The 144,179-nt window shown below is 42.4% G+C and overlaps 2 protein-coding genes across 8 annotated transcripts; one reads left to right on the top strand and one right to left on the bottom strand.

Annotated features, from left to right (window-relative positions):
• Positions 1–12,789: 12,789 nt before the first annotated feature.
• On the bottom strand, positions 12,790–77,839 carry ACOX3 (acyl-CoA oxidase 3, pristanoyl). Of its 6 annotated transcripts, none has more exons than XM_073342626.1 (19): positions 77,503–77,835; positions 72,005–72,166; positions 70,273–70,457; positions 65,118–65,351; positions 63,828–63,902; positions 61,382–61,471; positions 59,001–59,144; positions 56,736–56,824; positions 40,914–41,010; positions 40,443–40,625; positions 38,095–38,217; positions 36,815–36,935; positions 34,777–34,899; positions 33,818–33,931; positions 27,945–28,060; positions 24,626–24,800; positions 23,761–23,828; positions 22,909–22,995; positions 12,790–17,776 (listed from the first exon to the last, which is right to left on the bottom strand). In XM_073342626.1, exons 3-19 carry the CDS (start codon positions 70,438–70,440, stop codon positions 17,657–17,659), a joined length of 2,127 nt encoding a protein of 708 aa, XP_073198727.1. In that variant the 5' UTR covers positions 70,441–70,457; positions 72,005–72,166; positions 77,503–77,835; the 3' UTR covers positions 12,790–17,656. The 6 variants fall into 6 exon arrangements, 5 of the variants coding, with proteins under 5 accessions (XP_073198727.1, XP_073198728.1, XP_073198726.1 ...); XM_073342627.1 differs by lacking the exon at positions 77,503–77,835 and adding an exon at positions 75,302–75,337; XM_073342625.1 differs by lacking the exon at positions 72,005–72,166 and having other exon boundaries at positions 77,503–77,839.
• An 895-nt stretch (positions 77,840–78,734) lies between these two features.
• On the top strand, positions 78,735–112,147 carry TRMT44 (tRNA methyltransferase 44 homolog). Of its 2 annotated transcripts, XR_012158737.1 has the most exons (12): positions 78,735–78,995; positions 83,926–84,043; positions 85,780–85,999; positions 89,045–89,113; positions 94,509–94,616; positions 96,345–96,416; positions 100,067–100,173; positions 100,826–101,009; positions 101,517–101,922; positions 102,956–103,072; positions 107,993–108,373; positions 109,926–110,898. XR_012158737.1 is itself a non-coding variant. In XM_073342629.1 (11 exons), the coding sequence occupies exons 1-11, from the start codon at positions 78,794–78,796 to the stop codon at positions 112,093–112,095; spliced, it is 1,836 nt and encodes a 611-aa protein (XP_073198730.1). In that variant the 5' UTR covers positions 78,735–78,793; the 3' UTR covers positions 112,096–112,147. The 2 variants fall into 2 exon arrangements, 1 of the variants encoding a protein (XP_073198730.1); XM_073342629.1 differs by lacking the exons at positions 107,993–108,373; positions 109,926–110,898 and adding an exon at positions 111,863–112,147.
• Positions 112,148–144,179: the final 32,032 nt, after the last annotated feature.

Raw genomic sequence — 144,179 nt, forward strand, 5'->3', positions numbered from 1 at the left:
AGAGAATGAGCTTTGCAAAACTCAAGAAAATATAGCATGAATTAATGCTAATTTGTCACAGATCTTACACAATAGATTTCTTTTTTCTTCACAGAATGATAATTGAAAACTTGCACAGCATCTTAAATAAACCAGTGACAGCTGGGAAAATCAGTAGATTGGCCTTTTGTGTCTGTTTATAGTAGATTTTGGCAGCAAGCTAGTTGATGCAGTCTCTGTAGGACACAGCTATTCTGTATTCCAGATGTGTTTGACCTTGAATACAAAACATATTGCCATAGAGACTGTCAGTTTATATACTCTTAGCACAAGTTATTAGCTACTTTAAAACCTATTTTAAAAAATCAAGTTTCTCCTAATGATTGTTTGTATTGTAGTTCAGTATGGAAACTTCACTCAGAGGCTTAGATTTCAATTATCAGGCTATAGTTCAGGTTGATGTGCCTGGATAGTTCCGAAGAAGAAGGGAGACTTAAAAGATTTTGCTCAGTACTTGCAAATGGACTTTAAATAGACCCCCTCCCTGTCACAATTACTCCCTATTCCAAATATAATTCTCATCTTTGCACATAAAGTTTTGCAGTTAAAGATGGAAGACTTTATTCACACGTGGAATAAATTTGTAAGTTTTTTTAATCCAAAAATCCATGTCTAAATCCAGAAATCAAAAACTTTAACTATTAAGCAAAGCTTTGCAAGCCCCTGAATATTTTCACTTACTTCTAAAAAGAAAAGGAGTACTTGTGGCACCTTAGAGACTAACCACAAGTACTCCTTTTCTTTTTGTGAATACAGACTAACACGGCTGTTACTCTGAAACCTGTCACTTACTTCTAAGTAACTGTTGTATTCACAGACATGTCTTGATTGACAGTATCAAGTTAAAGAACAATTCAACTGAAGAAAATTGAAAGACACCCTGTTCTGCTTAAGATTACAGTTCCCCTTATGGATTTAAAAAAAAAAAAAGGCTTGAAACATTTTGGAGTTAACTCATCCAATCAATTAATTCTAAGTAGTGATGATATGGTTTCTAATTTGTTGAGATGTCAACAGAAACACCAGATGGATCCTATATGAAATTCAAAATGTACCTTTCCCCATCTACCTTTACTTTAAATGATAATTTTGTTTCCTTAAGGGAAAAATTTTTGGTTTGTATTTATTTAAAAAAAAAAAAGTAGTGAGTTTTGGCATGTGATGGTAATGGTTAGATAACGCAGTAGACTGAATTCCTCCATTTAGCCAACGGCACCAATAATGCTGGGCTTCTTGTATTGCTACATCACTATGCCTCAGTGCTGATTCAAGAGAACAACCCCTCTGAGTAAGAGGGTAGTTCAGTTGCCATCCAGTCAATCCTTGACCTCTCTGCTGAGATTAGCACACTTGTTGTCAACTATCGGTCAACTTCACAAGGCCATCCCCTTAAACTCCTGGAGCAGGGGACATGTTAGGGGAAGAGAGGGGGTGTGACAGAGCTCTGCTCCACCATACCAATCATTTACTGTGTAGGGTCCATTCAAGGCCCCTATGTCAGTGGTGCAATTAAGAGCTGCTGCCAGGAAACTCTAAATTGGATCGGGCCAGCCTCTGAGTCAGGTAGCCTTTGTCTTGTAATAAGCAGATCTCAGACACAGGAAAGAAAATTTTCCATCATTCCCCTGTTTGTGCTATAACTGAACAGGGTGCTTTAACAATGGGGTGGCTACTCCTTTATCCAACTTTTGAGACAGTAATCTTATCTCTTAGAAAGTATGGAACAAATGGGGAGGTGAGGGGAATATATCTGCAATGGAATAATATATTGGGTCCAAATTATGAAAATACATAAATTGCCAAATGCTTTTGCACAATGTGGAAGGAAAAACATCTATGTCAGCTAAATTGCTGAGAAACCCTGCTGTGTTAGCAATCTGATGTAATTTCATAATAGTTTTCATTATGCTCAGACTAGCACAAATCTAAATCATGCAAATTGTTGTACATATGCTCTGTCTGCCTTCTTCAGCGGTCGTCTTGTCTTGAAAGACAAGCTGATACAGTACTTAGGGGGTGTTTTAGTAAGCTTTTGATAAAGTGACGTACAGATGTTTCAAACAAAGTCTCCTGCAAGTGCTACTATTTGCTGGGCCACTGGGAATGAACAGGTGCAATCAAACCACATTGCCAAATTCTGGCTTAAAAAGCCATAGCTCAAAGGGAAATCATAGAGTATAACTTCTGTGCCCCAATTCTGACTTTTCCAAAATCCATTAAGTTGATACTCAGAAATTAATGTGTATCAGTTTAGGAGTCAAAGGTGAAGAGTGCCAGAATTTGATCACCTTTGTTCTCTCCCTCACTAATACTATTAAAGATTACAAATGAAGAAGGCATTTCCAAAAGTGGTGAGTCACCACCATGGGACACCAGATGACTCGGCAAGAATGTTAGCCATCAATTATGTTATGAGTCTTATAAGTGGAACATGGAGAGGGCCTCAAAGAGGCACCAGCATGGCCCTATTGTCCTATCCTTTCTGTGGATATCTAAGTTGACTAGAATTTGTGCATGCAAAAACTCCTGAGTATTCATGGATGCCATGCATTGAGTTAATCCCTTCTGAAAGAAATATTGTTAGATTTTTTTGCAAAATAGATCATATAGTGCTATTTATAACTTCAGAACACTTACATTGCATTATGATGCCCATTTGTACAAAAGGACAATAAGGTCAAGTGACTTGGTCAGTGTCACAGACGGTATCCGTATCAGTCCCAGCAGTAGAACTCAGTCACTTGTTCCCATTCCTCTGCTCAGGCTACGAGGTCATGACTCTTAGATCTTTCAGGGAACCTGAAATTCTGCCTTTGTTTGTCAGGAGAGACGATTTTCCAGGAGCTGTTGCTCCCCAGGTCTCCGTAAATGCTGTCAAACCAGTAAAGTAAACTAATCACCAAATTCAGCTTCACTTCATTGACATATGTTGTATTTATATGGTAGACTGTGGTTTATGAAAAAGAAATGCATAGTGTGGAGTGCAGGAAAAGAGGGAACCCTCAGCAGCTGAGGATGGGACAACAAGACAGATGATTTCTCAGGCTATGTAGACATACTGCTGATTACGTTCTCTGATTTCCAGTAAAAGTGATATTGCTTGCTTTTGAGATTTAAACATCTGGAGGTCCTTAAAAGTACAATAGATTACAATACGTAGGACATTTGCTTAGGCTACAGGACAGCAATTGCTATAAGTGATCTTGCTCTAATGTATGCTGCAACTTCATTTAATAAATTAGACTGCCTAAAATTCTCTTATAAATTTAAAAAGTAAAATTCTGTCATTATTTCTCTGACAGCAATATTCTTCAGTAAACAAAATTACTAGCAAAACCCAATCAAATATTTTACATTCACAAGTATTCAAATAATGACCTACTCATCCTTTATTAAAGTTACAACTAGCTTAACATATGGTAAGTAATTTATCATTATCACATTGCAGTTCATAATGCTGTAAAGAGGAGAGTTGTCAATATTTTCAGTAAAAAATCTCTGATTCGGGGGTTATCATCTTGGTATAAAAATGTGCAACTTGACAGATAATATCCCAGCCCAACAGCAGACTTTATTTTAACAACACTAAAAATCTGTTAAGCTCATATCCATTGAGAATGATGTTACAAAGGTCATTCTCCTGGCCTGTTGCTTGGACCAGGTCACCAGGTCTTTGCATTCCTCTACTGGCTTCCCCTTCTCTGTTCCAACAAACATAAGTTGTTTGTCTTCACTTTCAAGACCCTTAATGGTCTATACCCACCCTATGTAGATTTTCTCATTCACCTCTAAAATGTTGACTCCCGTCTCCAATCAGCCAATGATGCCAGCTTCCATTGCCCACTTTTTAAACTTCCAAAAAAGCATCTTCTTGCTTTCTCTCACATTGCCCTTATTCTTGGGAGGAGCTCCCAGTAGACATCTGCACGACATTTCTTTTCCTGCAAAGGTGACTGCTCCCTAATCTCAGGAAGAACCCTAAGAATGCCAAGGTAGCCCCCAAAGAATAGAATGAAATTAAAAATTTGAGGACTATTTCTTAATGCATATGCAAATCATTCTCTGATTTCATATGAAATCCTCCCACATTGAGCAGTGAGCCTAGCAACAGAACTGAAACATGGATGGACAAGGCTATAGTAAAGGCCTAGATTCCAAAGTATACAGGGAAAAACACAGTAAAATGGGCATGTCTGATGTGGGGAAAGCTCTGTGGCCACTTTATGCTATGCCTACCTCTAGCCACTACAGGTATCCCATTACGGACACACAAATTACAATTTACTTTCAATGTTTTTTTTAAATTCTAGATATGCATATTTATATAATAACCTGCACCAATTTTGAAAGTATTGAATTGTAAATGTAACCCTTCTGTCTGCAGTTTCAAGCAATAATGGCCAGGTTCAGGTGAAAATTCAGGTGAATTCGTGGTACCATGAAGGGGAAAGTGTGAAAACTGCCTAATATGACTTAATAAATTAGTTTAATCTGGGACTACAAACACTAATATGGATTAATATAATTGTCGTTGTTGCATGATATCGCTACAGGACAGTGAGGGTACCTTAATATGTTTACTGTCTTTTGTGTTTAATGTTAATGGTTATAAGTACCTTCCTGGGGTGAAAATACTAGGTACTAAAGAACTTTTAATCTAGTGGAGATGGGCATAACACGTTAAAGCCAGATGAATTCAAATTAGAAATAAAGGTAAATGTTTTAACAGTGAGGGTGATTGATTAACCAGTGGAGCAGACCACCAAGCGTGGTGGTCTCCATCCCTTGATGTCTTCCGATCAAGACTGGAAGATATGCATTAGTTAAACAAGTTATTGGCCTCAGTATAAGGGCAACTGGATGAAATGCTCTGGCCTTTGTTATGCAGAAGGTCAGACTAGATGATGGTCCTGTTTGGCCTTAAATATGTATGAAACCTTCCACGCTGAATTTCCTGGGTTGATAATGCTTGTTTTGGTGATAATTACATAATTCCTGTAATGTTTTTTCCTCTTGAATCAGTGATAAGCACTCCCAACCGTAACTCCATCTAAGCTAGGGTTTTTTTTTTTTGTTTGGTCTAGGAATATATCTGGGTCCCTATAGTCTTGATCCAGTTAGATGTTAGGAGGTGTTTGAATCCATAACAAAGAGCAAGTTCATTTCACAAACAGTACATCAATTAAAAAACAGGAGTATAGAGCATGGCAAGAGGAGAGTCCCTCTCGTGAATTATTCTGGTGGAGTAGACACTTTGAGCCCTGCATGGATGCAAAATTTGTGTCCACATCCAATCTGCAATCTGCAAAAATGGTCTGTGGATATCTGCAGATAAAATGGATACCTGCAGATTTGCAGGGCTCTGCAGATGCTGTCCTTTCTCTGCTCGCATTTTCCCTTTCCTCCTGGAGAGAGACAGACAGGACAGTCCTGCTGCTGAGAGGCAGGTATGTTCCTTATGTGACTCTCCAAATAAAAAGCATGGCTAGACTCACTCTCCTGATCATACTAGGCCAGATAGGAGGGGTTGGTTCTCTCCACTGCAGTGGCTGCTGGAGCAGTTGTGGGAGAAAGGGTGAACTGCGTCAGCGCATTCACCCTCCTTTATCTCCTTTGACTCCATGTGATCCATGTAAATGAAGCTTCCTAAAGCAGTGCAGGAGAGCTGCTACTTCCTGCGATGCTCCCTTAAAGTTCAGCCTAGGATTTTTATATATATATTTTGGTTTGTTCTTCTCCACCATGGATACCACCATTGGCTGAGATGATTATGTACTGTGCGAAGTTGCACATAGTGAAATTGTGCTTCTCCCGTGGTGCATAGAGACACACAGAGCAAGTCAGAATCCTGCTTGGGCCATGCTTGGAGCAACACCCATTTACTGAAGCAGACACCCATCATAGAGAGAGTTCTAGGTGGAGCCAAAGACATGTATCTTTCATCAGCAATGTGCTATGCAAAACACATGTATCCTACCTACCTTATAGGAGTAGCTCACTTGCTGTGGCTAGCATGCAGAGTGGAGCCACCATTTTCTTACCCATGTACCCTCAACTCTTGCCTATATCCTCCCTTTCCCTGGTGCAGATTGTGATACCCTCACTCATGTGGTGGTGAAACACTGGAATGCGTTACCTAGGGAGGTGGTAGAATCTCCTTCCTTAGAGGTTTTTAAGGTCAGGCTTGACAAAGCCCTGGCTGGGATGATTTAACTGGGAATTGGTCCTGCTTTGAGCAGGGGGTTGGACTGGATGACCTTCTGGGGTCCCTTCCAACCCTGATATTCTATGATTCTATGATTCTATGTTGAACAACAAGTTACTCCGAACTGCATCAACAGACATATTCTGTGAAATCCTTACTCCGACTATCTGGCGCTCAGCGATTACAGTTGTTGTATTTAGGAACAGCTGTTTATGTGGCATGACTCCTTTAAGAAACCAGAGAGTAGAGCCCAGAAGGGGAAGGGGAGGAGCCCTGGGGGTCAGGGAGAAAAACCTATAGAGACGGTCAGACGCTTGGAATAAAAGTTTGTTCTTGTTTGCATGTAAACCTGAGCAGCATTCAAATTAATGACAGGTTTCAGAGTAACAGCCGTGTTAGTCTGTATTCGCAAAAAGAAAAGGAGTACTTGTGGCACCTTAGAGACTAACCAATTTATTTGAGCATGAGCTTTCGTGAGCTACAGCTCACTTCATCAGATGCATGCCGTGGAAACTGCAGCAGACTTTATATATACACAGAGAATATGAAAAAATACCTCCTCCCACCCCATTGTCCAGCTGGTAATAGCTTATCTAAAGTGATCATCAGGTGGGCCATTTCCAGCACAAATCCAGGTTTTCTCACCCTCCACCTCCCCACACAAATTCACTCTCCTGCTGGTGATAGCCCATCCAAAGTGACAATGACAACTCTTTACACAATGTGCATGATAATAAAGTTGGGCCATTTCCTGCACAAATCCAGGTTCTCTCAAATTAATGGAATATCAAAGTGAGATTTGTTCCCTAACTCTGTGTTGGAACAGAGCAACTTCTGTGTAACCTGGAGGATGTTCTCTTTCTGAGGGTTTTTGAAAGGTCAAAACAAACAAATTTTGAGTTCTCCCCCTTTGTGGGTCAAAAAGAAGTTTGTAAGTGGGAATATTCTCCAGCACACTGATATGTTTTTCCTGGCTGCTGCCTTGGAGTCACACTAGTGAAATCCAGCCAATGCTCTGTTCTTAACTTCTAAATGTTTGAACATTTACAGTTGATAAGACAATGAAAAAGCCAAGTGTTTGTGTGGGATTTTTTTTTAAAACTTCATCTGATTAAAAATACTCAGTGAAGTATATTTCAGGGAGAACAATTTTAAATGGCACCAGCTGTTCTGAAAAGAAGACTTCAGAAATCTTGAACCAGGATTGAACAAAACCATAGGTTGTTTTTAGTCTTTCCTTTGGAGGAGTCGGAATCACACAGGCATTGCACACCCATCTTCTCAAAGCAAGTCCTTTGCTTAAATTACTCCTAAATGATTGACAACAGAATGGTTTTGTTTTGACAGACAATTTTCCATTTTTGGAGCAACAGATTAAAGAAGAGCTTTTATGTGGGACTAATCCAGGAATGGCTGGACAACCAATTCCTCAAAAGAGTAAAGTAGACAGTCGCAAAATATTTGTGCAGTGACAGCCTGACATTGCAATTTAATGGTTTGCATTCTGGTGCTATGGTTGTCATGACTCAGTTGTAATTGACATGATCTAACGCACCATGGAACAAAATGTTAGGGAATCACATCCCAATTATTGTGTATCTTCAATTTTATGCATTTTTTTTCTCCCTGCTGTTGAGCGGGGAGTGTGGGTAGGAGCAGGTTTTTCTTTTCTTTACTTCCTGCCCACTTAGAAAGAAGGGGAAATATTCTGGAGGCTTTTGTCCATTTCTTCATCTTAGCAGCAGGCAGCATGGGGAATGGTCTTCTCATGGGTTCTCCACTCATTTTTGTTGTACCTGAGACCTGGCAGGGAACGAGGGCTGATCAAACAAGAAAACTCCATGGAAGTTATATGCAGGGCACCTAAAAAGCTGAATGTGACATAGGTTGTGTAACACTGGTTTATAGCTTCATAATAGTTACTAAGAAAACTGCCTTTGCTTGTGTATAGTGTTTTCCTGGGAGAGGTAATTCTTGATGCCATTGCAGATGTCTTGAAATATGCGAGATGTTGGTCATGATTTGTATCTCTGCATAAATTATTTTACCAGAAGTATGTGTGTTAAGGGATCTATCCGGCAGGACAGTTGGTCTCTTGCTTGTTTTGGGCCATAACTGCTGATAGTTTCCATGTGTCCCAAACCCAATATTAAATGTAAGAAGGCTACAGTCTTTTGGCTGGAATAGGATTAGAATTATGGATACAGAGAGAACCTTAATCCTGAATTTTGTGTTGATGGATTTGTTAAGTAGTGCTTTATTAATACAAATTGATACTATTAAGTCAGGGAGCACACTGAGATTAAGAGTCAGCGTCTTCTCGAAGCAAAAAGACATTTTTAAATACCACCAGCATATTCAGTGCTGTACAAGACCTAAAATAAGCCATTCCCTGTACTAAGGCACTTATCTAAAAGATCTACACAGAGAAAAGAAAGGAGTAACTTGGAGGATTTGATTGTTAACCGTTGACTTGGCAGTAATGCAGCAAAAGCGAGTCTTTACAAGAGATGTGGAGGAGAGGTTGGTGAAGCAGGATGAGGACTTTCGGTGCATAGGGGGAGCAAGGAGCAATGCATGAAGATGAGTGGGTGAAGGAGATGATCCTCTATTGCCAGTAAGCACTGTGATTATTTAACAAATGTGAAGATACAGGAAATAGCAAAGATTCAGATACTTTGGGGACAGACATATCCTTAGTACTATGAGAATTTTTATGGCCATAATTTTTGAAGGAATGTAACAATGTGCACCTTCACTGGAAGCTGGTCTAGCCAAACACTGACAAATGCAGCAAATAAAATCCAAATGGAAGCAGTTTGCTTGTGCCATACTTCAGTAGACAGACTCATGCTGTGTGAAGGCTGAAAAAACACAACCAGGCTGCAAATCTAACAGGAAAAAGTCACAATAGCCAACAGAAATCTTGTTCACAGAGAAAATTTCACCCCCTCTTCGTACTATGAAAGGAAAACTCCTATTGCATATTACAAATCTGTGTCTGTATAGCTTGAGGAAAAGAGACTCTGTCTGCTTCTTTTCACACTGAACTAGTTCTAAGCAGCCTGCTGTGATCACAGCTGACCTCACTCACTCTATCTCAGATTATGCTCAGTCACACACACATCTCATGCTCTGATGCTGAACTCCCTCTCGAGCTAAATAGGCTCCTTTAGCCAGTGAACCAAACCAAACAGATTTGGGGCCTCACTCTGATCTCCTACTAATGAGAATAAGGACAACTGAAATTTCAGTGGAGTCCATGACAGGCTGCTGGGTTTATATTTTGTTGTATCAAAAAGGATGCTCATCTTGATAAATGTACAATAAGTGTTTTAAATTTAAATATTAAATCACCCCCAAGGCCTGAAAGCACCCTGACCCAGACTGCATCCTCCTGCAGAAAACCCCATGGATGGGGCAAAAGAACAGCAAACTTTGCGAGTGTCACTTGGCAGAATTTATTATGAGCATACCTCAAGAGGGAGGAGTAGAGGTGACATCAGGCGAATCATTCCATTTATCCTTGGGGATGGAACCCACCCAGAATCCACAGAGATTGTAGCCCATTCTGTAGGGATGGTTGAATTTCCATTGGCTCGCTCATCCTTTCCCCTGGCAAATGGCAGTACAGCTGTTGTTGCCAAGTTTCCACTCTCTTGCAGCAAGGCTATTAACCTGCTTCAAACAGCACTAACTCCTGCTAGGAGAACCAAGTGTTGAATGGACACTAGTGTCTTAGACCCCAGAAGTTCCCATATTCTCAAACATGCTTCCTTCTGTGAGAGGGCATCACCAGAGAAGCTTCTGCATGGAGCAAAGGTGGGGTAGGGACAGGTATATTTGTGTTCTACGCAATAGTGTCTCACCCCTCCACTTGGGCAAAGGTATTGTGTGCATAGTAGGCAAACTAGTGAAGGAGATGCACCCGCTCCTTGGGCAAATGGAATTTTTCAGTGCTGGGAAAGGGATATAAAAGGGCTTCAATGCTTTAATGGATTGTGCAGTCAGACCTGCAGAAAAAGCTTGTCACAAAGGGAATAGTTTTAAAGTGCATTTGGTATTAATTATTATTAGATAGTTTTACAGACAAACACAAACCAGGAAAATAGGAATAGCTTGGAGATGTCATGGTTATGGGGTAGGTTGTGCTTTAGACCCCTTTATTCCCTCTTGAGTGAACCTAGCCCAAATATTTCTCTATCGTTGTAACATAACTGGCCCATTTAGTACCTGTAAACCCTCTTTCCCCATAGGCTTGTGACAGCTGCTAATTAAGTGACTCAAGCAGCTTCTCCAAAACAAAGCATGCTTTATTCATCAAAGGTACACAGCAAACACTAAGAAAGGAGACGATGAGAAAAGGCCTGGTTCTTACCCACTCTTAGGCTATGTTTACACTGGCAATTGAACAACAAAACTTTTGTCTTTCAGAGGTGTTTAACCTGCCCTTCCCCCCAACCAAAAGACAAAAGTTTTGCCATGACAAGCACCAGTGTGAACAGCATGTTGTTGGCAGGAGAGCGCTGATCATGGGGGTGGTGGTGGAAGTTTTTTGTCTGCAGGAGAGCCAACAAACAGCGGCTACATGGTGTGACTTTTAGCAACATGGCTGTGTTGCTTCAGCCGTGCCAGTAAAAGCTGTGTAGTGTAGACATAGCCTTACTGACACTTTATTCTTGCCTTGTTAGCGTTGGATAAGTTCCACTAAGCCAGGGCTTCCCTCCAGTCCCGCCATGCTGCTGGTTCTCAGCCAGCGGTATGCATACTCCTGGGGGTACACAGAGGTCTTGCAGGGGATACCTCAACTCATCTCGATATTTGCCTAGTTTTACAACAGGCTACATTAAAAAGCACTAGCGAAGTCAGTACAAACTAAAATTTCATAGACAGTGACTTGTTTATATTGCTTTATAAACTGTACACTGAAATGTAAGTACAATATTTATATTCCAATTGATTTATTTTATAATTATATGGTAAAATGAGAAAGGAAGCAATGTTTCAGTTATAGTGTGCTGTGACACTTCTGTATTTTTAGGTCTGATTTTGTAAGCAAGTAGTTTTTAAGTGAGGTGAAACTTGGGATACGTAAAACAAATCAGACTCCTGAAAGGGGTACAGTAGTGTGGAAAGGTTGAAAGCCACTGCTCTACAGCATCCTCTATGCCAGGCTCCTCTCCAGCTGCTGCTGCCCACTTTGCACCCTTCCCCCTAGGCAGGGATCTTTAAGGTTTTAATATCACCTTTGATCCTAAGTTCAAGCCTGGGAAGGATAAACCTTGCTAGCTTAGCTGCATAGTCAGGCGGGTGCATAGTCCCTCAGTTAATAGCTTCCCAACTGTTTCCTCAAAGACTATTAGTATCAGGGGTACCGGAATAGGGAGTATCAGAGGGCCATGGCCCCTTTGCTTTTTACTGGCCATAAAGGAAAATGATGTGGGGGGAGAGGGCAGAGAGGAGCAAGTGGAGGGGAAGAGGTGGTGCATGGGTGGGGCCTCAGGGGGAAGTGGCAGCATGAGGGGGTGGCATGGGGGGCGGAGCCACAGGGGGCGCTGGTGGCCCCCCCACTTTTAGGGAGTTTCTGCCATTCCTGCTTAGTATTCTCTGTGATATTCTTATCTTTGCCATTGTTCCATTTGCTTTTGGCTTCCCTCTGCCAACAGCCTCCTTTGAGTTAACTCTATGCAGTCAGGCAGAATAATATCATGAGTGCCTCAGGGCTTGTCTACACTGACACTTTACAGCGCTGCAACTGCTCAGGGGTGTGAAAAAACATCCCCCTGAGCGCAGGAAGTTTCAGCGCCGTAAAGTGTCAGTGTAGACAGTGCACCAGCGCTGGGAGCTGCGCCCCTCGTGGAGGTGGGATTTTTTTTTTTTTTTAGAGCACTGGGAGAGTTCTCCCCCAGCGCTCTGCCATGACTACACAAGCCACGTTGCCCGTGTAGACTAGCCCTCAGTTAACTTGGCTGATATCTATAAAAAGTACTACAGATATTTTTCTTGTTCTCCACTTAAAATTGCTTTGTTAGATGTGTTCAGAGTGAAAGTGGACAGATAGACTCCACTTCTACTGAGACTTGGGGGTGGACTTTCTTTTCATAAAATAAAACATGCAGACAAAGACGGTCTTACAATGAGACATGTAGCCTGAGAACATAACAGACACAATAGATTTTTGCAGACTTATCCACAGGTACCAAACCAAGGCAAACATGTATTATTTAATGACAGGTTTCAGAGTAACAGCCATGTTAGTCTGTATTCGCAAAAAGAAAAGGAATACTTGTGGCACCTTAGAGACTAACCAATTTATTTGAGCATGAGCTTTCATGAGTTACAGCTCACTTCATCGGATGCATGCCGTGGACACACATAGCTGGAGTAGTGTATTCACATAGCTGGAGTAGTGTAACTTAGGTCGACTTACCCTAGTAGTGAGGACATGCCCTTAATGGACACCACGGCATGCATCCGATGAAGTGAGCTGTAACTCACGAAAGCTCATGCTTAAATAAATTGGTTAGTCTCTAAGGTGCCACAAGTACTCCTTTTCTTTTTATGTATTATTTAATGCCTTGTAAAAGAAGCAGAATGCTTTTAGCAACATTAAATGCTGCAGTAGTAATTGAGTCTCTGCCATGTGATTTAGTACAGGATGCCAAATTTCATTACATCTCTCCTTGCTGCCATTAAACTCTGTAAATTAATCTCTCACTTGACAGTTAATTCCAGCTACTCCCAAATGCTCCCTCCAAAAGATCTCCAGAACCATTGAATCTATAAGGACATTACATTAATATGAACATACAGCAATATTACATCTAAAGAGATATCAGTCACTGCTCCACGTACTCCTAAGTTAATAGTTATTAAAACACCTACACAGAAACACTAGGACCCAGATCCACAAAGGTACTTAGCCACCTTGACAATCACTGGAATCTTTAACCTTCCCTGCTGGCATGATGGAGGGTTGGTGGGGCCAAATTTGAGTGAGTGGTGTTGCAACCTGGTGCTTGGGCTCCCTCCCTTTTGGAGTCCTTCCATTGCCCCCGTGTACAGGGTTAGGCAGCAGCTGAGTGGGGGTTTGTGGATTGCAGTAGCACCTAAATATAGGGTTTAGGCACCTTAGTATCTCTTGTCATGCAGTGGGTGTCGATTTAGCAGGTCTAGTGAAGACTTGCTAAATTGATGGCAGAGCGCTCTCCAGTCGACCTGAGTAGTCCACCTCTCCGAGAAGAGTAAGGGAAGTCGACCGGAGAGCATCTCCTCTTGACGCAGCGCAGTGAAGACACCCGGGTAAGTAGACCTAAGCTATGTTGACTCCAGCTATGTTATTCACATAGCTGGAGTAGTGTAACTTAGGTCGACTTACCCTAGTAGTGAGGACACGCCCTTAATGGTATTGAAGCACCTAATTTGCACTGAAATTAATGGGAGTTAGGTTCCTAAATACCATTGAGGATCTGGGTCTTAGTCTTACAAGTACCCACCAGCCTTTTTAACAAAATCTTATATACCAAACTCAGCAAACCACAGCGAGAAAGCAGATCCTTTCCATCCCTTACTGTATCCAGGAACTTACTACCTTCAACGGTCTCCAAAAATCCCTATCAAATTAATGGCTTTTGCAACATACTGAAAGTCATCAAATCTGGGCTATTTCAGTGCATGTTCCATAATCCCAGGGCCCTTACAGAGAGCCTCCTCTTAAGGAGGTTTCAGCTCAAATGCTCTAATTACCCCTGCTGTGGCAGTATATCATGGGGGCGGGAAGGTGATCACTCAAATAGGTAGATTCCAAACTTCATAGGTCACATGCCCTTATGAAGGTGTTGATTATTCCCACAGCCTATGCATGTGTACCTCTCTGATCACCTATCCCCAAGCACCGGTCGTCTAAACCTGCTCTGCATGAATATTTGAACAAACCAAGGTTCCAGTACATGCTGTATATACTCCGAACAGTGATTAGGTGGGTTTTTAAAGCTTTTTACCCATCCTTATCCCCTTCTCATGAAATCTCCAAATGAGATTCATTTCTCCGGCTCTTTGTATGCTATACCTTTTTCTTCCCATGCACATTATTCTTTCAGTTTGCACATAATCCTTCCACCCATGTTTGAAATTTATTATTATTTTGGTCTTACCAACATGGTTTTGCGAAGAGGGTTTGCTAGTTGACTGTTGCAGCAGAGCCAGGTGGTGGTGGCCAAAATTACTGTCTGTCTCTTACAAAGACAGAACTATTATTTAGTTTGTCTTTTTTAATTCTTTTGGCCAGAGTGGTGAATTTTAAAAGACTAACTGTAATATGGCTAATGGAAAATTTCCCCTAAGTCATATGTGCACTGATGTGATATAGCAAATATCAAGTTCCCTGTATAAGTGTTTACAGGGTGTACTTCAGTGGTGCCCATCTTTAGTGTTTTTTAAAAAAAAGTATTTCATGTTAAGAAGTCTGAATTTCAGTATATTTCATTTGGGGAGAGCTGATATTTAAAAGAAAAATCAGATCTCTCAAATGACCCACAGTTATCAAGTTATGTACATACTGTAGTTAATTTCTGTGGTTACACGAGTTACCGTATTTTCCCCCACTTCTTCCCTCCTGTTAGTTGTGGTTTCACATTTAATTAAAAAATCTTCAGAGCAAGGACTATGTCTTCCTGTGACTTTGTCCAGAACTTAGCATGATAGGGTCTCAGTTCTGATTGGGGTGCTACCACAATACTAATAAATATATTAATAGGACCATGTGTTGGGGTATTTGTGCTGTGTGCTAACTGGCCATACCTTTGACATGCCCATTATCTCCCTCTCTTCTCTTGTAGAGATCAATCACACAGGTCACAATAATGGGGAGAACTGAGATGCACAATTCCCTTGGTGGTCACTCAAATATTTGATCATCAATGTAGCAGGAACACACAGCATTAATGTAGGCTTTTGACTCTAATCATGACTGGGCCTCTGCTGTATATTTAAAGTTAATGTAACATTTATACAAACAAAAATAGTCCAGTTGCAAGAGTCCCTGCCTTCCACGTGTATGGATCTAAGCATGGTAGTGCTGCGTCTGCTTCAGTGGAACTGTGTTAAAATTTTGTCTATGGGATGATGCCACCTATTGGATATTCTTAGAATTAATAAGCTGAAGCAATTCAAAGAAAAATAATTCTGATATGCATGAGGAGTTCTAATAAATCTGGCCATGTTTACCTCTATTTAATATAAACCAGTTGCTAGAAGAAAGTGTCTGTTGGGACACTCTGAATTTCGGCTACCAAAATGAAAGGATATTGCTAGAAAAAGCAGTTGGAAAAAGAGATCCCTTGGATCCTTTGCCATACAACTGGAAAGAGAAAATGAAGAACAGAAAAAAAGAAAATGAGAACTACAGGCAGGGCTTAAAATAAGAAGTTTTCACTTCGAGGCACTTTAAACTAATCTCTTGAATTGCCCTTAGCAACCTAAACTGAAATGTTAAAAGGTTTCTGCTTTGGAAAATGTACCTTGAGATTCTCCAAGAGCACACTGTTAAAAATGAAATGCCCTTTCAATGGCTTTTCCAGCAGTGAAACACCTTCTATGTTCGATTTGATTTTGGTGAAACTTTAGAAGGAGCAATATAACTACTTGATCATATGGCAAAAACTGAAAATACCACTTTATTTTTTACTTTGATTAAATGTATTCTAGTAATATTTACACACAAAAAACCAGCACAATAACAGTTATGTAATATTTGTGTCATAACACTATGAAGACTTACAAACTTTGGAATTCTGGCATAGAAACACTTCATCAGAATCATAAGTGTAGAGCTGGAACAGAATGGTGACAATTAAAAAAAAAATCCACTAAGGGCCAGGGGTTTGATCCTGCTCCCATTGAGAGTCAATAGCAAAACTCCCATTGACTTTAATGGCACCGGATCAAGCCCTGAATCCTAGACACCTTCCTAACAAATAGTCCCCCTGGCCTGAACAGGACAGCTCATGTGAGTACAGTGAGCAGGATTTGGTCCTTGATCAGTTCAGAGTAACAGGGAAATCATACAGTATAGAAAAGCAGGCAGGATCTTTCCAGATTTTATTTTAAAAATATAAAATATTCAGCACTTCAAAAACTTAATAGTGCCTCTTCATTTGCAAAGGAAACTACTCATTACTTGGGGAATATTTACTAAACATATACAAACAATGGTTCTCCCTCAGCTGCAGTAATTATCATTCTACTTTCTTGTCCCTGACTAAATGTCTACAACATCTGGCAACAGACATCATTTTGTTTATTTTTAACAACCCACTTCCAGATTATTGGACTAAATTTGGACCTGAAGAAAGCAGGTGCAGCTCCAACATGTGTTAACTTGCACCGATTGATCTGTTGAGCTTAAAAGCTAACACTGTATAGAAGGGAAAACAATAAAACACTAACTACTGGTGAGGTTATACAATCATTTTACATTTGCATTGCCATAAATTTAATATAACAATGACAAGTGAATGAGAAACTTTGAATTAGTGATATCTACAGTGATACAAAACTTGAGGGGATTAATCAAAACCTCAAACTGGAAGTCAATTTATCACATCTCTTGCACTGAGAGAACAATCAACTATTTTAAACGTTGTGGAACAGATAGTGTAAAGTAGAGTAGCTTCATGGACTTCAAAGAGACTCTCTTACTCAATTCCAGGTTTCAGAGTAGCAGCCGTGTTAGTCTGTATTCGCAAAAAGAAAAGGAGGACTAGTGGCACCTTAGAGACTAACACATTTATTTGAGCATAAGATGAAGTGAGCTGTAGCATAAATAAATAAATTGGTTAGTCTCTAAGGTGCCACTAGTACTCCTTTTCTTTTTACTCAATTCCAGTGATGCTATCCTAGTTTATCTCCACTGAAAATCCTGCCGGGTTCTAAATACACCTTTGCTTTGCTAATACTCCTCCAGAAACTTGAAAAAGTAAACTGGCTTGTCTGTTCATAGTTCAAGGTAGACTTTTTTGCATGTTTAACTTTTGTAGCATGCCAGCAATTACAAGACTTTTAGACCCTATTTGCTCTCAGGACACTGATGAAAGTAATATTTAGTTTTATATGTACTGAAGCTGTGAGAAACAATTAACTTTAATGAGACTTCTTTTTCTTTTAATCTGAGACTGATTAACATTAGCATGATTACTATGAACTGCATGCAGATGTGTTGCACTGTTCTTGCCATTATGTCAACAGTCCTTAAGATTGGTCATATCGGATTTCAAACTCATTCTATCTCTTGGCATATTCTGTATGAAATCTCCTTCATTTGCAACATTTGAAATATGTGCTCCTTCCCGCTCAGTGTCTGAAATATGTTCTCAATCGTTGCTCTATCTGGGCCACCACTCTTAAATGTTTGATTTACATCCTCGACCTCAGCTTGCCGACAACGGGTTTATTAACACAAAATTCTGCCCACCATGATGGTCTCTCCAGCACCTTGCTGCCTTGAAGGACTATTGTCCACAGATTTTTATATAGCTGCAAAAGAAGAAGAATGTAGATTAACATAAGCAGAAAATCATTTAAATTTCACAAAAGTTTAAACAATTTAAATAAAACCAACTGAAATGGAATTGCAATTGCAACTGTATTTCTAGGAATACAGAACAAGCACAAGGAATAAGCACAAAATAAAGTGCATAATTATGTGAAAGCAAGAACAAAACAAATCTGAGATCAGATCTTCAGCTGGGGTAAACTGGACTAACAGTTTGACTTAGCTGAGTGAGGCTGATTTGTGCCACCTAAGGATCTGGCCTTTTAACGTTCTAACTGCTATGAAACAATCACAAAGCAAAAGAAAAACAGTGAAAACACAGCTCATAGAGGAAAGATTAAATGAAGCCGTTTCATTCTGTTCATGCCTCTGAAAGTTATAGCTGAAAATACTCTGTTTTTACCCTTCTTTCTATATGTTTTTGGCAAGTTACAGAATTTTTCTCCCAGATGTGAACACTTCTGTTTGAGCATCAGAAATTCCTCTCCCATCAGCACATTGTTAATTCATCAGTCTTTCCCAACTTGTTATTTTATACAGCCCAGTTAAAAGCATTAAATGGGAAGTAAATTCTGCAAAAGGCCACTTTAATAGTGTAGATCTGTTGAGCGCTGGTCAGGTTATATTTTTGGCTATTTGGAAATATTTGACAGTTTCACAATTAATTTAAACTTTTTAATACCATCCTAAAAAAATGGGAGGAGGTGAGGGAGACCAGATCCTCACCTGGTGTCAATCACCATAGCTGCAATGACTTCCATGGTGCGACACCGATTTACACCAGCTGAGGCTTTGGCCCTACATGTTTTAAATAAAAATTTCAAAGAATCTCCAAAATAATTTAATACATTTGAACTTTGATTTTTCTGGACTATGGTTAGCTGAGACACTTGGGTCCATAAAAAAGTTGGTTTGACTTCCAGCATACAAAATGTTCGATTTAGTACTGAAAAGCTAACAAAAACTTTATACACTTAGGCTGAGATTTTCAAAACTGCCTTGGATGGGAACTGGGCATCCAAGTCTTCCAACTTTACTCTTGAATCATTCAGTCCTAAAGCTGCACAGTAAGTTCTAAAGCCTCTTTCCTGCATAGTTTAAGAACTGCAGATTCCTGACCCCACCAACCCCACCTTAACAGAACCTTGATTATCCAAATGAAATTCATTTCCCTGTTACACTCAGATGATCTGGCCTGTACAGTCCTGCAATTTGTACTGTATTTTTTCCATTGCCTTTCTACTCTTCATTCTCTTTATTTTTACCTCTGAAATACAAGCTGTCTGTAATTTATTAACCAGTTAAATCCACTCTCTGTTCAGAATACACATTCTTACTGTCATCAATTTCTTCTGCTTCTTATTGGATATTTTAACATTCACATTTACAGTCATTTGGATACCTTTCTTTCTAATTTTCTGCTTTCAGTTATTTTGTCTTTGGATTCTCTGACTCATAGCTGTGGCCCTAATCTTATTTTAAGAACCATAATTTCCCTTTCCCGCTCTGTAGGTGGTTCATGTTTTAGTCATTTTTTAAAATTATTCCCTCTAAACCACTTCCTCAGAAACATTAATTGGATGTTCAGATTCTGTACGAAACTTAGCAGGCAATTGGGAGCCTAGGACTGTGACTGTCCATGGGATTTAGGCTTCTAACTGCATAAGGGCCAGATTTTTAAAGGTATTTAGGTGCCTAGAGATGCAGGTAGGCACTTAGTGGGATTTTCACAAAGGGATTTCACTCCTATAGGAGTTAGGCACTGAGGTACTTTTGAAAATTCCATTTTGAATGTGGGACTTAGGCTCCTAAGTCACAGAGACACTTTTGAAAATTTTACCCCTAAACTTTAATAAAGGCAAGAATCTGTATAACTCCACCAAGTACCCTAAACTTATGAGCCACCCAGACAAGTGGCTTTACTTTAAGGACCTGTATGAAAATGAGACCACTGATTTATATGCCCAAATAGGAATTTAAGTACCTAAAAGCAGACATGCAAGTGTGAAATTCTGACCATGCAATTGCTGACACTTAGCCACAGGGTGAGTTTAGCCCTTTCCCCCCATGAATAACCCTCCCATTGATGGGGAGTCCCATTCTTCGGAGGCCACACCCCAAAACCACCACATCTAGAAGAGTCTAACAAAGTCACAGGTAGACTGTGTTCAGTGCCATGAAAATGACCACCTCCTCCTTCTTTCTCCTAATTCTCATGTGTCTGACCCTCTTTGGTAATGACTCCCCTGCAATTGAATAAGTGAATTAGAAGCTGCTGCTTTCATTTTGGGTAGCTGCAACAGCTTGATTAGGAAGAAGGTGGCTCTTTCATTTAGATAATTAATTTTTATGTTCTTGATAGTTCAAACAGTAAACAAGGAAGTGGAACAAAAACTGTGTTCAGCATTTTGATGATGTGTCTAAAATCACATTTTAATTGGTGTCTGCACAAGATAAAGCTGAAAATGCAACTTAGGGTTCCTGGAATGGAGACATCTATTGGAATAACAGGGCAGATGAGTGATCTTTAGTCTCTTTTGTAGAAGGAATGAAATACTTTTTAAAGGAGCTTTGCTACCACATGATACAGGGCTAGATTTTGCCCGGCCCTTACCCAAGTACACAATATGGGTGATAAAGGGAACGATGTCAATATAGTACAGCATGGATCAGACCCAATATTCAAAGAACATTCTTATACCCTAGCATGGCCTGCATACAGGCCAGGCAGAATTGCCATGTGTCTGCTTATGAGCGCAGAGATTGTTCCATTCGTGCTCCCAGGAAGGGGAACACTGGGGCAAGCAGCACCTCATGAAGGGGTGGGTATTGTAGTAGGTGCTCTCTGCTGCATACTAGAGAACTAAGGGGGGCATTCTGAATACTTTTCACTGTTCCTTCAGGGAAAGTGCAGCTCTGCACGACCCTGTTCTGTGAGCTGTGCCTATCAAGTGTATTCACTGTAGCTCTCTGAAAACAGTACATATTGTTTTGTTCAGCCTCAGATGTAAGAGGCTAGTAAGATCCACTAAGAGGAATTTTTAGAACAGAAATCGTACAAGAATCATCCAGCTGTACAGAAAGACACTTTCCAAAGCCCTTCGCTCTTAACTAGACTGAGGAAGAAACTGACATGCATAAAGAGAAGAACAGACTGCCTCTAGGGATACCTGCAAATGAGCAGCACTTCCAGGACCCACGGCACAATGGTATTGCTTAGGTGGTGCTAGAACTGACTGAATGGCACTACGATGAAGGCAGACACTGAAATGCTCTGGCCAAGATTTTCAAATGTGATTTTGGGTGCCCAACCTGAGACACGTTGAAGAGGCCTGATTTTCAGAAAGTGATGAGAATCTATCCCCTTCAAAATCAGGGCCTCTGAAAGGTGCCCCAAGTTGGGTACCCAAACCCCCCAGTCACTTTTGAAAATCTTGACCTATTTTTTTAAACCGAATTGGTTTGAGGCTCCGTTAGTTAATGTTTGTAAAATACTTTGAGATCCTCCCATTAATGGTGTAAAGCACAGTGGTGGTGGTGTTATTATTTCTGGTCTATAAGTGTACCCTGTTACTTTTCAAGCTAAGGGCTGTCTCAATCCAGCCTAGAGAAAGGTGGGGTGAGTTGTGCATCTCTGCCATTTATACAACACACCAATTTCGGCAGCATGTCGTGTATGTGTAGCTACACGCTGCAGTTTAAACGGCTGCAGCCACACTGCGGTGGGTAGCTACATGTGTCAGTGAAAGGCTCTGGCAGGGAGGAGGCGGCAGGGAAAGGATCAGCGTTTTCTCTGCTGCCTCCCCCGCTGCCAGAGACTTTCCCTGCTGGAGTCTTTCCCTCTGGCAGGGAAGGGCTCCAGTGTCAGGGAGTTGCTGGGGCCTTTTCCTGCAGAGGGAAAAGGCTCTGGCACTGGGATGCAGCAAGACTCCACGCTGAGAGTCATGGCATGAGTGAGCAGACAGCATGTAGTCTATGTACTCCGGGTACATTCCTACACCCTTCCGGCATACTTTTACTTGCTTACTCCATGTCTCACGGTCTACACTACTATTAATCTCTGTGCTAGGAGGGCTCTGCATGTACATACACTACACACTGCTGAAAGAATCCTGCAGTGTAGACACACCCTTAGGGAGCAGCCTGCATTGTGTCTCTGTTTTTTGATTCTTGTGTGTTAAGGTTCTGGATTTTAAGAAATAAAGTAGTGGTAAATCTTTTTGGAAGGTTGCAATGTAATTTCTCTGTTTGTAGGCCATGACCATAACACTTCTTAATTGGAACAAGTTTTAATTCCACTTTGCTCTCATATTAGACATTTTCATTAAAAATCAGGAAAAGAGGGTAAATTACATTAACAGATGACACTAAAATGAGGGTGTTGTGAGCACCAATAAGATCAGAGGAATCATTCCTAGAAAAGTTAGAAATATAGGCAAGGAATAAAAACACAAGATTCCAACTGGTAAAATGAAAGCCATTACATCTGATGAGACAATAATTTGAAACAGCAACAGAACTAAACAAAAACAACGACCTAGGATGAAAACCTAGCCCAATTACAATCAATGGGAGTTTTGCTATTGACTTCAAAGGGGCCAGAATTTCACCTTTAGGGTGATACTGGATGGCAAATTAGACTATGCTGGGCAAAGTGATAAAGAAGTAAAAAAGACCAGACCACCTTTGGGGTCTATGTGCATAGGCAGAGCATCACGGAACAAGAAGATAGTAACAGAGAACCCGACTCAATGAGTTTGGGAATCAGAAGGGCTGGCAAAGTTAGAAGGATGTTGGAGGCCCTCCAAATATTTAAATATCTAGAAAAGAGATCTTTCACTGTGGAATTATGGGATGTACAGTAGCTTCTTCAATCCAGGGTACAGATTTCTACCAAAGCAATACATTCTGAACAGTAGCATGTGACTTCCCCATATACTGGAGCATATCCTCAGCTAGTGCAAATTGTCATAGCTCCATTGAAGTCAATGCACCAGCTGAGGGTCTGCCCTTTTCTTCTAGCTGTAAAGCTTCTTAATTTAAAATATTAGTCCGGTTACATAAATGCCTTTTTAATTATTAGCTTTACAAACACAGGAAGGTTTCTCTTTACCTCTCCATCAGCTCTGCCAATAGGTGAGTTCAGAATGAAGTCAGGAGGTGCAATGACATCCACCAAGGCAACTGCATCATCTTTCAACTGTTTAAAAACAAAGAGCATAAATTTGGCAGCTCTTCTAGATTTCTGTGGTTACCTACGGACAACAAAGCAGTGCTTCAAGAAACCAGCCAATGGTAACTTAAGTTGTTACACTTTTAAAGATCCACTATCAACACACTGTCTATTCACACTATTTTTGTCTCTCTTCCAGAGCAATAAGAAAAAAAAGACCCAACTCTATTTTAGAAGTTTTCCATGCTTTCCTTAAAAGCATTAAGTTTTATTTTCACCTAGGCAGTACTGTGTATGTTCATACAAACTGATCAACACACAACTCATTCATTAACATACAATTTCCAGATTCTTCTTTACAATTCATATCTTGCCTGGTCAAAATGTGTGCTACTTGAAAAGCTATGTGTTGAGAAAAAAATAACACAGACAATATTTATGAGCTGAGATGATAATGAAATAAATAGAACGGCACTGCTGCTCTCAAGTGTTTTATTGGCCTCCCATTTCATCCAATAATCACAGTACTTCAAATGACAAATGAAATCCAGAGCATCATCTTCCAAAAATTTCCCCTCAAAATATGAAATATTACTTTCTCTGAGCCCTTGTAGAATACTCAGGCTTTGACCCAATGCTACTAACCTTCCCCTTTTTAAACAGGGTATTCAACTGCAAATAGGATAGCATCCTGGTAATCTCTTGAAGTGCAGAGTAAGTGGTATGTCTTTCTTCTGTTACTAGCATGTTGTGTTGCTGTCCATCCACACCAAAATGATATTAGAGACTTACCTTGGAACAAAGCTCCAGAATAGCATGCTGTATGAATTGACCAGGCTGTTCACCTGAAGCATATCCACCTGCAAATATATTTACAATGAAATTAAATGGTGAAGCTAAGATTATGTTGCTATATTCCTTTTACCAATGGCATGGTTTTATAAATCTGTTTGGTATTTATGAAGATGAAACTTGTGAGAGTTGTGATGACTCTCTCACTCAAGAGGTAGACTTTAAAAATTCGCTTCCTCAGGCACCTGGAGCCTTTTACATGTGTAAATCACAAGGCTTTTCTACGGCCCCAGGGTGTGTGAATTAGAGCATGCACTAGCGTGCTGCACTGTAACTGCCCCATGTGGATGCTGTGGGCATGAACTAAAAGGTACCTAGTTCACAGTAACATAGTCCTGTTTGAAAGAGAACTATGTTAAGGCGAACTAAGTTCCTTTTAGTTTGCACCAGCAAATGTCCACATGGGACAGTTACAGCACAGCATGCTAGTGTGCACTACAGTTCACTCCCCCAGAGTCTGAACTGCAGGGCCGGGTAGACAAAGTATGGCTATATATCATCCCTACCCCCGGGGCTGGATCTCACAGAGGTGTATAAGTTCCCTACAGCCCTTGTGCTAACAGAGCTGAGGCTTTTAGCTTAGCTAATAGAGTCTGACTCTCTTAGATCCAGAGCTGAATCCCTGCTTCTGACAGCCTACCCAGTAATGCTGCATTACACAGGCAATAACTAAATGTTCTATCATATACTCCAGTCAAGATTCACTTTCTCCCTGCCAAAGTGCAATGTACTATATAGACAAAATGAAGGTTACAATTAGGGCTGTTTAAAAAGTGATCCACACTGAAGATAGATATGATCTCACCTTGGTAGAGCACGGCCATGTGTTTACTTAAAGACCACAGTCCATACAGAGCACTAAGATGCTTTAGGACAGGCTGGAGTGTAGATGGTGTGTCGGGATCATGAGTGTATTCGTGATACCTTTGTAAGACTGTTTGCTCGATAAAAGCGATGGCTAATGAACGACAGTAGTATACCTTAAGAAATAGAAAAGGATTAAATAACATGTTGACAAACAAAACACACAAGGGCCAGATCCTCAGCTGCTATAAAATGGCATAGCAACATTGAAGTTAATGGAGTTATTTACACCAGTTGACAATCCAGCTCAAGTTTTAACAAATAAACAAGACTCTCTGGGAAGTGTGTGCCTAAGGAAGTGCTTTCAAAATGTGCATTTCAAATGTCTGTTTGGCTAGGGACAATTAGGTTTTTCAGAAACGCAGTGGACATATCTACTGCAACTGGAAATAAGGTTCCTAATTCTCCACCACCTCCCAACTCGTACAGTCACTTGTACCCCTGTCAAATGGCAGGGCAAAACTGATGTATAATATGCTACCGTTCTGATCTGGAAGCATTTCATACCCACTTTGTACAGGTGTAAATGACTAAGGTGGAACACAGTTGAGAATCAGGTCCAAGATCTTGTTAATGCCCATTGAGCCCGAACAGAAAATGCTATAGAAATTAATATGAATGATACCAGTAGGGTTCTATGGAAATGATTATAAAATCTATAGTACTGAATAGAGACTGCTCTCCTTTCAATAAATGTTTTTAAACAATCTTATGGGATTCTGTAGCAGGGATAGAATTTTCTACTAAATTAGAGGAAAAGGAAGGGTCTGATCCTATAAACACTATTGGACATAATGCTTACTAGACCCCATTGACTCTAATGTTGTTTGAAAGAATGACACAACTAACCCTTTGCTCTTACCTTATTAGCAAGGTAAAAAAAAAAATCACTACCTCTTACAATATTTTTAATACACAGGATAAAAATATAGGGTCTGAGTATTTGCATAGGAAGATTTGGTAGTCTTTACATATCCACTTGAACTGGAATACCATTTAAATTTAAAAGAGGATGTTATATGAATGAATATGTATATGAGAGTGAATCCAGAGCTGAATAGGAAGCTGTTTGTGTTATAACAGTTTGTTACACTGCTCTCAATTGTTTCATATAGGCATTAATTTTGTATTAATCAACTTGTTGGGTTTGTTCTATGTTCAGTAAATCACAGTTGGTTGGGTTTCTTTTAAATCACTGCAAAAGACGGGATATTTAATAAACCAAAGACCTCTTCCAAATAATTCCACTTTCTTTGTATAGTTCTTTGATGGCACCCTTGATCAGTGTCACAACCAGAGATAAGCTTGAACCACAAAAACCACATCTGAACACCCATAAACTTTGGGAGGGCAGAGAGATTTTTTTCACCCTCAATGGCTGGACCTGAATTTAGATCAGAATTTCATGATTAGACCAATTCTCTAGTCGCAATCAAATGTCTCTCACAGTATCCCTGTTGGAGCCCTGAGAATGAGTTCCCTCCTCCCCCCACTTCTTCCTATTTTATAAACCCAGTCTTGTAGTCCTGCATTTTCCCCATTAACCTTGTGGCTGAGAACAAATGAACAGGACTCCCTTCTGAGCCTGTTAATCCTGTTCAACCAGAATGAGACATCACAGATGAGTGATACAAAGCATTCCCTCCCCTGCTACCCTGGGATGTCTTCAGTGAACTCTCAACTCATAACAGCCCAGGTATAGGCCAGGAATCTGTCCCAGATCTCCTGCAGCATGACTGAACACTACATCATTTCTCTGCCAAGGGGTTGACAGAAAAGTGCTTCTTCATGCCTGATGTTTTAAAATCAATTCTGCAAAGGTCTCCAAAGCTCCAGCATGCTAATAATTTTCAGACGTATTTAATGCACATTATTTACAAGAAGAAAAGGAGTACTTGTGGCACCTTAGAGACTAACCAATTTATTTGAGCATAAGCTTTCGTGAGCTACAGCTCACTTCATCGGATGCATACTGTAGCTCACGAAAGCTTATGCTCAAATAAATTGGTTAGTCTCTAAGATGCCACAAGTACTCCTTTTCTTTTTGCAAATACAGACTAACACGGCTGTTACTCTGAAACCTGTCATTATTTATGAGAAAAATCCTCCCCTGTGCTGCACAAGCATTGTAGGAAGGGAAGAGGGCCTAATGAATATAAGGAAGAAGTAGGGCAGGGCACCTCTATATTGCTCAGCTTCTTAACACACTTGGCTATGCACAACATTCCCAAAGGGGCGTAGTCATTGGGTAATGGGCCGTACCAGATGCAATTGTAGTTGTATTTATGCTGCTGTCAGTAGTAAGTGCCAGCCAGGGGACATGTTGTTGCTCTGATACTGACCCAGCAAAGTAGACATTTCTCTCTTATTCTAAGCTATTGCTCTGATGAAGGCTCTGATGGTGGTTACTTTTACCATAGCTTTTGCAAAGTCCAAACCAGCAGAGCTATCCTGGGTGGTGGATGCCTGGGTGAAGCCAGGTCTTCTCTACTTGGATACAGAGTTGAGTGTTTCTTGTTGCAAGTTTTCAATGTACTTTGCAGGTAAGGTTGGTAAGATTGGCCACCTTCAGAGCAGCAGATCCCCCTCAGGAGTGACAAATGCCAAGAATTCTGTGCTTTGGGTTCCAGCCAGTTTTGCTCACTGAGGATAGAGATGGATGGGGAAGTGCTGCAAGCTGTGATTTGGAGCCATGCCCTCCTTGGCTGTTAAAATCTTGTTAGGGGACAGTGGATCCACTCGTAGTATGACTGTCAATGTTTCCTTTTCAGTTTCCAGTACTGTCAATCTGGTATCTTTCATGAGGGCCCTGCATTTGAATTATAGACGTTAGAGACGGAAAAGACCTATTAGGTCATCTAGTCTATCTACCTGCCAGAGCAGGATTCTTTCCTACAGTATGTATTTGGCCACAAGTGCAGCATGATAAGCAGATGTAGATGTACTAATTAGGAATGGTAGTGGATTTAACAGTAGTAGATATAATGTTCAAAAGAGGAGTTTAAAATTAAGATTAATTTGAATTTATTACACAACTATGTCTGCACGGTTCTGAAGGAAACTATTTTCTGAAATATTTTACTGATCATAATTGTCCTCCTTTAATACTGTTTAATACAACGCACATGAATGGGAATGCATTTTTATTAGTTACTATGATTTGCTGCTTTATGAATGACAGAAGGATACAGCAAACAAGATCTGGCAAACCTGGAGGAAAATAGACAGTAAATAAGGTAGGACTCTGAATAAAGTGTTACCTGGCTGTTGTTTCTTGCTTCAAAATCACTACTCCCAGACCGTTTCTCATGGCTCAATTTAAGGACACTTTCTTGGAGCAAGTAACAAACCAGCCATTTATATGCAGCTAACGGAACTGCAAGACAGAAGAAATTTTCCATGTGGGAAAGAGAGGAAAACTGAAATATTGCATGTTGATGCTCCCATTGCTAGTAATCACAAACAGAATCAACTTTATTCTAAACTCACGTTATGTGGGATGGACACTGGATTCCTATAGGAGGCTTACATAAATCAATAAAAATCTCCTGCAGCCATCACATCACAAATATTCAACCAAACAGTGTTGGGCAGTGTTATTCCCTGGACAAGAACCTCTGAGGGCCACCTAAGCACTGCAGCAAATGATTCTCCTTTCTCTGAGCTGACACTTAACCAAGGCACCAGCATGGTCTTAGGGGACACTGTGTTGCTGGAGATGCTGGGGTAGATTCTCCCTTGTGGACAAGTTCTGCTAATTGCAGAGCACAGGGAAGGTTTCAGGGAGTCAGCTGTGACCCCCATTCCTCTGCAACCTGACCCTAGCATAAGGAGCTGCTCTAACTTATCCCTCTGAGGTAAGGTCCCTGAATGACTTATGAGAGTGGAGGGCAGGCATAGCAAAGCTCCACTCTGCCATGACCCTTCCCCTCCAGCATCCTGGAGATGGGTGTGGGCAGCTTTCACAGGAGGAGCTATGCCACCTCCACCAGCTTGTGACCACTGGAGAGTTTCCCTTTGCTAGGGGAATGCTCTGCTGGTAACCCACTGCCACAAAACTGCAACTTTGAAGTGCCTGACTGGGGCAAAAAGAATCCTGACCATTTTCTTTGAAATAAGAATAAACAAGGTCTTGGCCACATGCATTCATTAAATGTCCCATGACACTTTTCACAAGAATGGGTTGTTTCCTGTAACAGAGTCAAATTCTCAGTTTATTATTTATATTCTGCCTCCCTACAGGTTCAATCACGTAAGGTATTTTCTCTTCCTCTTCTAAAGATCAATCCTGAAAGGTACTGTGTATCTCCTTGCATTGAGGATAGCCAACAACTTGTGGGTTGAGCCCTCAAACGTTGTGGAGTGATGGTACATGCCATTAAACTGTTGCCATGTTCCACCCAGATGTGGCTGCATTTAAGTGACAAGTGAAGTAACCACTGCATATCAGATTGTTAAATTTTTTAAGCACTCTGGGATTATTAGGGAAGCAGGTATTACAGAGTACATATGGGCATGTTTAGTGTTGAGAAAAAGAAGGCCAAGGGGGCACTTTATAACCGTCTTCAAATATATTAAGGACTATTATTAAGAGGATGGTGATCAATTGTTCTCCATGTCCAGTGAAGGAAGGTAGGACAAGTAGTAATTGGCTTAATCTGTAGCAAGGGAGATTTAGGTTAGATATCAGGAAACACTTTCTAACTATAAGGATAGTTAAGTACTGGAATAAATTACCAAGGGACATAGTGGAATCCCTGTCATTGGAGGCTTTTAAGAACAGGTTAGAAATACACCTGTTAGGAATGGTGTAGGTACACTTGGTCCTCAGTATGTACACTTGGTACTACTTGGTGTAGGTACACCACCTCAGTATGGTGGGGGGCTGACTAGATAACCTCTCAAGGTCCCTTCCAGCTTCACATCTCTATGATTCTTGGCTAAATCCTGGTGGCCTAAATCCTAGTCAGAGACTTAGTCCAGTGCTATTAAATTACTTCTAATAGAAAATTAATACAGATGAACAGATTTAGTGGGTTTTTTTTCAACTGTGATTTGGCTGCTTCAGTAGGTATTAACTGAGGAGACAAAAATGTGCTTAGTTATTAGTTTGTGCTGTCCAGCATGTCACAAGCTTGAGATTTACCACAAAGACAAAGCAAACATTTATTTCAGCAAGTCTTTCTTCTAAGCCTTTGCATTTTGAAGCTAATCAGATGTTAAGTTTTTGTCATAACTATTGAGGCATTATCTCACTTGGAGCTCTGCATCATTACCGAGACTTCAGTAATCCCAGGATTTGTTCATTCAATTAGCTGAGCCCTGAAGCAGTTATTTGGATTCCAGGAAATAACCAGATTGCCTGTTAATGACATCTATAAATTAAGGTTAAATTTCTACCCACAATAAGTTCTGAGTTTCATAGACTGACTTTTGTCTTAAATCCTCATATAGATCTAATTCCCTCTAATTTCCCCCTAGGAGCCACTCTGGGTAAATAGCAGCAATAAAATCGTGGGAATGGCATGTACTGTCTTTCTTAATTTGATTATAGCAGAGAAAACTAAGACAACTGCTGAAGTTTTTTTCTCACTGTTTCTCCATTTTTTCCAACCAAACTAAAGACGATTACTACATCGTGACATACTTTGTCTGAGCCTATTGTACTATTCAAAATGTTGCCCTGCTCTACACTGTTCTAACTCACACGCATTTTCCTTATAAAGCTATTTCAAGGCCCCAACCTAATTACATCAAATGGAGATCTGGCCCACATAAGAGTCTCTGGCCATGTCTACGCTACACAGTTTTGTCAACAAAAGTCAGGTTTCATAGACAAAACAGCGGAGGTGTACACACAACAATGTTCCTCCAACCGATTTAACTCTCCTGCTACGCCAACAGAATAAAACCACCTCGACGAGAGACAGAGCTTTTTGCGACAAAGTTACAGTGACACGGTGTCAGTGTAGACACTGCACTTGTTTATGTTACCCTCAGTGGGCTCTGGGAGGTGTCCCACAATGCCCATCATGACCACTCTGGTGAGCAGTTTCTACTCTGCAAAGGTACTCAGGCATGCACTCCTCCCACTTTAAAGCCCTGAGTATGTTTGAAATTCCACTTCTTGTTTGCTCGGAGTGGACAGCCCACATCGCATCTTCCCATGCCGGCTTTCCACAGCAAACAGGCTCCCGTGTGGAGTACAATGGAAGTTGCTGGATCTGTTGGGTCTGTGGGGAGAGGAGGATGTGCAGTTGTAGCACCAATCCAGCCATAGGAATGTTGACACCTATGAGCAGACTGCTTGTGGCATGGATGAAAAGGGGCAAAAAAGGGACATGTAGCAGAGCCGTGCGGAGATAAGGCAGGCGTACCAGAAGGCACAGGAGGCCAACCGTTGCTCTGGTGTGGCACCAAAAACACGCTGCTTCTACAAGGAGCTGCACACCATCCTCAGCAGTGACCCCACCTTCCCTGCCAAGAGCCCCATGGATACTTCGGGGGCACTGGAGGCAGCAGCCAGTGGGTCAGCCCTGAGGAGGTTGAGTTGAAGGAGAATGTGGGGCAGGCGACAGGCTCGTCTGGTGGCGTGGCGAGCCAGGATCTCTGACTCCGGAGTGGTCTAGCCTGTTCCAGCAGTCTGGCTCTGGTATGCCTGAAGCAGGAGATGGGAGCTCTGGTGAGTACTCATTTTACTTTGATAGTGCATGGTTGCATAAGGTAGAGGTGTCTTTTAATTTGCTACATGGTGCATGTGGGAGAAGGGATTGAAATTAACAACACTAGGTACTGTTTGCGTCTGCTTCACATTTTCCTGTGCAGCCACGCAGTGGAGGTCTTGCAAAACAGTTTGTTAATGCACACGGGGATCTCCTGGGAATCCTCCATAGAGATAAAACGGTTACCCACCTTCTTGTAACTGTCGTTCTTCAAGATGTGTTGTTCACATCCATTCCAATCAGGTGTGTGCGCGTGCCGTGTGCACAGTCGTTGGAAACTTTTTCCCTTAGCAGCTCCCATCAGGTTGGCTGGGGAGGCCCCTGGGGTGGCGCCTTCATGGTGCTCAATATATGACCCTGCCGACCCAACCCCTCCTTCAGTTCTTTCTTACCATATGTGGCGGCCGTTGGAATTGTCTCACTTGCCTTGCAAGTACTCCCTTAGCTTAGTTATCTAGTTCTCTTTTTTTCAGAATACTGTTACTAGGTGCTTGCAGTGATCCCTTGGGTCAAACCCTCGGGTCAAGCTCACCATGATTAGCGCTCTGGCCATGCTTGCCAAGGAAAAGTGAGAAAGAGGTATGTAACTTTTATGCGTTTATGATTCAAGACTATGAGTCAAATCACAATACTGACTCTGTGTACTGTTTCTTTTGTTTCTGCAGATGTGCTCTTGAGGGCCAGCTCCTACACACTGTCAGATAAGGAGGTGAATGAGGAAAAGTAAGGGCAGCTCTCATTTTGTAGTCCTTGTGCTGTAGGGCGGGATTGAGCTCTGCACAGAGTTGAAGGAAGGTGGCTTTATGCACATGAAAGTTCTGCAGCCACTGCTCCTCATCCCATATCTGCATCACAATCTGATCCCACCACTCAGTGTTTGTTTCCCGTAGCAACAGTCCACCGTGTGCAGCTGTTCCGTGAATACCAACATCAATCTTGAATTGTTTCTTTCCATGGCACACAACAGCTCATGAAATACTGCAGGATCAGCAGTTCATAACACTTATCACTAGACTGGTGAGCAGTGCAGGATCCATGCTTTCAGGCAGAGATGGCAGGTGCAAAGTTTACAGGGGCAGTTGAAAAATGTCCTGAAATGCAGCTGGAAGACCTTGGAATTTTGGGATGGAGAAAACTCCCAGAACTCTTAGCAGGAGAAGGTGATGACTTGCATAGTGGGATAGCTACCCACAGTGCACTGCTCTCTCTGTCAGTGCTAGAACACCAACTGTGGACGCACTCTGCTGACACAAGGAGCATTGTATGAACATGCACAGGCGATGTAATTATAACAGTTTATGATAATCGATGTAACTTAAGTCGACTTAACTCTGTGGTGTAGACATGGCCTCTCCTAAAAACAATACAATAGTGGAGGACAACTACCAACAAATACAACTTTAGAGGAACAATAACAACATTTTACTTGAAGAATACATGCAAGCCAATATTGCATGAAACCATTCTGTCTAGCAATTTCATGCTAGAATTCAATTTGCACATTTTGTGCCAATGAGACATATTAAGAAATGAAAATTTGGTCCCTAGTAAATTGCAGTGTGCATCACACAACATAAATAAATAGTAAAATGCAATTTGATGGAGAATATATTATAAGAAGTGATAGTTGACCTGAAAAAAGCACTGGATCAGGTGAGAATTCAAATGTTCAGCTGTCAGCTTTTCAGATCTAGAGTTGGACGAATAATACAGAAAACTTTGTACATTTTTATAGGATCTTTACATTTTTGAAAAATACCAACTCTATAAGTTGGCTGAAAAATAGCAAATATTTTTGCCAAAAAAAAATCATCAAAAATTTGAAAATTTTAAACCAGCTCTGACTGATTCCTTTTGCTGTCTAGAAAGCAGGCTGAAACGACATAGCACTTCTCACGGCGACCCAGGTTACAAGTAGCTCAAGAATAGCACCTGTTTTTAGTGTGTCTGTTTTGGAATGAAACCAAAAGATGAAGAGCTGTGCAAAAGTAGGAATAAAAACACCCAACAGATCAAGTTAATTCACATTTTAATCTGAATTAGTTTACCCATTCTAGTTCTCTTGCAGTCAAGGCTCTACACATATCATAATAAATACCAGAGGAAAAACATTGCTTATTAGGGATCATAGAATCATAGGATTAGAAGGGACCACAAGGGCCATCTAGTCTAACCCCCTACCACGATGCAGGATGTTGTGTCTAAAAGGATGTGCCGTAATTTGAGCTCCCTTGAATACTGTGAGTTTGGAAGCATCACTCAGTCTCTAATGCTTATAGGTAAGCTGTCTGCTTACAAAAGATGGTGGAAAAATACAGAGCGGACAAAGAGAGAGAAGAAAAATCAGCTGGCTGGGTGGAAGGGACAGACTGAAAATAACTATTTGTATCGAGAAAATAGAAAATGGCTACCTGAGGAGTCCATGCAGTCTTCAACACTAGAGGCTGTGAATTTCTGGCCAAGAATAAGACTGTAGTCTTCCAAAAAATTTACTGTTCCAAGAGGGGATGCAATAGGAGCTTTATCTGGAATACCAATGATGAATTGATTAGTTACAAAGTCGGTGTCAGACTATTTTGAGGTAAAACACTATCCTAGGGTTAGGTTTACTCTTTCTTGATAGGCCAGGTGCAGAAATGCCAAAATATTTAGCTTATTACTGCCTAGTGGGGATTCAGCCGAATAAGGAGAGGTGAATAAGTGCTGAGGAGCTGACCTGGCTGGTTGCAAGCTCCCAGTGGAGTGGAGATTGTAGATTCAATACCCATGAATGGGTTTTCCACACCTGGAAGATCTTGGCCAGAATCTTTGCCAGCAATTTGTCCCGTGATCTTTTATCCAGAAAACAACAAAAGGCTATAATAATAATTATTCAGTTCGGCTCAACATTCTGCAACTTGTACTCTCAGTGCCTAGCACCAGAGTTCATTTGGAATGAATGACACGGATTCAGATGCTATTTAATGCGTATAAGGGTGGTCGGAGATAGATAGCCTTTATATTATTTTTCAAGGACCACAGAGCCCCCCTCTCTGTGCAGAAAGCTTCCAATGACTTCCAGTGGACTTGGGAGTTTGAATCCCTAGCAGATACAGCACCAAGCCCTACATTACTTTTTATCATGTTAATTTTTCAAAACCTACTTACAACATGGAATACAACTAGTTACAACGAGGTCCAGATACTGTGGAGATTGATGCAATAGAAATATATAGAGAGAGATCAAGACACTTGTTTATGAAGGTACCTAGCATGTTATTTATGATCTACAAATAATGATTAAATAAATTCTGTCAGTATGAAATGATCTCCTAATCTTGTTACCAAATCACCACTAAATCTAAAACAAGATATAGTATGACATGCTAACCTTGGTGTTTAGCATTCACCCAGCTCAGTAAGTAGTTGCTGGTTTGCTGAAGCAGAACGTTATTGTCTCCTTCATATGTGCAGTTTGGGTCATTGTCATTTCGAATATCACCTAGACGATTCACTTTTAAAAGAAAAGTCACAAATTTTAATTCATAATGTAACTCAATCATTATAGAAACATGGGTCAAAAGAACTTGGAAACAATTATGATTAAAAAAATCTGTGATTAAAAAAAATAAGAAATTGGAATCAGTTTCCAATACAATATAATTATTCTTATCAACAGATGACGCTGAAAAGTTACCCTTTGTTTACAAAACTAAATACATGGGAGCAAATTTTCAGAAGCATGACATCCATTTTATGAGGGCAATCTGCATGTGCAAAATCTGCATCTGTATTTCTCCTCCTTCATAGGAATTGCAAGGGCAGTCTGGATAGTTGTAACTGCCTGATGGCCAGTGCAAATATTCCACTTCGCACCTGAAATTCATTTTGTGGGTGCAGATTTTGCATCTGCAAATTGGATCTGTGTGACACTGTACCTCAAAGTAGCACCCTGGAACCCCCATCTTCACCACTGTGATATGATTATGATATGTTTTGTACAAAGAATGCCTTGTGAGCTATCATTTAAGAAGTTTTGATCTGTTGAACATTAACATCCTGTTGAATTGTATGTGCTATCATTATATGTGACGTTACGAAGTACTGCTCTGTATGTGTTACTGAAATATGTTGTGAAGTGGATTGCACAGCTAGCCTTTCAGTAGCAACAAAGGAGCAACTATCACTGGCCAGATAGGCGTTGATGGCCCATCAAGAAGAATCCACTCTTCCAGAGGCTTCTCGGAGAGGGCACGTATGCAATGAGGGCTACCTAACCCCCACCTCACAGCAAGTATCTTTCTAGCAGCTGGAAGAAAGTATAAAAGAGGAACAGTGACATCATCACTTGGCCTCTCTCCTCCCGCATCTCAACACCTGGGAGAGCATCTGGAAGACAAAGAGTTTGAACCAGGGAGATTGGTCCCAGGCTGGGAAGGGAATCTAGCCTGTGTATTAAGGACTGTGAGCTGCCTGTAACACCTATTAGGGTGAGAAGAGCTATTTGATTCAGATCTTGCTTTGGCCATGTCTACACTTACAAACTTACAGTGGCACAGCGGTACTGGTATAGCTGTGTGGCTGAAAGAGCACTTGTGTAGCTGCGTTATGCTGACAGGAGAGAGCTCTCCCGTCGACATAATAAAGCCAGCTCAATGAGCGGCGGCAGCTACGTTGGCAGGAGAGGGTCTCCTGCTGACACAGTGCTGTGCACATGAGCACTTATGCCAGCAACACATATGTCGCTCAAGGGGATATTTTTTTCACACCTCTGAGCGACAAAAGTTTTGCCAACATAAGTGCTAGCGTAGACATGGCCATAGTCTGTTAAAGTTAGAATTTAGACTGCGTTTCTATTTTTATTTCCTATGTAACCAACTTTGATCTCTGTCTGCTACTTATAATCGTTTAATATTTATCATTCTGTAGTTAATAAAACTGTTTTATATTTTATTTAAAACTGTGTGGTTTTGATTAAAGTGCCTGGGAAATCTCAGCAACGGTTTGAAAGGACTGTTGCACGTCCCTTTGTTGGCCTGACAAACTAATTAATGAGCTTGCACTATCCAATGGAGTCTTGAGCAGTGAAAGATGGTATATTGCTGGGGTGCAAGGCTGGGGTGATTGCTGGGTGTGAGTCTCCACATGCTGATGGCTGAGTGATAATAGCACCTGGAGGGGTTGGCGGTTTGTCACTGGCATAGCATTGTGAGAGACCGCCCAGGCTGGAGGGTTAAGGGGGCATAGCGGTCCGACCGCTCCAGGTTGTACCCTGGGGACACCATCACAATATGTAAAAAGGAAGATGGGGCCAAAGCTCTTTTGAAAACTTACTGCCACTGATACATACACCTGTACCCAACAAAAACTGTGACAGAAATGTGTGCAAACAATTTTTGACTTTATCTATTCAGGAATTTGTAACTTACTGGCCAGGTAACCATGTCCTCCACAAGCTTCTCGACATTCCTGTGCCGCTTGCTGGGCAGTCCAGGAGGCCAGTGGTTTACCACCAGTAGACAAGGCATGAATCTCACGTCCAATTTCAGCCTTTGTAAAAAAAAAAAAAAAAGCTCATGGTAAATAATGTTTTTTAAACAAAACAAGTACAAGAATACACACAAAAAGCTAAGGGTGAAATTCATCCATGCGACTGCCAAAGTCTTGACCAAGACCAGGGATTGAACCAAATACTAAAAACATGAATACCTCTTGAACAAAAAAGAGCCAGGCTCTCTAGCTGTGAGCTGTATACAGACCCACATCCTCTATGGACTGGTCACAAAAGGAGACACACTAACCGGGGTGCAAGGCCTACACCATTTAACTTGGCTTGCACAAAGCCTGAGGGTTTAAGTGAGAATGAAGTGATAAACAGTCACTGTGCAGACCTTGACACAGGGGTGAATTCCACCTTAAGTTATTACAAAAATAATTCTACTTACAAAAAGACTATAAAAAACTATATAGTGCACTTATGCTGGTCAGAGTCAGGCTCTGTAAAGTGCAGAGAGATCAAAATATTTCCTTGACAGAGACTGCCAAGAAATTCATTGTACTGCTCATTTAACCCACATTTCATAAATGTTAATATTTTACGTTATTTTCAAATGTATTAACTTGAACTGCAAACTTGAGCCTGACTCTGAAAATATATTGTTCTGGCTTATTACAGAAACTCTCTGACATGTATCTCATGCAGTGTCAACTTCAGTTGACCAAAACTGAATCTTCATTAAGGCAATGCAGAGAGGCAAGGGGGATGAGGTAATATCTTTTATTGGACCAACTTCTGTTGGTGAAAGAGACAAGCTTTTAATCTTACACAGAGCTCTTCTTCAGGTCTGGGGAAGGTATTCTATGTATCACAACTAAATACCAGGTGGAATAGATTATTTAGTATAAGTAGTGCATATTGCAAAAGCCCATTGAAGGTGCAGTGACCAGTAATTACTTAGGCCTCTATTCAAGAAGAAACATCTCTGTTTAGGAAAGAACTCGAACGTATGCTTAAATCCCATTGAAGTCATCAGAACATAAACCCATGATCAAAGTTACCTGCTTTCCTGGCCTTTAACACTAATGTTTCTCACCACTCGTCCCCTCATTTCTGAGCCACTTGTGTATACAGGTCCTTGGTTTAACAATTGGAAGTTTACTGCATTGAAAACCCGAGTTGCAATTAAAAGGATATGTATAAACATTTCACCTGTCTTGGACTCTTATCCTTCATCAGAAGACCTATGTGAAATTCTATGAAGTTCATGAACAAAGACTTGGAGAAATGGTCTAAGGCATATGTAGCTGCCAGATAGGGAAGCAGGCGCCATTGCTGGAATGAAAATTAAATCTGTGTGAGGGAAGGTGGATATATACAGATTATTAGGGGCTTTTCCAAGAATACTCAGAACCCCTGTGGTATATTTTTTCAGTTTCTAGAAAACTACCATATTTCAACTTCAATCTTCTAATTATTAAGAATTAATATAGTTATAATACATTAATATTAATACAATTCTATATTATCCAAATATAGACTATATTGTTTGCGTTTATGTTCAATTAGTAATTAGAGGTGGATGGGAAACAATTTTCCGGTCCCACAAAAATCTGAGACTTCAAAAAAAAAATTCCCATCCCAAGTGAGGACAAATCAACTTTTCATAAACCAAAAATCCCCACCCCCCAAAAAGAAGAATTTGGGTCAACTGAAACATTTAAATAATTTTGAAATGTTTTGATTCTGTTTTTGTTTTTTTCCTACCACAAGTAGTTTAAATTTCAAAATGAAAAGTCATTTTGTACCAGAAGGTGGAGTTTTTCATTTCAAAAATAATTCTGACAATTTAAAAACTTCTTTGGATTGAGAAATTTGTTGAAATCAACCCTCTCCAGTGAACAGTTATGGTTTTGACAAATTGGCATTTTTCAATGAAAAATGTTTCATTGAAAAATTCCCAACCAGCTATTTTTGTAATGGCCCTTTAAATCAGTAAAGTAAATAAACCTTCTTCACAGGAATGCTCATGGTGAAACCATCCAAGTTCGTGGTTCCTATTAATTTTTGATAAACATCAGATTAAACCAGCACACTGGTTCAATGAAATTCTTTGGGGGCAGAGATCATCTTTTTATCCTGTGTTTGTACAGTTTCTGACTTGGGCTACAGCAATACAAATAATTATTTCTATATTTTCAAAGGTTAATAAAGAGAAAAGGCTAAAGTAATGCACACAAACATGATAACGAACTGTGCATTGACAAAACCAATGGTAAGGTGGAGGGTATTCTTCTTATTGTTTTCTTTAATACCCACAATGTTGTAGGCAATGTTTACACACAAACACCCTACCCCTAAGAGCTTTCAATTGATGATGACAAGCCAAATCAAAAGATGAGAAAGAGAAATATAATCAAAAGAGGTACAGTTGTTATATAAGTTATGCACTTCTTGGTTTGTTAAATAATTTACACTTCAATGGTATCTGACTGCCCCTAATTTATCTATGATTAGTTTGCCTGTTTCTTGACGGCCGCAAGGAAGAAGTGGGTCTTGAGGATAATATAGAGTACAGCCCTTATGGGTCAGTTGAAGGAAGGTGCTCCATGGATAGGGAACAGCATGGAAGTAGGTGCAACACGGGTTGTGGGAGATGTGGAAAAGAGGGTAGTCAGGGCGAGCATCACCAAGGGACTATGGAAGAAACAAAATGTGAGACAAAAGCAAATAAACAGAGAGGGGCAGAGCTGTGAGGACCTTGAAGGTCAGGATAAGAAATCTTGAATTTGATGCAGTGGAGAAGTAGAAGTCAGGAGAAGGATTCAGCAGATGGGGTTACATGTTCAGAACAATAGATGAGGAAGATGATCTTAGCAGCTACATTTGGAATAGACTGGAAGATGATGTCGATGTAGGGCAGACCAACCCAAAAGAAAGCATGATGAAAGTTGATATGAAACCAGAGTTTCTGAAAAGTAACAAGTTCCCTCCCACCAATGTCAGAAAAGTGCTTCTAAGAGCTCAATAATATATTTGGGTTTCAGTATTCCAGGGTCTGATTCTTATTTACACAAAGCCGATTTACACCTCTCTGGCAGTGAGAGGTGGGTGCTTTAAGGCCTCTTTACATTGCCAGATTGATGTAAAGGGGCCTAAGGGCTTGTCTACACTTACAGTGCTGCAACAGCTAGTGCTTAGTGAAGATTCAACCTGTGCTGACGGGAGAGATTCTCCAGTTGGCCTAGGTACTCCATCTCCCCGAGCGGCAGTAGCTATCTTTGTGGGAGAAGCCCTCCCAATGACATAGTGCTGTCTACAGTGGGGGTTACGTCAGTATAACTATGTGGTCAGGGGTGTGGCTAGAGAAGTTGGTAGTATAAACCAAGTCTTACTGAGAATCAAGCCTTCAGAACTCTATAGGGCCAGACATTCAGCTAGTGTAACTTCATTGCTTTCAATGCAGCTATGCTGATTTACTTAAGCTGAGGATCTGGCTTTATATTTTAATACATTGCCTAGATTTGAATGAAATGCCATATTGTAGATTTAGTTAGTACCTGCATTTGGTATTCCAGGACTGGTATTTCTTCTTCATCTGTTGGTCCAAACTGACGGCGTGTGGCTGAGAAGCGAATGGCTATTGATAAGGCAAGCTTTAAATTAACCACAGACATGCCTATGATCATAACTCTACCACTGGACAAAGCCCCAAGAGATGCGCCAAAACGCTGCTTGAGATCCTGAGGGAATAAAAGACACACTAAATGGGCAGGTTCAGCCATTCCATAGCTTCATAATTGCACTGCCTGCAACATCAGAATCGTGGTAGTTATGCCAAATGCTATACTTTCAAAGGCTCACTCAAGGAGTTAGCACCCATTGACTTTAATGGCCAATGCATTACTAAAACCCCATTCAGATCTGAAAATAGAAGGGAGCAGTTAATAGGTTTGAAAAAAAAATACAAACAATTCCTTCATAGCATATTTGATAGACTGGATTCATTGCACATACAGTTCATCGCATACCTTAAATGAGCTGATGTATACCCCCTCAGCTGTGACATCTCCAGTCCTGTTCAAAACGTTTTCTTTAGGTATCTTGACATTGTGAAACATAGCAAACCTGTTCAAGTAAATAACTATATTAATAATAAAATAGGAAGATGCTTCACGACATAGCTTGGGTATATGCCCCAACAGATGGCCATGATGCATTAACGGCTGGCTGCATGAAGATTTCATGCACAACAGTGAACTGAAAACAATATCACACCACTTTAGAGTCAGATTCAGCCACAGAGAGGAGGATGCCTGCGAGAATACAGGTCTCCACATAAAAAAGTTCTATGAAACGCAAGCTGGGTACGTTTTCTGTTACTCTTTTTATTTCTTATGTTAAATTTGTTTTGGTTTTTCGAAATAAGTATGACGCCTCCAGGAAAGACCCTCACTGACTGCACCTGTATTTTTTTTCTGCTGAGTTATTTGACCAGCCAACATTTAAAATATCATGTCCTGTGATTATCTTTAAAAGAAAGAGATTTTGCAGAAAGAAGAGCAATGAGAGGAAGGACTGTCTTCTGGTTAAGACACTAGACATGGACTTATGCAAGCTATTTCACTCTGTGTCTCTATATACAAATGGGGACAATGAAACCTTTGTCTATCTTGTCTATTTTGAGTCAGATTCTTACACTCATATTCAGGTCAAATCATGTGTTACTCCACAAATAATACCATTGAACTGAATGCCTCATTCGTGATGTAAAATACTGCTTAATATAAATAAGGAAATCAGAATCTGGTTCTGAGTTTGTAAATTCTTTGGGGCAGGGACTGTCTATTACTATGTGTTTGTACAATCCCTAGCACAACAGGGCCCTGAATTTGATCAAATATCCAACATCAACATCAACAAGAACAACTCTAGGAAGTGCTAGAGGAGCCAACTAGGGGGGGCGCTTTTCTTGACCTGCTGCTCACAAACCGGGTAGAATTAGTGGGGGAAGCAAAAGTGGATGGGAATCTGGGAGGCAGTGACCATGAGTTGGTTGAGTTCAGGATCCTGACGCAGGGAAGAAAGGTAAGCAGCAGGATACGGACCCTGGACTTCAGGAAAGCAGACTTCGACTCCCTCAGGGAACGGATGGCCAGGATCCCCTGGGGGACTAACTTGAAGGGGAAAGGAGTCCAGGAGAGCTGGCTGTATTTCAAGGAATCCCTGTTGAGGTTACAGGGACAAACCATCCCGATGAGTCGAAAGAATAGTAAATATGGCAGGCGACCAGCTTGGCTTAATGGTGAAATCCTAGCGGATCTTAAACATAAAAAAGAAGCTTACAAGAAGTGGAAGGTTGGACATATGACCAGGGAAGAGTATAAAAATATTGCTCGGGCATGTAGGAATGTTATCAGGAGGGCCAAATCGCACCTGGAGCTGCAGCTAGCCAGAGATGTCAAGAGTAACAAGAAGGGTTTCTTCAGGTATGTTGGCAACAAGAAGAAAGCCAAGGAATGTGTGGGCCCCTTACTGAATGAGGGAGGCAACCTAGTGACAGAGGATGTGGAAAAAGCTAATGCACTCAATGCTTTTTTTGCCTCTGTTTTCACTAACAAGGTCAGCTCCCAGACTGCTGCGCTGGGCATCACAAAATGCGGAAGAGATGGCCAGCCCTCTGTGGAGATAGAGGCAGTTAGGGACTATTTAGAAAAGCTGGACGTGCACAAGTCCATGGGGCCGGACGAGTTGCATCCGAGAGTGCTGAAGGAATTGGCGGCTGTGATTGCAGAGCCACTGGCCATTATCTTTGAAAACTCGTGGCGAACCGGGGAAGTCCCGGATGACTGGAAAAAGGCTAATGTAGTGCCAATCTTTAAAAAAGGGAAGAAGGAAGATCCTGGGAACTACAGGCCAGTCAGCCTCACCTCAGTCCCTGGAAAAATCATGGAGCAGGTCCTCAAAGAATCAATCCTGAAGCACTTGCATGAGAGGAAAGTGATCAGGAACAGCCAGCATGGATTCACCAAGGGAAGGTCATGCCTGACTAATCTAATCGCCTTTTATGATGAGATTACTGGTTCTGTGGATGAAGGGAAAGCAGTGGATGTATTGTTTCTTGACTTTAGCAAAGCTTTTGACACGGTCTCCCACAGTATTCTTGTCAGCAAGTTAAGGAAGTATGGGCTGGATGAATGCACTATAAGGTGGGTAGAAAGCTGGCTAGATTGTCGGGCTCAACGGGTAGTGATCAATGGCTCCATGTCTAGTTGGCAGCCGGTATCAAGTGGAGTGCCCCAAGGGTCGGTCCTGGGGCCGGTTTTATTCAATATCTTCATAAATGATCTGGAGGATGGTGTGGATTGCACTCTCAGCAAATTTGCGGATGATACTAAACTGGGAGGAGTGGTAGATACGCTGGAGGGGAGGGATAGGATACAGAAGGACCTAGACCAATTGGAAGATTGGGCCAAAAGGAATCTGATGAGGTTCAATAAGGATAAGTGCAGGGTCCTACACTTAGGACGGAAGAACCCAATGCACAGCTACAGACTAGGGACCGAATGGCTAGGCAGCAGTTCTGCGGAAAAGGACCTAGGGGTGATAGTGGACGAGAAGCTGGATATGAGTCAGCAGTGTGCCCTTGTTGCCAAGAAGGCCAATGGCATTTTGGGATGTATAAGTAGGGGCATAGCGAGCAGATCGAGGGACGTGATCGTTCCCCTCTATTCGACATTGGTGAGGCCTCATCTGGAGTACTGTGTCCAGTTTTGGGCCCCACACTTCAAGAAGGATGTGGATAAATTGGAGAGAGTCCAGCGAAGGGCAACAAAAATGATTAGGGGACTGGAACACATGAGTTATGAGGAGAGGCTGAGGGAGCTGGGATTGTTTAGCCTGCAGAAGAGAAGAATGAGGGGGGATTTGATAGCTGCTTTCAACTACCTGAAAGGGGGTTCCAAAGAGGATGGCTCTAGACTGTTCTCAATGGTAGCAGATGACAGAACGAGGAGTAATGGTCTCAAGTTGCAGTGGGGGAGGTTTAGATTGGATATTAGGAAAAACTTTTTCACTAAGAGGGTGGTGAAACACTGGAATGCGTTCCCTAGGGAGGTGGTAGAATCTCCTTCCTTAGAGGTTTTTAAGGTCAGGCTTGACAAAGCCCTGGCTGGGATGATTTAACTGGGAATTGGTCCTGCTTTGAGCAGGGGGTTGGACTAGATGACCTTCTGGGGTCCCTTCCAACCCTGATATTCTATGATTCTATGACAATATAGAATCAACACAGTGAAAGGGAACTGGAAAAAGGCATTATTGTACAGGAGCTCCAGCTATGATTTTTGCTCGCTGATACGATGTAGCATCTTAAAAAGAAATTAATATTGATAGAAGCTACATAAACAGGACACATCTTTTTCAGAAAATCATGTACTAGTCATTTTCAGTCAATTAGACAATAAGGGCTGGCATAGTATCATAACAGCAGCTCCATTTCTGAATATCTCAGCATCTAATATTGCTTGAAAATCTGTATTAATAATCAAAGCAAATTCCTCATACTTGCCAATACAGGCAAATATATTTAATAGCACGCGAGAGAGCCAGGTCTTTTACATCAATAAATTATACAAGCTTTACAATGCTACATGTACTTTAAAAATATGAGTAATTTCCAAGGAAACATATCTGCATACTGTATTTATTCTGCCTCAGAGATACAGGGCATTTCTTGACTGAGCAATATATACTCATACAAATGGTTGAAATGTGCAGACTAACTGAGCATCAGATTCTTGAATCCTTACTCTGCATATAGACTCACTGATTTTGGTGGGACTACTTAAGAAGTAAGGTACTACACGGTGAGAGTGAGGGTGGTGGAGTCAAGTACAATATTTACAGAAATCCATCTTGGACAATGGTTTTGGATCCTCTACAAAAAATGTGGGTTTTTTTAAAGATAAAAGATCTTTTGGTTTATATGCAACCCTCTGCTTTCCCCACCCCGAAATAAACCCATCAAAGCTAAAATAAATCCCCAACAGCCTGTCCCCGCCTAATATTTGATAGTGACAAAATGTACAGGCTAGGTACAACCACAGCATGCCTGTGATACTAGGATCTCCTCTTGTAAATACTTACTGGGGGGATGTAATGCTTATTACTACTGCGAGCTGTCCTACTGAAGTGAATGACAATACCCCCAGTAGTAATTTTGGTGGAGAAGACTGTAACCTACCTCATGGACCCACACAGGTTCTTAATACCCCTTACGTCCCTATATGAGCTACCTGCATTCCTTGTGCGAGCACAAGAAGGAGGGCAAGTCCTAGAGGCTAACAGCTAGTTTCCACCCACAGAGGTGAGCAGGGACTTGGCAAAACATAAGTGAAACCATCTGAGATAGCTGAGCCAATCTCAGGGATGGACTCATCCAGTCCAGCTTCTTTCTCTCTAAAAAAAAAAATGGGGGACAGGGTGAGCAAAAGACCTATCACAGTCATGGCTGTTGATTCTAGAAGGAAGCTCCACCCCTGCTTAAGAGTTGCTTCTGACATCATTACCTGTGGAGAGGTAGGAGCAGGCCTAGAGGCAGCAGTTGCTACCTGGAGAAAGATGCCTCAGGCAGCAAGTGATTTAAAAAGTGATGGTCAATAAACTAGTATCTCAAACCATGCTTTGAAGCCAAGGACAATTCCATTGCTTGCATCACTTCTCCATTCATAAATCTGATATACTCTGCTAAATTTCACTACTAGGGAACTTTCTATTAGTTCAATCTTAATTGGAAGCCTGATATGCATTCAGTCACATGACCCTTTTAAAATCCAGCCTCAATATTAAAAGTTTAGTAAACAGAACCAATCTGATTTGTGTAAAATTAGCATATGGGTACAATTCTGCAAATACCTATGCATGCTAATAACTTTACTTATGTGAGTAGCTCTGTTTATTTCAGTATGACTATACACTTGTGTAAAGCTACTCATTTAAACATTCTGAGCCTTTAATACTCAATTTCAAGTCCAGCGAGTCTCTTTTATAACACCATACTGAAGATGTATAGCTATTTATATGAGAATATAAATTACCCAAATATTCTCACCTACTAATTCTAAGAAGCAAAAAAAGAAATAACAAAATAAGTTGCGTGTTGCTGTAGTGAGTGCTCTTAACGGACCAGCTACAAAAGCAAAACGCCAGACATACAGAGTATTGTTTCATTGTTTCTATACTGCATAAAAGATTATCCAGAATGACCTTGATGGAAAAAAAATCCATACCAGCACATTTCTTATAACTAGTGAACCAGAAAATTAAATTACATTCGCTTAACAGTAACTGATCTTCTCGGTATTATACTTTATGGGTTACATATTTACTGCTTTTTCCTCAGCTAATATCTAAATAAATACATATAGCAAATGGTAAAACCATTAAAAAGCTTGAATAAGTGAGCAGAAAGATAATTTACAAATCCACTGACAACTACCGTGACTGAAGAAGTGAGATTTATTGTTTATGAAGACTAATGATGAAAATAAAAGCAGACACATCTAGGACTCTGGATTTGGATGGGCTTATGAAACTACAGCCAGTTCTCCAAGAACTGTTATGCTTTTAAAATCTTATTTTTTTTATAGTTAACCATACAAACCAATTGGAAGGTGATGTTGGAACATATTAAAAATAAATAAGATTTCATAAAGTTATAGATCACATTTTGAATGGCTATTCTCTCAGAAAACATAATAAACAGACACAGATCATATCTGTCAACAAGTTTAGGGGAAAATCCATTTAAATGAATGGAAGAGCACACAAGAACCTACGCAATGGGCAAGGTACATGTAGTGGTGACATTGGAATCCACCTTTCCTGTGGCCTCCAGAGCAGTTAGTGTGATCAGGGCTCGACTCATTTTGTGTTCTGACAGATGGCTCTTATCTGTAAATATACATTATTGGGATAATTCCATCGGGGTCTGCCTCTGGTTATGTGTTCTTCGTCATGGATAAGTTGACAAGTTCACAGATTTTAAGACCAGAAGGGACCACTAGATCGAGTCTGACCTCCTGTATAACACAACAGGCCATCAAATTTTACCCCATTAACTGCCGTAGTGAGCCCAACTTGTGTTTGGCTAATGCAAATCTTCCATAAAGGCATCCCATCTTGATTTAGACTTCCACCCGCACTATTAAAAAATTGTGCCTTACTTCTTGTGTTAAACATTGGACTGCATCCCAACAAAATAATGAATATACTGCTCTCCAAACTTATTTCACCCATCACCATTCAGCAGCCATTATCATTGCATTGCATTCCCACTTGAGAAGGGCAGTCTCATCCCCACAATAGCCTCTATGTCAGGGATCTAGGGTTGACAGTGTCCCAGTGCTGCTGCATTGCTAATCAGTGTCCCACATACAATATTTTACAAATAATATACACAGGAAATGTTATAAATCTAGTACTCTGAGGTTTTCCACCATTCACCTGCATTCATCACTGATGCATAACTGGGCTACACGTATTCCTGCCTGGATCAGTTAGGCAGGGTGAAGTCACAATCCCACAGCAGCCTCTCTGTCAGGTCTGTGGCCAGTGGTGCGGAGAATATTTCAAGCAAAATTAATCTCTCTTCCCTTAAATCATGCTACAATCATTAATCTGGAGCTCAGTAACATGGATAAAAGTGAGCAGCTGGAAAAGCAGCACACTCCCTTTGCCAGTACTAAAGTAATAAACTGTTACCTGCAGTGCAGATGGCAAGACTGTGCTTTTAGGGAATTTCAAACCCACTCAGATCTCTTTTGATGGCCAGCTTCTGTTTTTGACTATCTTGAGAATTTTGAAGTGGCAATTCCTTTAATCCTCCTAGCCAGATGTAGCCGGCATGGGGATGGGATTGGAAGATTGGGGATCAGTGATGGTTACAGGGCACAATGATCAAGTAACGTTAGAGGCAGAGTAGACCAAGGGCAGAACAGGGGGCATAGAGGGATGATGAAAGCCTGCAGAAGACAGAAAGACCAGTCACACATTTTTGGAATCTGGAAGCTCACAAAGGGATGAGGTTGAAGAGGGTGCCGGGAAGGGTGCCGGGAAGCTGGGGAAAAGTTTTTAAAGAAGCATTTTAGGCCATATTGCCACAGTCAAAAGTAGAAGCTTGCATCTCTAACAGTAACACACAGTAGCTATGTTAATACACCCACCTCATTTTATAGTAGCTATAACTGTGCCAGGCATTTCATGGAAGAGACAAAAAGACACAGACCCCCACCTCACTGTGCTTACATTAAGGCCCAATCCTGCAATGAGCTCTGTGTGGGTGGACCCTTGCGTATGCAGAGAGCCACACTGGTTCTGGTGAGACTCTGTGCGGAAAGAGGCTGTGGGAAGCTTACTGCAGGGCAGGGGGCTTAATTTTAGATGTTCCAAAATGAGCGGGAGCGACAAATTGCAGAGACAATCTGGACAAGGGCTACGATCACAGCTTAGGCTGTGCACTCCAGGAAGGTTCTGTTTAAGATTTTTGTTATTTTTTAAGTATAAAATAAGAATTGAGAGAGAAGATGGAGAACATTAATAATTCACATTGCACAGCAACTAGTTCGACTTAAACGGAGACTTTAAAATATACAGGGCACACGCTGTGTGTGATTCAGGGTTATTAGGAGAACGGCAGCTTTGGCACTGCCCGACTTGGGTGTGTTCAAATTTGTAAAACTTCATGTAGACTGTTTTTAAGTTGTTTAACACGTTAAGATATTTCAATCTGTTTGCTTTACTACTGTTATTACTGTGAGCAGCCAGTCAGAGTCAGTGCAAACTCACGTTGTTTCACAAGACATCAGAGATTTAGATTTTGAGCTTTTTGGTCTGTGTTTGTGCAGTGCCTCGCACAGTAGGGTCTTAGTTCGTGACTGGGGCTCCCAGGTGCTACTGCAATACAACTAATAAATAAATAATAATGGATTTAAAAGGGGCCTACGAAGGATGTGAGCTTGCGTGACAGCTGCCATCTTGGCCGACACACTGGGGGTTGAATGGGCGACTTCCAAAACTAAAAGCATCAGCTACTACAACTTAAATGGAAGAGCAAAGTCTTCCTAGCTGGGGGTATAACAGATTCACAGAGGGGAGCTGTAATATATACAGAACGGGCAAAAAGCAAGAAATGGTGACCTACCCTCCTTTGATAAAAGAAAAGGAGTACTTGTGGCACCTTAGAGACTAACACATTTATTTGAGCATAAGCTTTCATGAGCTACAGCTCACTTCATCGGATGCTGTCAAGTGAGCTGTAGCCCATGAAAGCTTATGCTCAAATAAATTGGTTAGTCTCTAAGGTGCCACAAGTCCTCCTTTTCTTTTTGCGAATACAGACTAACACGGCTGCTACTCTGAAACCTCCTTTGATAGGTTTTTTTTTTTTTTTTTTATATATTGGGGAGTATCAGGAACATTGTGTCTGCCCTGCCACAATTTTTCTAGAGAACCTCCAGAATATCTCGGAGCATGTCGTATATGGTGAGAGCTCACACCTCAGTGAAGTGGATGTTGACTCATTAACACACTGTATTTTTCCAAAGTTTTAGTCTGTCATTGAAATGAAATAGGTGTTAATAAAACCCTCCTCCCAAAAAAACCCAACCAAACCCATATGTTTCGGAAAGGGTACTAAACATAGTTTGCCCTTGGTTATAGCTGAACCTGCACTGGGTTCAGTCACAATCATTTGCTGACATACATTTTCAGGAATCGGCAATTTTGCTACTGTAGAAAAAGCCATAGAGCCTTCCAAGCAGACAAAATCTCAATTTCTAAGGTGAAAAACCAGCAGAAAAAAAAAGAAATACATGCTGTCCTACTACCCCCACCCCCAAATTCTCTCCTCCCAAACTCCTCCTTTTACACCTTTCTTATATATTACAGAGAAGCAAAAAGAGGTCACAAGCTATGACAATTGGGGAATCTGTCTGTACAATTTATGAATTCTGTTTATCTTGACCTAGCTGCAAACTCCATTTTGAAGCTGCAGCCTTTTGCCTTCTCTATGGTCTGTTAGCCTCCCTGTTGGGTTGAAATTCTAAAGGCTGGTGACAAAAGAACAACAAAAGGTAACGGACTTAAAATGTTTGCCCACTGAAATGTAATAGCTCTGACAGGCTCCCAACTGCAGAATAGACAACAGACTGGCTCCCAACTGCAGAATTAGTCTAGCAGGGGAGAGGTTGCCTTGGCCACAAAGTCACTTGGCAGAGGTTTTTGCTCAGATGGGAAAGTTGGCAAGAACATCTCCTGACAAAGAGGGTTAAGAATTATAGACAGGAGTTGACCTATCTGAGGTGTTTGGCCATTTTGTCTCTGGTTGTGGAGGAGAGAGAAACAACCCAGCATGTAGGGGTTGCATGAGGCAAGAGACCCCCAAGCACAGGGTGAGTTAGCGAGGGGTTTAGGATGTTACATTCTATATGCTCTGAGCTCTCCTGTGATTTATACAGTAAGTAAACAAGAAATAATGTGTCACACTTGTGAAACGTGTCTCTGTGTTAAATGCTTCACAATCAACACAGAGTTAAACTGTAACCCAGGAGCTGAACACCTTTGGGGTGGAGTTCTGAGAGAGGTGTGTGCAAGTATGGGAGAGTATGAAGGGCCACCATTGTGCCCACAGGTTAGGCCGCTGGAGCAGTTCTCAGAAGGGAATGCCAGACAGAAAGTCTGCAGCCCAACAGTGTACCTAGGGCCCCCAGGATGGTGGCAGTTTCTGAACTCTGTTCAGACCCTGGCAGCTTAAAGCATTCAGGGACCCAGAAGTTTGGATTCTCCCCATAGCAGTCTGGTGGGTGACCAGAAAGGAGGCACCTGACTAGATCTATATCACAAGCCCAGTTATTATTTTTTGAACGATCTCCATTTACAGAATGCAGCAAAGCAACACACACTCAGTGCTAGTAACAGGCGGATACTTTTATGCTACTCCAAACATTAAGGCATGACTGAGGCTCTGAAGCAATTACACCCTCTGGTGGCTACATTATGTTACTGAATGAGAAAGATGAATAACTTGGGAGGAAAGAATGTAAAGCCTGCAATGTGCAGAATGTGTTTTTTTTAAATACTGCACAGTAATTTGTATGCACTAAATGTTGTGTAAATGGTAGACAAGAAAAGAGATTAAAAAAATAGGTCCTGATTTTTATTTTTTTTTTTAAATGGGTGCCTAAAGTTAGGCTTCTAGGGAGAGGTTTTCAAAAACCATGTGCCCTTAGATCGTGAGGTGTTCATGTACTACAGGGATGGGGGGGGGGTCTATAAGAGTTTGTTAGACAGACAGACAGAGTAGTCCATTCAATGACTTTCAATGGGACTTCTGCTCCAAAAGCCCTTGGGTGTTTTTGAAAACCCAACCCCTAATAAAAACATCAAGGTCTACATTACCAGGAAACCAAACCTCGGCCAAGCAACCCAATCGATTCATAGTTTTCAAAACCAGAAGGGACCATTATGTACCTAGTCTGACCTCCTTAACACAGGCCATAAAATTTCACCCTGTAATTTCTGCAATTTCTCCCCGCACACCAGTCCTTAATAGGTAACTAAATATGAATGAGTATTTAGGAGCCTAAATTTAGGCACTTGTTTTTAAAAATCTTGGCATTAGCCCCTTCTATTCCAGTAGCAAAACTCAAGAACAGAATGTAAAATTGCTTCATCACTTTCCTTATGGGCCTGCTTCTGGTCTTGCTTCCGACAGTCTTACATCAGTGTAACTCCACTGAATTCCATGGAGGATTTACAGAAATGGGATCAGAATCAGGCCTTGTGTGTGCATTCTTATAGCTGGCAACATCTATTAAACATAGTAAAGTTTTAAGTAACTGCATATTAGGGGTGAAACTTGCCCCATTCTCATCTCCACACACAATGGAAACTACAGCATACAAGAACTTCCCTTAAGTAGTCTTTTGCCTTCTAAGAAGCATATTGTGGAATATAACTATTGTCCTGAGTAGGAGGTGATGTACCACCCTAAGGGGAGTCAGGGAGGGTGTATGCCTCAGGGAGGACTCTCTCCTTATGAAGCCTGGTATACGGGGACTGCACCATATGTACCCGCATCACTGAGAATACTATAGCCTGCCTGCTCTGCAAGCTGGTATAGGAAGGCCAGGTCACATCCTCCCCACTCCCTTTGGGGCTTCATGTGCTTCTGGGAAGCAGTTCATCCAGTCCCCTGACTACCCAGGCTGCATTTGTAACAGACCTTTGTGCTAGCTCTGCAAGATGTGTGTGGGCAGGCAGTGGGAAGGATCGGTTCTTGTGAACCCTCATCTCCGATCCCCACACATCCAAATACAGACAGCCATTACTGATGTGACATGATTTATTCAATTTACAACATTTGGGAGGGTTAGGAATAAATTTACCCTTGTTGCTACCTGGGATGCACACTACAACCCCCGGCAGCAGAGGGGCAGCTTAATCTCCTGGGGACGGTCAGCATTCACCTTCCTTTGTGGTTTCCACAACTGGAAAGCAATTTTAATTTTTGGTTGAAGCACCAAAGAAACCCATATTCCAGAGGCTGCTCAGCAGATGTAGTGAATCTGCTACCCTGGCCATACCTATTCCCTCAGCTGGATTCTGTGTAGAACCAGCGGCTTCCAGGACTCTAGCAGACTTTGATGTGCTGGTGCCTTACTCTACTATGACCTCCATCCCAGCAGCTTTTCTGCCACTGTGGGTTATGCTGTCAGAAAATGAATGAAATGAAATGAATTTTCAGTTATTTTGTGTTTGAAGGATGTGCTGCCTATCCAGGACGAACTGAATTAGGGGAATATAAAGCAACCAGCTGGAAGAAGCCAGCCTGAATCTAATCAGAGACCCTGGGGAGAGGGCTGTGGGATCACCTCACCAGGGGAAAGGGTTTGGGCCTGAAGGGCCAACAGAAATGGTATAAAAACTTCATAAATCAGACGCTCCGGGAGGGGAATTGTATTTTATACCTCTGGACTGTGGGTTTTTTTTGGAGGAGCCCTGAAAGAACGAGAAATCGAGGCAGGGTGCCTCAGAGCCCCAAGGAGACACTCGGGAGGCAGCCAACCCCATTACACTCTCCCATTTGTCTGTCTATATCCACCTGTTGTCTCGTTTTATATTTAAGCTTTTCGGGGCAGGGACTGTCTCTTTGTTCTGTGTTTGTACAGCACCTAGCACAATGGAGTTCTAGTCCATCAGTCTGGCTCCTAGAAACTGCCATAATATAAATAACTAATAAAAAATAACTTATACCCATTAGCCTGAGAGAGGGGGGTTAGGGAAAGCAAATTGAAAGAGTGGTTAGAATATCCACAATTATTTTAAATTAGCAGATGTCCTAACCAAGGTAGGGGACTGTCTCATGACATTTACAAAGCATGGTGTGTGCTATTTCTTTCTTCTAATGTACTGCATGGGCTTCCAATCTAAATGTACTGTATGCATTTTATCTCAAAGTACTGATTACTGCCCATACACTTGAAAATAAACTGCGTAATGAAAAAATGTCTACAGGGCCACAGGATTTTAGAATACAAATATCTATAAAATAATCTACTGTTTCAGCAGTGATGCACACACATTATGGACACACACACGCCAGATTAAATGCTTTCTGTGTTTGTGGATCTGTACTTAAAAACTATTCTGCAGTTCAAATATAAATTTCAGTGTCATTGCATAAATGCGAAGCTGAATTACTCCATTCAGTTTATTTAGACACATACAACAATGCCACCTGCTGGACGGCAGCTTGTGGTACATACGCAACTATGCATTACATTTCAAAAAACAAGTGGAATCATTAGAAAAAAGTATTGTGGAAAGAAAGAAGGAAAACAAGAAAGAGCTCAAAATAACTGACTTCATGTTGTTATTAGAGGGAAATCTACCTGAATTTCCTATTGTATTTCTTCTCCCTGCACCCTGTATTTCTTCAAATGGTCTGCCTTATGGGACTTTCCTGGAGGGCAATGATGCCTGGAGAGAGTCTATTAATGAAGCTGTGAGTACTGGAAAACAGGCTCGGAGAAAATGGAATCATTCATCCATAGCTGCTTAAAATTTCAGATATTTTTCTCTGAAAAGTTAGCTTGGTTGTCCCAATTTTGGGGCTGTGGCCTCATTCTCTCAAGTAACTTAAAATGAAATATTATTGGTGGTGGGATATTTGCCTGCTTTGTTTTGGACTGATGTGCTGATGTTTCTCATCTTTATTCTCTTGTTTTTAATGCATCTGACTCTCACTTCATTTTATATGGTTAGTTTTGTCCTTGCTTCAGGACCAGATTAACTCTCCTATAGACCCAGGGCTATTAGATTTTTGTGAGGCCCCTGTATACAAGTCTTTTTCCTAATTTAAAACAAGATGATCACAATTATGGCATCGAGGCTATTAACGCTATACTAAGCTTGCCTTTTAATTAACATAAACCCATTCTGTGGTTACATTTGCATCTTAAAACATGGAGAATTCAAAATAGCCTACTTCTTACCTTAGAAGAGTTGTTATATTAGTTTCTTTCTGGGAGGGAGTTTGCATGCAGGAGTGGGCTCCAGGCTGGGGCACAGTATTGGGGTGCAGGAGAAGGTGAGGGGTGCGGGAGTTTGGGTGCAGGAGGAGATTCTGAGGTGTAGGCTCTGGCTGGGAGGCACTTACCACAGGTGGCTCCAGGCTGGCAGTGCAGCAGGACTCAGGCAGGCTGCCTGCTTGCCATAGCCCCACACTGCCCCTGGAAGCAGCTGGCTGCTGGCATGTCTCTGTGTGCCCCTGGGGGTAGGGGGACAGGGTGTTTCTGTGAGCTGCCCACGCCTGCAAGCACTGTCTCCACAGCTTCCATTGGCCGGTTCCTGGCCAATGGGAGCTGCAGGGATGGTGCTGGGGGCGGGGGCAGCGCATGGAACTCCCCCTCCCCTTAGGGCTGCAGAGATGTGCCAGCAGCCGGCTGCTTTCAGGAGCTGCGTGTGGCCATGGCATGCAGGCAGCCTGCCTGAGCCCTGCTGTTCCGCTGGACTTTTAGCGGCCCGGAGAGCACGATCGACTGGCAAAGGCTCCAGGATTGACCAGTGAATTGCAATTGGTGGGTTGGAGACCACTGAATTGTATATAATTATGAATTTATTTTTGCGTGGCCCCCTTAGCCCGAGGCCCTGGGCTACAGCCCCTAAAGTCCCTGCATTAATCCTGCTCTGCCTTGCTTTGGTCGGAGTTAAAATGCCACTGCCACCAGTGGTCTGAGACTACGTAGTCACTTATTTCACACTGAAATAAACATTTTCATATCTAAATGTTATTATGGATAGTCTCTCTAAGGTCTGAAACCTAGATTTCAGCATTACTCTAGTCCTCCTCCACCAAAGGTGCATGCTGTTGTTTCTGAGTGCTCAGTGTGACTCTGCCCACCAATGTGTGTGTTCCTAGTTCTCCCCCCTCAACAGTGTCTACCGCTGAGCCATTAACTCATATCTACTTCAAGCCCAGGAGTGTGCTTTGCTGAATATACATGCTTGGGCTTGTTTTGATTAAGTTTGCTGTGGAAAATCCACATTCTACTTCTGTAGAGCAAGCGGATAATGAGAAAAATATCAGAAGAGCAAAGGAAGGTATCCAAAAAAGTAGGTGAGCTGGTGGCTAAAGGGTGTGTTAAATTGTACGTGCAACACTAGTTGTGGATTTTTTGGTATTTAATTGTAACTTTAGGGGTTAATCACGCCTTTCCCTATTAATTCAATACCTGTGTAAAGTGACACAGCAGATTGCCATAATGGGCCAACTGTTTTCTTTAATCACTAGGCCACTAAGGGAAGGAAAAGCATGAAAACAATGTGAATGGTGTTTTGCTGTAGCCTGGTGAATCTGGCATCCATCCATCTGCTCAATGGAAGCTTCAGCATGTAGATCTGATTTTTCTCATCTTCTGTCCCTAACAATCCAGAAATGTTCATCCCTTCAGATTTGCCATCCCTAAGAATAAGTTTTTTGATATATGGGCCAAGATGGTCTTTCATTACTGCAAGTCTCTTTCTAGCTGTTGTAAATAATGATTAAGATGGTAAGGAAATACAAGGAGCCCACAATTTTTCTGGTTGTCATCCGCACTTAACTCGGATTACATCAGCCTTGGCTCAGTTTCTACAATATGTTCTTTTTGTGTGATAGGGAGTATTGACTCTTTGGACTATATGGAAAGAAATCTATTTGGCCAACAGTCCCCTGCATCAAGCTGATGTTTGGAAGAAAATTTTACCACCTTACCCTCTAATATAGGGGAGTTTATCTAGGAATCAGAGAGGCTAAACAAGATGGTGAATTTGACTGGGAGGCTTGGTTAACCCTATATATTGGCTAACTATAGACTTGCTCACCTTCCTTAGGTGTGCCCTGGGGGCTCAGAAACCAGAAAGACAGTTAAGTAAGGATTCTTGCCCAGAGAGCTGGGGAACATAATTTGCGATTACATGTGACTATTTGTTTCATTCATTGTAATTGTTGCTGGGTAAGTACAGTGTATATTAATATTATTATTAGAACACTTGGATGTTCACAGAGTATGAATGGTGCTATGTACAAAACAAATCTACTTCTGTAGAAGCTAGAGAATGGAAAAGCAATGGTGGGTATTAAAATAGAGAATACTGAAGGATCTTCAGTTTATATTTTGTAAATAACAAAATATCTTTACAGTAAGTACGTGCCTCAACAGAAACATGGAACAGATTTAGCACTTTTGCACCATTTATTTATAAGTAGCAATATAAGTATAGTGATTTTCTTCATTCAAATGTTATTGACTTACCCATTATCCAAACCATTCTGCCCAAGTTTCTTTCCTATGTCACCCACCATCACCCCTGGCATAGGAAGCAGCGTTTTTGTATCTCGAATCTATGTGCAAATTAAATGAAACATTATTTTAGTCCTGAGAAAACTAAAGCTCTTGATGGAATCCTTTCAAACAGTGAAAAGTACTCCCAATCTATTTTGTTATTAGCATTTTAAAAAAAACCCCTCACTATTTTTCCAAATACAGATAAATAGAATCCAGTCTTGGATATAGTTTCTGCTTAACACACTCTTTCGTCCAGGATACTATAAATTCAATAATGAAAGTGACTTGGAAATCTTTCACTTTCTTTGATAACATGCCACTAATTACACTATCATGCTCCAAATGTGCATCTATATAGAAGAATCTTCTAATCACAATTAGCATGAAAACCTTCTTTTGGTCTATGTGGACAGGAACAGGAATCAACAAAACTGACTAACTTTATGTACTAATTGTGTCCTGCCTTTCCCAGAGATATATGACGTGTTTCATCTGGTCAGCAACCCAGTTCGTTTAAATACGTGTAGCTTTGCCACTGCTTCTGCAAGTTTTCTACTGAAAATGGCTCCAATCCTGCAAGCTGATCTCTGGGGCTGGAACCCTGCTTCCATGCAGATTGGCTTGTAGGATCAGAACAAATACTGATACCCGAAAGAGAGGGCTTGAAAAATTGGCTCACCCATTTCAAGGAGGAAACTTTCCCATGAGAACGTGATCAATTTCTGCAAAGTCCATGCTTTCATTTAAAAATAAAATTTGGTAGCCCTTAAGATTACATAGATAACTCTCCAAATGTGCCCAGCATGTGAACTAATGCAGAGCCCATAGGATTAGACCATTCATTTGTATTTAGTTTGTTTTTGCAAACAACCTTCTTTACACATTAGGGTTTTTATGTTTACTGATTTTTAAAAAAAATTTCTTCATGTTTAATGCCCAGAAGTTCCTTTACATTGACTTTTCTATGACTAAGCCCCAGGAGGTCTCCCTCTCCCTGCTACAAGTATCATCTCTTCCTGGTTTAGGCTTGCCCTTCTCTCTTCCCTCTGTTGTGGTCACACAAGGACCAAAGGGCACTACTAACTACAGCAGGCTTGCGCTACAAGATGACATCCATGACCAGCCAGTAGGGAAGGTCATCCCACAGTGGATGTTGCAAGACAATGTTTTCTAAAAATATCATGTTTCACAAATATGTCAAAGAACTGTTTTCAATCAGTGCTTACATTCCAAATGCAAGGGTAACCCACTGATCAGTGTGTGCTAGGCAACCCTTTCTGTGCCCAAATCACAGACAACGTGAGTCTGTTACAGCCCCTGATTCTTTAGCGCGAGTTATAGAAAACTCGCTCTCTGAGCTTTTAGGTCCCTGGTTCAATCCCACTGTCGTCCAAGATGACATAAGCAGCTGGAATTTCAGCAGTTTGTAGCATCCTGCATACACATTTCAGTTGACATTATATGCTCAGGTTCTACCTTGCCATAAACTAGCAGTGGCCTGGCACAGTCTAGTAGTATGTCACAGTTGGAAAGCCAGTGTTTGTCTTTCATTTCACTTGCAATACATGCTGCCACTTGAAACGTCACAACTCACTCCATAAATTCCATTTTTTGCTTCATACATGTAATGTTCAAAAAACAATTGAAAAAAAATCTATCCCCACTTCATTCATCCCAGAAATCTGATATTTCAAAAAAAATGATGCTAGAATTAATTACCATGTTTTTGGCCCCTTTGGGAGATCCACAGAAGTCAATGCAGGTGCAGTGTGCAAGTGATGAGGATCCTCATTAGAAAACAGGACCTGATCTAATGGTCACTGAAAACAATGGAAGTGTTTCTACTGTTTGGCTTTGGACATGCATGACATCCAACATATACCCTCACTTATTCTCATTGTATTTATTATTATATATCTGTCCAGTTTGTGTTAGGCGCTTTCCAAACACTTAGGGACATTTTTTGCTCTGAAGAGCTCCTGATCTAAAGTATTTCACACTTTGTAGGCTCTTTCAAACTGCATGTGTGATGCAATAATATGGAGATTCATTTCTACTTTCTAGTTATAGCAATTTGCTACTATTAATTCGACTGTATTCTTGCCTCAAAAGCACAGTGATCAAATAAATACTGAAGTTTGGTAGAAAATGTTAAAGACATTTTTACAGAAATTGCTTAATGGACATAATACAGTGACATGAAAAAAACATAAAGTAGTACTCTTTTCTCACCTGCACAACAAAGGAATGTAATCCGTGGCACTGCCCATCAGGAGTGTACAGCTGGGCGTAGACGACAGCATGAGTGGCATTTTTCCCCATGTTGCCAACCCAAAACTTGGCAGCTTCAAAATCAGGAGTGTTGATGATAAATTTCTACAAACAGTCAAAAAGGGGGAAGTCTTAAATCATACAAATCAATGTACATCCATCACTTCTTTTTGTTTGCTGCCACTGTAACATTTTGAAAATTGCCAGCATTTCATACTGTACTTCGATCCAACATGCTCACAACAATGAAAGTGAATTTGACAGGAATCTATTGGGCTGAGCTTTATTCTAGAACATGTGTCTAGGGAAAAGTCAGGGCAGAACAAGAGCGCGACTGTCAACCTGAGGCCTAAAATTCAGCCTCTCAACTTTCTTATAACATGAGGAGGGGAGGGAGTGCCATGGAGACACACAATGGTCTCTGGGTTTTTTTTTTTTTGTGAATGCAAAACGCTCCTGACATTTGGGCATAATCAGGCATCTTGATATCAGGCCCTATTCTGCAATGTGCTCCTCACCCCATAGACCTCATTTGCTTCAATGGGACTTTATATGTGAGGACAAGTCTTCCGTCACTGAGCTGATTGCAGGAGAGGGACATGAGGTGTTATATTGCCTAACTGACTTAAACAGAGAAAAATATATCTGCAATCATTTGCTTTCACCAATATGGAGGCCCAGTGAAGGGCAAGCTGGAATTTTTGCCTAGTTAATGGCATATACTGTGCTTATGTTTTCAATCCCTAATTCCCATTGCTTAATATTTTAGAGCCACTTTATGACATACAAGATATGTCTACAGTGAAATCACTGAGTGTGATTGCAGCTTGTATAGACATATGCACAGAAATAAGATGGATTTTATCTGAGACTGTACAACTTGCTGGACAGCTTCTGAGCAGCCTCCCTGGAGGGCTGCCACGGAGCCAGCTGCTTCGGGAGCTGGAAGCAGAAATTAAAAAAAAAAAAAAAAAGTTTTGGTTCTTCCAACACAGAATTTTTCTGAAAATGTCCCTCCCAGGGAAAATTTCACGTATCTGACATTTTGTTCCAATTCAGAATTAATCTTTTTTAAAAGCAAAATTTTTTTGTGGGATGGAAATTCCAGTTTCCACGCATCTTTATTACTACTAAAAAGTGCTAGATATGAGCAAAGTATTAATTATTGTTAATCATAGAATCATTTTGGCCTGATATCTTTATAACAGATGTGATACTCTGTATCTTGGGGGAACTCCCGGACCCCCATGTTCATCCTTATAACATGATTGTGTGGTATCCAATGCAAAGTTTGTCATGTCGGGTCTTTTCGGAAGGCTCATGATGCACTGAGCATTGTTATTATAGTAATGTTCTAGGTTATAATTTCATGTATATAGTTATGAGGCTGAAAATGTGTCCTCATGGCTTAAAATAAGGCCAGGCAAAACTCTCCAGGAACAGAGGGGCAGTTCACACCTCATCAGGGCACGTATGGGACAAACTCAGCCCAGCCTCACAGGAACAAAGGACACTGGCCCATGCAGCAACAAAGGATTGGTTGGGCTCTTGACTGAGTCACCCCTCTTCCCTTGGTAAGTTTGGGACTACGATGAGGTAATGCTCACCTGACCCTGAAGTGGGTGGGGGGGCAAAGTCAAGAGGAAAGAAAGAACATGATAAAAGGAAGAGACGTTTGCCACCTACATCTACAGACACCACCACCAAGTGACTGAAGTGCTGATCAAAGGGGAGAGCCTGGCTGAAGGGCAACCAGCCAGCCTGTGGTGAGAAGCATCTAGGTTTGTAAGGGCACTGAAAGTGTTAAGACCAGCTTAGAATGCGTTTTGCTTTTATTTCATTTGACCAAATCAGACTTGTTGTGCTTTGACTTATAATCACTTAAAATCTATCTTTTGCAGTTAATAAATTTGTTTATTCTACCTTAAGCAGTGCATTTGGTTTGAAATGTGTCAGAGACTCCCCTTGGGATAACAAGCCTGGTACATATCAATTTCTTTTCATACAAGCTTGCAGCGTCCAGTGGGCATAACTGGACATTGCAAGACAGAGGTTCCTAGTGTTGTGTCTGGGACTGGAGATATTGCCATTCGGTTGCACAATCCAAGCAGTGGCTGGTCAAAAGTGCTCACTCATATGCTGGGAGCAGCTTACATGCTAGAGGCTGTGCGTGAACAGCCCAGGAGTGGGGGTTCTCACAGTGGAGCAGGATAAGGCTGGCTCCCAGAGTCGAGGATTGGAGTGACCTAGCAGATCACTGGTTCAGATAATGCCAGAGGAACGTCACAACAGAATGTAAACAATAAAGTACCAAATGTCACTTCTGTAGGTTACAGACTGACCTGTGTGCTGGGGTCGTATCTGGCAGTTGTCCGTATGCCCTTGGTATTGCTGCCATGGCTGACTTCAGTCAGAGCAAAACATCCAAAAATCTAAACCGTGAATCAGGAGGTGCAAATCAACTCAATGTTAACACGGTAACTCAAACATTTTAAAAGTCAAGAGTGTTACTCAATATGGTATTGCTGTAAAAATGAGAGTTAATAAAAATCCAGCTGCTTAGTAGGAGGTTGCATTGGGCCAAATTCATCCCTTTTGTAAGCCAGCACAATTCCTGCAATAGGGTGGCAGTGCTTTTCCACTGAGCCATCTTTCTGGCAGGTGTTGTAATCCTGCAGGGAGCTGCTAACTCATACTGGCAGGTGTAGATTATTAATTACACCCATCATATAATAAAAGTGGGACTGCCTCTTTGAGTAGAAGGAACTGTTGCCTACAAGACAGGAATGGTGGGTCAGTCTCTCTGTAGGGAAGTCATAGGAACAGCCAGTGCTTAATTTATGCCAGGGCTGAGCGTCGGCATCTTTAGGCTTGGCAGTTCATAGCCCTGGCACTTCTGAGCTTCCTGCGTCAGTTATGAATATGAAAAATTGCTTGACCCTCAGCACCTTATTGATTGAGCCCTGGTATCTCTTTCATTACAAATTAAGCACTGGGGACAGCTAGTTTGGAAAAAGATTAGGCTGTCTATGTTTTATTGAAAAATTGTCAATAATGCAAACACTTGGAAGGGGTAAACTCAGACTAAATCCAGAGTGGGTAAATTCTTTTCTTAGCAAGGTGCGAAGTCCACCGGCTCGCAATTCTACTGCATTCAATGAATTGCATTCCCTTACACTAGGGCTATATTTGGCCTGTTATCTTTATTCTTGCGCATCCTAAAAAGGCAGGGTAGTACAATTGGATTGGGGTGTGATTGGAAAGCAAGCCCGCACCGCACTCAGTCCACAGCAGCGGCTTGGCTACTGTCCCATGAAGCTGGGCCCAGCTTCCTGCTCCAAGCATTGGGACCTGGTGTGTGGAGTCAAAGAACCACTCAGGTTTGACCCAGCTGCCCCTCCAGCATGATGGAGGGGTCCCTGGGCCAAATTTCACTGCAACCCTGTGTGCCAGGTCACAACACCACTCAGTTTGAGAGCCCTTTCGAAAAGGTGGAAAGATTAAACTGAAACCTAAGGCAAAACTACTGCAACAGATACAAAGCGCTAAGCTCTATTTGATGCTAAGGGTCTTTAATTGTGTCACTAATTGGATTCATATTGGTTTAACAGTGAGCCCATCTACATAATCAACTACTTGCTACATAACATGAGCTGATCAATAAATAAGCATTTTTTTAAAAAAAAGGAATGAAAGAAAAAGATCACATAGTATTTCAAGTTAGTGGCAGTAAAATTTTGCCAGTATCGATTTCATTATGCTAGTCATCCTAAGGGAAAAAAATGAAATAAAATAAAATGCCTCTGATAAACAGGGAGTGCTCTTTCACAATAATTAATACTGTATCTAGATCTGTCACTAGTGTGATGTTTCTGGACTATGGAATGGAATGGATAATTCAACCTAGGGCTCTGACTGGGTGGCAGAGCCTGCCAATGTAGAGAAAGGTGAATAGAATAGAAGGCCTCCTCTCTCTAACAGTGTAATCTTAAATCTCCTTAAGGACAATGCCAGAGCAAGTAGCGTTAATGGCTCCAGCCCCTCCTTGAGGAGCACCCAAGCCAGTACGACACAGCATAAACAGGATGGGTCAGGCAGATTAACAGAGCCAGACACTAAGGTGGATCTGGGCTGGCTAGGACTCAGAATGTGAGTTGGTTCACTTCTGTTCCTGAAACTTAAGAGAAAGCTTAACTTGTAGTGAAGTGAAGAATAGATGAGAGTAAATATACATGTTGGCTGTCTTAAAATAACCTTTTTCTCTAATGCTTTGTTCTAATGGCTAAATAAAAATACTTTGCTTTAAGAAGTCTGTTGGTCAATATCACGAGTCACAGGTTCTGGCAGGGTGGAAATGCAGGTGCCTGAGATCCAGTCAGACCTGCAGGGTAATAAGTGGTTTGTATCCGGGCCCCAGTTTAATGATATGTCTAGACTCCAATCACAGGGTATGACTGCAGCTCAAGCAAATATTTCTGACCTACTTTTAACATCACTAGCTCAAGGCTAGCACCATGAGTAAATTACCTAGAGTTCTGGGCAGGCTTGTGTCACACTACCGTGGTTTCACTGCTCTGGCACTCAAGCTAGGTCTACTCGAGCTGCAGTCACACCCTGTTATTGCAGACTGGACAGACCCTAAGAGTGGAAGAACTGCAAAATTCCACCCCGAGTCAGGTAATGGTGAAGGGCTGAACACCTGCATTCAGAGATCAAAAAGGGCCAAGAGGTGCTGCTAGCCCCTTAACCATGACAATACCCAACCCTGAAGAGTTACCCCAAAATTACCTCCATGTTGCTGGTTTGTTTCATGAATTCCTGATGCCTTTCAGAGCCAGTATTCGCAATTGCACCACCAAACACCTGAAAACAGAAAATGAGAGAGATGACTGTGAAATCTCTGTCAAAATGCTGGAAAGAGTGCTTGAATAAACACAACAATCACTAAGCATGACATTCACCCTTAGTAGGGGGCCAACAGACGCATCCAACACTTACGTCTCACTTAAACGCTATTTTCGGGGCTTAAAGTGGTGATCTGGCTTTGTGCTAGCTCCTCTGCACTGGACTGAATGTCATACGAAGTCAGAACACACTTTGCATTATACAGAAGAGAGGCCAAGGATGGAATGGGTCATGGAGACGTTGCTCCTCATGACAAGCCCAGCTTTAGGCAGCTGTAACGCAACACTCAGTGGGTTCACTGTCCACTGGCGTCTGTAGTTACAGGTGCAAAAGCCCAGTTTAGGGATGCAAAACCTTTGAAAACATACTAGCTCACTGCACGTAGTTTGGTTTTAAATGACTTGGGGTCTGACTCTGAAGTTGGCCAGCAAATCTATCCCAGATCAGCAGTAATTGAAAGCTTTTACAATCTCATGCTGTTCTAATTACAAAACAGTTGGTGGTCGTAATTCAGTTCCTGCTGGACAGCTATCTACGTCACAAAATCACAACCACAGCTGGTACTAAGTAGCAGAGCTGGCCATATAGCCGAAGAAATCATCAGTCAAATAGATCATTTAATGGACATAGAAATAGTCACTAAATAATACATTCAGCCAATGTGATTCAAACATCTCTATTGACTATCCTTACTGGAAGATTCAACTGAAGGACAAAGGATTGAGGGACAGATCCAAGGCCCATTGAAATCAATGGGAATCTTTCCACTAGCTGCAGTGATTTTGGGAGCATGCCCTGAATGAACAAAGCCAATTTCCCCTCTGACACAAAAAAGGGCTGGCCCCTCCACGATGGAGGTGAGGCTCATGTGGGGAAGTTTTCAGTATCAACACCTCTGATGCACCTGTTCTATTATCCAAGAGTGAAGTCCTGGCATTACTAAACTCAATGCAAAGGTGCGTCCCATCGATTTCAGTGGAATCAGAATTTTGCACCAAGCCTGTCCAATTCCTCACTTTTAAACAGTTTAACTCACTTTTCTTATTTAAAAAGAGATAAATAGTTGTATCGTGATATTGTTTTTAGAAAATGTTCCTCAAAGAGGGGGGAAAAAAAAATCTATGAAAATGCAGTGCAACACAGTAACAAGACTTTTCTCTGAACTGAACTTACCTGAGCATTTAACAAATATTTGGTACCTAGAGACCAATCATACATCCCTAGGCAGTTTATAAGAACCATAATTTTCAATGGCTTCTCCATGATATCTTCCAGTTTAAGAAACTCATATTCAAAGAGCCTTTTACAGCGTAGGAATGTCAGCTCACGATAATTCTCAAGGGTCACATCTTCTCCGGGGTAGCGAGCAAAGACAGGATCATTTTCAAAAGCAGAGAAGATTCTATTCTTGAGGGGAGAAGTTGGCAATAGATATTTAATACCAGAAAGTTGGACGAAGTTCAGTATTAAAGAATCAAGTTAATTTTCCTCCCTGGCTGAATTAGGCTTTCTAGCACAGCAGCTGTTTGTTCAGCCAAAATAAAGAAATAAATATCTAAATAAAATTTAAAAACACAAAAGGCTGAATTAAAACAACTGATATATGCAAGAGAAAAATATATTAAAATGTGGTTTTACAGATAACGTGAGTGCCAGATGCATCTTTCAAAGTGAGGCAGCCACACACTTAGCACTGCATGAGTCAGAAATTCCTGTAAATTGCCATTTATTAAAATTAAATCTCCACAGTACTGGATGAGTCAACATATCCCAGGAACAGTGTTAGGCCATAGTTGCCTCACATGGTTGCATTTTAGCTGCATTATTATTTGATTATTGGCAGGAGTCTAATATTGTTTTAGTGCTAGTCCTCCTTTGAGCATCAGTGTAGAGCACTGAGGATCATATTCAGGCTCTTCGCCAACTAGCAGTGGCTGTATAATGCTATTTCAGCCATTATGTGGCCACCTACGACTGCTCTCTTCCCAGAAGGGAGCAGTTGCACAGTCCATCTAGTCCAACTGCCAACTATTGCCTCCAGGGCTGAGTTCTAGGAAGAGACTGCGCACCTTCTAATGGGCTAACTTGGAGCAGTTCCTTCCCTGGCTGACTGACTGACTGATAATCTGCCCAGGACAATTTTTAAAGGGAGCTTGTATCTGTGAAGATGTCTGTGTCTTCTTAGGCAAACAGCTTCATTCATATAATCTAAGGAGAAACACACAGTGCTTTTGGCAGAAGATGTGCCTTTCCCTGCTCTTCAGAGAGACGGTGACTGGGAGGAAAAAGAGGGAACTCTCTCTCCCCCCATGAAGACTATTGTATTAATTTTGATGAAATAAATGGGCCCAAAGAGTGAAAGGTGTTAACATGACCCTGAAACTGTCGAACATTGAACTGTTTAAACAAGGTTTGGGGTTCGGTATACAGAGATCTTTTATGTTGTCAAAGATCTCTGTATACCACACCCCAAACCTTGTTTAAACAACATAAAAGAGTGGACTGGAATGGACTTCGTGGAGACTCAAACACTGACACACAATCGTCAGGAGACAATTGGTTGATTGCTCATCAATGATGGTGCCCCAGTGACCAATGCACTTATGGGAGTGATGATGATGATGATGATGATGATGATACAGAGATCTCAACCTGCTTAGTCCCATGACAAACACACCATGTTTGTCGCCTTTTATCATAACCCAGCTCATAACAATATGCGGTCTTGGCTGGCTAAGTCAGACTCTTATTAGACAGAAGGAGAAAGGAGAGGAATAGGAAAGAGAAGAAATGAAGTAGGGAAGGAAAAGGACTGAGCAAGAGACAGAGACAGTGGGTGAGTCTGTCTGTCAAAGTGTCTCATCCCCCATGGGTGTTTGGAATTCAGCCAGAGCTAGAGGAGGTGATGATGTCATGCCAGTCCCTTTCTTGGCCTGGTCAGGACTTCTCTCAGTAAATGACAAAGACCCAATGGTATTACGGGACATCCAAGGAGATGGTGGGGGTGGCAGCCATGATGGTAAAGCTTGTTGCAGCAGCTGCTGGCAGACAGCTGCTTCTTCTCCTTAATTTTCCCACCCCTAGTGGTTTTTTTTTTCTTTTAAGACCCCAAAAGGGAGTGATGGGCTGAATAGCCCATCCCCTCAATATTTTGTTTACTAATTAGGCCAAATTTTTGACACCCCAGTTTTGGTCAAGGTAGATAAAAATCAATACTTTAAAATAAAATAAAAAAAACTCATTTTTTTTCATTTAAATTAAATACAGGTTATTTTAAAAAAAGTAAACCTAGTTAAAATTAGATTTGAAACTGACAATCTATGTTAAGGCCTAAACTTAATATCTATTAAAATAATTTAAATTAAATACAAAAAATAATATAAATTACTACATATTTTTGCCTAGTTTTAATGAAGGTCAAACCACTGAACTGGTAGAAGTGACTTACTAAGCACCTGGAACTAGATTTTGTTGAAGTGCTAAACCAGCTTTTGACAACAGTAGTCTTTTCTGCCGGTGCAGAGAGAATATTTTCTTCATTACAGTTTATTCAACGTGTTCAGTTCAATTACTAGATCATTCAAATTTAAGAAACCAAATGGAAGTTGAAAAAGCAGAAAACACTTGTTTTCCTCTTCCAATCTATGAATAAAAACTAGGTGTGAGAGGATGAAATCTACTAGTTCTAAAATATCGAAAGACATGGTGACCGGAAACAATCAGTTCAATTTACTAACTACAGATAATGCTTCCTCTGTTTCATAAATCAGCTAGTTTTAAATACAAACCATGTTTTGATTATTTTTTTATTAAATAAAATTAGTTTTAATATGCTGAATACATAAAAAAAAGTTAAAGTACAGTTGTGCATTTTTAATTAAATATTCCATCCAAATCACAGGTTAAAAAAAAAATCTTCTAGTAAATAAGAAATGCATCATTCACCTTTTTCTAATAAAATACGTAAACACTAACAATCTGAATAAAGGTTAACTTAAGCTTCATAATCGCTTAAATGTACATAGATATTGTGTATCCTCCTGATTAGTGAAAAGAAGCACCAAATTTAGTGTAAAGACTATATTTAGTTGCAAATCAGCATGTTTTAATGGTTACCAGCCAATGAGAATAAACCTCTCTTTAGGAAAATAACTAAAGTACAAATGCAAAACATGACTAAAATCGATGATTTAAATCAAGATTTTCTGCATGCTGATTTAAAATCATGATTAAAAGCAGTCATTTAAGTCACTGATTTAAAATCAGTCCACCCTGATTTTGGTCCATCGATTTCTTGTTTTATTTTTTGGTTTACCAGGCATGATCTTAATACAGTTCTTTAATTATGGTCATAGGCTTTTTGTTTAGACTAATTTTGTTTTGTTTTTGTTTCCCCTTTGCAGTTTCTCTCATTTATTGGAACATTTGATAAACTTTTAATTAGTTTTTATTAGTTGAGCTTACAATTAGGGTCAATTTGTAGTCCCAGTTATTACAACAGTGTTATCTGCCTGTGCAGCTCTGCAACTCCCTGGTACAAAAGAGTATTTTTGTCCTTTAGCTTTTTAGTAGGTCAGCCAGACGCAGAGCAAGGTATTTACGATCCCTCTGATCTTTTAAGGTTTGTGTATCTAAAGCCCAGAGATATTTTTGTGATGCTAGCAGACCAGGTGCCAGCTCAAGCCAAAGTCCCCACATCTCAAGTGAATACTGGCAAATATATAGCTGGTATCAGTCTGGCTTGCCTGTTTGTAAGTATTGTTAAAATTGGTTCTAAGAAAGTGTTTAGACTTCATTGAATGCTTGTGACTTGATTTGTTGCATGTATTAATCTCACTTATAACATCTGTTCCCATATTGTATGGTAATATTTGAGTGGTTGTATTGTGAGCCTTTGTGACTCACCAAACAGGAGAGAGACATTAACTAGGGTGAAGTGCTGATCTTCAATAGAAGACGTTAAGTCCTGTCCAACAGGAAAGGTCTATCAGCACCAGAAGCACTATTGTGGGACATTAAAGAGGACAAAAGACATTTGTTCTGCCCTCCTCCATGTGAAGATGAGTCATGCAAGTGGATTCCTCCCATCAGGGCAGCTTGCAGCTCAGGACATACAGCAAGAGGGGATAAAAACTCCTAACTATCCCTGCTTGGATTCTGGGGGTTGGGAGGAGGAAAGGGTTTTCTAACATAAGCAAGAAACCCCCAGATGTTTAGTCTGGGTTAGCCCTAAAGGACATATACAACTTTTTTATTATAGCAGCTCTATTATCTTTTGAAACTTAAAATTGTAACTCATTTGTGTATATATGTTTACCTGTTTTAACCTTATAAATAACTCTCTTGTTTCCTTTTCCTATTTAATAAATATTTATTAGCGTTTACTAGAGAATTGGCTACAAGCACGGTCTTTGGTGTGAGATCTAAAGCGCAACTGACTTGGGGTAAGTGACATGGGGGTAACCTTAATATTGCTGTGATTCTTGGTGAAGGGATAATCTATCTCAAAAATATGATCACCTGGGGGCTGCGATCGCTCAGAGTACCCAAAGGGACCGACTCTATGTTAATGCTTTTTATAGTGCCTGAAGAGTGTCCACATGATAACAGGTGGTGCAATCTAAGGGCAGGTCTACACTTAAAATGCTGCATCAGGACAGCTGCACCTGTGCTGCTGTCGCGCTAAAGTAAAGATGCTCCTATGCCGACGGGAAAACGTCTCCTGTTGGCGCAGTTAATCCACCTCCCCGAGACACGGTAGCCATGTGGATAGAAGAAGCTCTTCCGTCGATGTAGTGCTGTCTACACGGCAGGTCAGGTCAGGATAACTATGTCAGTCAGGGGTGTATATAGGGTAGACCTGGCCAAAGTATAGAACTCACCATTTGGGATTTGTGCCCGGTCTCCTAACAGCCTGCCCTGCGGCTGGTACTCCTGCTCTTGAGTCAGCACAGGCAGCACTACAACTGGATAGGCTCTTACGCAAATATAGTAGGCCACTGCTTTGTTAATTGGAAATGGAGACTTTAATTTGGTGTCTGCTGTAATTTAGTATTGCTTCCCTATATTCATCATTAGTAGTTAAATAACAAAAAGTGATATCTGATCAGTGCATTGAAAGAAGTATTATTTAGAAGTCAGTTCTACTCTAAAAAGTGACTACATAAAAATGGTAAACCACTTGAGTGCTGATAGTCCTCCAATGCCTCTCTCCTCAACACTGACCCCTCATTTATTACTTCAACTTATGCCCTCCCCTTCAAAAAATACCCTCACTTTCCCCAGACAACATAGCAATCCTTGGAAAAAAAACATGAACAAAACTTACCTTGAATTGGATGAGATCTTCTTCATCTATAAACACTGCCATCTCCTTCCAGCTGAAGGAAGCCCTCTTACGGTACTCACAAAGTGGCCCCTCAGGGAAATCTGGTAGCAACATGTCCCAAGAACTTTGGTGGCAAGTGGCTTCTTTCAGATCACTAGTCGATGCCATCTTGAATTTAAACACTTCTGCATCCAACAAGAACATATCTCCAATGAACTAAAACACTGAAAATGTCTATTTTTTCCCCACAAGTACTTTTATCAGTGGATAAAAAAGGGAATTAAAGAGTGTGTCAGTATGTACCTCATCCTTTGAGGCCCTAGGGCCCTACTACACCCTGCCACAAAAGAAGAGCAGCAAAGGTGGGTCTCAGGTCTTCTTAGAGAGGCCTCATTCGAAGCAGCCAATCAGACCCCAGTAGGCTCTGTTAAAAGGAGCTGCAGGGGCTTAGCAGCTCAATTCCTGGCTAGGGCCAGAGGGACATGGAAGGGTACTCTGCTCTAGCCAAAGGGAGCTGGACAGGCTGCATTAGCTAAATCTGTGAGCAAGAGGAGCTGAGAGCTGTAGCCCTGAAGTAATAGGCAGAGGTAAAAAGGCTTGGTTCAGGAGCAACCAAGTAAAGGAAGCAGCACATTGCTTCTATTTATAGGGTCTCTGGGTTGGGGCCTGGCATAGTGGGTGGGCCCAAGTACCCCCATCAGCTAAAGGGGAAATGGCCCAAGCCCTGAGAAGGGGATAAGGCTTATTTAGAAGCCCAAACAAAGGGCTGGAAGTTAAGGGCTCAGGGACAGGGCTGAAAGACTCTGTTTGGTGGACTCTTGGTTACTGCACCCCTCTTCCCCCCCCCTCAAAATCCCCCAAAAACAGAAACCCCAAACCTTGAGATGACCTGTCTGGAGAGTTGATGCAGAGATAACTGGTGAAGACAAAGAGGCTCCAGGGAGACAACCCTGGGGGCGGTGCTCTCTAACAGGGCAGGGAAGGACTTACAGTTAGCCCAGAAGGATCTGAGAACGGAGCCCAGAAAGGGAGCTGAAGACACAACAAGGGTTCAGCAATAGTTCTTGTTGGGCCTTTGTTACCCCAGAAGGGGTTCATTCATGCCTACTGACTGTGTTTGACTTGACTGGAGGGTTGAGCCACTGAAGATCTACCTAGTGAGGTTGGCTGCCCACAGGGGTGCCTGGAGAAAAAGAAGATGGCGGCCCCACACCCAGCTCACAGAAGTAACTTCTGAGAGGTGAGTGCATCCCATCACAAAATTCTTCATTAAATCCATACATAATCATTCAGAAGGGACAGGGACTACACACTCAACTGTTAAGACTGGCCTTCTCTTTTTCTAACTTAACTGATTTAGTACAAGTTAAATAACTGTTTTTGATCAGATACAAATGGCTTATACACTCATTAAAATGTGAACTGAGCAATGTGAAAAAATATAATTTATGCATATTAATAAAACTAGATAAAAGGAAGATTTAGATAAAAGGAGCAGCAGAAGAAAGTGCTGTGATTTAAACATCAGTAAAAAGATTAGCTCGCTCCCAAATGAAACACTGTAATAAAATATCAAAGCATCTCCACACATGCAAAAAAAACCCAACAAAGCGTAAAATGCAGGAGATGAAAGCATTTCTTTTCTTCCCTGACTTGCCAGTTAATGTTCAAACGAACTATTCCAAAGGGCATTTGTCAGTCAGCACTTTATAACCAAACATTTTATTCTCACCGTATCACCAAAGTGACCAATGAGTGCCAGGAAGCCAAGGATCACACTGAAGCCAAACTAGACAGAAGTGATGTTGGCAGGGAGACAGAACTTTGGGGAACTGGCAGGAGCTCTGACCTCCTCTTCCATTGAGGTCATCTGCCCTTGTGTTATCCCGTACACCTATGCAAAATGCATGTAAAAATGACTGTAAAATACTACCAAATCAGCATGGTATCACTCTGTACCTGCAGTACACAGGTATAAATGAGAAGGGCAGAATCACTACCCGGCCCTTTGCATCCACAGGCTATTTAGGGTATGTCTTCACTGCAGAGTTAACTCATGCTCTTACTTGGGTGTTGCTTCTATGGCCCTTCCCATCCACACACATAAGCCCTCATGCAATCCAGACTAGCTGAGTAAAACTTTCACTCCGGGTAGTAACCCACCCACTTTGCAGTGAGACCTCAAGCTAAACCACTTGAGTGCTGATAGTCCTCCAATGCCTTCCCCCCACAATGCAATGGGAAAGTCATAGAGCGTCTCCTCTTACTGCATCACAAAGAACCATGGGAGATGCCCCTAGATATCCTACCAACACATGCTGGGGGGGGCACAGTACCAGTGAGGACACAGTAACTTGGATAGGGCTTTGCAGTGTGGATGTTCACATTGAAGACAGGCTAACCTGGGTGCTGATCACCCAAGCTAACTCTGCAGTGAAGACATATCTTCAGAAACAAACAAACAAACAAAAAAACAAAAAACAAAACAAAAAAAAACCAAACCATCTGCAACCATTGTATCAAGACACAGTTGCATTGAGAATAGACTAGATTAAGCCCCCCGTGAAAGGGATACCCTCGTGACAGCAGGGACGGCCACTGCATTCTAAACTTGTATTTTCAGCCACTTAAAACTTCCCCAAAATACTGACTTTTTAGGCTGCAATGACTTAGAAGCCTAACTCCTTTTTGTAATTTCTGAAGACCTCTCCCCACCCAAGGACTAAAATTGATGTGTTCTAACATTGCCCTGGATCCAGCAAACTGTGGGTAGAAGTCTCAATAAATACCTACAAATACAAATTGTTCATCTCACAGGATCCAGACAGCTATGTTAAAATGTTACCTTCTCATCTAAATCATTGCTTTCACTATTTCCATGAAAAACCCTTCTTTTCTACCTGCTTGTAATTTTTCTCAAATATTTTCCTTTAGGCTGAAATACAGAATCATAGATTATTAGGGTTGGGAGGGACCTTAGGAGGTTCATCTAGTCCAACCCCCTGCTCAAAGCAGGACCAATTTTTGCCCCAGATCCCTAAATGGCCCCCTCAAGGATTGAACTCAGAACCCTGGATTTAGCAGGCCAATGCTCAAACCACTGAGCTATCCCTTCCTCCCGACATCACATGCATTAAACAAGTGACTTGGAAGGGGGGAAGCCAGGAAAGCTCCCCTATTCTCCTCTCTAAATTATCTAGTTCCTGGTTCTTGTTACACACTGAAAAACTTCCTAGACAAAGAATGTACCTCTTCCCCTGCACGCTTCTTTTGTTGTTGTTTATATTACCATTTTCTAGGTAGATTACAATGTACTAATGTGTTCAGACTGGCAGTGTAACCTTTGGCTGAGCACAGAGGTTTTGTTACCATGTCTTTCATTTGATAGACTAATATATGCATTCATGTTACTTTAATTGATGCACCTAGATGTGGAGGCAACAGGTGGCGTTGTAAATCCTTAAATAAACAAATAGCTCTCTCCATGGTTTTCAGGTCTTTACTGACTTCTGCTCCCCAGCTAGGAATTTCACAAATAAATCACTCCAAAGGTGTTCATATTATTATCATTTTGTAAGCAAACATGGAATTCACCCTCCCTCTGACCTTACGCTATGCTCATAGTCCACATATAAATTACTCATCGGAGACACTTAATGACAAAATACAGGGTCTAGAATTCAAACTCAGCTTTTGTTTAAAAGTGCACTGTCTAGTCAATGAGAGTTTGTTTTAAAAGGAATAACATTTATACTGCGGCATTTGGAACCCCTCCCAAATATTGCAGAATCCTGCTGATAGAGGTCTCCATCCTGCAGCTGGATCTGTACAGGCAGAAATCTGTGCCTGTGCGGAGTACCACTGAATTTAACAGGACTCCATGGGGGTGTGAAGATTTAGTTGCAGGATCAGGGCCATATAGCTCAATTATGCCCTACAGAGATACCATGGGGTGCACTGGAGAATCTCTGGAAGCATGCACAGAGTGCCTCCGCTGTTACACCATTCCACAGGGTGCAGGACACTCTCTCCCTGCAACCCGCCAGCTGCATCTTATTCTCCACCCCTTTTGAAATAGCTTGTGCCACTAGACCTACACAGTCCTGCTGCTGCAATTGTACTCAGTAGGGGGAACATGGGAGCAAAGGAAGGAAGTGTCATGGTCCAGATTCACTCAAATATTTAGGTACCACTGCGATCCACAAAATTAATCCTGCTTATCTTCCACCTAAACTGTAAGTGCCTAAACAAGTGCCTAAGGGACCTATAGTGTAGACAAAGCCTTATACAGCAAAAATGGAGGCCCTAAGTTTCTGCCCCAGAGAGGCAGCTGGACGTGTCTCATGCCTAAGCCCCAGCATGATTCTCAAACCAAGTGAAAATAGGTGTTGCCTGGCCTACCTTGCCTGCGGGGCCTTATCCAATAGGCATCCTTTGAGCATGCCTAACTGCACACACAATGGTTGGGGGGAGGGAAGGAGGTCACCTTCCTTACTATCTTTAGTCCAGTTATTCGGGTAGTCCCCTAGGATGCGGGAGATCCCAGTTCAGTTCCTCCTCTCCCTAATGAGAAGGGATTTGAACGGGGTTCCCCTGCTCTCAGATAAGAGCCCCTGCAGGGTCTGATCCATTGCCTGGTGATGCAATACCTATGTCTCTGCTGATTTAGGCCCAAGTGCTCTTTCATCCCATTGTACACCCACACAGAGAGGGGGCAGATCCTCAGCTGGTGTAGACTATCATAGCTCCATTGAAGGGAACAGAGCTAATAATCACCAGCTGAGGATCTGCTTCAGGGACTCGACATAATCAGATTTATATGAATTTGAATCCTTTTGGTTTGTGAGATAACGCTACCCTGATCTCTACTCAGAGACCCATGGCCAACTCGTTTATTAACTTGATCTTGGATTAACTCCTTTTGAGTTAACAGAAAGCAATCTTGAATTACTGTTACAATGAAAAGAAAAGGAGGACTTGTGGCACCTTAGAGACTAACAAATTTATTTGAGCATAAGCTACAACTCACCTCATCGGATGCATTCCTGTAGCTCACGAAAGCTTATGCTCAAATAAATTTGTTAGTCTCTAAGGTGCCACAAGTCCTCCTTTTCTTTTTGCAGATACAGACTAACACAGCTACTACTCTGAAACCTGTTACAATGAAAGTTTGAGTTAATCAAACTGCTGTTAGGTAAACTGTTTAAAAACAAAAGTTACCGCCGGGGCCCACCCCCCTCAAACACACATCAATTTTGGTCTTTGTTCCCCATCTTATGATCTCACCTTCTCTCCTCATCCACCAGCCTACAGGCTGCTGAGGATCTTGTTCTTGCAATCAGCTCTTTTATATTGTGTTTCAAACCTGAACAGTGAGGGAGGACCCTCCCAATGTAATCCCAGATATGAGTAGAAGGAGGGGGGAATTCAAGCCATGATGATTGAGGGGAAGAGATAGATGGGAAAGGCATAAAAATCAGCTTGCAGTGAGCCATAAAAATGCCAGAAATTAATCTGCATGCAAAAATGGGCAGAACCTACTGGGTGAAAATCTGAAAAGCCTGAGTTCCACTAAAATCAGGCCCATGGAGTGCCCACTTGGTGGTGTAGACAGAGGAAGTTCTCTGCTACCTCCTACTGCAACCTACTCACAGCTTACCAGAAGGTTGCATACTTGTTCATGTGGGCTGACATCCTGTGTTATCATGCGGCTGGAGGTGGGGGACTGGTTGGAGTGGAGCGTGGGACCCAGCTGGGAGGGAAGGAGGCAAGGGGGCTGGCTGAGTGTATACCCTGGCCTACGTAAACGACGAATGAGCAAGTGACCCTTTAGTTTACCAATAATGGTTTCACTCTTCTCTTTTCCCACTTCTCTCTCTTCTCTATTTTTAACCCCTTAGCATCTCTTTCCCCACAACCTGATCCTCTTAGAATGATGCCACAGCACAGCTTTGCAGTTGTGGGTGATAATGTTTTGGAAGAGGAGTGGGCGGTAGAATTTCTGGGTGCCATCCTTCAGACACACAGGAGAGTTAGCAGCCTGGCATTGGTGCAGTGAAGATGCTGAGGAGCTGGCTTTAGAAGAGAAACAGAAAGTAACAGGCAATGGAAAAGAGCTTGAGCTGAAGCAGAAAAATAAACAAACTATTTTTCTGACACTCAGGCAATAAAAAAAAGGGCAAGTCCATGGGGTGGTGAACTGGGCAGAAAGTCAGAGCCTCAAACCAAAGGATACAGGTTAGACTGATCTGAAGCAAGGAGGAAAACAAGATCAGAATCCTGCAATGAATGATGCAAGTGTGTAACTTCATGACATGGTAGCTCCATGGAGCTCAATGAGATGATGCATTTGAGTAAATTAATGCTCATATGTAAGCATTTGGAGAACTCGGGCCTTTTGTGTTTTTTAAAAATTCCATGACTTTCTTTACATCTTGGGATTTGTGTGTGGATGTGACTGTAAACAACTGGACCTGTTTCACGGAAAGCTGCCAAGTTAAAAATGGGGCACATGGGGGAACTCTCTTTAGTAGTGAAAATTCATAATTGTGTAATAATAGCTGCCGATAAATCAGTACAGAACCATTTGCAATAAACTGCTGAGAAATAACAAGGCACAAATAATGCAGCCCAGACACGCGTGAGCGATCGGCGTTCAGGGAATGGCATAAAGTGAAAGAACGGTCACTTATCAATACCACCACAGCAGCCCGACATGCTCCTTGGGAAAGGCCCCTGCAATATAATGCACAACCATCAGCGTGAAATAATTAAAAACGCGGTACAGAAATGACCCTCTGCTGTCCAGCCAGCCAGAAACGCAACAACAAAGAGGGAAGAGTAAACTACACACTGAACAACCTGTCAAGGTTTTATTAGAGAACCCTTTATATATATGGATTACGACCCACGAGGGACCCTTTCAGCGGGGAATGACTATCACACTTCACCGCCCCAGGGCCACCACCTGGCCTGTCTCCCTCCCCGGCTGTGGGTGAGGAGAAGGGGCCCGTGAATGGGACCCTGGGAAGCGAGGGAATCAGACACTGGCACAGAGGAGAGCTCGCCATGGCCCTATGCGCGGATCAGCTGCTTCTGCTGTTGCCTTTGGCTTCTCCCCTTCGCTGCCAGGCTGGCTCTGGGGTGAACCCCCCCAGGACGCAGCCACCGGGAAGGGGGCAGCCACCGGGACCCCCACCGGGGCGGAGCGTCCGTCACTCCCTCACTTACCGGCCGCCGCCCCAGCCTGCCTCGCCGCAGGAACTGACGGAACAAGCCTCCGCCTCGCCCGCCTCCGCCCCGCCGCCCGTGACACGCTCGCTCCGCGACGCCGGCCGGGCCCGGGGCCGGGGCCGGGCACATGGGGCTGCTGGCGGGGGCGATCGCGCTGCGGGACAGCGCCGCGCTGCTGCCCCGGGGCTTCTGGGCCGCCGTCAGCGTCTGGCTGGAGAAACCCCAGGTGGTGAACAAGAGACTGAGCGGCTCCCGCATCGAGGCGGAGAGGAGAGTCCCCGCCCCGGCGGTGGCTGGGCGCAGGGCCGGGCCGGGCCGGGGGACGGGGGCAGCGGAGGGGAGGGGGGTGACTGGGGGTGGGGGGAAGGGGCCCGGGGATGGGAGTGGGGGGAGGGGGGTGACTGGGGATGGGGGGAAGGGGCCCAGGGCAGAGGAGGGGAGGGGGGTGACTGGGGATGGGGGGAAGGGGCCCAGGGCAGAGGAGGGGAGGGGGGTGACTGGGGATGGGGGGAAGGGGCCCAGGGCAGAGGAGGGGAGGGGGGTGACTGGGGATGGGGGGAAGTGGACAGGGGATGGGAGTGGGGGGAGGGGGGTGACTGGGGATGGGGGGAAGGGGCCCAGGGCAGAGGAGGGGAGGGGGGTGACTGGGGATGGGGGGAAGTGGACAGGGGATGGGAGTGGGGGGAGGGGGGTGACTGGGGATGGGGGGAAGGGGCCCAGGGCAGAGGAGGGGAGGGGGGTGACTGGGGATGGGGGGAAGGGGCCCGGGGTACAGGAGGGGAGGGGGATGACTAGGGATGGGGGGAAGGGGACAGGGGATGGGAGTGGGGGGAGGGGGATGACTAGGGATGGGGGGAAGGGGACTGGGGCAGAGGAGGGGAGAGGGGTGACTGGGGATGGGAGGGAGGGGAGAGGGGATGGGGATGGGGGGAAGGGGACAGGGGATGGGAGTGGGGGGAGAGGGATGACTGGGGATGGGGGGAAGGGGACCGGGGCAGATGAGGGGAGAGGGGTGACTGGGGATGGGAGGAAGGGGACAGGGGATGGGGATGGGGGGAGGGGGATGACTGGGGATGGGGGAAAGGGGACCGGGGCAGAGGAGGGGAGGGGGGTGACTAGGGATTGGGGGAAGGGGACAGGGGACAGGAATGGGGGGAGGGGGATGAATGGGGATGCTGGGAAGGGGACAAAGGCAGAGGATGGGAGGGGAATAACTGGGGACTGGGGGCAAGGGAGGGAAGAGGAGAGGCAAGTGACTGCTGGGGATGGGGCTGTCCCTCCTCACACAATGCTGGAAGCTCTCTGGAGTGATTTCTCTAGCATGATTGCTCAGGAGGATTGGGAAATGCCAGCCTTCATTAAAGAACTTGGGAAAGAGAATCAGCCTGAGACAGATGCTCTCAGCCTCGATGTGGTCCTCAGAACTCTGTTCCCTAAAAGTCACCTTCACCATTGTTCCACTGCACCAAGAAAAGAAATGGTCATAAAAGGTAATTTAACAAAGGGGATGAATGACAACACAGAGCCAGAGTTGTGGAAACTAGCTGGGGCTTTCATATGTGCAAATTTCAGCTGCCTCCTGGACCCATAGCAAGAGGGGATCATAGAATCATAGAAGACTGGGTTGGAAGAGACCTCAGGAGGTCATCCAGTCCCTTGCTCAAAGCAGGACCAACACCAACTAAATCATCCCAGCCAGGGCTTTGAAGCTGGGCCTCAAAAACCTCTAAGGAAGGAGATTCCACCACCTCCCTAGGTAACCCATTCTAGTGCTTCACCACCCTCCTAGTGAAATATCCAACTATCCAACAATACTATCCAACCTAGACCTCCCCCACTGCAACTTGAGACCATTGCTTCTTGTGCTGTCATCTGCCACCACTGAGAACAGCCTAGCTCCATCCTCTTTGGAACCCCAAAGCAAAGGATGATAGCAAAGGAATTAAGTCACCCTGGAAATTCCTGTGATGGTATCAAGGTCAACAGTGTCAGGTGAAAGGTAGTGAAAGGTATTTCCCACAGGTGCTAGCAGAGTGTGTCTGACTGTTTTGTCTTTAAACATATTAGTAAAATACTTCAGACACTACTTTTTTGCGGGGAGGGCAGTAGGAGAATTTGAAATGTGAACATCAACCTTTTAGATAAATGGGCTGAGGGGTTGTCTAGTTTCATTGCAATGACACTGTTTTTCCTCTCCAATGCACCTTCCCAATCTTAATTATCTTTCCTCATAATCTCACATTTCTTATGGGAGTGGATAAAGTAGTACCTACAATAAGAATACCTCCGATATCTTCCATTGAAATACTATTTTCAAAATACTGACCATCAATAGGCCTCTGTGAATCAAACGAACACATCCTTCAACCTACAGAAATATAGTAAAGCACTATGTAAATGCTAAAGATGGGATTTTCAAAAACACTTAACAGAGGCAGGCACCCAATTCACATGGAAAGTCAACAGGAGATTTTGAAAATTCCACCCTAAATATTTATTATTGAATTTGGTATGTCTGTTACCCTGATATTGGATCCAAGTGCACTTTTAAAGGACACTGACAGCCTCAAACTAGAATCCAGCCTTTAAAATACCATATTTTTTCAGCTCCTCTTCTAATCTTGAAAAACCTATTACCACCCAAAATGAAGCACTGAGAAAATTCCAGCTTCTACTAGATTTCTTCACAGCCTCATGCTTTACACTATTGCTAAATTTAGCCTGTCTGTTCCATTCTTGTGAACAAGGAGGATATTGAAAGAATGCTTGTCTATTTTAAGAAGAAAGTAGAAGTATGGTGGGGGGACTGGTTGGAGCTCCTACAGAAATAGGCCAAACAAAAACACAGCTGGCAGTGTAGGTGTAATGGTAGATTTACAAAGCTTGACAATAGCCTTTGAAAGTATAGAACTAAAAAAGGACATCTGCAGCTGTAGAACCTGACGTGGCTTGTAAGATTTTTCAAAGCAACTGGGGTCTCTCTGTCTCTTTCAAACTATCTTTTGCTTAATAATCCTGGTATTTAGGGTTGCCAATCCACCAGGATTGGCCAGGAGTCTCCAGGAATTAAAGATGAATCTTTAAAGGATGTCATATGATGAAATCTCCAGAAATACGTCCAACCAAAATTGGCAATCCTGCCTGGCATGGAATTTTAAGCTTTCCTGAACAGACACATATAGTAATGTGTTCTATGTACAGACCATCTTACTTTTTATGACCCTGATCCTGCAGTGTATCCATTCAGAGTGGATCTTTACACCTGTGTGTAATCCCATTGAAGAAATACGCAGGGTGTGGATTGAATTCTGATACTGGTCCTTGGAAAGGAACCTCAATCCAAAAGCGAGTAAAGTAACTGATCTAAGACACCAACACTGATAGCTGCCTTGAAATACTCAAATGTCTTGGAATTCTTACTCAGTACCTTTTCTGAAACCATTTACCGTGTGTATTGTACTTCTGAATAATTTTTTGAGGATGGAAAGAAAAATCACTTATCTCATGTTTTTATTAGTCAACAGCCCTGTGTCTGGTTGTTTTAAAACTTTCCCAGGGGATTCCATCCATACGGAATAGCTTGGTAGACATGTTACAAAAAAAGAAAAGAAAATGATTTCGGAACATTCAGTTTAGAATGGGTTTATATAGTCTCACATCAGATAGGGGACTGGGTAAAGATGGATTTTGTTTATTAAGGTCATGCTTACCAAATCCAGTGCTGTACAAAAGTGCAGTGCTATCTAAATGTGTTCATACTAGTCACATCCTTTTCCTGATCCTCCATTCCTGGTGCCCTGTGACTATGTTGTTGTGTTGGAATGTATGTTTTGATGAAAATAAATAGAAAAGGACAAACACATACTGACTTATTTTGTATTGCTGCCAACTGAAGGGTGTTGGAGAAATTCAACAGCAAAATATTTGCTAGAGGATACTTTTGTGGTTACCTTTATAAATTAATAATGCCAATGTAGACCAATAACAGCAGTGATAATTCTTTTATAGCAATGCCATATGGAACATATTAAGCAATTTAGGGTTATTTTATAGGAGGCTATATGGATATATTGAAGATGTGGGAGGTAAAATCAATAGCATGTGAGGACTAGTTTATGTCATGCTATTTATGGTTTGTGGCCCTCCTCTTTGTTTTTCCTTGATAGGAAGTTTAAATGAAATACTGTTTAAAGTTATGTAGGAGTTAACCTTGGTATGCACACAATTCATGTTAGAAAATGAGACTTGATAGCTAGATGGTGCAGGCATTTCAGGGCCTGATCCTTAGCTGGTGTAAGTCAACATAGGGAGGAGGGACAGCTCAGTGGTTTGAGCATTGGCTGCGGGGGAGGCAAGGCTCAGTGGTTTGAGCATTGGCCTGCTAAACCCAGGGTTGTGAGTTCAATCCTTGAGGGGGCCATTTACAGATCTGGGGCAGAAATTGGGGATTGGTCCTGCTTGGAGCAGGGGGTTGGACTAGATGACCTCCTGAGGTCCCTTCCAACCCTGATATTCTATGATTCTAACATAGCTCCATTGACTCTGTTTTGGGACCGTGTTCTACCTGACATCATTTGAAGATTATAAATGTCATTGGACCACTAAGATGGTGGTTGGGTTTTACTCAGTTTCCTTTTGTTTTAGAAAATAACACTAAGGAACTTGCTTTCTGCTATGCGAAGTCATCCAGAAGTATCATCTGGCTATTTGTGTGCTGTCTGCTTGTACCTAGAAGGTTGTGTTAAGAGCAAGGAGTGAGGTTTAAGAACACTAGGACATACCATTTGATGACAAAAAAGGGAAGTTAATTAAAGCTAGCCTTGTACAGTATATGTTAACAAGATTTCAATCAACAGCCAGATTATTTGACATCTCCCATCCTTGCATTAACAAGGAAAAATGGTGTGTGAAAGTTTTGTCCACCCTCGCCCACAAAAAGTACAGTTTGGGAGCTGTGTGGTTATGCTTCCTCAGTGCTATGTGTGTAATTAAGTGCCCAAGTGCTGCATTGTGCCTTTCAAACCTTTTTTTTTTTTGGACACTGAGCTGAGTATTTATCTATCCTAAGTACATCTGCTGCTGCTGATTCATTTTACTGGTGAGGTTTTTGACTGCCTACCTTGCAAAGAATCTCAAAGATCGTTGTTTGCAATTAAACACAAGGAGGCAGTTGTGATTGCTACAGATGCAGAATACAGCAGCCCATTATACTGCACTTCGTCAGAAGGAAGTTATCTTCTGAGAGAAAGAAGAAATGCTAACTTACCAAAAACCAAACAAGGCTCCTGTACCTGAAATGTATGACAGATGCTGTTGGGGTTGGTATTCGAGGGGCAGATGGGAATATCTGGCTTTTACATTAATGTTTTATCATCACAAACAACAAACCAGTTATATATAAAATTGTATGTGATATCTATCCTTCCCCCTCCATTTATATGCCACTTGTCTTCTTAGACCCATATCCTTCAGACACTTGGCACATGCATAAGTTTGCTCATGTTCTCAGTAAGAGTATTGGAGCTAATAGGACTGGTCAGATGTGTCAGTATTTGTAAGATCAGGGCATTAGGTCAGAGGCTAAAAAGTAGATGGAAATGAGAGGAGAGAGCTCTCACTCCACTAGCCGAGAGGGAGTGGTCGTGTAGGGGAGCATTGCTTGCTGAAGTTGTGGAGAAGAGAGAGTGCTCTTCTCTGATTTTTGGTCCCTCGCTCTTACTTTAACCCTTGCCTTGCTCCACAGTCCTGAAAACACAACTTCAGCTGAAACCCTGCACTAGGCCAGCTCAGAGATCCAACGGGTTCCCTTTGGGGCAGGGCCTTGTCTTTATGTGGGGGATCTGGATATTACTACAGTTGAAATATAATAGTAGTATTTTTTCCAGTTTTGAACAGGTTAGTTCACAAAGTGGTTGATAGGTATCTTCCTGCTCTTTTGCATTACAACAGCTATGTACCACCCTTGGTAGTTGTATCTCCCTTAATTTGGAATTTACTTTCCAGGCTTCCAATTTTAAAGAGACAGTGAATTGCAATGTTATAGTGGTAAATGACTTTCAGTAATAGATATCTGGCCACATATTGATTATACCACATGGTCCCTTAGAAGTCAACTAACATGTTTTTGAGTTAAGCACACATGCAAGTCTCTGCAGGGTCAGGGCCTTAGAAATGCTGCAAAACTGCAAACTGTATAAAGAATCAACAGTTTTAGATGGCAGAGCTGTTTCTTATACTACACCTCTCCTGAGCATTAGGTTCCTTTCTCTGCATCTAAATACAGCTTGCTTCACTAAGTTGTGCTCTGGTATAAGCAGCAAAATATTAGCTTCTTATTTTGCGTGGCTTAGAATTACCCACGTTTCTACACAACATAATAGTTTGAGCCAGTAATATTCCACAGTTTACAAAACTTTTCAGATACCTTTAATGGGACTGTGACCTTTCTACCATTGGAGGAAAATGATGAAGGAAAATATCAGGTTAAGAAGTGCAACATTTATCAAATTCGACTTACACACGCTAAAGATGATGAATGGTGAGTGCTGGGGAGAGAAAGGGTAAGCAAACCTCTGCATTGGCGTAAGATGACACCCTCCTCTTCTATAATGTGTCTGGATGGCTTGATTTGTGTTATATAAGGCCTGATTCATGTGATAGGGTCCCCTGCTCCTTATTTAAGCTATGATCGTCCTATGGTAGTATGTGCACACCTGCATCCATTCACTTGATCTAAAATTGTTAGCTCACTGTTCTCAGAGACCTGAACTGAGTGCATCATCTTAGGGTATGCCTATACTACCCGCTGGATCGGAAGGCAGCGATCGATCACGTTATTCACGTAGCTGAAGTTAGATAACTTAGATCGATTTCCACCCACCCCCAGTTTAGACCAGGCCTTAGTTAGGGCTTGATCCTGCTCCTTTGAAGGCAATGGGAATTTCACACTGACTTTAATGGGGGAAAGATCGACCCCTCAGATCCTTATTGAATGAATCATTCTGTGGATCACAGTCTCATCTTGCCGTAATAGAAAAGTAACCTTTTCATTTAATCAATTCTGCTTTCTTTTTATAATTGCTAGATGACAGTACTGAAGTGGAATTAGCTAGATATTAAATGTTTCTTGGTTAATTGAAAAATCCCAAATTTGTATCTGTACAACTAAGCCTGTTCCAGTTTTGCATGGATAGGATTATGAATTGTTCCATCTGACTTCCTTAAAAATGTTTATAATTTGGTCACAGTCACTTCTGAAGTCTACTCAGAGTAAAGTTAAGCACTTGTGTGTTTGCAGTATCAGGGTCAAAGTTGGAGATTTCTCCAAGTTGGGACATGGTACTTTAAAATCATGAAAATTAGACTTGGGGAATGCCTGACTGATCACCCAAAGCACAGTCCTGCAAGGTACTGAGCACTCTAGTTCTGATCCCACAAAGCACTTAAACACACACTTAGCATTTAAGTGTGTGAGTAGTCCCGTTGACTACTCACATGTTTAAGTGCTTTGCTGGATCAGGGCCAGAGAGCTGAGTCATCGTGCAGTGTCAAGTTCCTAGTCTACACCTCGGCCAGTGCTGCAGTGTATACCCATGTGTAATGTCTGGTTTAGCTTTAAATGCCTTAAACAATGGGAATTCTATCACATATTCTGGGAGACTCTTCTACTGCCTGACAGAATTCATTGCTGAGATGTTTTTTCTTTTACTCACTCTGTTTTCTGTTATTTTCATGTATTACCTAGTTGTTTCTTATTCTGTCCCTTGCACCTCCCTGAATATCTCATTTTCCTCTTGGATCTTTATACCCTTCACATAGTTGTGTAATGTTATCAAATCTCCTGCATAGGCCCCAACCCGGTTAACAGTTATGTGATTAACATGATGCACATGAATACTCCTGTTGAAGACAATGGGGCAACTGAAGTGAGCAAAGTTATGTGTGTACTTAAGTGTTTGCAGGATTGGCGTCCTAGTCTCCAGATAGCCAAGCTATAAATATCAATTCTTCTGATCTTTCCTAGTATGTCAGTTCCTTTCTTCAATGCACAGAGTGGGATTTTCAAAAGCACTCATCATTGGGAGCCACTAACTACAATGGGAGCAGTTAGGCCAATGCTGAGTGCTTTTGAAAATCCGGCCTTATGATGTATGCAAAAGATAAAAGTAATAAAGCTTGTGTTTAGTGGCTTCTGCTGTTTTTTTCTCTTGACCGAGCCTTTCGTTCAATCATTGACATACACTGTATTTATTCAGATTTCTTATATTTTTAAAGGTCTGTATCTGTTTTAACTTCATCTCCAGAAAACTGGGTCGCAGATGGAATTGTATACCCCAAAACAACGTGGCTTGGAAGTGAACTGTTGTCCAAACTGGCCAAATGGTCCACAGAGAAAAAGCAGAGTGAGTTTAAAAGTACACTCTCGCTCATTTCTGTGGCTAAATACAGCAGGGTTTATCAAGAGCTAAAAGAAAAATACAAAGAAATGGTAAAGGTAAGTGTGGCAATAAAATCTAGAGTCCCATTCTCTCATAGTGTTTTCTGCTTCCTAGTGAGACTGGGGTCTTAGTTAAAAAAGAAGAAATCTATTTGAAAATCATTAAATTAAAATTTGTTCTTGATTTTAAAGTTCCCTGTGTATGTGAAGAGAGTTCAGTGTTATTACATAGTGTTGGTGGTAGTTATGAGTCAAATTGAAATCTGCATTATTAATTCGTAACTGGGAGAAAATGAAGAGCAAGATCGCATCTGAGGTGCAGAGCCTTGGTGTGCTGCCGATAATATTTTCAAAAGCATCTGAGTGACTTAGGAGCCTACGTCCCATTTTTCAAAAGTGACTTATGCACTTAGGAGCCTAAATCTCACTGAAAGCCATTGTTGCTTTAGGTGTTTAAATACCTCTAACAGCCTGGCTCTAAGTGACTTGGGAAAATGGGACTTAAGATCTTAAGTGACTTTGGCACTTTTAAAAATTTTACCCTCAGTGGCTTGCTTTAGGCCTCTGCTGCCAATATTTTACCATCAGGTTTCCTAAAAATTTCCACCCTAGGCTTTGATAAATCCTGTGTGCATTCACATGTGTGGGAATGTTTGCTTGCCAAGCATTTGCTCTTCAAGAATTATTTTTTGAGCTCCAGGGATCCTTCATCTCTATTGAGGGTGAATTCCCCCCAAGCCAGGGAAACCATCTCAACTGTCCCTTCAATCTGGGGGTGGCATTTTAACAAGACTTTCCTTTCTGTGTCAGCCTATTGTTGTGGTTGGTGCATAGTATATATGTAGCTGCCCACTTCATGCTCCTTTCAAGGGAGTCACTGCCTTCAGCCGGCCCAACAATGCTAGGTAGGCTTGACATTGTGTACTGCCATCTCAATATCCTAGACCACCAGTTCCTCGCTGGTTCCCTTGAAGTCAGTGTGGTGAGAATTAACAGGGGCTTGAAACACACTGTCCCTGGCCGACAGCTCTGAAATGGACCTCTGATTGGGACCAGTTGGGTCAGAGAGATTCTCCTATGGCATTTGTGTACGAGAGGAGAGCTTTAGCACCCCATTTCCCATCCAGTTCCCTCGAATGATATGTTTTGTTCTATCCCAAATCCTTTGCTTCCAGTGCTTTTCTCTTCCTTCCCTGGTTCTGCACAGGTGTTAGTCCAGCTCTAGAAAACAGGATACAGGTACAGTAGGGCTGTGATTCACCTTACTTCCTGGCTCCCCAAGTAGCTCTCCTTTGATGAGTGACAGGGCAGACCTAGTTCCCTCTTCTCACTCACTTAGGGCCTGATCCAAAGCCTATTGAAGTCAATGGGAGTCTTTCCATTGACTTCAGTAGACTTTTAATCAGGCTTTAGGCACCGGAGTCTGATTCTGTGAGGTGCAGAGTGCCCTCTATTCCCACTGAAGTTAAATGACTTCACCCAGAACTTTGAAAGATTAAGCTATGAGTCAGTCATCCCAAGGATCAGTCAGCCCAGTACACAACCAGTGGATGCGGTCTTCTGGGCCGTGTCAGCTCCATGAACTGTGGCCAGGATTGGTCACTACGCTGCCAAAGATTCAACAAATCCTTTTATGAACAAGTGGTGTAAAAATGTTACAGGGATATTATCTTCCCCATGGGAGAAATATCAGTATAAATAAGAGGGGGCTGGTCTTGTGGCCAAGACCTCTGACTCATGAGATCTGGCTTTAGTTCACGGCTTTGCAATAAGCAAATCACTTAGTCTTTCTGTGCCTCAGTTCCCCATCAGTAAAGAGGGTATAATGCTTATTTTCTCCTCCCCTTTGTCTGTCTTTTTTATTTAGATTGTAAGCTCAAGATTCCATTATACTAAGTTCATTTCCTGCTGTGACCTATAGGCACCTAAATTCCCTCTAAGGTGCGTGGCCGTGCAGCAGGCTATCAAGGGCCATGCAGGTAGGGAGAGGCACCTCTCCCCTGGCCCCTGGCTGCTGTGGTGAGACAGGGCTGGGGGAGTCCTTTCTCTCCCCACCACAGCGCCGGCAGCCTGCACCCAAACTCCTCATCCTGGCCCCACCCCAGAGCCCACACCTCCAGCCAGAGCTCTCACCCTCCCGTACCCCAATGCTGTGGCCCAGCCCTAAGCCCCCTCCTGCATCCTGAACCCCTCATCCCCAGCCCCACTCCAGAGCCTGTGCCCCCAGCCAGAACTCTCATCCCACCACACCCCAACCCTCTTCCCTAGCCCTGAGCCCCCCTCCTGCACCCCAGACCCTTCATCTCCAGCCCCACAGCCAGAGCCCACATTCCCCTGCACCCCAACCCTCTACCCTAGCCCTGAGCTCCCTCCCACATTCCGAACCCCTCGGCCCCACCCCCGCCACACATCACTTCCATATTGGTGCACGTAACAACATTAATTCCGCACATGGATGTAAAAAATTAGAGGGAACATTGATAGGCACTGCTGTAATACAAATAATAATCTTTCCAGTGGCAGACGTAACCATACCAATGGAGGTGAATTTTCCTGAGTCACATAATAAGCACCTGCAATGTACTAGAGAACATGTGGTGGGCTTTGTTCCATGTGATTTGCACATCTGGAACCATAACTGGTCCTGAAACTTAGCTTGACTGAATGACTGCAGATGTTCTCTATCCTAGTGTGTGTACACAAGTTAGTTTATTGTGTGACTCACAAAAATTTACGCAGTCTTTCATATTCCTTATCATGGGGCAAGATTTTTTTTTAATTAATTGGAAGGTTAGAATTCCATAATGTTCAGTGATAGGTTAAAGATGGGGTGACTATCATAGACTATCAGAGTTGGAAGGGACCTCAGAAGATCATCTAGTCCAACCCCCTGCTCAAAGCAGGCACAATCCCCAATTTTTTTTTGCCCCAGATCCCTAAATGGCCCCCTCAAGGATTGAACTCACAACCCTGCGTTTAGAAGGGCAATGCTCAAACCACTGAGCTATCTCTCCCCAAGGCCAGTCTAGTTGAGCATGTTCTTTAAAGAGGTGTGGTTAAAATGATAACGCAATTGGTAATTTTACCTCTGTTTATCTGAAGGTGTGGCCTGAAGTAACAGATCCCGAAAAATTTGTATATGAAGATGTTGCCATTGCTACTTATCTGCTGGTAAGTGTCTGGTAATAGACTAGCAGAATTTTAAAAAAGACTAGATTACGATATCTGGGGTAGCAAAAATGGAATAGTGGTTAGAGCAATAGACTTGAGAGTAGAAATCTGTATTGTATTTCTGGTTCTAACACTGACTTCCTATCTAATCTGATATGAATTACTTCAGATGAGATTTTCAAAGCAGTCTAGGAGAAGATGTAGGTGCTTTTGAAAAATTCACCCTTAAGTCCCATTTTCAAAAGAAACTCAGGGCCAGATTTTCAAAAGTATTTAGGCATCTAAAAATGCAAATTGGTGTCTACTTGGATTTATCTGGATCTTAAATACCTTTGAAAATCTGGCCTTTTAGGCTCCTTAGTCACTGAGGCATTTACGTTTTCAGAGGAAGTCTAAATGCCTTAGATTGCTCTGAAAATTTCAGTCATAACCTCTGTGATTCAGCTTCTTCATCTGTAAAATAAAATATTAGTGAAGATACTCCCGCATGGACCGTGCTTTATAATGCAATATGATTGCTTACAATTTTATTTTCAAAGGTAACATTTGTAGATGGATACCAATATTAGGATAATACAGTCACATTCTTTAGGGGTAAGATGATCACATCTTGTGGAATATTCTTAACAGTTTTTTGTTTTTGTTTTTAAATGTACTTTGTGACAATGGCTGTAAGTTTAACCTGTTGTGTTCCTTGAGATAATGTATGTCCTATGAAGTGACAGTAATTCTTTTAGTAACAGTTGTTAAAATGATTGTTATTGGTTACAAAAGCTACTCTGACATTACCCAGGGTACAATCTGGACTGTCGAACAGCTGTGTCCTCTCAATTCTCCAACCTGGGGTGCCTTTTACACTGATTTGCTGTGTGCCTTTTACACTGATTTGCTGTGAGAGCCACCACTCCTGGTTTGCTCACAGACAGCTTCCAGCATGTAAATTATTCCCAGCTCTATAGTGGCCATAGCCAGCCACGCCTGAATTATACTGCAGCGTAACACTAGAAAATTCCTCGTCCCAAACTTGTCCCCAGAAATGTGAATGTTATACTGCCCAGACTGCTCTTTCCTTCTGGACAATATAAGCTCATAGAAAGTCCATAGTCTCATAGAAAGTAAGCTTAGGAGGTTTTCATGTCAAGGTTCCTTCCCCACTCTGAACTCTAGGGTACAGATGTGGGGACCTGCATGAAAACCTCCTAAGCTTACTTTTACCAGCTTAGGTTAAAACTTCCCCAAGGTACAAACTATTTTACCCTTTGCCCTTGGACTTCCACTGCCACCACCAAACTTTATCTGGGTTCCTGAGAAAACGTTGTTCGGAAACGTCTTTCCCCCCCAAAATCCTCCCAACCCTTGCACCCCACTTCCTGGGGAAGGTTTGGTAAAAATCCTCACCAATTTGCATAGGTGACCACAGACCCAAACCCTTGGATCTTAGAACAATGAAAAAGCATTCAGTTTTCTTACAAGAAGACTTTTAATAGAAGAAAAAGTAAAAAGAATCACCTCTGTAAAATCAGGATGGTAAATACCTTACAGGGTAATTAGATTCAAAACATAGAGAATCCCTCTAGGCAAAACCTTAAGTTACAAAAAAGACACACAGACAGGAATATTCATTCTATTCAGCACAGCTATTTTCTCAGCCATTTAAATAAATCATAATCTAACGCATATCTAGCTAGATTACTTACTAAATTCTAAGACTCCATTCCTGTTCTGTCCCCGGCAAAAGCATCACACAGACAGACACAGACCCTTTGTTTTTCTCCCTCCTCCCAGCTTTTGAAAGTATCTTGTCTCCTCATTGGCCATTTTGGTCAGGTGCCAGCGAGGTTACCTTTAGCTTCTTAACCCTTTACAGGTGAAGGGATTTTTCCTCTGGCCAGGAGGGATTTTAAAGGTGATTACCCTTCCCTTTATATTTATGACACCCCCTGTGACTGGAAGGGCCTCCCTAACCTTGTTTGCCACATGACCTTGCTCTCCTCCTTCAGCACTTGTTTCACTCTCCTGATCTGTCAATCTTGTAACCCTTGTCCTCCTTGAGCCACTTTTATTATCCCTAGTCCTGTTATATCTCATTTAGGTAGTTAAGCTGATCGGGGCAGGACGTGTCCCTACTACATTGGCCCAGAAAGAAACATTTATCCTTATGGCATTAGGCAAATAATAAGTAATTTATGTTTATAAATTAATTGCTCTGAGATCATCCAATGAAAAGTGCTTTCTAAGTAAGGTCCCGTGTGCAATATGGCGAATAAAGACCTATGTTATGTGACAAGGCCAGCTCTGACATACGCGACTGAGCTGCACTGTGCTGCAGCAAACTCAGCATCCTGCAGCAACGCTAGGAGACTAGGAATTGTTCGACATATTTCATTTAGTATTATTAAATAATGCTAGCAATGCCCCCACTGTATGAAAATAATATACAAGCAGTGCATATGATTTATTTGCACTGTGGCAGAAGGATTCCACTTCTATGAGGCTTAGGAGCTGCCCAGCAGAGTGCATGGTTGGCAGAGGTGTGCGGTTGCATGAGGGACAGAAGAAGTCAAAGTGTGGTTTGTGTTAAGGGAAGTAGGTAGAGGTTTCCCATTCTCTCTCCTAAGTTGTGCGGGAGTTTTACTCCATTTGCGTAGGGCTTGTGAGTGCCTCATGGTAGCCACTCTCCTCAACTACACAACTTCCAAGATGCACAGAATTCTAGCTGTAGCTCACGAAAGCCTATGCTCAAATAAATTGGTTAGTCTCTAAGGTGCCACAAGTACTCCTTTTCTTTTTGCGAATACTGACTAACACGGCTGTTACTCTGAAACCTGTCAAGACAGTGCTCCATTGAAGGCAGCAGTGGATTAGGCACCATTTGGGTATCACTGGATTCTACCCCCAGCACTGCCACTGGACTGATATGTGACTGTGACCTGGTTATTTTGCCTGATTGTACCCCAGTCTCCACACTCATGAAAGGTAGCATCTTAGAAATCTATAGGTAAAAGCAATAAATTAAGGTCTAAGTAGTAATACTATCATTCAGACTTTTCTGCCCACCACCTATGGGGAAAATGGATCAGTAGGGCAGATTGCTTCTGAATCACAAATAATCTACTTTCACTACTTCCCATTGTGTGCCTTAAAGGGCATCAGGAAAGACACAAACAAAATACCCCTGTGGAAAAGGGAGGCAAAATGGTATATGCACTAGCTGAGGGGTTGGAAGACGGCCATTTTTGTTGATTTATGTGGCACAAACCAAGATTTTTTATCACCTGTCGTGTGATCCCACAATTGTGTTATTTCTGTCTAACGTATTTACATGGGCCCCCTTGCCATAGTATCTCAGCCCCTCACGCTCTTTAATGTATTTATGCTTGCAACAGCCCTGTGAGGTAGGCAAGTGCTGTGATCCGCATTTTAGAGATGGGAAACTGAGGCACTAAGTGACTTGTCCAGTGGTACACAGGAAGTCAGTGGAAGAGCAGGGCACTATTTAGAAAAACTGGACGTGCACAAGTCCATGGGGCCGGATGAGTTGCATCCGAGAGTGCTAAAGGAACTGGCGGCTGTGATTGCAGAGCCATTGGCCATTATCTTTGAAAACTCGTGGCGAACGGGGGAAGTCCTGGATGACTGGAAAAAGGCTAATGTAGTGCCAATCTTTAAAAAAGGGAAGAAGGAGGATCCTGGGAACTACAGGCCAGTCAGCCTCACTTCAGTCCCCGGAAAAATCATGGAGCAGGTCCTCAAAGAATCAATTCTGAAGCACTTACATGAGAGGAAAGTGATCAGGAACAGTCAGCATGGATTCACCAAGGGAAGGTCATGCCTGACTAATCTAATCGCCTTCTATGATGAGATTACTGGTTCTGTGGATGAAGGGAAAGCAGTGGATGTATTGTATCTTGACTTTAGCAAAGCTTTTGACACGGTCTCCCACAGTATTCTTGTCAGCAAGTTAAAGAAGTATGGGCTGGATGAATGCACTATAAGGTGGGTAGAAAGTTGGCTAGATTGTCGGGCTCAACGGGTAGTGATCAATGGCTCCATGTCTCGTTGGCAGCCGGTGTCAAGTGGAGTGCCCCAGGGGTCGGTCCTGGGGCCGGTTTTGTTCAATATCTTCATAAATGATCTGGAGGATGGTGTGGATTGCACTCTCGGCAAATTTGAGGATGATACTAAACTGGGAGGAGTGGTAGATACGCTGGAGGGCAGGGATAGGATACAGAGGGACCTAGACAAATTGGAGGATGGGGCCAAAAGAATCTGATGAGGTTCAATAAGGATAAGTGCAGGGTCCTGCACTTAGGACGGAAGAACCCAATGCACAGCTACAGACTAGGGACCGAATGGCTAGGCAGCAGTTCTGCGGAAAAGGACCTAGGGGTGACAGTGGACGAGAAGCTGGATATGAGCCAGCAGTGTGCCCTTGTTGCCAAGAAGGCCAATGGCATTTTGGGATGTATAAGTAGAGGCATAGCGAGCAGATCGAGGGACGTGATCGTCCCCCTCTATTCGACATTGGTGAGGCCTCATCTGGAGTACTGTGTCCAGTTTTGGGCCCCACACTACAAGAAGGATGTGGATAAATTGGAGAGAGTCCAGCGGAGGGCAACAAAAATGATTAGGGGTCTGGAACGCATGAGTTATGAGGAGAGGCTGAGGGAATTGGGATTGTTTAGTCTGCAGAAGAGAAGAATGAGGGGGGATTTGATAGCTGCTTTCAACTACCTGAGAGGTAGTTCCAGAGAGGATGGTTCTAGACTATTCTCAGTGGTGGAAGAGGACAGGACAAGGAGTAATGGTCTCAAGTTGCAGTGGGGGAGGTTTAGGTTGGATATTAGGAAAAACTTTTTCACTAGGAGGGTGGTGAAACACTGGAATGCATTGCCTAGGGAGGTGGTGAAATCTCCTTCCTTAGAAGTTTTTAAGGTCAGGCTTGACAAAGCCCTGGCTGGGATGATTTAATTGGGGATGGGTCCTGCTTTTGAGCAGGGGGTTGGACTAGATGACCTCCTGAGGTCCCTTCCAACCCTGATATTCTATGATTCTGTGATTCTATGATTCTATTAAACCTAGATCTCCTGAGTCCCAGGCTAGCAGCTTAATCACTTAAAACTATTCTTCCTCTCCATCAGTGCACTTGGGCATGAACTTTTATTGTTAGCTTATGCAACCTCTCATTTAAACTTTTTGCTTGAAAATGTAGTATGTGCTTCCACTTGCAAACCCTTATTCATGTTGAGTAGTCTTTACTCACAGGAGAAGATCCACTGAAGTCCATATCTCGACTCATGTGAATAAGAGTTGCAGGAATGGGCCACAAATATTTTAGTCATTGAGAAAATGCTCTGAGAGATTAAAACTTGTTTTAATTTTTGTCTTTACTTAGATCCTTTGGGAAGAAGAGAGAGCAGAAAAAGGGTTGTCTAAGAAACAGTCTTTTGTAGACCTAGGATGCGGAAATGGTCTGCTGGTTCATATTCTGAGCAATGAAGGGGTAAATACAATTTTTTTTTTTTTTTTTTTTTTAACAAAAGTGGAGGTGTTCAGTATTCTGGTTCTCCTTTCCTTTATCTGGCATGTTTGATAGCTGGAATGCGCTTCATTAATATCATTAAAGCAAGGGTTTGAATCTCTGCAATTGTCAGGAAAAAAAAAAAAGAACTGATTACAAGCTTTTTGTTAGTATAAGTGGTTCTCTGTGAAATGAACTTGTTTCCTGCTCAAGGCTAATGTAGAGGAAAAGAAACAAAATGTAATTATGCAGCCTAATCATGCTATGGGTATAGAAAGATGGGAAATAACTTAAAATCAACAAAATCTTCAGGGTCCTGAAATGAAATCTTTTTTGTAATCTGTTATCTGCTAATCATCAAAGACACAGTGGGCCAGGGCTTTAAAATGGAGTTTGTTTGACTGCATCAAAAAAGGTAACTAGGTAATATAATGTGTACTAAATGTATCGTAGACTGTACTTTATGGCACAGCCTATGGGTTTAGTTGTTGCCTGTACTGCCTTTTTGGATTCTGGGGGAACACTTCTGGACTGACAGCACTCCACACCAACTTGATCCTTGGAAAGAAAACTAACTAGCTCTGGTTCACTGCAGGATTTATCCCTTAACAGTAGTGATTAAGCTGATTTCCTTGGAAGCTGGCCTTGTTACCCTGCCATTTAACCCAGCAGGAAGAAGCATAACAGCTGACATTTACTGACATTAAAGCACAAGATATTTTTCCTTACCATGACAAATGGTCATGTAATTGTGAAAAAGACTACCAGTACGTGGTGCTTGTGTGCATGGAGCATAACAAAATGTAGGTCCTCGAGTCTGATTTTTATCAGAAATGTTTGATGGAAATGAAAATGTTAAAGAAGAGTTCTATGTGATACAACAAAATCCCGTGACTTTCAGAGTCTGTCTGTTTAATCTCAGAACATTTTCTTCATCGTTTTTAAGAACTTTTTGAAAAGGAACTTAATAGTTATAAAAAATTTTTATAGGACTTTAGGCATTTAATGAAAAACGTTTTTAAATTTCATGGAAATGTTTATTTCATCCATCCAGTGTAACAGACTCAATCTGAAAGTCAAGTTGGTAATTTATTCCTTTTTTCTTAGCTTAGTGTGCAGGCATAGCACCTTATGGTGAGATCCTGTCAGATACATGATAAACAAGCTTGGGCAGAGTCAGTACTTGGATGGCAAAGGAACAGATTTGTGCTGTAGGTAGTGGTGTTTGGGAATGATTCAGTGGATGAGTGAGAGATGAGATAGCTAACCAAGATTCTGACTTGTTTATGCTCAGACAGAGAACCAGGGCATTTCCCAAACAGGCATCAACCATCATAGAATCATAGAATATCAGGGTTGGAAGGGACCTCAGGAGGTCATCTAGCCCAACCCCCTGCTCAAAGCAGGACCAATCCCCAATTAAATCATTATGTCCAGGTCCAGGTCCAAACTGGGTAATTATATTCTGACTACCTACATTTCCCCTGCTCTTTCCATTTGACACGATATTCCGGATCTAACTCCACCTGTCGCGCAGTGCTGCTGTGTTTCACAGAGGTGGCTGCATGTCAGTGTGGATCAAGTTATCCCTGTATTTGGTTTGTGTCTTGATTTGGCAAGTGTGTATGAAGTTTTTGAATGAAATACGTGCTTATAAATATAAGATATTATGTTTTATTTTTTAATCAATTATTAATCCAAATATTTCAGTACCCAGGTAGGGGAATTGATGTCAGAAGAAGAAAAATATGGGACATGTATGGACCACAAACACATTTAGAGGTATTGTAAAAATCAGACCTACAGTATCTTTATTTTTATTTATTCATCAGTCATTGCTTCAAATTATTTAATTTAACTTGAATATATGAGTACTGTTCTGTCAGCTGCAGGGTGATGGTTCAGCATAGTCATGTTTGTAGGTTGTTGACAAGGAAGGTTGGGGTTAGGATGTCTGTTTCTTATTGTATGCATGCATATGCTCAATTTCCCCCCAGTTCTCAGTTACAAGAACCAGCATGGGTAACCTCCCTGCCATCACCCTTCCCCGCCACGCACACAAAATAAATACAATCTTTGATCTTGAAAGATCAGAGCTTATATAGTAGTGGTGCAGCAACACCACATAGTGCTATCCTTAAGAAAATAGAAGTTCAAAAGCGTTTGGCTTATTCTTGAGAAGTTCATAATAGAATCACTCTGGAAATGATTCCAGCCACAATCCTCCTACAGTGCTGTATGCCATTTTGGAGCAGCATTATTGTTCGGTCCTAAAAGGAACAATCACCTGCTATGCTTATTTTGTAATAAGCCATCACAATAATAGCCTGCAGCAAACTGGACAGGAAAATGGGTCTGAAAGAGGGATTATCTTTCAAATTCCACATTAGCATTTTTATGAGAACAGAAACAACTAGAACACAGGAACATTCACTTTCAATCCAGCTGTGCATAGTCTTCTGTGTATCAAATCCTCATGTTGATTGATAGTTGCCTTGTTCCTTAGTTTCCTCGTTTTTTTTTCACTAAACTCCTGAAATTGACTTTTCCTATTTCCACTCTCTCAAAAGTACTCTAAGGTTTCCCCAGATTCAGCTGCTTTAAAAAAAAACAAATTCCCTATATAGTTGTGTTCTAGTTGAGGCTGTTGATTAACATATGTCAGAGTTCAGTATGACTTTTCCCCACACTGCTTAAAAAAACAGGAATTTCAAAGTCATAGAGTTGAAGGGTTGATATTAGCTTCAGTCAGGCCAGCAGAGTTTGTACAAGTCATTGAAGTTTAAGGTACTAATTTATTACATGCAACTCTGCAACTAATTCACTTCAGTGCTGGCATGCATCATCCCTGCTTTTCTAGTCCCCATCCTCAAGTACAGAGACCGCCAATTGCATCAAACTGTTTAGTGGCTCTCAAGTGTGGACAAATAGAGACTGAATGTGACTATCACAGTTGTTTTCCCACGCAGTCCAGAGCCAGAATTTAAGCCAAGGGTTTGGGAAGTAAAAGTCTAGAGTGGCAAGACAATGTACTATTTCAACTCCCATATGCTATATATATCTAGTCACTTCTGAACTAATCAGTCATGTTCTGTTCTCTCCTGTTATATATTAATTCATTTAGGCCCTGCCCCATGAAAGTCATTGGGCGTTTTTCCCATTCACTTTTTTGGGCTCAGGATCAGGCCATAATGCACCATCTGGTGAGGTGCTGAGCACCCTCAACTCTCATGAGCTTTTTTAGGAGCTGAGAGCACTCAACACAGTGCTTTGCATCATTGGACCCTTAATTGTATAACAAGGTGACAAGAAGGAAAAGTATCTTCCTTTTGCCCTTTAATTTTTATTAGTCTTGTGTGTTTTTTTTTAAATTTGCAAGTGCAAGTAATTAGGTTACAGTCGTGGTTAAATGAACATAGAACGGTTACAAATATGAACATAAGCTATGGGAATTATACATAAACGTTTGAAATAAATGCCTTATAAAAGCTGTTTGGTGGAGGAGCAGATTTCGAAACCTTATTTCATCACATGCATTTGTGGCTAAGGGAATTTTAAATTACAGGGTTTGTAAAAGAAGAAACCACCTGTTCATAGCATCTTCGTGTTACCCTGAGAGGTTTTTTAGCTTGATTTTTTTTTTTAAAGCACAACTTGTAGTATTTGTGGCACCTTAGCGACTAACCCATTTATTTGAGCATGAGCTTTCGTGAGCTACAGCTCACTTCATCGGATGCATGCCGTGAGCTGTAGCTCACGAAAGCTCAGGCTCAAATAAATGGGTTAGTCTCTAAGGTGCCCCAAGTCCTCCTCTTCTTTTTGCGGATACAGACTAACACGGCTGCTGCTCTGACACCTGTAGTATGAGTATTGCAATCTGTGGCATGCAGTGCCAATACTAAAATTATTCATTAAATGTGGAGTATTGCAGCGCCAATCTGCTGTCAGACGCGATGAATACAAATCTGCTTATGGATGATTATTTAAATGCAGAATACGGCATTGCTAATCCACACGGTTTCAAAAATGAACAATCAAAATTAAAATATAGTGTCGGTGGTAATTTGTTTATCAGAACATAAAGGCATTTACCAAACATTTTGGTTTAGTATATTTGGATGAACTTACATGGAGCATTTTGAGGAACGTGTGTGTACGTACATGCATGCACACTGTATATAAAATGGAGGCATTGATAGTGACTCCAGAGTTGAGGCTGTATAGCGATTTTCATTTAAAGAAGGATTAAAATCTTTCTGTGTTCAGTTTCCATCTCTGGCCCAGTAACTTCAGGGGACTATTAATTTTTCCATGGAAATTCTGAGAAAAAATATACTAGCTTTTATGAGGAAACATTTTAAAATGCCTCCTTTTTAAAATTTAGCGCTCTTCCTCACTGTTCTTTGGGTTCCTCTCGCAAAAATAGCCACAAACTCCAATTTTCTCTCTCTCACATGTGCTGATAGCATCTTGGGCATTGGCCACTCTTGAATTTTTAAATTAAACCAATAACAGTTCCTGCTGTTCAGGATACCTTATGGAATGTCCCCAACCGTAGTTATTGCACAGTCTCAATGGCAGTAGCGTGGAGGGAAGGTGTCAGGTGCTAATGCCTCAGTGCGGACATGCTGAGTGCCCACACAGCCCAACCCTCTCTAATTAAAGCCCCCCCCCCATCAAAATCCTTTTCCCCAGTTCCCACGCCCATCCTAGCAACTCCCTGACTTGGTGTGTGTCAGGCGGCAGCTCCGTGATAAGTTGAAGGGGCAAAGAATGGTGGCTGTGTCGAGGTGTGAGAGGGTGTACACAGATGATATCAGGGTGAGTGGCCGTGGGGGAAGAGAGGAGCAGAAGGAGTGGAGAGGGGAAAAAGTGGGATTTAATCTGAGGTGGACCAGGGGATGGGAAGCAGACCAGAGAAGCTGAATTCTGATGAATCACCTGCAATAGATGCTGTGCAAACATATGGAGACACAGTCCCTGTCCCAAAGGGTTTTATGATCTAAGACCCGGATCCTGCAAATTGAAGTCACTCGGGCTCTCTGGGGACACAGGAGTCTGCCCAGGCAGATACAGATTGCAAGATTGTGGTCTAAGAGGACAAGTGGCACAAGAAGAGTAGTGGGGGAGGGATACAATCAAATGTATATAATTTTATATTCATGTTTTTGTTGTTGTTATAGTCTCTCTGTCTAGCTTTACATCTGACTTGTTTTATGTGTTTCTATTATCTTATTTACGCTTTGCACCAATAAGACATTGTTGCATGGCAAAAGGATTTGCTTTTGGTTCAGATCAGAAAAATATTGGTAGTTCACATTCGCTGTTGCTGTTCCCCTCAAATCTATTTTAGGGTTTATACTGCTGCGCTCACTATGTCAAATGCAATAATTCTAAAAAATGTGGGAATGAAATGTATTTTATTTTTTAAGGAATGTGCAATCAGACCAGACGACAGTTATCTCTTTTCAAATGTTGACTGGCTAATAGGAAACCATTCAGATGAGCTAACACCATGGATACCTGTAATTGCAGCTAGGTATGGAAAAAAGTTTTTGCTAAGCTCTATTATATGCATGCCCTGGGATAACTGTATACTTTTGCCTCCAGTGTTCATGAAACAATGTGGTAGTCTGTGATCTCATTGCAGGACTTGGTGGGGTTGGTGTTTAGCAGAGCGATGGCTACTCACAAAACATTTATCTCTGTAGGTATCCCATTAGGAAGCACGAGAATAGGGTTCCTGTGTAGAGGCATTTCTCCATCACAGAAAGCTGCAGTAGCATAGCAGCTCTCCAGTTTTTTTGGCACAAGAAATCGAACTAGATTTTATTCTTAGATTTAAGTCCTAATCCTGCAAGCACTTACTATCCGGTCTAGTGCTTACTGCCTTAGACTGTCCCACTCACTACATCCAGCAGCAAGAGTTGGCAGGACTTGGTCCTTTGGTATTAAATTAAACTGGGATGATAAATCTCTAGAGCAAACCCTCAAAACAACCAGTGGCTGTTTCACTCAGAGGAGCACGAAAGGAGGAACATATTTATATTGCTTGACCTAGAAGCTCTGTCGTGCCATTAAAATGATTGTTTATTGCTTGTATCTGAAGTGGTATTGACTGTTTCATAGAGCCACTTAATAAAATTAGCCTTCTATAACTATTATTCAGTAGCCAATAATCCTTCTTGCAGGTCTTCCTATTCTTGTTGCTACTTTGTACTGCCTTGTTGCTTCTTTGATTTCCATGGAAAATATAACCGAAGGCAAAGCCAGAAGACACAGTACAGAGAATATCTTGATTTTGTTACACAAGTCGGATTGGAATGTGGCTTCACTGTGGAAGAAGATTGCCTTAGAATTCCCTCAACAAAAAGGGTAATTTCTGACGACATTTTAAAATGCTGCTAGCTCTTTATAACACATATATGTTTGTTCATTATGCCTGTATTGGAGAAGCAGGCCACAACAGATTAGTACATAATTGCAGACAATATTTTCCATACAAAGGCTAAAACCATTCATCTGTCTCCTGCATAGTCTGTCACTGCCCACTTAGTGTCACGAAAAGGGGTCTAAAGGAAGCAAAAGGGGCTCTATCATTTTATAGTGCTACATAATCACATGCATGTTAGTGGAATGAAAATCTTATGGTATATCTGCTTTTCCCATATAGTCTCCTACTGCCTTTGTTTGTCCCATAGCATTTAGGTTGTTTGTCCCTTGCTGTATCTCATAAAATTCACACTGTAAGATCCTTAAAGTAGGGACCCATTTTTGGTCCTGATCCTGCCTTTTGGGTAGGGATTGTAAAGATGCTGTAAAGCATCATGAACACCTTTGGTGCAATATAAATAGTAATTTTATTTATTTTTGCTAATATAGGTATGCCTCATTGGGAAGTCCAGAACATATCCACCTATGCAAGAGGATCGAATCAATAAACAGAGAACACAGTATATTAACAACCGTCAGTCCTGCACTGAGGTCACATCAGACAAAACAGTTAGATCTAATCAGTGTAACAACCACCATGTTGTAAACTGTGTCATTGACCAAGCAGCAGTGTTGGAGCGTGCTGCAAATGAGACAAAGACAGATGGTGGCAGAGTCTGGTTATCTGGATTTCAACCCAGAGAAAAAGTAGAACAAGTCAGGAACTGTGCTGCTCTCCCTCGGGATTTTGTAGATGTTGTGGTTTTGACCGTGGCAAGCTTACTGTTAAATGCAACCCAAGAGAAACCATGGGATCATACACTTGACGTACGTTTGAACACCTGGAATAAAGGAGGTAAGATTGTTCTTTACATGCAATGTACATTGCATACAACAGTGCTTGCTATTAAAACTTACAGTTTTCCTGCTGTCAGTACATACCATGAAAAGTACTGTAATGCTATTTCCTATGGCAAATATACAGAATATTCTTAGGAGTCTCTTTACTGCTGTCATCCCTGTAATTGGTACACTAATGTTAATTAGTTGCAAAGTCATTTGTGAAAATTTCTCTGCTAACCTCCTTAGATGCCATACCATTTAGATTTTTATATCATCTATTCACACTCTGTCTTTTTATCATTTGCTAGATTCTTTTTTTCACGTTTAAATACTGGGTGATAGTCTGTATTTTTACTTTTAAAAAATTAACTCAATTTACATTTCATTGTTGACAATTTTAAGGCTACTTTTTGAAAGCCTGTCTGCAAATGCTTATATCTATTTCTTAATTTAGTAAGTTTTTTTTGACACAGTCCTGCATGATATTCTCATACACAAACTGGGGAAATGTGGCTGAGAATAAATTACTATACAGTGGGTGCAAAACTGGTTGAAAGACTCTACTCAAAGAGTAATTATCAATGGTTCACTGTCAAACTGGGGGACTTGGATAGTGGAGTGGAGAGTATGCTTATAAAATTTGTGGATGAAACCAAGGTGGAAGGGGTTAGCACTTGGGATGACAGGATTAGAATTCAAAACCACCTTGACACATTGGAGAATTGGTCTGAAATCAACAAGATGCAATTTAATACAGTACTACCCTTAAGAAGGAAAAATCAAACGCACAATTACAAAATGGGGACTAACTGGCTAGCTAGGTGATATACTGCTGAACAGGTCCTGGTGGTTATAATGGATCAACCAGCAAAATATTTCTGCCACTCTGGAGAGAAACCATACAAAATAACTCCAAAAATATCCTGTAGCTTCCTGTAACTGCAATGCTGGGATACCATGCTCCAGTGTATAGATTTTGCTTGTAATTATGCTGGTCTGGTGAACTGACATTCCTTTTTTAATGGCTATTTTATTGTTTGCTGCAGAAAGTCTTTCCTTGAGGGAAGTAGCAGAACATTTAGACAAAGAGACTTTAAAGAGATTAAAGAATGAATATGGAGGCCTGCAGACATTGCTCAGGAACAATCATCAAGTGTTTGAAGGTAAAGAATAGAGAGATTTTCATTGATAATCTCTCATTTATATTTTTATGAGTTGATTTATATATAATTGAAAGATCACTGGATTAGATCTTCAAAATACTGAGTACACTTCCTTGATGAGCAGAATTTTCCTTATATTTACTCCTATTGTATTTCCTAAAATGTCATTTGTAGATCTTTCCTTTGAAGGGTAGGGCAGAATGAGATTGATGCCTTGCTAATTAGTCAGCTGGTAGGGATGAGCTGTGAATCTGGCATGCTTCCCTATACAAACCATTTCCCCCTTATTTACCTGTTACTGTAGCAGGAATTCTCAGCAGGATGCTACACTTGGACTAGATTGGAGAAAACTTTCCCCCCTCCTACAGTGGTGACAGTGTTGAAGGAAGTCAAGTGCAGATTAAGAAAGTCTTCTGGAGCCTCTCATTAAGACTTAGTCTGGACTTAACAAGCACTCCAGAGAAAAATGCTCACACAAAAGACAACTGGTCTAGAGTGGAGCCTCTAATCATGCGAGGCTTGACAGATTTATACAGGCTGCAGTAGCCTGGCAGAACAGGAAGCTAACAACAAAATAATTTTTTTTTTAATGTTCTGTTGATTTTCTTCGGGTTTTCTTTTTGCTGCTGTCATTGTAGGATTTTTGTGGCATTGATGCCTAGCTGCTGAATAATCTCAAAACCAGCACTTTCAAACGTTGGTGCATAGGTTTGTATAATGTGAGTGTGTTTTATAAAGAGTTTTCAGTTCTTGGATCCAATGGTCCCATGTTAGCAGAAATATGGGAGGCAACTGACCCATGACAATTGTCCAGAGTGTCACCAGGTACCAGTGGATGAACTGGTAGGTTACCAGAAAACGTATATTCTTCTTGTTTTATTGAGAGGAAGTAGGTAGAAGCTTCGTGGTAGTTCCAGACTGTAGTAGTCCTGAGGAATAATATAAAAGCCCAGACAATGTTACATCTACACGAGGACTTTCTATGGTATTAGTCCTATCCCTGGGAAGTGTTAGATGCCACGGAGGTTATAAACATGTGTGCCCTCTGTTGCTACCAACCATGGAACTGTGTGACCATCATTAGGAAAAGTGCTGGTTTTGACACGGTCGGATATGGGTCAGAGTTAACACCCACTGAGAAGAGTCAGTTCACACTTGTCCTTCGGGTTCATGCTGCCCCTTCCATGGATGATCATCTTGTGGTGGAACTAGTGAAGTTCCACTACAAAGCAAGGCGGGGCAGGATTTGGGACCCCCAGCAGAAGGCGAGTTCTCCTGTTTTCCTTATGCCAAGCTCCTTGGGGGCTGTCTGCATGCTACCTGAGTAGAGGAGATTTGGATATGGGGCTAATTGAATAAGTGGCACTGAAGTTACTGCACCTGTGAGGCTTCAGTAGAGACGTCACTCTGCTATTGTGACAGGGCTAGGGGGAGAGGGGATTCTTACCACCAGCCACCCTTGGAGCAAGCTTAAAACTGGCCACGCCAAAGAGGGCAAAGAGAAAATGGGGTCATAGCTCCTCTGCCTTCTCCATGCCAGCAGAACTCGGAGCATGCTGCACCTTTCTGTGGGAAGGGGATGTGGGTGCTCTCTCCTTTTATACCAGCGTGTTCTGGAATGAAGTGTCCTTCAAGCCACTCCCAACACCAGTGCACAATCAAGGCCATTAGCAACATTGCTTGAAACAGCATTCACAGAGTTTGTGACGCGAGACTGAGTGATAGTTTGGGACATCTGGTGGCTCGATTTCTTTTTCTGACAAAGAAGATCCAAAAAGGCGGGAGTGCAAAAAGAATAATTAGCCAGGAGCTTAAAATTACAAATCTGTGCTGGCATTTTATAGTCACATATTTGGTCCAGTTTGGGACTAATATCCTGGAATGATTGAACCTGATCTTACATGCTAACATCCCTCTGTTCGATTCTCTTTGAGTTTTGAGAGAGATGGTAACACTAAACTGATTTCGCTTTTAAGAACTGGGATAAAATGCATTTATATATATTAGCCTATCACAAGGCAAAATAATCCTCTATCATTGGTAGGAGCACTTTCTCTCGGGCCTAAAGGAATGATACAGAGATGGGCAAAAAATGCAGATTTGGGTTAACCAAAGCATGTTGTGAATTTGTGACAAATTGTTTTGATTGGGGGGAGGGAAGGGGCAGGGAACAGCTTTTAAAAAAATTCCAGAAAAGCTGAAACATTTAATTTTCACATTTTCTAAACATTTTGAGTTTTCTATTTGAAGTGACTTTTCATTTTAAAATTACCTTTTAATATTTTCTTTTAATTCGAAAAAAGGAAAGAAAAGCTCAGTCAAAATGAAATTGTTTCATTTTGGATCAAACAAAGCAGTTTAGTTTGTTTAGTCCAAAACAATTTTTTTTTTCAACTTTTTTCACCAAAAATTCTGGTTCTGGGTAAACCGAAAATGATTTTTTTTTTTTTTTAAATTGCAAGTGAGCTGAAAAATCAGTGGTATTAAGATTATATTGCACTCCATAGGTTTTAAAAGTGATTTTCAGAATACAGAATAATGTGGATAAATTTTTAAAGATACAGGAGCAGTCCATAATTACATGGGCTAAATGGCATAAAGACAATTGCTCCCGGAAACTTGCCAGTAATTGTTTATCTCCCCTTCCTTCCATCCTCTTTTCTTCTTCCTCTCTTGTGTATTAACTTGCTTTCTATATTGTTTCTTTATTCTTATACATATAAAATTCAGTATACAGTCACAGATGTGTATGTACAGTTTCTGGCCCTGATCCTGCTAGTGCAGCAATTCTCAAACTGTGGGTTGTGAAGCTGAAGCCCGAGTCCCACCACCCGGGGCCAAAGCTGATGCCCAAGGGCTTCAGCTGTGGGTGTCGGGGCTCAGGTTACAGGCCCCCTGCCTTGGGCTGAAGCCCTGGGCTTTGGCTTTGCCCTCCCTTCCCTCCCAAGGGCAGTGGGGCTCAGGCTTTGGTCCCCCCCACCCCAATTTTTGTTGTCAGAAGGGGGTCGCGATGCAATGAAGTTTGAGAACCCCTGTGCTAGTGAATATGGCCAAGGCCTTTTGTGCCTGATGCAAAACTCCTTTAATTTCAGTGGCGCTCCATGCAGGCACAAAGATACATTCACATGATCCAATTGGAGGCTCTAAATCTCTTCTCTGTGGCATACTTTGGTGCACCATTCTCATTGCTGAAGATTCTCATTTACAGATCTCAGAAAGAACACCCTGCTTTTTATTGCCAATTAATTTTTAAAATGTGGAGTAATGCAATATCAAAAGAAAGAGAGAACATGTGCAGGATTACAATATATAGTGTTTAGCTCCTAGCAAAAAGAAGGTTTAACCTGCAGAAAAATGTTTAGGGTAAAGCATTAGTAAAGAGGATTACTTGCAAATACCAGGTTTCTCTATATTACTAATACTCATTATATGTACTATCGCACCTTTTTACTTGGGGATCTCAAAACACTGTACAAACCCTTAATTAGACCTTGTGATACCCGAGTGAGGGGGATACGTGACATATACTTTGCAGGTAGATGGTTGAACTGGGGCACAGAAATTTAAATGATGCTTTGCCCATAAAAGAATAAATTAGTATATTTGTAGAGCCCTGCAAATCTGCAGATATCCGCAGATATCTGCAGACAATGTTTGTGGATCGCGGATCAGATGCAGATACAAATTTTGTATCTGTGCAGGGCTCTGTATATTTGCATTCCTTTATTCTGATGTTGATAGTATTGTATTTATTTAAATGTCTCACTCCGTGTGTGTACACGCGCACACGCACTCCTCCATATGCTTTTATATGATTTATTTACAAAAAAATCAAAATTAATTTTAAAAAGATGTTAAATGACTTCCCTGAAATCACATGGTATTAAGGGAACGCGGTGGAAGAATTAACTCCTCATTTCTAGTTTTCTCCTTTATTTGATGGACACTTCCTTCTTTATAGCGGCCCTGATCCAAAACCCAGGTAAGTCAATTGGAGTCTTTCCACTGATGATAGTGGACTTTGAATCAGGCTCCAAAAGGTTAACTTATTTGTTTGAAAATTTCCCTTTCCCTACAAATAAACAAAGTTGTTTTCCTTTTATAAATAGGTGTCCAGTGTTTGAAGCCAAGAGTTTTCATTCCAGGGCTAACTCCACCTCTTGTTTGGGTTGGGCTTTCCCAAAATTTATGTATTATTTATGCCATTTAAAGAGAGGGATGTTACTTTCCAGTATCTGCATCTCTTTGAGGGGTACCTCTATTTCTACACACAGGGTTTTATTTATTATATAGTTATTTATTTGCTATCCCCTGTAGGATAGTTTAGATCCTAATCCTGACCGCTATCTACAAATGAGTCAGCTCAGCACAGACTACATAAGGTGCCCTAAAACTGTCCAATATAACAATGACATCCCCTATAAGTCCTGGTCTACACTAGGAGTTGAGGTCGAATTTAGCAGCGTTAAATTGATTTAACCCTGCACCCGTCCACACGACGAAGCCTTTTTTTCAACTTAAAGGGCTCTTAAAATCGATTTCCTTACTCCACCCCCGACAAGGGGATTAGCGCTGAAATCAGCCTTGCCGGATCGAATTTGGGGTACTGTGGACGCAATTAGACGGTATTGGCCTCCGGGAGCTATCACAGAGTGCTCCATTGTGACCGCTCTGGACAGCACTCTCAACTCAGATGCAGTGGCCAGGTAGACAGGAAAAGGCCCGCGAACTTTTGAATTTCAATTTCCTGTTTGGCCAGCGTGGCAAGCTGCAAGTGAGTGCAGAGCTCATCAGCAGAGGTGACCAGCATGGACCGAATGGGAGGTACGGGATCTGATCGCTGTATGGGGAGAGGAATCTGTGCTATCAGAACTCAGTTCCAGTTTTTGAAATGCCAAAACATTTGTCAAAATCTCCCAGGGCATGAAGGACAGAGACCATAACAGGGACCCGAAGCAGTGCCGCATGAAATTTAAGGAGCTGATGCAAGCCTACCAGAAAACCAGAGAGGCAAACAGCCGCTCCAGGTCAGAGCCCCAAACATGCCGCTTCTATGATGAGCTGCATGCCATTTTAGGGGGTTCAGCCACCACTACCCCAGCCGTGTTGTTTGACTCCTTCAATGGAGATGGAGGCAACACAGAAGCAGGTTTTGGGGACGAGAAAGTTCACAGCAAGCAAGCGGAGAAACCAGTTTTTCCGACAGCCAGGAACTGTTGCTCACCTTGGACCTGGAGACAGTACCCCCCGAACCCACCCAAGGCTGCCTCCCGGACCCGCCAGGCGGAGAAGGAACCACTGGTGAGTGTACCTTTTAAAATACTATACATGGTTTAAAAGCAAGCATGTTTATCATAAAATCATAGAATAACAGAGTTGGAAGGTACCTCTGGAGGCCATCTAGTCCAACCCCCTGTCCAGAGCAGGACCAATCCCAACTAAATCATCCCAGCCAGGGCTTTGTCAAGCCTGACCTTAAAAACTTCTAAGGAAGGGGATTCCACCACCTTCCTAGGTAACACATTCCAGTGTTTCACCACCCTCCTAGTGAAAAAGTTTTTCCTAATATCCAACCTAAACCTCCCCCACTGCAACTTGAGACCATTACTCCTTGTCCTGTGATCTGCTATCACTGAGCATAGTCTAGATCCATCCTCTTTGGATCCACCTTTCAGGTAGTTAAAAGCAGCTATCAAATCCCCCCTCATTCTTCTCTTCTTCTCTTCCGTAGACTAAGCAATCCCAGTTCCCTCAGCCTCTCCTCATAAGTCATGTGTTCAGTCCCCTAATCATTTTTGTTGCTCTTTGCTGGACTCTCTCCAATTTTTCCACATCCTTCTTATAGTGTGGGACCCAAAACTGGACACAGTACTCCAGATGAGTCCTCACCAATGTCGAATAGAGGGGAACGATCATGTCCCTCGATCTGCTGGCAATGCCCCTACTTATACACCCCAAAATGCCATTGGCCTTCTTGGCAACAAGGGCACACTGTTGACTCATATCCAGCTTCTCATCCACTGTCACCCCTAGGTCCTTCTCTGCAGAACTGCTGCCTAGCCATTCGGTCCCTAGTCTGTAGCGGTGCATTGGATTCTTCTGTCCTAAGTGCAGGACTCTGCACTTGTCCTTGTTGAACCTCATCAGATTTCTTTTGGCCCAATCCTCCAATTTGTCTAGGTCCCACTGTATCCTATCCCTACCCTCCAGCGTTTCTACCACTCCTTCCAGTTTAGTGTTATCTGCAAACTTGCTGATTAATTAAATCATTAATTTAATGATTAATTTACCCTGCCATTCGCTGCTCTCCTGGATGTACTCCCAAAGCCTTTGCAAAAGATTTCTGGGGAGGGCAGCCTTATTCCATCCATAGGACACTTTGATTTCTGGGGAGGGCAGCCTTATTCCATTCCATAGGTCACTTTACCACTCCAGGCCAGTAGCACGTACTCAGGAATCATTGTAGAACAAAGCATTGCAGTGTATGTTTGCTGGCATTCAAACAACATCCATTCTTTATCTCTCTGTGTTATCCTCAGGAGAGTGATATCATTCATGGTCACCTGGTTGAAATAGGGTGCTTTTCTTAAGGGGACATTCAGAGGTACCCATTCCTGCTGGGCTGTTTGCCTGTGGCTGAACAGAAATGTTCCCCGCTGTTAGCCACGGGGAGGAGGAAGGGGTGAGGGGCTAGCCACACGGTGGGGGGAGGGAAAATGTGGCGTTGTAACGAAAGCACATGTGCTATGTACGTAATGTTAACAGCAAGATTTACCGTGAAAGAGTGTACACATTGTTCTATAAAATGTGTTTTTTTTTAAATACCACAATCTCTTTTTTTTTCCTCCACCAGTTGCATGTGTTTCAAGGATCACAGGATCTTCTCCTTCCCAGAGGCTAGTGAAGATTAGAAGGCGAAAAAAAACGCCCTCGTGATGAAATGTTCTCTGAGCTCATGCTGTCCTCCCACACTGACAGAGCACAGATGAATGCGTGGAGGCAGACAATGTCAGAGTGCAGGAAAGCACAAAATGACCGGGAGGAGAGTTGGCGGGCTGAAGAGAGTAAGTGGTGGCCTGAAGAGAGGGCTGAAGCTGAAAGGTGGCGGCAGCATGATGAGAGGAGGCAGAATTCAGTGCTGAGGCTGCTGGAGGATCAAACTAATATGCTCCAGCATATGGTTGAGCTGCAGGAAAGGCAGCTGGAGCACAGACCACACTACAGTCCCTCTGTAACCAACTGCCCTCCTCCCCAAGTTCCATCGCCTCCTCACCCAGACACCCAAGAACGCAGTGGGGGGGCCTCCGGCCACCCAGCCACTCCACCCCAGAGGTTTGCCCAAGCAACAGAAGGCTGGCATTCAATAAGTTTTAAACTTTTAAAGTGCTGTGTGGCCTTGTCCTTTCCTCCTCCACCACCCCTCCCGGTGCTTCTCTCCTCCACCACCCCTCCGGGGCTACCTTGGCTGTTATCCCCCATTTGTGTGATGAATTAATAAAGAACGCATGAATGTGAAGCAACAATGACTTTATTGCCTCTGCAAGCGGTGATCGAAGGGAGGAGGGAAGGGTGGTTAGCTTACAGGGAAGTAGAGTGAACCAAGGGGCAGGGGATTTCATCAAGGAGAAACAAAGAGAACTTTCACACTGTAGCCCGGCCAGTCATGAAACTGGTTTTCAAAACTTCTCTGATGCGTACCGCGCCCTCCTGTGCTCTTCTAACTGCCCTGGTGTCTGCTATGTGTAACCAGCGGCCAAGTGATTTGCCTCAACCTCCCACCCCACCCCCTTACTCTCACAGATATTGTGGAGCGCACAGCAAGCAGTAATAACAATGGGAATATTGGTTTCGCTGAGGTCTAAGCGAGTCAGTAAACTGCGCCAGCGCGCCTTTAAACGTCCAAATGCACATTCTACCACCATTCTGCACTTGCTCAGCCTGTAGTTGAACAGCTCCTGACTACTGTCCAGACTGCCTGTGTACGGCTTCAGGAGCCATGGCATTAAGGGATAGGCTGGGTCCCCAAAGATAACTATAAGCATTTCAACATCCCCAACGGTTATTTTCTGGTCTGGGAATAAAGTCCCTTCCTGCAGCTTTTGAAACAGATCAGAGTTCCTTAAGATGCGAGCGTCATGTACCTTTCCCGGCCATCCCACGTTGATGTTGGTGAAACGTCCCTTGTGATCCACCAGAGCTTGCAGCACTATTGAAAAGTACCCCTTGCGGTTTATGTACTCACCGGCTTGGTGCTCCGGTGCCAAGATAGGGATATGGGTTCCGTCTATGGCCCAGCCACAGTTAGGGAATCCCATTGCAGCAAAGCCATCCACTCTGACCTGCACATTTCACAGGGTCACTACCCTTAATATCAGCAGATCTTTGATTGTGTTGGCTACTTGCATCACAGCAGCCCCCACAGTAGGTTTGCCCACTCCAAATTGATTCCCGACTGACGGGTAGCTGTCTGGCGTTGCAAGCTTCCACAGGGCTATCGCCACTCGCTTCTCAACTGTGAGGGCTGCTCTCATCTTGGTATTCATATGCTTCAGGGCAGGGGAAAGCAAGTCACAAAGTTCCATGAAAGTGCCCTTACGCATGCAAAAGTTTTGCAGCCACTGGGTATCATCCCAGACCCGCAACATTATGCGGTCCCACCAATCTGTGCTTGCTTCCCGGGCATGAATAGCCCATTTATAGTCCATATATGTATGCGCAGATGATCAGTGTAATTCCCACTGACCTCTAGTAATGGTTTGTGTGCTTGCTTTTTTTTTTTTAAACCCTCAGTTCTAAATGGAAGAGTTCATATTCGTGACTGGAGAGAAGAGAAACCCACAAAGCGAACCAAGTCAGAAGTAAAACGAAGATTTTCTGCTGAAGCTTTTAAAACACGTCTCTGTTGGTTTTTCATCCACCATCCTGATGGCTGTTCTCTGACTTCTGAATCTTGTCCATATGCTCATGGGACTGAAGAGCTGAGGCAGTCTCAGATTATGAAAAAGAAAAAGCACCCACAGTAATGAAGTACTGTTGGTTACTCTTAACAGCACAAATAAATGGATTTCTGATTAATTGAATGGACTTCTGAATGCATGAAGAATGTATAAGATTAAGTCTCTCTCTTTATTTATGTGTTCATTGTATTTATCCAGTTTCTTATAAGTCCTTTTCTAATTTTAACTGATTTTTTTTCTTTTTTAGGGATTTTTATGGACATGAAAATGTTGAAATCCAGATGAAAATGTCCATGATTTATTTTTTTATTTTATTTTTGGTAACATCCTTAAAGTATAGGGTTTTACATTTTGAAAACAGTTGTGGTCTGGCTGCTCACTGTTTTTTATTATGTTTTGTTCAAACAGAAAAGTAAAACCAGCTTTTAAAATCTCAGCACAGTCTTCAAGCTCTTTGGCTGATTGGTGAGGCCTCATCTGGAGTACTGTGTCCAGTTTTGGGCCCCACACTACAAGAAGGATGTGAAAAAATTGGAAAACGTCCCGCGGAGGGCAGCAAAAATGATTAGGGGACTGGAACACATGACTTATGAGGAGAGGCTGAGGGAACTGGGATTGTTTAGTCTGCAGAAGAGAAGAATGGGGGGATTTGATAGCTGCTTTCAACTACCTGAAAGGGGGTTCCAAAGAGGATGGATCTAGACTGTTCTCAGTGGTGGCAGATGACAGAACAAGAAGCAATGGTCTCAAGTTGCAGAGGGGGAGGTGTAGGTTGGATATTAGGAAACAGTATTTCACTAGGAGGGTGGTGAAGCACTGGAATGGGTTACCTGGGGAGGTAGTGGAATCTCCAGCCTTAGAGGTTTTTAAGGCCCGGCTTGACAAAGCCTTGGCTGGGATAATTTAGTTGGTGTTAGTCCTGCTTTGCGCAGGGGATTGGACTAGATGACCTCCTGAGGTCTCTTCCAACCATAATATTCTGTTATTCTAAGGGTATCGGGGAGTGAGGAAAAGGAGAGCTCCTTGGGCCCTGTGGGGGAACCAATATGGAAGACTCCAAAGCATTTGTTCTGGGACCTTCTAAGTCATGACCGGCCTTCACTCTTCATTAAAGGTTCATTAAAATTGATCGAGTCAGCACAAACTGTGTTTAATGATAACCTTTCTTAGATTGATAAGACTTACAGTCGTCATACAACAATGGCATGTCTTGCATCTTCCAGTTGGTTAAGCTCCTCCCTGCTGGAACATGTCATTTTCTTTAAAGGACAAAAGTCTCTGTAATAATTGGTGTAATCTTCAGTTAAGTGATCTTAGAGTTGAAGGTTCACTATCCAGTCTCCAGTACAACGAGTCATTTCAGTCCTGGCCTGACAGCATTGTTCCATCCAGGATGTGTTGAGGCACAGACCCTTACATTGTGAAACCATGTGGGAGGAAACTCACTGAGACAGGATTTTGTATGTAACTCCACTGCTAGTTGGAGCAGCAGCATGAAGCAAGGCTGGAGAATGAAGAGAAGAAATGTGTGGCCAGGTGAGCTAAGCAGGTGGTGAAAGCAATGAGGTAAAGCTTGGTTGCAGGAATGGAGGCAGGATCCAGGAGTGAGAGTGGGCAAGTGTGGCTGGTAGAAAGGGGAGTGGAAGGTACAGCAAAACTGAATGCTGGCAGCAGTGCAAAGGAAGTGAGAGTTTGAGAAGGAATGAAGCATGGTGAAGATGGAAGAGAGAATGGAGGAGGAATGTAAGTGGTGACAATTTTTTGCAAAACTGCTCTGAAACCACTCCCAGCTTTGCTTTAATAGTCACGGTCCATTGTAGGCAGAAAAAAGAAGCAAGGCAGCAAGGATTGATTCCTCCGCCTCCATGGCAGAGACAAGCTGGCCTCAAGTCACTTTTCCCTTGCTAACTTCTGTATCACTAGCCATCCCCCTCTGACACACACGCTAGATTGTGCACCTTGGCCTTTTTATAACCAGGTTTAGCCTTGGCTACATACGTGCAGAGCAAAAAGGAAATATAAAGTCCTGTGCTTGGGCTCCCCAACCTGCACTTCTGCCACACCATGGGGGTAGGGTTTGATGGAGAGGGGAATCCTCTAAAACAGTGGTCTCCAAAGTGGGGTGCGCAAGACCATCCCTGGGGGTGCGCAGCAGGAGGAGTGCCACCAGAGTGGCAGGAGAGTCGCTCCTGCACCTTTTGATTCTTTGGCGGCACGCCTGTGGCAGCTTGGCTCTTCCCTCTCTGTCTTCAACCACTGCTCTAAAAGAATGCTTTCATTGCAAGAAAATCCACAGGGGTTTGCATGGATATGGTGGGGCAAAGCCACTCAACCATGCCCCTCAAAGGCACCACTTCAGGAAAGGAATTAATTTTGTGCTTAACTTGAAGCATGTGCTTAAGCCCCTATGCACAGAGCCCCAAAATGTGGTATTCATGCATAAGGGGCTTGTGTAGGGTCAGAGGGGAGGGTTAGAATGCCAATTTTCCACTCTTTTATTTCCTCTCTAGCAAAATAGATAGGGCATGCTGAGGCCCCATCGGCTGGTCTAGTCATGTATATATTTATATCCTCGACCAGTCTCAGCTATTTTTACACATAGCCTTTTCTCCATCTATTGTGGAGTTTTCTTATAATTGGTGTGCCACACAGAATGACTTCCTCTATATAACTCTATTTTCTGCATTCCCCCACATACCATTCCAGCAACCTGTCATCAAGAATGCATGATTGCTTTCCCTCCTTCCCACCTGCCATCACTGCGGGCAACAAACCGGTCAACAACTTGCATCCAATTAAAGAAACTTCCCTGTTGACTTTAAAAGATTGGAAGAAATATCCTCCCTTTTCATGCTCTTTCATCAAAATGTTAGCCTCATAAATAATTTCTAGATGTAGATGCAGGGTTAGATGTGGAGGAGGGTTACTGTATCTAGCCTGTCACTTTGTCTATGGTCTACTACCTCAGAATGGCATTTATACAACACAACTTTAACAAGTGCAGAGGGTGCTCAGGGAAAAGTAATCCCACTTCTAAAAATTAAAGGCAACTGAAAAAAATGAAGCGATACAGAGCCCCGTAAACTGATGGGGTATTTTTTCCATTGTACTTCCTGGTTTTTGAGCATCACCACTTGCTTTGATAACATGACCTTATTTGACTTTTATCATTAGGATGAAAGAACATTTAAAAATAGAGTTGCACACACCCCTCTCCCGGACAGCGCATGATGATGGATGTTTTGACAGAAAAGTGCTAGGTGATTGCTCCTATTCCCAGGCATGCTCTGGGTTAAAGATGCCTGCTAAATAGTTTCCATTTTGACCAGTTTTACAAATATGCATGTAAAGTTGGTATTCTAGGTATAAATAGTGTGTTAAAATGGGTGCCAGTGATTTCTCTATTTTAGGACTCAATCCTGACTTCACTGGGGTTGATCCCAGCTTTGGATCAGGCCCATAAACCAGACGAGAGCAATAAATGGCTGTTTATAGGTATCCTGTGAGTAGCCTACTTAATGAAACATGTTCCAAATCAATGAAAGCTGTGTCATTTTGAAGACCTATGTTTATGGTATCACTATCAGCCAATCGTCTACTGAATGATGTGACACATTATTAGGTACACCAGATTTAGAGGCTGTGCTTCCAGGAATGATTACAGCCAATTTGGCAGCTAGACTGGCTTCAAGGTAGGTTGAATAATGAAAAAATGCCACTGTGATATCAGACTGTGTTTTGCATCAAATTCTCACCGCCTTTCTCCCCCAGCCAAAAACCGTAACTCGGTTTAAGTCTGATCATTAATGAACTTTGAACCATGATTTTGTGGGCTGAATATCATTAAAATGCTACATGGTGGATGATTAACAATTTCAACAAGGACATTATAAAAGGAAGTGTTTCACAATCAACAGAAATTCAGGATAAGAAGAAATCAATGTCAAAGTGGTGTATATGTATCAGGCATTTGTGTCCCACCCCTACAGCTAAGTAAAATGTTATCCGCACATATGATCCTGGTCTATCTAAAGATGGATGTCTGCCTCCTGTAGCAGGCAATGGTTCCTGATAGGTGGTTGTTAGTAATTTACTGTATGCGTGATTTAAGAGGTACTTTCGTACAAAAATTGCAGTTGTTTGTGAATGCCTCAAAAGCAATTCTGTCAGGTCATTAAAAGCGGCACATTTCATGGTCATCTACATATGCTATTCTAGTGTACATAAACTGGGTAGTGCTCTTTAAATAATTTGTTAACCCTCTAGTGGTGCTCACTGTCGTCTGTTTTAGAAACCAGCCAGAGCAGCAGTGTGCGCATATGTAACTAGACCTTGTATACTGTGAACAATTTTAGTGAACAGTGTTATGTGTGTGTGGTTGCTTTATATTATGCTTATTGTATTAAGAGCAAAATATACCATGGCTATAGCGTTCAGTTACCATCTTCCCATCACTATATCACTTTGAGAAATGTCTAACTGACTTGTATAAATACGCTTCAGGATGAAACATGGTAGATAACGGCAGCCTAGATCCACTCCCCCAATCCCCTGAGCTTTATTGTAACTGGTTTCAACAACTTTAAATAGATGAGGCCCAGTTTCAGGGTTCTTTAAGGTGTGTAGCAATATTCTAAAAATTTCTTGAATGGATGGACATGATGCATGGTGCCAATTGTTCAGGAATTAATGGATCCAGGTTAGCTACAATGTCGTTACTTAATGTTTCATACTATGGATTGGGACAGAACAGTATAATGGCTCCAAGCACCAGTCATCTCAATGCGTGCTGTAGGGCTGAGTTGTGGTCTGCTGTATCTGGCTGCAGCCTGGCACCCTTTTTAAGCAAACCCTCATCCAGCTCCTGTTGAATATCGCTGCCTAACAACTAGCTAGATACTTGCTATTGAACAAACAAAAGGCAGATAACCAGAATTTTGAGGACTCTGAGGGGTGCGTTTCTGTTTAAATGGGAAATCTTTCTAATTGCGAACTTGTATCTCCTGAAGCATGTGCAGAAAGACACCACTCTAACCCCAAGAACCGCTGTGAGGTGACAGCCTGACTGCACCCACACTGTACGTGTCAAAATTTTGTTATTCAATGAGCAAACACGGATCTGGGTGACATTTGCTTGCTCTTTTTCCAGGGGCCAAACATCAACAATTCACAAGGTTTTAAAGTTGTCTATTCATTTGAATTTGTGACCCTTCCTATCACAGTGTGTTTTTCCTCACTAAAACCAGGAGAGACAGACTGACATCAACAACAGCAGTCTGAAAAATCCCCTTATTTCTAACACTGTGATTGAAATGCTTATGGAATACCCTGGGCATGAACATTTTGGTCCTGAGCTTTAATTTTTAAGTATAATTTAGCATTTTGGCTCTTGCCAGGACCTCAGATGGTTAAATAAATACCTTGTTTTGAACATCCTAAATGTTAAAATGAACATACAATTTTTAGCATAATTTTATTAGACAGTTTCCCACTCTCCATCCCAAAATTCCCACATGTTGTATTCACATTTTAAAAAGTAACAGATTATTTTCAGCAAGATTGCTTTTCTATTTCTGAAATACTTTATGCATCAAATATGTGCAACCTTGCTCTCAACAGCCTTTTGTCTAGATCTTTTGGGACCGATCCTGACCTTATTCACCCTGGTGTAAAGCTGGAGTAATTCCACTAAAATCAATAAAATTACAGTGGTGTGAGAGAAGAAACATCCCTTTCTCCAAAGAGGTATTTTCACGTTGATGCTGTGCTGTGCTCCAGTATGACCAGCAGGTGGTGCAAGCTAAGATGATGCTGTAATGGGCTTCCCCTCCCTCATTAGCTGGGCTGTAGGTGGATATCATTTGAGCGGGGGAGGGAGCAGGCAGTTGCAGGGACTTTTGGGGAGGCAGGAACAGATATGATAGTTCTGGTTATGTTACAGTTTGTGGCATTTTTAGGCAATGTGGTCTCTCTTCATTCTTTTTGTAGCATCAAAGGTACCTAGAAAATCTGCTATAGCACTTTTTGTTTTCTTACCCACACCCCTCCCTTCCTAAACCACTCCCTTTTTAAAAAAAATCTTCAAGGTGTTGCTGCTAAGTAGAATTTCTGGTAACTGGTATAATTAGCTGCTTTCAGTGTTTTCTGTGCACTGGTGATCAGATCTGGGGGAAATGTAAACTGGCAGCGTAGAGCTTGACATCTGAAAGAATGATACACAAACCATTTCCCCCAAGATGTCACTTTTTTCTCTGAAATGTTCTGCAGACTCATAATGGGACACACTCTAACGGCCAATACAGCCCACGGTGAACATCACATTGACTTAGATTAGTGTCTCCTGTGAGTCTAGTGTCTTTATGTGAAATGGAGAGCATGTCTCAGTGGCAGAGGTGGATTAAGGTCTCCTGGGGCCTGAGCAAGTCTTGGGGAGGAGTGCTGGAACTGTGGCCCTGTCCCTTCTGCCTGCAGCCCTGCCTATAGGCCCACCCAGTTCTGCCTCTCCCACAGTCCTGCCCCTGTTCCTCCCATGGTCCCACCCCATTCTGCACACACACACCCTGACTGCGACCCCATTTGCTCCTTATGGCAGCCCCGAGACCGGAGAAGCTCTTATCCCCCCGCCGTCATGGACCACATCCCTGGACCACAGCGGGGAGTGAGAGCTCCTCCAGTTCTGGGGCCACAGCGGGGAGTGAGAGCTCCTCCAGTTCTGGGGCCACAGCCGGAGTCCAGGTGCTGGGGCTTCCCCTGCCCTCCCAGCGCTTCTGCGGGGGACCGGGGCTTTGGGGCTTCGCCCATGACGCCAGCCCCGCACTTCTGTCGGGGACTCGGATCAGGTCTCTGGGCTTCTGCTGCCCTGCAGTGGATGTCTGCTGCGGGACCCATTTTTCTGGGGGGCCCTGGGCACAGGCTCCATGGGGCCATTGGATAATCTGCCACTGCTTAGTGGAATTATAGAAGCTTCCTCACCTACTCCTTACTACTCCATCTCTTATTCCTTCTATGCAACATCCGAGGGTAAAATGGTCATTTGGGTGGGATTGAGGAAGACTGGTTCAGATAAAGTAAAACCCAACTTAAACCACAGCAAAACTTTAATGGCGATTTTTGACAATTGTTTTTCTTTTTAATTTTTTGTATGATGTTAGTGTTCTTGGACAGTGATGAACTGAAAGCCCTGGCACCTGAAATCCTTTATTTACCACTGAACAGGAATAGTTTGGGTAGCTTCCCTATGCTGCCCTGCCAATATGCCGCATCCCTGACCTGGAGGGACCACTTACAGGGCTGAGAACCTCCAAGGCCTCAGGGGTAACTAGACAATAACTGCAAAACAAACTAAAGGGATGCTGCTGGTGGAAAACAAAATATTCCAGTGAGCAACTTCATTTGAACAGCATACTATTCGATGATGAAAACAAGTTAAATTTTTATATTTCTATAGAAAGGAACTGTTCTCCTTTCTATCTCCAACTCTCTCTTCCCACCTTCTTCTTCTTCCTCTGTACATCTCTCCCCATGTCTTCTCCTTTGTTTTCTTTCTACTCTCATCATTTCACACTCTAGTCTTTCCTCTTTTGCCTTCTGTCAGTGGAGAAGAAAAATTGACCAAGGCCATTCTAAGGCACTCTAGAGTCTGAGTCAATGGGAATCTTTCCACTGATTGAGGTGGGAGTTGGAATGGGCCCCACCCCTGTCTTTCCCCCACACTGAAGACAGCCAGAAGAAGAGGACTGGATAAGACTGCAGTTTCATCTAGAATATTTGAGAGCAAGTATGGCGCAGGAGCATGGCACTAGTCAGTCCCATGTTCAGCTTCTTCTCTTTCAGTAAAAACACCAAAAGGGACAGTGGACCTGCAAATTTCATTAAGGATGGGACACAGATGTTTGGCTACTGTGCAACCACGGTCACCCTGATTAGGTGTGACCCAGTCATGAAATTACCAATTTCTAAACATAAGGGATAGGAGAGTTTGTCATCTTTCTTGCACTTTCCCAAAGGATATTTAACAGTGTTCTGCACTGATACCCTTGCAAAGCTGTTTTGCATGGTGACTCAGTCGTTGAAACATCTCGCTCTGTTTAAACACTGCAAAGCTTTTTTTACAGTAAATATTTATTCTTTGGATTTATATTAAAAATGCTTACTCTGTTTCTGGATCTAAAGATTGATGAGTGCAGGCTGATCTATGTTACATTGCCCTATCAAAGATGATAAATTGGAAATCATCGTTATGCTGAGAGAGAGAGAGAGAGAAAACTGGCTATGGAAATGAAAAAGGTGGACTTCAAACTGGCTACAGTCAGAGAGGCTAACAAGGTAGTAATTCTCAAGGAATATTTACAATATGCTTGTGTTAAACCAAGCTATTTTCCCCAGACACTTCAGTCAAAGGGACACTGCTTTAGATTAAAACATAAAACAAGTTTCTTAACTACAAAAAGATAAATTTTAAGTGATAGTAAACAGATCAAAGCAGATTATCTAGTAAATAAACAAAATCACAAACTAAGCCTAAAATACTAGAAAAATTGGATGTGAATTAGCAATTTCTCACCCTGACTGATGATACAAGCAGGTTTGTAGATTGTCAAGGCAAAAGCTGCACTTGCTTTGCAGCTTGGGATCTCCACCCCCGTTCCAAGTCCTTTTCTTTCGGAGCTTTTCTCAGGTGTTGAGTTCTGGGGGAGTGAAGAACAACAGATGATGTCACTCCCCACGTTATATAGCTTTAGCATATGGCAGGAACCCTTTGTTCCAAAAACAGTTCCCAGCCCAGTTTGTGGAAAAATACAGGTACCCAAAATGGAATCCAGAGTCATGTGGTCTGGTCACATGTCCTTATAGGCTGTCTGGAGCATTCTCAGGAAGGCTCACCAGGTGGGGGATAAGCTTCTCCTAAGGCCTGTTGTTTTCCTAATGGCCAGTTACCCTGAATAGACCCTTCACAACCAGCTGTCTAGGCTGGAAGCATTTTGCCTACTGGGTGTCACCCAGGTATAACCACATTTGAAACACAGATACATAGTCAATATTCATAACTTAGATACAAAAATGATACATGTATACAAATAGGATAATGATATCAGCAAATCATAACTTTTCCACTGACACCTCACATGACCCATCTTGTACAAAAAGCATCACAGTTATGCCATAATCATATCATAATAACATTACTAGGATGAATATGGGTTGTAGTGTAACAGTGCCATTTTGCACTTAGCCTCCTCATGAGCATAAGGGGGCAATAACAAAGTGATGCCCCACAGTGGCCCATTTAGTTTTGATAGACCTTCTTGATGGGCAGGAGATGATCCCTCTCACCTCACAGTTTCAGAGCAAACATTTTTTTTTACAATTACAAAGCAAAACTTAACTATTACCTTACAGCAAGGGATAAAGATGTTATAAGTGAGATTAATGTATACAGCAATTTATAAGTATTGCATACAGTCTAAAGACATTGTTATACCTCCAATACCAACCTTAACTATACTAACACACAGGGAAAACAGACTGGTTTCCAGTAATGAATTTGTCAGTGCTCAGCTGAGGCCTAAAGCCTTGGCACGACCTGGCACCTGGTTTGCCAGTGTCCCATCCCCACCACACTAATACTGATTGTCTACATTTAATAAGTTCAATTGGACTTGAGACTATACACCATTTGTATGAAGGGGGGATGGATGCCTTTTATGGAAGGGGAATCCTGTGTCAGAACTAGTTCTTTGAAGCACTTTCCCCTGTTGACCAGCACGACTGAGGTCTTACCTAGCCACTCTTCATCCAGGAGCTGATTTCTTATAGATGTTGTGACATGTTTGTGATGGCAATGGTTGCATCTGTGGAGAATGAGATATCTAGTCAGGAGACGTTGGCATATTGTTGACAACAGAGTCTATGGGATATCACTACCTCTCCAAATGATCTCATGTAGATGTTGAAGAGGAAGGGAGATCAGAAGGATCTGAGTCAGAGAGCTGTAATGAGAGCTTTTAGGGATAAGGGAAGTGGTTATCCCTTAACACTGCCTGGGTCTTATTGGAAGAAAATTACTGGAGGCCCCTCCCCCCCAAAAAGTAGCACTAACAATCCTATTCCAGCTTTCGCTCTGGCTAGGGATGGTTAGAAAACCCACTTTTTCTCCTCCATTGAAAATTCTGCCTAAAACTCAGCACTTCATAAAGACAATGAAGTTGAAAGTCTGTCATGCTAAAAAACATCTTTGTGCAAATAAAAGTTTGTATAGATAAAAACCTGGAGTGATTGCAGACTTCTTTGTGTTTATGGACAGCACAGACATCTACGGTGTGGGATTACTGTACCTACACCCACTTGCAAAGGGTTTTACACCTCGGCTTAGGGGAGTTACTTCCTGCAGCTGGCAATATGGAAATCTTTCCCTACTAAAGTCTAGCAGTGAGGTGAAAAATAGAATAATGTTCCTTTAAACTGTCCTTGGGGGAAAAATATACAGAAAAGAAGGGAAAATTACAATTGATTTTGATTTTGATTTTTTCCTAAGGGTATAAATTTAGTTTTATGAGTCATAACCTCCCATTTTCAAAAATGGTCCTGACCTATAAAATGCTAACTGTCGTTAATATCTGTAATGAAGGTTAAAAGTTGCATTTTTAGAACCATTCACCAGTAATTGTGCAAATTAGGTAGTACAGTGTATCCATAGGAATAATCCTGATTGCAGGCAGAACATAGAAAAATGAAATGCTGTACTCTTCATCACTGAATATATCAACTACAGCTCCATTTTTTCGGTGACAGAGGTAAGGTGTGCTGGCACACATGAATGCCCTGTGTGCTTGCATGCTTCTTTGCAAGATTTTTTTTGAGCATAAGGTCAGCATCTGTCTTGGACAATTCCTTTCTATTCATTGAAATGCCTGAAGCAAATATTGACTGGAGATATAAAGCTGAGGTTATTTTATTTAAATAAATAAATAGTGTTGCAATACAGGCTTTCCCATTTCACACACAAATCCATGTTTACATACAAGTAGGCACTGAACTGGTTATTATTCCTCTATGCACTATTGTTGTAGCCATGTTGATCCTAGGACATTAGAGACAAGGTGGGTGATAATATTTTTTATAGGACCAACTTCCATTGGTGAGAGAGAGAAGCTGTCAAGGTTACACAGAGCTCTTCAGGTCTGGGACATTTTGGTTATGTCTATACTACAAATTTGGTATAATTTACATCACTCATGGGTGCAAATAATCCATATCCCTGAGTGACATAAGTTAGGGCTTGTCTACTCTATTGCGCAGAGTGTCGATCTAAGATACGCAACTTCAGCTACGTGAATAGCGTAGCTGAAGTCGACGTACTTAGATCTACTTACCGCGGTGTCTTCACTGCGATAAGTTGACAGCTGATGCTCTCCCGTTGACTCCGCTTGTGCTTCTCATTCTGGCGGAGTACTGGAGTCGATGGGAGAGCACTCAGTGGTTGATTTATCGTGTCTATACTAGATGCAATAAATCGACCCCCACTGGATCGATTGCTACCCGCCAATCTGGTGGGTAGTGTAGACAAGCCCTTATACTGAACTAAATGCCTGGGTGGGCAGCACTATGTCGGCGCAGAGAGCTTCTCCCGCCTCCATAGCTACCGCCTCTTATGAAGGCAGGAGGTATTAAAACAATGGGAGAGCAGCTGTAGGGGATTGTTAGTGGGTTAGAGGTCAGTGTGATTGGGTGTCCACCCCACATGAGGCCTGAAGGGGTAAATTAGGCTATATATTAGGTAACATATAGGCTGCACCTGGAGGAAAACCAGAGCCTGCTAAGGCCTAATTTCTAATGAAGTCCAGCTGGGGCAGAAACAGGCAAGGTTTCTGTAAAGCCTAGGAGTTGAGGCTGAAGGGTGCTGTGGTGAGGAAGCCTACAGTCCTTGATACAAGAGTATAAGATACAGGAAAGGGAAGGTGTGGTAAAGTCTGAAAGGGAGGAACTTGAACTGTTGGTTTGAGGGTTCCTGGATTGGAATGTGGTTTAGTGGGTAGGCCTGAGTTCCCCTCAAGCTACACAAACAGTATTGTATCCTATTCATTACTCTACATAACCTGACGGCATACAGCCCTCCTGTTTCAGCACTGATACGTACAAACTCCTTCAAAGTAAGGCATCTCTAGCAACTCTACTGAGTTGCTAGGACAACATCAGGAAACTTATGAGTTCTTCTTCCCAAGAAAGAGTGTCTCTTGTGGTGTTGCATTAATTTATCTTGCTCTATATTTATCACAGGTAGAGAGAAAAGTGACCATTAAACTATGACCCTTCTCCAGCTGACACAGAGGTTGAATCAGGGATCTCCGTAGGTAAAAAGCATAAGCAGACTTGCATCCTCTGCAGATCGGGCACAGAGAGGGACTTGTAATAACCCACTGCTGAGTGTATGTAATCAGAGCATCTAGGGAGGGAGCAATTCACTGGCCAGCAAAGCTGAGCGGTTGAGTGGGGTACCTTAATTTACTTCTGTTTTGAGCTAGCACAAGACTACTCTTCCCTGGGAGCTGGGAGAAGCGGCAAGGGCATTGTGCCACAGATGGTATCTCCGAAGCTCAGTGCCTCCCAAGGCTACTGGTGTAGCTTATGTGCTCAGGGCTATGCCAAGGGGTGCAAGTTAGCCCTTCATTTGCAAGCGGTACAGCAAATCACGGCTAAATACTTCCAGGGATATTTATGAATTTAAGCCATCCGTTCAATGAAATTGAGTTCAGTCCGATTTGGTAGCCTGTAATAGGAACAACTGTAAAAGTAACTTTAAGTGAAATTGCTGATCTCTCTCAGCTTCAGATCATGTACCCCTCAACCGGCAAAGCCATCCAGGAAAGGGGAGGGGCAACAAAGTCTGGGAGAAGATGGGTATCTTCTAATAAATACTATATCCTAATCTAGTCCTATCCATTTCATACCAGAGAACTTCCCAGATATCCCATTATCATGGTATTCATGTGCACAAGTTCTACTATAATGAGTGGTTTGATCCTAAATCTTACAAGAATTCAATTTAAATTGCATTATGCATTCCCAGTCACTGGACTGACTGCGTGGAAACACCATAACTGAGGAATAGTCCTCAGTTACATTCTGTTGAGAGTAAAGTATAATAAACCATCTCTGAATGGCTGTGAGAAATGAGGTTTTTCTTTTTCTTTTCTTTTCTTTTCTTTTTTTCCCCTCCCACTTCCTGTCTCTTCAGGCTGCACTCATTAAACCAAACTGTGAAGCAGAATAGATGAGGCCTGGTCTACACCAAACAGTTAGGTTGAGCCAGCTACACTGCTCAGGGGTGGGAAAAATCCATACCTATGAGCACTATAGTTAAGCTGACCGAACTGCTGATGTAGACAGCACTAGGCTGATGGAAGAAGTCTTCTGTTGACCTAGCTACCACCTTTCAGAGGTGGATTACCTATGCTGATGGGAGAACTCCTCCTGTTAGTGTAGGTAGTGTTTACACTGAAGTGCTACAGTTCTGCAGCTGTCACATTTTAGGTGAGGACAAGCTCAAAGAACAGCAAAGTCTGATAATCAGCAAACTAAAATGCATCTACTAATTTGGTCTCAGCTGTTTTAGGTTTCCTAAAGGCAATGGTTGTGTTTTGTTCTCAGTTTCAGGTTATGCAATGCAAACCAAAAGGCTTCTAAAGCGTGTCTCAAAACAAATGTGACCTTTGCAGCATATGTTGGTGTGTGGAAAATTATAAACTTTGAAAGAGAACATAACTGCAAGAAATGAGACTGGATCCACTAAGTAAATATGCTTTCAATAATTACAAAATGTTGGCCCCAAACTCTTTCAACATATGTGCTGATAAATTAATATGCTGCTGTTTAAACGCTTTGAATATCCTTATTTTGTGAAATAATTTGAACAGATGGTTAATATGACCCCAAAACCTCAGAGTGTCAACCAAAGCTTTGCTGTACTAGGCTAAACGGATCCTTGGTGTCATTTTGGCTTTCGTGGAATTTTACCAGGGAAGACTGTGGCCTATACAAGCTCTGTCATTGTATTGTTCTTCTGTTCATGTCTACAACTTATGTGCACTTAGTTTTTCTATACAATACTCTAAAAAAGTAATCTGACATTCACTGCAAATATATTCTATACACTTTGAAATGAAAGATGCTCCCTGCATATATTTGTAACAAATACAAAAACCATAGTATTAGGGAAGCAAGTAAGGAGAACATAACATAAGAGAGAAATAATTCAATAGGAACCTAGAGAGGTTCAAAATATGTACAGAAAATAAGAGAAGATTTGATGTGGACAATAGATACAGTTGTGGAAATGTAAATAATCCAAAGTATAGATAATTCAGTGGAAGGGAGAAACTTAAGGAATAGTGCAAAACAAGATTTAGTTATTTTATTCCTAGACTTTTCTACAGTGCCTTTTGCATTAGTATATGTGCACCTCAGAGGCGTTAGTGAATTTATCCTTGTAACACATGCTGCAAAAGCAGGATAATGGCATTATAATACCCATTTTACAGACGGGGGAAAACTGAGGCACTTCTTTTTTTTTTTTTTAAATCTTCAATCTTGCAAAGAGCTGAACATTCTCAAGAGGAGTAATTTGCTGGTCTTAACCTCCTGAGCATTCCTGAGGGATGTGGCATCTTACAATTTGGCGCATTCCTGCCAGGTGCTGAAGGTTCTCCTCAGAACAGGAACAAGGATATAAAGACACTGGAGGGAAGAGCCAGGAAAAGAACCCAGATTGTCTGCCTCTTAGTCTAGGGCTTTAACCATAAAACCATCCTTCTCTTCTAGGAAAGAGTAGATAGCAAATTATGATCCCTATTCTTTAACCCTTCAAGTCTCTTCAATGGGTTGATTCTCAGGCGCAAGAATCACTTATGTGAATGAGGGTTGCAGGATTGGACTCTATGTGCAGAGCAGTAAGGCAGCATAAAGGCTAACGTACGGTTTGGGGCTGATTATACAGGCCATTAAGACACAGATCATGGAGATATTCCTTTCATTATGGCAAGGATGCTGCAATCATTTCTGGGTGCCTTAATATCACAGAAAGGTAGATAACTTTACTGTAATCCAAGAAAAGTAACAATGCTGAGGGGGCTAGTCAGGAGAGATGAACTATATGGCCAAGATTCCCAAATAAAGGTGCCTAAACTCAGGCTCTTAAATCAGTAGTTAGGCACCTCAGGAAATTACCTGATTTTTTTTCAAAGGCGCTGAGCACCCAGCAGCTCCCGCTGATGTTATAGTATTGAGGGAGCGCGTTGCCCTATTCATGTCTCTCTAGGGACTATTAGTAATAGTGCTCACCATTGCCACACTTGGGACTCGAGTTGAGTAGCAGAGTTGTGCCCTTGTTGGGAACACTGGGGCATGGCCACTAGGTAACTCGAGGGGATGGAAGACCACAAGTGTCGATGAAGCCCCCTCGCACTAGGCCCCTGTGTCCTTGGGCCCCCCCCCCCTCCTGCCTGGAGGCACTCGCAGCAGCTCTGTGTGCTAGGCCCAAGTGTCCTTGGCCCCCCCGCCTGGAGGCACACACAGCAGTTATGCTGAGAATCTGCAACAGTATGTTGCAGAGTCAGACTGCCTGAAACTAAGCAAGGCCAAACAGGGGAGATATGGAAGAACAATGCTGAATAAAGCAGCTTTATGTATAGTTTAACAAATGATACAGAGAATCAGGGAACTAGCTGGGAACTGGATTGGCTGGCTATATGGATACTTGAAGCAGCTTGCTATTGGATAAGTATGCTGGGAAAAAAGGATGTATAAAAGCCTGTGTAACTTCCTGCTCTGTTGTGCAGGATTTGAGATTTTATTCTCCCTGTACCTTTTTGCAGCTGCAAATAAACTTTTCTGCTTCTCCACCCCGTTGTGATTATTGGGTGTAGCACACCGGGTAACAAACCACTCAAGCTGTTGTTCAGCCTCTCGGCACTGGGTGCCGGCAACACCCTTGACGGCAATGCAGCCATGATTTCACCCAGGGTGGTAAGCCCTGAGAAGGCAGCACATTGCATCACCCTACGCTAATCCTTCTGGTAAGTTACAAAGCAGCCATGAAGGATGAAACCCTTCCCCTGCCAGAAGGTTAGGGGCCACAATAATGGAGGAAATCAGATGGCTGTTAATTCTTCAGGCATAAGAGGGGATGATGAGCAACTAACAATGAAAGGCAACTTCTCCTGTTCTTTTCAACGTGCCCTAACACTGATTTGCTCTACTTCAGAGCTATTTACATGGAAGCCCTCCAAAAAGGAGAGGCTAGTCTACACACTGCTTTTTTCCCCCTCCTTCCCTTTCTCTGGAGACCATTTACTAGCTGGGGATTGCCAGAGTGGACCAGCCCCACCCAGTGCCTTGCCTTGCCTTCTAGGTTTTGTTGGTCCTGCCTCAGGGTAGGGGCCCGGACTTGAACTCTCCAAGTACCTTCCTGCCCTATGTTTCTATGATTCCCTGTGCCCAACAGGTCCCTCCCTATCCCAGAAGCTCCACTGGTTCTGTTCCTGGTGGGGCATCCTCTACCCAGGTAGTATCCCCAGAAGAGTAGTTAGGGACAATAGCCCCTCCATATGTACTATCTGAGCAGCGCAAAGTGGCCAATTCATGCATGTTTGCCTTTTGACTCTGGATTTCTGTATCTTTTGTTGCTTAAAGAAAAGCAAATTGACGGGATAAAAATTCTGCCCAGATGGGAACTTCACAGATGAGAAGATGCTGCATCATCTTACACTCAGTTCTGTTAAAAGCTTCCTACTCATCTGCTGCTTCAGCTTCATCTCATTGGCATTTCCTGATGAGCCTGGTTCCCCCATATGTGAATAATCTTTTTCTAGACCATGATAACACCTTCAGGAAACAAAACATCGTTCCCCATGTACTCAGAGGGAAAGGGCTTTGGTTTTGATTATTTATTTTCAGTTGTGATCAGTAACGCTGGCTTTATTAGGCATGCTCCTATGTGGAATTCCTCAGGAGGGTCCTAAACTAGCATAAGGCCATCACACTGGTTCCACTCCTTTTCATTATAATTAAGTGATGGTGCGTCACCGATCCAGGATCTCTTCCTGGCATCCAGAACACACAGTGCCTCTAGCTCACCTCCTACAGAATTTTTATTCTGTTCATACTGTTGTCCATCAAAGCCAGAACCAGGAGAACCAGTTTGTTCTCAAGTTCCTGAGACACAAATGTCACCAGATTTTGTGCACAAATGTGGATGAGGGGCTTGGATCATTCCAGAGACCATGAATACCTAATCCCAATAATAAACACTAAATCAAGTCATAAAATATGCACTACCAAAATCACTAGTAAAAACTCCAAATAAAACAGCATAAAATCCCTTTACTGAGAATCAGTCCAAAGGGCTAGCGGCTAGCATCACAAATAGACATAGGCATCTAAGCCTAGGGGGCAGGTGCCTAAATCTCATATTTTTAGGCACTGCTGTGATTCGCAAAACCCTTAAGGGGCTGCCACCTAATCCTGCCAATGCCTACATTCTCTTGGCACCTAAGTTTTGCAGTAAAAGTTCCCTAGGTGCCTGTGTTTCTGCCTCTGAGCATGCGCGCTGCTGCCCCGCTCTAGGTACCCAGATGCCTATATCCTGCCTAAGCACCAGAGCAATTCACAAGCCAGGTGAAGACAGGTGGTTTTTTTACCTAACTTTTGTGTGTGGGGCCTGATCCAGGCAGAAGAAGGGTTCCCCGACTACCCTAACCACTGGGCCAGAGCTGGCACTAGGCATAAGCAGACAAAACAATTGCTTAGGGCCTCAAGCAGCTCAAGGGAGCCCCTATTAATTATTAGGGTGTGTGTATGGGGGTGGGGCAAAATAGTCTTGTTTAGGGCCCCCAATGGGCTAGCCCTGGCACTGCACTGGGCTAAAGACTCTCAGCTGGGATGTGGGAGACCCTTGGTTCAAGTCCTCCTCCCACCTCATGAGAAGAGAGACTTTAAACAGGGATTGGGAGACTGCATTAACTGCTGAGCAGGTAGGGGATAGTCTGATTGGGGGAGGGAGTTTCCTCAGTCTCTGCAATTGAAATAATAATTGGGCCAGAAACAGTGAGAATGACTCTACAGCCCAGTGGTTAGGGCACTCTGCTTAGAGGTGGCACATCCCAGTTCAACTCTCTTCTTTTAATCGAGCAGGGATGGGACTTGAACTGGGGCTCTTCCACATCTTCAGTGGGTACCCTAGTCACTGGGCTAAAGGTTATCAAGGTCAGCGTAGCAGCAAGGAATTAGGTTACCTCTGAGCATTGGATCAGGCCCCACATGTAAGTTACACAGAAGAGTGCCTCTTGTCCCCTGGTTCATAAATTGTTAGCAGAGATAGACACCTAAGTCCAGACTGCAGGGAGGCACCTATCTCCAACAAAGGGGTGAGGGTTAACATACCTCCCTCTTTTCAGCATCTCCCATTGGCTAGCCTGCCTACCATGCTGGCTATGTGAATGGTATTCTGAGGTGCCTGCCTCTCACCATTCATTGTAATGTGAGCCTAGGCAGGGCCGGCCCACAACATTTTGGCACCTGAGGTGCGGAGCTCAAATGACTCCCCCACGCCCCCTTGCTTAGGCCAAAACTTTGAAAGGTCTCAATTCTGCCTTCTCCCTGTTCTACTCCTCTCATGGTACTGCTCTGCTACCTACCCCAATAAAGGAGAACTAACAACTTAAAATGCCTTGTTCAAAAATGTGAAGTAACACTTAACTTTCAAACGCCTGAACAGCAAATGTAACTTTTTCTTGTCTGCATAGTAAACACTGGCATTTTTATCTGTTTGAATAATCAAAGTGGTGCTTTCCATGCCTTCTTGGTTGCAAAGATTTGAACTGCTTCCTGCTGAAGGTCCACAGTCTGGGCCAGCTCATGATCTATTGACATGGTTGCAAGGCCATCAGTCTCTCCTGTGTCATTGTGGAGCGTAGATGTGTTTTTATTAACTTCAGCTTGGAGACGCTGCGTTCTCCACTGGCAACTGTTACAGGAAGTGTTAGAAGTATGCGCAGAACAACAAAAGCATTTGGAAAGAGGGTGGTCATCTTATTTGTGCACATATATTCCAGAACAGCCTTTGGAGTTGATCCTGCTGAAATGTATCTTGAAAGGGCTTTCCGTTCTTCACCTAAATCATTTGCATCAATATCGCGCATGCCATCATGTGTCAACACTGTCTCTAGTGCCCCACATTGCTAGTGTAGGTCTTCTTCAGGTATAGTGCGGAGTTTTGGAATATCATACAACATCCCAAATATACTGCTATGTTCCTTGAGCTGGATGAAACGTTCTTCAACTGACTGTATTGCACAATCTAGCACGTGGTTAAAGAATTCAACTTTGAATTGCTGTTTGGGGTCTCTTATGGGATTATCCCATGCCTCATAATCAAAATGTCTTCTTCTTTGGTGACTCTTGTATTCTTGAATGGGTGGGAAAATAGCTTCAGTGTGAAGTTCCTCTGCCAACTTCTGTGCACTCTTTAGAACGTTTTGAAATTCCTCATCTGACTTTGCTTTGTCCAGTTGTTCCATTGCTCCAGATATATCAAGGTCAACACCTTGGAGTCTCTTGCTTACAACATTTATTTCAAACAATATGTCATGCCACAATACTAAGCCACACAGAAATTTGAACAGGTTTCAGAGTGGTAGCCATGTTAGTCTGTATCAGTAAAAATTTGAAGTTATATATGTTTCTGGTAATTCCATTTCCCTCTGCCACTGTTCCCCCCTGAACAGTTCCTATCATAGCATTATCCTCCATAACGGCAACTATGGCATTGTCTGTCTTCCCAATTTCGTGTTTGATAGGCTTTATCGCCTCCACTTGACTTTCCCATTGTGTGGCACTCAGTGGTTTCAGTGTCAGAGAGGATGTTCCCAGACGTTGCTTCAAAATTTGCCATTGATGAGTTTGTTGGGGACACTGGGGCATGGCCACTAGGTAACTCGAGGGGATGGTAGACCACGAGTGTCGATAAAGCCCCCTCGCACTAGGCCCAGGTGTCCTTGGCCCCCCCTCCTGCCTGGAGGCACTCGCAGCAGCTCTGCATACTAGGCCCAAGTGTCCTTGGCCCCCCCGCCTGGAGGCACACACAGCAGTTATGCTGAGAATCTGCAACAGTATGTTGCAGAGTCAGACTGCCTGAAACTAAGCAAGGCCAAACAGGGGAGATATGGAAGAACAATGCTGAATAAAGCAGCTTTATGTATAGTTTAACAAATGATACAGAGAATCAGGGAACTAGCTGGGAACTGGATTGGCTGGCTATATGGATACTTGGGGCAGCTTGCTATTGGATAAGTATGCTGGGAAAAAGGATGTATAAAAGCCTGTGTAACTTCCTGCTCTGTGTGCAGGATTTGAGATTTTATTCTCCCTGTACCTTTTTGCAGCTGCAAATAAACTTTTCTGCTTCTCCACCCCGTTGTGATTATTGGGTGTAGCACACCGGGTAACGAACCAACTCAAGCTGTTGTTCAGCCTCTCGGCACTGGGTGCCGGCAACAAGTTGATGCAGAGAAAAATACATAGATGCTTTGAATTACATTAAAAAATTCAGCAGCCTCACTAAGCTGATGCTGCGTCACTGATCACCAAGTTCAATGAATGAGAACTGCATGGGACAAAAAAAGCTCGAGGGTTTAACTCTTGGATCTGTGTCTGCATTCCTCTGTTCTTTCCTCTCATGTTGACACCATTATCGTAGCCCTGACCTCTCATGTCAGCAATTCCCGTATCTTCCAGCTTTTTAAGAAGCACATTTGTCATACCAGCTCCTGTAGTACCATCAATGTCAATAAATTCTTGAAAATGCTCTCTCACCGTCACCACTGCAGGGACATTTTCACTAGGTTCTGTTGTTGTTACAAAATGCACCATTAAAGTCATTTGTTCCGTATGGCTGATGCCAGGTGTACAGTCCAGAATTACAGAGTAATGTCTTGCTGACTTCAGATCTGCCATAATCTTCTATTTGACTTTTGTTGCCAGTAACTGTATGATCTCATTTTGAATTGTTTTTCTAAGGTAGCGGTGTACATTTCTTGGGTGGCGACTCTTCTTAGATGCTCCTGGAGTACAGCATCAAACTCAGCCACCATCTCCACAATTTTAAGGAAGTTTCCATTGTTTGGCACATACAGCTGATCTGAAGTGCCATGCAGTGCTAGATTTTGGGTAGCAAGCATTCTCACAATGGCAATGAGCCTTTTCAGAACATTTTGCCAGTAAAGAGACTCTGATGCAATCTTCTCTTGATGCTGATCATCTATGGTGGCCTTTCACCTTAGTCTCATCTCAAGCTCTTTCCACCTAAGGAATGGTCTCTGGTGATTTGCTGCCTTCCCATGGCATGCCAGATTTCTAGCCAGATTTTTCCAGTCCTTTGTTCCTGTAGAACCCAATGTGGCTGGAACTTTAGCCTGGAAGAGTTTGCAACAAAAACAGTATGCAGCATTCTGGGGTTTTGAGTACATAAGCCATGGCCTCTCCACTTTGTCACCATTGGGGATTTCACGCCAGTAATGTGTTGGATGGAAACTTCTATTTTCATTGTCTTTGGGGAACATGAAGTTTTTCACTTGCTGTGGCCCATCATGCAGTACAAGGAAGTCCCTCAGGCTACTGCTCAAGTGGGTCCACAGTCCTGGATCATCTAGACTTAAGGAACTAAACTCAGCAGCAGCTGTCTCTTGCACCTCCACCACACTCTTCTCTGATCTACACTTTTCTTCAAGAATGTGCATGGTTACATCCATTTGAGATGGAGATATGGATTCTGCAGTAGCCGCCAGGTCACCTGCACTCTGACTAACTGGAAGACCAGGCATCTCCTCACCACTCACATCCTCACTGGGGCCCTGGAAGGCTCACCATGAACATTTGTGTCTATGTATCTTAGGAGAGCGTATTCCTGCTTAGATAGAAAAGCTTCCTTTGCTTTCTTTCTTTCTTCTGAATGCTTCCCCCGGGGGATGTTTTCTTCTTTCACTAAAGACTGCTGTTCTGTGCCAGCCATACTGGCTCTCAACACTTAATTGAAGGGGACAAATAAGCAGGGTGGTAGCAGGGCCTGAGTGAGGGAAGATATCAGTGTCTTAAGGGCCTAACTGGCTCCTACCACTTCAGTTGACTGCCTGTTCTCCTCAAGTGGGTTCAGGGAAGCAGCAGGAAACAGGAAGCTCCTTGGGAAGCTGGTGTTAATCAGTCCAGGCTCCTGGGGGTGCTAAAGAGGTACATAAGAGGCTCCTCCTCTTCTTCTCTCTGCAGCTCCTGCTGCTTTCTGTTATTCCCTCTCACCTTTTCTCCTGCCTGCCTGATATGTCTCTTCTGCCCTCCTTCCTCCAGCACAGCACTCCACCATCTCTGTGCATCTAGAGCAGAGAGAATACATATGCACCAGCAGCAGACACAATTTTTTACACTCTGGGTCCTAGTGGCGCCCCCACCCCGACCCCCCACAGTCTGGCACCTGAGGCGGCTGCCTCAGTTCACCTCATGGTAAGGCCAGCCCTGAGCCTAGGCACCTAACTCAGGCCTTGTGGATTGTGATATTCTAGGTGCCTAAAAGTTGTGTGTTGTGACACTCAGTATCTCAATACCTAAGTCCCTATGTGAATCCAGACCTAGGCGCTTATGGGATTGGAACTTGTAACTGCAACTCCAATAGATGACTTGACAGAGAAGGAGACATGGAAGGAAGAGTTTACTAAGCTAGTATGGGGCATTAAGGAAGACCCATAAACATTGCACATAACGATTCTGAAGGGGACCTGTAAAGTGCAGTGTAGTAAAGTGGGCACGATAGGGTTGGCTGGGTTACTCGGAGTATTATAGGTTGCAGCCATGTTCCATCCCTCTCTTACTTACCATTCAGTCAGTGGGAATTTACCCTCACTCTATTGCGATGCAGTTAAATAAAACAGCAAGTTCCTACCCTGCACACCTGTGAGTAGACATAGTTTTATTGCACTGAGTGGTCCCTTTCCAAAATGCAGGCTGCTGGGATTTCACATGTTAATGTGACTGTGTATCTTCCTCTTAAACTGTTGGGCTCCAACTGAGATCAGGGCCCCTTTCTGCTAAGTGCTGTATAAACACATAGTAAGAGACAGTCCCATCCTGCAAGACTATGGTCTAAATAGACAAGACAAGGGAGAATGGAAGGATTGTCTTCCCCATTTTACTGATCGTGAACTAAGAAAACTAAAGGCTCAAATCCTCAGAGGTATTTAGGCACCTAACTCTTTTATGTGCCTAAATACCTTTCAGGATCTGGGCGTAACCAGCTGATTCTAGGTCACTGAGGACATCTGTGGTAGACCTCCCAAATGACCCTAGGTCTCCCAAAGCCCTGCCCAGTATCTTAACCACAAGATGATCCTTCCTTATTTCACATTATTTGTGTGTGTTCTTCCATCTATATTGTGGAATGGTGGGGAGCATTTGACCTTGTGATGTTCCCCATGAGTAAAAAGAGACCAGACTCTGGTGATTTTTTTTAATGAGGCTGCTGGACTCACACAGACATCAGCTCTCTCTAGCTTATGGGTTGGAGAACACAGTGTCACCACACAGAATCTGTCTAAATCCTGGCGCAGCTCAAACCAACATGCAATGGATTGCTGGTTCCATTTTCAGGTCTTTACACATTAAGGAATAAGAAAAATAGTTTTTCAAAGAGTCTATCTTTGATGTCATTTGAACGATGCTTTCGGTACTTCCCCCTTCTACTAGGGATTCTACTTAACATGAGGAGATATTCTAATTACTGTATTCATTTATAGTAAAAGTAAATTAATATTGTAGTCTCTTGGGTAGGTTAGATGCATAGGAAGGCCTAGGAATACAATACTCAATAGTAGTACTGGAAATTGTTCAGATTTTCTCAGGATATGAATTTTATGGTGAGGGACTGAGGGTGAAGGTTATATATTAAACAGTTACAGTCTCTTTCATCTAACCAGTTTCATCTCTCTAGCTTTCAACATCAAGGACCAAATTCAGGACTAGTGCAGCTCCATTGACTGCAACTGAGCTGCGCCCTCTTCCACCAGGGCTGACAGTGGCTCTTGTTGTTTGAAGTAGGATGACCAGATGTCTTGTTTTTAAAGGGACAGCCCCTTTTCTTGGGACTTTTTCTTATACAGGCGCCTATTACCCCCCACTCTGTGTCCCATTTTTTCACAGTTGCTATCTGGTAACCCTAGTTTGAAGAGGAAAAATAAAGAACACCAAACTGTGCTTTGCTTGGGTAAAGTACTTTCTACACTTATACCAGTGCTACCAAAAAAAAAATTATAGGATAATGTGATTTTTATATAAAGGGTCTTAAACGTGAAGCAAGCATACAGCAGTGAAAATTTATTGGCTATGTATTTAACTGCTATCCTGACATTCTGGCCAGACCACACTTGAAACTAGAGAGACCAGGAACTTGAATTTATTTTATTTAGAGCACAAAATAAATCAATAAAAGAAATAGGACATCTCTTACAGCTGCAGGCAGCAAGACGGCTGGCTATTGGAAACTCTGCTGCTTGGTTTCTAAGGATCCAGGAGGCCACAGAAGATCTATTGATTTCAGTAGGAGCTTCCTGTCTGAGTAACCATTATGATTTCTTCTCTCTGCCTAAAGTACTTGGGCTCTTGTCATTAATCATATTCATTCAGACTAACAGGGTAGCTGAAAATATGCTTCTCCCATATGCATATACATGGAAATTAGGCCACAGCAATGTTAGGCCACAGATCTGTAAGTCCTTAGGCAGTTAAAATCTCATTAGGGATCCACCCACAGTTCAACACCAAATGGGTTTCACTTTCTCACTGAGAAAAGCTCAGAAAAGATCTGGTTGATCACCTACATGGGGCAGATCTCAATGCTGGGCATATGGAAGCCTTGGAATAGCAGGTTTGACTAGTGTGTGGAGCACAGTGCAACTTCCCTACCCCACAACTCTGAAATACTTTTCTTGCAGCCTATCCCACATTCACTGAGGTATACCTCCTCTCCTAATACACTGTAGCTTCCTTTGCTGTCCTTTCCTCAGCTGCCATCTGTCTCCATCCAAAGGGAAGACATAGCATTTCCTTCTCATTCCCTCACCCTCCCAGGACACTACAGGTTTCCTCATCAGGCACTCGGGTGAAGAAAGGCACAAAGAGAGTAGGTTTAGTTTATTTATTGTTTCTCCTTCATTAGTTGCTTTTCCTCTTACAATCACTCCCTGAGCAAGGTCACCTCATAATGTGGCCAATAATGAACTCTCAAGGTGGTAGAGATCCAGTAACCATAAACATGGATGAAACATTGTCATGGTGCAGCACTCTTCTCAAATGGTGACAAGGGTGTCCCGTAGATTAATGCTTTCTTCTGAGCCAGTGTAAAATATGTCTCTTTTCACCTCCATGTCCAAGTGCCAAGCAGTGGTGTAGAGAGTAGATAACACAAGAGGAAATCCTCACCTTAGATCTGAGATGGTCTTATGCCGTAAGCATCACTGATGCAATGTTGCTGTCCCAGAGGGACTTACCTAAGGTGATGGAGGACTTGGAACATCAAACAGACCGGCACCTGACTACCGTTGAATCTGGCATGCACCCTATTGTGCCAGCCAGACAGATGGGCTTGAATACATGCAGCCATAAAATAATGCATGAGCATCAGAACTGCTTCATGAAAGCAATAAATCTCTCCTATGAAAGGCAAAATTGCAGTCTGTGAGGAAACCACCCATCTGAAGTTGAGGGAATATGCTATTGCTGTTCTAGTTCTTTGCTTGAGGGACTTCAGTAAAGTAAAAAATAGCTTCATAGCCCAATTGAATGACATTTTAGAATGCATGAATAAGGATGGTGAGTGTAGAGAAAAATGTTGTAACTTGTCTACTACAGCTGCCAAACCCTTACAAATTTTGTAGCGCATCAGAGCCAGTTCACACGCCTAGACGTTTGAAAGGGTTCAAGTTAGGACAAGCCTCATTTTCAAAACTTGTTTCAAACCCAATATCAAGGTTTGTGCACCTTGCATGGACTCACACTGGGTTGGTTAGAAGAGGTGACCCAGTAACCGTGATCTTTTCCAGCAAACCCGATTCAGATTTGAAATAGACCCATCGACATCAGCCTCAAAATTGTAAATAGCTGTCATAATATCACAGACCGTCAGCAGGAGGCATTTATTAAAGAAAACTATACACACAAACAAAGAGGCTTTCACACAATCTGAGTTCAGTTGTTATCCTCCTTATTTACCAGGGACCACATCCTGTCTGAAACTCATCACAACAACCAGAGACATCTAGTAGCTGAATGAAATGCACATATAGTCTCTCTAGTTTACAGGTCATGCTTGAATTGGGACGGATTTGGGGTACATTCAGTGTTCAACACTAATGTTAATCCAAACTAGCTAAACAACAATTGCAGAGGATGGCCAGCTTTCTGCTGAACAGCTAGGAGTGGCCCACCTGTGTGTATGCTTGTGAAAAGCCTCATGTGTCCTATTTCTGTTGGATTCATCCTTAGGGGCTAAAGCAATAAAAATATCACTAATGTTATGTAGTCATCAGGATATAACAGTAGTCCTCAAAATATGGTCTGTGAAGCACTTACTGGTGGTCAATGCAGAGCAAATGGGTCATATGGCACCGGCTCCTTCTCCTTCTTTCCAGCTGCTAAATAGCATTGAAAGGCAGCTAAATGTATACAAAGTGCTTTGCTAATATTAATTTAACATTAGCAGTCACTGCAGGCTGTGGTTTTCAAAGGAAGCTAACAGAGATAGGTGTTCAATTCCTATTGAATTAAATGACATTTGTGTGCCCAACTCCCTTAGTCTCCTTTGAAAATAACAGCTATTTTGTAAGGCTTTTATAATGCTTCCATCACTGTGATATCTGAGTGCCTCATGCTCTTTGATGTATTTACCCTCAGAATACATAAGAACATAAGAATGGCCATACTAGGTCAGACCAAAGGTCCATCCATGAACAGAACAGGCAATCATCAAGTGATTCATCCCTTGTCACCCATCCCCAGCTTCTGGCAAACAGAGGCCAGGGACACCACCCCTGTCCATCCTGGCTAATAGCCATTGATAGACCTATCCTCCATGAACGTATCTAGTTCTTTTTTGAATCTTGTTATAGTGTTGGCCTCTACAACATCTTCTGGCAAGGGGTTCCACAGGTTGGCTGTGCATTGTGTGAAAAAATACTTCCTTTTGTTTGTTTTAAACCTGCTGCCTATTAATTTCATTTGGTGACCCCTAGTTCTTGTGTTACGAAAAGGAGTAAATAACACTTTCTTATTTAGTTTCTCCACACCAGTCATGATTTTATAGATCTCTGAGTTTTATAGACATCTGTGAGGGCTTGTCTACATTACCTGCTGGATCGACGGGCAGTGATTGATCCAGCAGAAGTCGATTATTGCATCTAGTCTAGTATTGCATCTAGTCTAGCAATTGCATCTAGTCTAGCAATAAAATCGACCACCAAGCGCTCTCCCGTCGACTCCAGTACTCCACCAGGGTGAGAGGCACAGGTGGAGTCGACGGGAGAGCATCAGCCGTCAACTTACCACAGTGAAGACACCATGGTAAGTAGATCTAAGTACATCGACTTCAGCTATGCTATTCACATAGCTGAAGTTGCATAACTTAGATTGATTTCCCCCCCTCCCCCCAGTGTAGACCAGGCCTGAGTTAGAGAAGTATAGCTATTCCCATTTTACAGATGAGGAACTGAGGCACAAAGAAACTAAGGCCATGTCTATACTACCACTTATGTTGTTCAGGGGTAAAAAAAAACCCTGAGTGACATACACTTTTCCAGCATAAGCGCTTGTGTGCACAGCATTATGTCAGCGTGAGACGCTCTCCTGCTGACTTAGCTACTGCCTCTCGTTTAGGTGGTTTTATTATGTTGATGGGAGAGCTTTCTCCTGTTGGCATAGAGTGGCTACATGAACGATCTTAAAGCAGCACAGCTGCATTGATACAGCTGTGCCACTGTAAGTTCGCTAGTGTAGTCATGGACTACGTCTGATTGATTTGCCCAGTGGCACAGAGGAATGCCATAGCAAAGTAGGGAATCAATTCCAGCTCTCCCAAGTCCCAGCGGAGCACCGCAACCACAGGACCATTCTTTCTCTTTAGCAGCTTTTGGTACAGAGATGCTATCTGACCATGGGTGGGAGGGGAAGCTGTCTGCATGACTGGGAAGGGGTAGGGAGGTGGGTCCAAAGACTATATATTATGTTGAGTTAGGTTTTCATAAACCTTGGTATAGAGCAGTGATACTCAGACCTCAGTAGTTCAGGAGCCAAAGTAGCGATCAACATTACCCAAAAGAGCCACAGTAGTGTGAATTCATTGTTTCATTTACTATAGTACTATCTATTCATGTTTAACCAGTATGTCAGGGGAAATAATTTAATGTGTGTGATATATATAATCCTATTCTCACAGCAAAATGACTGACCAAATATTATTATTTTACCAGCTACAATTGGTTAATAACATAGTAGAAGCATCCTGATTGGTTAATAAATTAGATGGTTACTAATTAAAGAGCCACTTGTGGCTCAGGAGCCACAGTCAGGGTGTCACTGGTGTAGAATATATAATAGAGGTTAAGTGAAATCTAGGTAACTGATTAAGATGTTTAGTTTTATCTACATTTGCATCTATTCAAGTAAGTCATGTGTAAATTGACTGCATGTTTTGTTTCCTGGTATGAACATTAATCCCAAAGTTCTGTTTTTATTTAAATATGATTTTAAATCTACTGGCGTATAATTTAGCTCTACATGTGGTAAACATTATATCTCAGGTTATTATAGGATAAGGACCTGTGAGTTTCTCCGACAAGTAATCATCCATATCCACTGTAAAATAAGCTATGAATAAACTGGTGCGCATTCTGAACTCAGAATATATATGGTTAGGAAATCATATTGTGTGTTCAGGCTTCTTCAAATAAATATTTTCCATCTTGATGGGATCATTAGTAACAACTATATTTTTATTTTTTTCTACACAATGCCAAACAAAACCTGATGGATTTCCACCTACCCTTATCAAACACAGAGCATATTAAGCAAATATCCAGCTTTGAAAACTTTTTTTCAGTTTTCTTCTGAGTTGCACAAATATTTCTGTGGCATTTACTGCACTGCTTATTGTAAACCAATATCTATCAACAAACATTAGCTATACAATAATGGAAATCTCATCTCACAGAGAAAAATCTTTAGGAAATGCAATACAAACAGTATATATTTTACAATAACTATCTCCTACACAATATTTTTCTAACCCAATCTGAACACTGGTAACACTTAATTTGTGACAAACCAAACACTTGGACTAAACTTATGCATATTTTCCTTTTAACTGTGTAAATATTTGTATAGCATCAACAAGCCAAGCTTTTGTGTGTTTGTTTTTACAAAGTTCTGGAATTAATCTTCAGCACCCCACAAAATGATGAGTGTTATTAACCCTATTTTACAGATGGAGAAAGTGAGGTGTAGAGAGATAAACTGATTTGGTTAAGATTACACAGTAAATTAGTGTCAAAGGCAGCAAAAAGACCCAGATTTCTTGCTGCTCAGACTTCTGCTTTAGCCTCACAGGAGGCCACTTTACCCTATTAGCTGCCTGGGCTATTTGCAAGCAATCACAGGATAATACATAGGAGAAATAGTTGAATTAGGTTTTTTGGCCCTGTGAATAAAAGATTAGACAAATTTACCTGATTTTCTGTTTGTGACTTCCAAAGTTTGGACAACTATTTTTCATCCTAGAACATATATACAAGCCACTTGACCCTATTTGTTATTCACTGCTTGTTATTCATGCTCTGCAAATGGTTACCTAAGACACATGGCCCTGTTTCTGCTCCCCGATTGGATCTTTTTAAAAAAGGAGAAAAAAGAATGTAGATAATGGATACTCTTCATAGAATATCAGGGCTGGAAGGGACCTCTGGAGGTCATCTAGTCCAACCCCCTGCTCAAAGCAGGACCAATCCCCAATTTTTGCCCCAGATCCCCTAAATGGCCCCCTCAAGGACTGAACTCACAAGCCTGGGTTTAGCAGGCCAATGCTCAAACCACTGAGCTATCCCTCCACCCGTTTGCTCATAAATGGGTTTTCATATGCAGCAGCAGTTTATTAACTGAAGGCTTGTCTGCATTTGAAACACTACAGCAGCACAGCTATGCCCCTGTAGCACTTCAGTGTAGACACTACACCAGCAGGAGAAATCCACCTCCCCGAAAGGTGGATGCCAGGTTGATGGAAAAATTCATCCAGTGTTGACCTAGCACTGTCCACACCAGGGATTAGATTGGTTTATCTGCATTCAGGGGCGGCTCTACCAATTTTGCCGCCCCCAAGCAGTCGCTGCTGAATTGCCACCACGGGACACGGACTGCCGCCCCATTCTGACGGCCGCCCCAAGCACCTGCTTGGAAAGCTGGTGCCTGGAGCTGGCCCTGTCTGCATTGCTCAGGGGTATGGATTCTTCACATACATGAGTGTCATAAGAGGTCCCTTCCAGCCCTGATATTCTATGATTCTATGAAGAGTATCCATTATCTACATTCTTTTTTCTCCTTTTTTATGCTCAAATAAATACAGTATTTTCCACTGAATGCATCCGAAGAAGTGAGCTGTAGCTCACGAAAGCTTATGCTCAAATAAATTGGTTAGTCTCTATGGTGCCACAAGTCCTCCTTTTCTTTTTGCGAATACAGACTAACACGGCTGTTACTCTGAAACCTAACTTTTTAGTGTAGACCAGGCCTCAGACTCATCAGTTTCACTGCTTCACTCATTCACATTCACACATTAGATAGGTGAATATGGGAGAAACATCTAAACCATGGAACATCTAGTGAGCCACTGCCCTCTAAGGTCCTTCACCAGAGGGATAACCTTGATTCATTCTCTGTCTCCAGAAGCCATAGCGTGGAATGCAAACTTAGATGTCAACCTTTAATGCTGCTTTTCAAGTTGCCCTAGAAAGGACGGAAACTGTTGCATCAGAAGTGGAACTAACCTGAGACTTAAAAGTTTCCCTCAGCTACCACTCCAGAACAGTGGATTTTTTACTGCAGATGATAGTGATTTTAAGTTGAGAGTATGCTTAAAATCCACGTATTTATCCATTTATCCCTATACTACAGGGAGTCCATCAGAGAGTTTTCTGGTAAGGTACAGACAGAACCAGGGGTGGCGAGTTATATCTCCATGTGGTGCCTTGGCACCAGTAATATTCAGAGCCCAGGGGCCCAGCTCCAGCAATATTTGGGGCTGGGTGTCCCTCCTGGTCCCACCTGCCACCCCACTGCATCTCCCCCGAGTGTCCCCCGGCCCCCTCTTGCTGCCCCCGGCTCCCCTTGCACCTCCCTGGGCCCCCGGAGCAGAACGCCCCTGCCTCTGCCTCTTCCGAGCAGCTCCACGCTGCCTCCCTGCAGCAACTGCTGCCGCAGGGTCCTCCAACTCCACTGCCAGAGCAGACTGACTCTGAGCCTGCCCTTCCCCCTCAGACCCTTCCCTTTTCCAGCAGGACCCTCCACCAGCACAGGGGGCCCCTCCACCTGCAGTCACCACTCCTGCCCCATGCTGGGCAAGGGGCAGCCCCATCCCTCACCCCCAGTGAGGCTACAGTCAGGGCAACAGCAGGGGAGGAGGTGCATGTGGCCCGCCCCGGCACCCACCACAGGGGAAGCGAGGGAGATTCCTGGGCCTGAGGGGCCCTAGGAGCACATGCAGTGACAGTGATGGGGGTGAGTGTGCTGCTGGTGGGGCCGGAAAGGGGGGCTCCTCCCCCAGAGCTCGCTGCTGCTGGCAGGGAAAGGGCTGGGGGGAGTCCTCCTCTCTGGCCCCTGTCCCGGAGCAGCCTGTCTGCACCCCAAACTCATCCCCAGCCCTGCCCCACCCCAGAGCCCACACCCCCAGCCAGAGCTTTCACCCCCCCACACCCTCAACTCCCTACCCCAGCCCTGAGCCCCTCCAACACCCCAAACACCTTATCTCCAGTCCCAGCCAGAGCCCTCATCCCCCCACACTCCAACTCTCTGCCCCAGCCCTG

The sequence above is a fragment of the Lepidochelys kempii genome, chromosome 4 (genome assembly GCF_965140265.1).
Source record: "Lepidochelys kempii isolate rLepKem1 chromosome 4, rLepKem1.hap2, whole genome shotgun sequence".
Taxonomy (NCBI): domain Eukaryota; kingdom Metazoa; phylum Chordata; order Testudines; family Cheloniidae; genus Lepidochelys; species Lepidochelys kempii.

Bases quoted from the DNA above. Each gene is read 5' to 3' on its own strand.
- ACOX3 (XM_073342623.1), bottom strand. From the start codon at position 70,476: ATGTTCTTGTTGGATGCAGAAGTGTTTAAATTCAAGATGGCATCGACT. The intron at 61,472-63,827 runs GTAATTTTGGGG...TTCACGGTTTAG, and splicing joins AACAAACCAGCAACATGGAG to ATTTTTGGATGTTTTGCTCT. The intron at 56,825-59,000 runs GTGAGAAAAGAG...ATTTGCACATAG, and splicing joins TACATTCCTTTGTTGTGCAG to ATTCGAGATACAAAAACGCT.
- TRMT44 (XM_073342629.1), top strand. From the start codon at position 78,794: ATGCTGGAAGCTCTCTGGAGTGATTTCTCTAGCATGATTGCTCAGGAG. The intron at 78,996-83,925 runs GTAATTTAACAA...AAAACTTTTCAG, and splicing joins AAAAGAAATGGTCATAAAAG to ATACCTTTAATGGGACTGTG. The intron at 101,010-101,516 runs GTAATTTCTGAC...TTGCTAATATAG, and splicing joins GAATTCCCTCAACAAAAAGG to GTATGCCTCATTGGGAAGTC.